Source organism: Embiotoca jacksoni, unplaced genomic scaffold, assembly GCF_022577435.1.
Source record: "Embiotoca jacksoni isolate LCO1_2020_lvr unplaced genomic scaffold, fEmbJac1.0.p SCAF_2, whole genome shotgun sequence".
NCBI lineage: Eukaryota > Metazoa > Chordata > Actinopteri > Embiotocidae > Embiotoca > Embiotoca jacksoni.
In genome coordinates, this window is record NW_027185340.1 from 9,523,215 (window position 1) to 9,667,393 (window position 144,179).

Genomic DNA, 144,179 nt, shown 5'->3' on the forward strand with positions numbered 1-144,179 from the left:
TGAGATGACTGTGATAGATATGTGATGTCGGAGTGAATTTGCCGAGAGTAACGGCCGCGGTTCAGATGCCAGTTAGCCGTTACGTGTAGTAAAGCTGGGTTGTGGATGTAATTCTGTGTAACTTTGAGAAATGATTTTACATGCATATACGTATTTTCACGGTACTTAAAATGTTACAGCCTTTCAGTGTGTAGAAATGAGTTTCACCATAAAATGTTCAGAGTTACTTTTCTATTGCTGTTCAGCCGTTGCCGCCACCGTCTGCCATGTTGTGCTTTTTGCCAACGGAGTACGAGTTATTGTGAATCTGGTATTTTTGATAGTCATAAATTTAAGTTGAGTCACGGAAAGAATATTATTTATTTTTATGATGACATATTTAATTTGCACTTTTCTGTATTTTCCTATTGTTTTGAATACTAATGTAAGAGTGTAGTACAGGAAAAATATTTTGATATAGAGTCAGAATAAAGTGGCGCTGGCTTGACCCGGAAGCTACAAACATTTATATATCCGGTCTGTGGTGATAATATCAGTGTCGTTATGTTGCCCCCTAGTGGCTAAAACGTTATTAAATCCTACTTTACTCTATTCTATTAATTGAAGGTTTAATCATTTTTGACTCATTGGCGAAAACCAGTTTAATTATTATTCCGGTCGTTTTACACGCTGTACCTGCAGTTTGTTTCCATTTTCCTGTCAGTGTTCATTTATTTATTACTTTATTTCTTTAAATATTCATCTTGTAGTGAGTGTACTCCGCCTTGACCTCAAAGACTCAGCAGCGGTATATATTAAAATATAAATGAAGAGGAGAATTTTGGGAGATTTTTTTTAAAAATGCTGTTGCTAATCAGAGTTCCCACCGTGAAGCTGATTCCCGGGCTTTTGGATGAGGACGGTGGCGGCGGGAGCTTTGCCGTGCGTTGGTGGTGGTGGTGGTGGTGGGGGGGGGGGGGGGGGGATTTGGGGAACGGACATCCCCGCAGAGCACTTTCACCGAAAAGCCTACTTTAAAACTTTCATCTAAAAACTCACAGCTTCCAGGATTAAAACAAATTTGAGGCCAATAACAAGCGGGCCGATATCGAACACGTGGCTCCAGGCGGGGAGTCAGCGATGAAGCCGGGGGGGGGAGGGGTGGTGGTGGTGGAAAGAAGGGATTACGAGAGCTCGTTCGTCGGCTCAGCGTCGAGGGATCCTCGTAGCCCGGAGACGAGGAGGGGGAAGTCCCTGTCACCGACGAGGCTGAACACCATCCACTAAACACCTCCAGAAACCGCTTCATCACATGAGTTGTTCTGGCTCGGGGTGTCTGTTGATGAAGCCCGTGTGGAAGCAGCAGGGGGCAGTGTTGCTGTCTGGATGCGGCCTGGGATGGAGTCGATGGTTTCACAGCTCTCTCTCTCCGTCCGCGTGATATCAATTCAAGCGCCCAGATACTCCGGTGGTTGTGCGAGATGTGCGTGAACACCTCTCTAACTCTCCTCGCTCCGGGTTTTCATTCGCAGAGTCGAAGACGAGAGCCTCCGGCTACCGAAAATATCGTCTCCACTCCATATACGCATTTTAGATATTTATTTTTTGAATGATATCATCGATATGCATCCGCACAGAAGCAGAGGAAGAGTGAGCAGAAAATAAAAAACAGGCAGCTCCTTTGTCCGTCATTTAGTTTTTCTGAGAAATAATCTTTTTTTTCTTCTCCCACTAAATACCACAATAACCCCTAAATCTGAGTAGGCGTTGGAGCCGGACCCTGCTGAAGGAACCACTAAGTGCTCCACCGACTTCGTCCAGTATTGACCACTAATCTGACGGTAAACTGGTTAAACTGCTGAATGATTGATTGGAGGTGTAAACCTCTGCTTGCTGTTAACATTAGCAGCTCAATGTGAAGCCTGATGATACTGAAACGTTCTTTGGAAATCATACTTTACTTCTCACCATAAAGGTTCAGGCTGAATATATTATATAAATATATTCTCATTGTATGAAAAGAGGACCAAAAAAACACTCTCAGTACTTTTTGTTTTAGCTTGATGATATTATACTTTATGTATGATAATAGTATGCTTTCTATATCAGCATTTCCACCCCCAGCTTCCTGGGACTTCTAGTCCCAGAAACTAAAAGGTTCCTTCAGCCAACAGTTCTCTGTGAGAACTCCTGAAAATTAGACAAATTAATCTGAAACCCAGCGTGACATCACCCGTTGGTTTGTGAACGTTTTGAAGCCTCCTGTTGGACATTTCATCTCTTGCCATCCTTTTTTGTTTTGTTTTTTTTGGAGCAGGAAGTGACCATATTTGGACGAGCTGGGGGAGGAGCCAGCGGTGGATCTGACTGATCTGATTGGAAACCTGACGATACTATGTCCCGCCCACCAATAGCTGTAACCTGACTGCACCACAGGCCTGTCAATCAAACAAACACGCCCCCAAAAACAGGCCTTTTTGAAGCTTATTTTCTAATGAATGAGGGATTATTTTCAGATGGACCTCCAGAAAACTAATAAGAAGGACTGACTTTAGCTAACAACACCAAGATAAATAATGGAGACATTTTTTTCACTTTGTATTTGATGAGAGAAGTTGAATGGGAATCTATGGAGCCAGAAGCCTTTTGGAGCCGACCTCTAGTGGCACTCAGTGGTATTGCAGCTGAATTTTCTTTCTTCATCGGCCTCATTTGTCAGGCAGTGGTTAACTTCCCAAAAAGGCTTATTAAAAAAGAGGTGCAACACAACAAAAGGAGTCAAGAACCTGAAGAAAAAAAAACATTTGTTACTGAACAAAAGACAAATAATAACCAACATCCACAACAAGCAACAGAAGGCTGATGGGAAGACACTCAGAACAAATCACAAAGGCTGGACTGATGTCTTCCTGCGAACCCGAACAGAAAATTGGACCAATTGGCGACAACAAAGGAGAACTCTAAATCACCTGATCCCCAAACAAAAAGCGCTGCTGTCCCGCCTTTATTGGTTTCTACTCCGTCAGACCAAGCAGAGACACCTGAAGAAAATAGTCACGGATTCAGGACACACCCTCACCAGCAGTGGAGCCAACCCCCCCCCCCCCCACACCTCCAAAAAAAGGTGACATTTTAATGTGACATTTTCCAGAATACACTGTAAAAAAAACACAAAAAAACCAAGTGTGTGACCTTCCACGCGTCCGCTGGACCTTCAGAAAGCCCAAAATAAAACCTCCCTCTTCCCTTTACATGTCTATTTTTTGCAGTCGTGCGTTCACCCTCGCGATCCTGCCATCAACAGGAAGCACACGCAACGTTCACGCGCTCTCAGCTGACACCGGGTCACCAGCCAACGACGGCTTTTCCACCATGTTGTGACATCCTCTGTCACTTCCACCCTGACAGGTCACATAATGGAGGTTATTGATAATCTGTCAGCGCTGCGACTTCTCGTGTTGCTGCTCCGGTTTCGAAGTGTGAGATTTTGAGTGAAAAGCACCTGCGGGAGTCACACGAGTGTCCGCTGGGCACTTCATCGACGTCCTGCAACATTGATATGACCCGCCGGTTTCACCCTGCGAGGCTCCTAAACGCTCCCCTGGAATAAGTGTGTATAAGTGTAAGTATTAATATCTAAAGACGGGGCCAGGAAGTGTCATCGTAACCTCCAACACCGACTTAAAAGCGGCCGTTCATTTTGCCATTTGGCCCACTCTTCTGTTCGATATCAATTCCACCTGCCTGTCAATAACTCGCAAACTTTTAAACGACTTTGTTTTCTGTAAATCCATCTTTTCGCCGTGGACGTGTGACGTCCTCGGGGAGCGTGCGAGCGTCTCCGCAGGACGTGCGCTGCAGAGACGGAAACGGCCCGTAAGCGCAGCGTCCTCCGGCCCGAAGCCGCGTCGCCCGCGCTAAAACCTCGTCGACGTGTTCCCACAAAGAGGCTAAAAATGAAAGACTTTCTGGTCTTTTGTCAAGCTTCGGTTCTTCCTCATCATTTTTCAGACGCGAGACAATGTGACAGCGCCGGTGGCGCAGCACGTCTGACACGCCGCCACCGCGCGCGCGGCCTCCAGGTCTCCGAGTCTTCTGCTAATTAATGCGCCCGATAAAAGGCTGCGAAGATGAATTCACTGTTGGCTCTTGATAATTCTGCGCAGGACGACGACGTGAATAGAAATCTGCTCGGTTATCTTGTGACTCATACAAATGGCTGTATTGAAAACGTCGTTTCCAACCGTTTCCTTATCTTTGCCCGGCATTCCCCCCCCTCCCCCGATGAAAAGCTGTTTCTCGTAATTGTGCTGCAATGAGATCACGAGATGAATGACAACGACGCCTTTGTTTCCGTTCACAATTCCAGTTTTTCTTTTTTTTTTTTTTTGGAAGTCGTTCTCTTGGAAGATGTTCCAGAGGAGTTTTTTGGGGTGACGGACACGAGTAAAGTGCCCTTTGGACGGGCTCGGAGAACAAAGCGGTGAAAAGGAGCAGTGAGCCGCCTGATTGACAAGCTGCAGCCGAGCCCTCTCCGGCGCCGCTAATCTTCCCCTGTGAGTGCTGGAATTATCTAGCCGGACCTACTGCCCTTTCACTGAGAATGAGAAGTCAAGTTTGGGAATTAGACTGAGCAAGGACGTGCTTCATCAAGTTTTAAGCTGCAAGAAGAATTGCATGTGAAATCTCATCCGTCTGAAGCTTTGGCTGCATTCACCAGAAGTTTCATTCGATCTAGTTTCAAATCCAAATTTAGCAGCACAGTGTGGTGACTGAGGGGGGAGGGAGGAGGAGGAGGAAAGGGAGGGAGGAGGAGGAGGAGGAATACCTGAGGGACAAACTGGTGTCGAAACACAATGGAAAAAAAACTTTTATTTCACATGAACAAATTTAATCAGCTGCCTAAAAGGTGCGAAATGTTTGAAAAACATTCAAAAATGAACGGCGCGATAGTGAGTCACCGTAGTGTCCAGTCGGCCCTCAGTCCAACATTGGAGTAAGAGGAAGCAGCTTTTTTTAAACGTCCTGTTGGCATAAAGCAGTGACCACATTTGGACGAGCTGGGGGAGGAGCCAGCCGGTGGACCTGACTGATCTGATTGGAAACCTGACGATACGATCAGACTACACAGATTCAGCCCGATTTTGACACTAATCGATCATCGGCACGAATTTATGTCACTTAGATTTAATCTGACACGGTGAAAGGCAAACTAAACATCCTGCAGTCGGAACCCGGCTTCGGAAAGAGGAGAATTGATTTGAAGTCTTCGACATGGTTCGACGTGATTGGCTGATTTGAGATCGTGACCAAAATCGGGTTGGCGTACTGGACACGCCCGCAATCAGCTGATGAGGTGTAAAGAAAGTCTTGCTGATGTTGATGTCACTGTCGGTGTTTCGGGTTTTCTGCCGTAGCCAGCGAGTCCTCTTCTACCCGCCCGCCGTCGGGGTCGGCGCCGCCGTCTCGGGTTCCCGCTCTGGAGAAAAACGGTGCGCGCTTGCAGGCAGCTTGTTAGGAGAGGCGAGGCGGAACCAAACTCGGCTTACGAGCTGTGAAATCAACCCGACCGGCTGAAAGATGCTAATTTCTCCGCCGAGCTGAGAGCCAGGCGATCGCTTTTCACTGAGTTTGTCACTCATTAGTTCGGTTGTACCGACTTCATAACGGGCACGCGTGAAGCGAGCGCCGGGTTATTTTCGGCTCACGGCAGTCGAACATTGTTAGTTGTCGGGAAGATGTGGCGTATTGTTATTCCGGTCTGCTCCGGGTCGCCGCCTTTGTCTGAGTTTCTCAATTTCTCACTTCCACTTGAGAGCAAGCTGCCGGTTAATTGGATTTTTCTTCTTTGGCCGGCGAGTGGAGGCATGCGGTCACATGACGGCGGCGGGACACACACACACACACACACACGCACACGCACACGCACGCGCACGCGCACACGCACACGCACACACAATGCCATTAGTATTTGGCCCCGGAGAAGGTGCTAATCGTGATTGCGGTCCACTCAGTGTTTCTAATCACTGTCATTATGGCGAGCGAGCCGATTTGGTGGCGATGATGATGCGGACGTGCGTTCACGATGTCGCCTCGGGAGCTCCACGTACGCACGCAAGTCGATTTTTTTTTTTTCTCGCGACCCGGGTTCTGAGAGGCTAACACGGGCTGCACGACGAGCCGGATCTCAAACAGCACCGGGTCGAGAGAGCACCACTTCACCGTAACCGTCCATAATTAACCCGTCTGCCGAGGCCCTCCGTGACCTTTATTTTAAAGTTAAAAACCCGGTTTAGTTGAAGTTTTATTACTTCCTGTTAATTAAGAACATTAATAACTTGTATCCGCTAAATAGCTGTAACCCAGAGGAGTAGCCAGCAATAAAAAAAAAAAAAATTAAAACCTGTGTTAATACTCGCACGCGTATGTTTGAGAGAGTCCGGACAGAAAGAAAACGCCGTCACCAAACAGCCGGTGAAGTGTGACGAAGGAGAAGCCAAGAAAATACACAGAATAAAGGGTTGACGTAAACTCTCTGTTTAATGCACAAAACAAAGAAAGCAAAAATGAAACCACAAAGGAACCAAACTGTTCAGCAGAACTACAAAACCCAGCAGCTAAATGGACCTGCTCAACGTAGGTCAACAACACACGGAGGCTCCAGAACCTCGAGGAGCATCTCGTCCGAACCGGAAGGACGAGCAGTGAACTGCTGGAGGGTCCAGATCAGACAACACGCCGCTGCAGAGATTCAAAGACCCGTCAGTCTGGATTAACCCGCTTCCCTCTGCAGAGTCGGTGACTCCGCCTACAGGAAGTGCTAACTCGAACAATTGCCTCTGAAGTGTTTTGTTACGGAGAGTCAAATCTCCGCTTCAGCGTGACGTTCGGGTTCCTCGCGTCTTCATTGAGCGCCGGGATTAGAAAGGATTATCGTGCTATTGTACTCAACGAGACAAAAAAGACTTCCCGGTAATCGTGTTGAATGTGATTAGCTTCCATCAGGTGTTGGTCTTCACCTGCCAGCCGTTAAGACACAGATGTTCAGTTGTAACTCTGCAGACGGTGGATTTGCATGAGTGACGTTTGTGAACAGTAAAAACTGACGAAAGCCCTGAAGATTCTTTCAGTCCGTTAAACTTTTCACTTTAAATTCTCACGGCAACGTTTGAAAATTATAAAATAGATTAAAGATAAAAGTGGAGGTCTGGCTCTGAAAAATGAGGCCTTCAGCTGCAGTACCACAGATGGCCACTAGGGTCAGGTTACAGCCATCGGGGGGCGAGACGTAGTGTCCTCGGGTTCCCAATCAGATCCACCGCTTGCTCTTCCCCCCCAGCTCATCCAAATATGGTCACTTCCTGCTCCAAAGATTGGCATCAGACCACCAGCAGCTGGTTTCTGTTGCTAGTAGCAACAATACAGTCACAGTTTGATGCCAGTGTAAAGCCAGGCTGGATCTATTCCTGTAGGCGGGGAGGGGCGGGAGGTCGGAGGGGTGGGGGGGTGTTAACACTGCATTGTGGGTAATGAAGTAGAGTTTTGCGTGAGCTCCTCCAGTAAATTTGATCCCAGCTGAGTGCAGCTCTTGTATTCTGAGACGCTTGATTTTCCTTCCACTCGTTTCTGATCTAAAAAAAACAAAAAAACAACAAAAAAAACAGCATCAAAACATCCGTCTATTTCTGGAGGACTGACGCTGAAGAAAACGTATTATTTTCTGTGATTTTTTGAGCAGATTTATTAGCGGGAGGACATCGAGAGAAACGGACGTCCTCTGGCTCGGCGTCCAGATTTGAAACGCTTCGCCGCCCCTCTGTGACTTCACCTTCAACTCTCCTGTGACTCCTCTGGCAGGGCGGTGGCTCCGTCCTGCAGAGTGTCCACGTCTGTCACAGGACATTTCCCGCCGGTTAAAAAGCCATCTGGAGCGATGAGTTAAATCACAGAGGAGAGCGGTGAATATGTCAGACCCCGCCCCCCCCCTCTGTAATGTTGGCCCTGTGCAAATGGGGCTGAACATTATGGACATTATTCTGTTCGGGGTTTAGAGCCGACATCTGGAGCCACATGTGAACGTGTGTCTCATACTGAGACTTCAAAACAAAATAGTGACAACACGGGAAGTCGTGTGCACCGTATGCTTGCTGTTCAAGTGGTTAAGTCGTAGAAGCACCGTTGCTAGGCAACCGCGATGTGGACGGCGTCTAGAAGCCACAGAGGCTAACAGTTTATCAAGCCAACGTTGGAAATAAAGACACGGAGAGAAAAGACGAGGCCGTTGGGAAGATCAACGTGTTCCTCAGACGTAGATTATTATCTAAGTTACGAAGACAAACTCTACGTGACTAAAACGACAATATATTAGATTAACATCCAACCAAACATGAACACAAGACACCCTTTTATTTTTTGTTATTGATTTTTATTTGAGTTTTTGTATTGGGTTTTTGTTTTGTATTGTTGTTGACCTTTGGTTTGGTATTAGTATGACTGCATTTACAACGCAAACCTTACGGCTTACCCTTAGGGGGACTCGCTCTCTGTGAACCATGTGGCTTAACCTTAGGGGTGTTTCACGGAGTTCACTCAGAGCAGTGACTCAACCGACAGTCTGGTTAACTCAACAGGTAAAAGATTCTACTTCACCAAGGTTGTTATTAATGGTTCAGATTCCACCTCGGCCTGTTGATGGTGATTCAACTTTTAGTGAAGTCGAAACGTTTGGAGAAATTGAAAAAGTTTTGCATACACTACACATTACAGGAAGATATTTAATATCACTGCAGACCCCCTTGAAAACATGCCAAAAATGGCGACTAAATTCGAAATGCCGGACTTCTTGTTGAGTTGACGTAACGGTGCAATGTAACTTTTTTGTACGTCTCGGCGTGATACACGTGTCGACCGGATTTCGTGCATGCAGGTAAATGTAGCCGCCGTGGCATCTCTTTAGGGGGCGCTAGCGAGCCATTTGGCCACGCCCACTCGCGACTCCACTAGAATACGACATTTTTCGCCAGGAGAGACGCGTGTACCAACTTTCAAGAGTTTTTGAGCTTTATTTCTGCCCTGATTGTGCAGCCTCCACAGGAAGCGTTTCTTTCATCAACCTCACTGAAAAAGCAAAATGATTTCCGAGCAGCTTCCCGCCTGACGCTGTCCGCCGGTACAGGTTCCAGATCCGTTATGATGCATGTTTTTTTTTCTTTTTCTTTAAAATACTGTAATTAGTTTTGAGTCACGGCTCCCGCTGAGGAAATATGTCGGCCGTCACGCGGCTTCACATCGGACCGGTCTGATGATTCACCGCGGTCGAGTCGCTCTCACACAGGAAGCTTAAACTGCCTTAAAGAGCATCCTGTAGCCTCATTAACTCAGAAGTTTGCTGGGAAACTTGTGTCTGACACATCTTAAAGCTAAAAACAGCAGAGTCCCAGGAGAGAGTGTGTGTATGTGTGTGTGAGTGTATGTGTGTGTATGTGTGTGTGTGTGTGTGTGTGCGTGTGTCAGAGGCCCTGGAGCCCAAAAACACAAAGTCTAATGAAGAGGCAGAGGGGGCGACTCCAACCTCTTCATCACACTTCTCTGCTTTGTTAACGCCTGTGTGTGTGTGTGTGTGTGTGTGTGAGGACAACAGTTGGTGAATGGGACACATGTGAAGCCATCTGCGGTGATTTAAAAATGAGAAGCAGCTGTGAGGCTCTTACCAGCTCGGAGTCATTACTTTAATTCACATCAGATTGATCGAGGTTCACTTATTACAATGTGCGGCTGCTACTATATATTTTCCAGCCAATTTAGCCCGATCGGTACGGATGGCTATGCACCGTAACCTCCATAAACGCAGATGGAGCCCCGTGATGGAACTCTGGTTTCTGTGACGGGCGTGAGGCCTGGAGGTCGCGTAAATCTCGCGGCTGGCTCGGCCGCGGGTTTGCGCGACGAGGGCAGGAAGTGGAGACACCACGAGGACGGCGAGAGAAGTTTTAGTGGTTTTTCGTCAAACAGCAGCAGGAACGAAAGTGGCGCTTCACGAGTTGTAACGTGTTTACTGGCGCTGGGGGAGGAGCCAGCGGTGGATCTGACCGATCTGATTGGAAACCTGACGATACTACGTCCTACCCACCTATAGCTGTGACCTGACTGCACCACAGGCCTGTCAATCAAACAGACACGCCCCCCAAAACAGGCCTTTTTGAATCGTATTTTCAAATGAATGAGGGATTATTTTCAGATGGACCTCCAGGAAACTAATAAGAAGGAGTGACTTTAGCTAACAACACCGAGATAACTGCTGGAAACATTTTATTGACTTTGTATTTGATGAGAGAAGTTGAATGGGAGTCTATGGAGCCGGAGGCTTTTTGGAACCGAGCTCTAGTGGCACTCGGTGGTATTGCAGCTTTAAGACACTTCTGCATCAGAACCATTTTTCAGACCTGCAAGCTATGAACATTTTTATAAACAGTCTGTGGTGCCTACAAGATGGAACCCCCCCCCCCCTTTATGTGCCCAATATCTCGATCTTATTCAGGTGATCAGAAAAAATGCACAAAAAAACTCAAGTATTCAAAAGTATTCAAGTATTAACAACCGATTCTCGTCCAATTAGAAAATAATGCTTCCAAACCTGAAACATCAGAGAAGAAAGAACCTATTAAAAAAAAAGAAAGAAAAGGGTGACATTTAGTATACGAGCACAGCAGAGACGCCAACGCTGTTTCAGGAACACCATTAAAATACATTTCTTTTGAGATATCCGGACGAAATAATGACACTTAAATAAGCCGCCTTACTCTGGAGAACACGTTGGTATGATTACCACTTACACGAGGTACCGAAGAGAGCATCGTGTCGGTTTCTGCTGCCGCTCCAGGGAATAAAGTGACCCTCGCTGTTGGAGCCACTGAATATGTTTGGCCATTATTCTAACAACTCGGTGGTGGACAGGAACATTGCGTGTTAAATTGCAGCCATTTGCAGCCGTGCAATTAAAGCACGTAAAGAGCATGAGAGGCAGTAAATGCGACGCTTATTATATCACACTGTTCTCGCTTGTTCTGTGTCCGGAGCTCCAAGTCAAACTTTACATATACGAGGCTCCAAATGTAAAATTAGGAATCTAAGCGCGCGTGATGTCGACACGTTGACTTTTTTTTATTTATCCTTATATGCGGAGGCAGCAACTGTTGGATTGCCAATTTAGCAGACACATGTTGTTTTTAATTAAACAGCTCCCGACCAAGCTGTGCAACTTAAATAGACTGTGGCGGCTGAATTAGTTACAGCATTTTAGAAAAAGTGTAGTTTCAAACTTCCTAGACGTTTTTAATGACATGATATGTTAAAATACTGATTATCATCGTAATGTTACGTTAAAATACAAAAAGAGAAGACGAAGCAAAGCGCCTCGGCCCTGACCACATCACCGCCGAGCCGATAACGACGTTAAAGCATCAACCTTGAGTGTAATGCTGAGATTATACAAGCTACAGACTAAATAAAACGTGTAAAATCTAAACGTGTTCATATAAAACTTTTTGTTAGTGTTGATCTCCGTTTCCACGGGGTATGACTAAGAACTGGAGAACCATCAGTAGACTCTTGTAACGTACGCAATGTTCACTACTCCAGGAAGTAGTCCGACCCTTAGCAACCACCTAGCAACAGAGAGGATTTTTAGTCTCCAACTGAATAAATACAGAACATGGAAACACTAAACTGCTCAGCTAGCTCAGTCTAGTTGGAACTAAGATATCTGATGAACTAAGATATCTAATGAACTAAGATATCTAATTAACTAAGATATCCATGCACTCGTGTTTTTAACATTTTAGCACCGTGTCGTGTTAAAACCAAACCGGTCCACATCTCCATCAACCAATGAACGACAAGTGTCAAACTCACTCACAAAACTTCTTCCCTTTTAATTTCAAAATAAAACAGGATGTTTGTAACTATGCATTTGCAACTTTAAAAATCTATTTTTTCCACTCTTCCAATCTTACTCCCAATGAACCGAATAAATTGTCTTTTAACATTAGCTTTATTACAAACTACTCTCTTCTTTAACCTGGCTAAACACAGTTAAGAGTTCCCTTAATTGGCAATATATAATTACACTTCATCTTTCTGTGGATTTGTTTACTGCGGGACTCGAACTGACCACCTTTTGTGCTGCATTCAAGAGCCTTACTGGAATAAAATGCATTAAACTCTACTTATTTAAAAATAAAAATAAAATTGAGGATCAATTAAATCTTTTTAGCTTATTGTTGTGCCTGTTTGTATCAGTGAGCTAACTGCTAACATGCTAACCAATAACAACAATCTATCAGGCAGGTGATCCGTCACTCATCCGGCACCACGTTAGACTTCTGGCTGAAAGCACTAATAAAAAGAAAAAGGGTCGAAGTTAACGAGCCATAAAATATCAGAATAATAAGACACCAGCCGGCTCAGTGTTGTTGAATTAAATCCATTTTACAACAAAGGATTAACAATATATTCACTTTTATTAATAAATTATACATCTATACAATAGATCCTTAATAAAACTGCAGCTATACAAATCATTAAGAAGTGACCACAGGATATTTACCCATTGCAAAAGAACCGAAACACTCGGAGAGGTGAAGTGTCCATTTGCTGACACCTGTCACATCTGGAGGACGTGCACGTGGAGAGGGTCCCGGCGGCCGTCCTGGTGGGCTTTTTTTTTCTTTTTTTTCAGTCATGTGATCTGTAGCCATGGCAACGACGCAGCTCCATCGGTCCACATACTCCCCGGAGTTGGGAGTGAGACATCTCTGTGTTCCTTAAAATATATCATACAGACATTTGGAGTCCCGAGAGGATCAATTATAACGACTCTGACCATTTAGTGTCATGACAAGACACAAAAAAAAAAAAAAAAAAAGAAAGAAAAAAAAAACCCACCACCTTCCTGTCAGCCTTTGAAGATTCGGGACTCAACCCTTCTTGTTGAGCCTGTTAAGTTGAAAGCATAACTGATGTTGACAAAGACAGCCGTCCTGCCGGAGAGCAGCGGAGGCTGCCGGATAACGAGCTCAGTGTGTGATAATGTGGAGCCGAGCCTGACGAGCCTCATTTATTTAATTTGGGTGACATCGTTTTTTTCCCCCTCCGGCATCACCTTTGGGTCAAAATCTAGAAGCAAGGATCTAAAAAAAAAAAAAAAAAAAAAAAATTTTTTTTTTTTTTTTAATCCGTGCTTTAATTTAGTTAGGGTCTCCAGCTTTTTTTTTCTCTATGGATTTCTCTGAGGCTCTACCAGTGTAAGATCTATAAAAAAAAGTACGCTGCTTGAAATACATAGAAAACATCACTTCAGTCCCTGTAATTCAAGTCAGGAATAAATAAGTTCAGTCAGGTAGCGTATCTGTTTTTTTTTTTTCTTGCTTGCAAAAAAAAAAAGAAAAAAAAAGCTCCCGGTGAGTTTCAAACTCAGGGCTGCTGCTTTGAGTTTGCTCGCTGGGTCTTCGTCGCTACGTCGGAGCATCGCAAACCCCGCTGCTGTGATTTTTACACCCAACACGTCCTGTACAAGTCAAACCGCTGCCTGCATGCCGAAGAACACCACACACTGTCAGACGTCGTGTGAAAGTAGTTCCTGTTTCTGCCTGCGGAGGGAGTCCGGGTTGATAGTTGCGCTGCTTTTTGCTTAGTTTTGTGTGAATCTCTGGTTTGGTGTGTATTTAAACTTGCGGTGCGGGAGCTTTTTTTTCTCCCCCTATCTGTCAGCGAGAGGAATTACACAAAACGCTGTGGACACTTGCTAGCCGTTCTGTCGCTGCTGAAAAAAACGGCGAATAAATGGCGTGTTTCACTGTCGAGAGTTTGATCCATTCGGTCTGACGACGTCTGGAAAGGACACGATTAAAATGATTTTATCCCGAATTTATTCAGCGTCGGGCTGAACAGGAAGTTCTGCAGGAGTGTCTCACCGGACGGCACGTTCCGGATCGCAAACTGTTTCTTTGTACTTTTTATGGCCGCTACAAAAAGTTATATTGTGTACAACTGGGACTTCATCATAAAAATAGGTCTGGAACGAGTACGCTTCCTTTCAATGCTCCTTCTTCTTCCTTTTGTGGGCGGAGCTTTGGCGCCACCAACTGTCTGGGTCGATTAATATGATCTGGTGTCCAATCCTACCAGAAATCCTATAAAAGTGAAAAGAGGTCACCATTGTGCTACCTGATGATGTCATCTGTCCTCTCAACTTTTTTTTTTTTTTTTTTTTTTTTCAGTTTCTGGTGTTTTTGTTTCGTTCGTCTCCCTCACCTCTGACCTCTGGCCACGTCCTCTTTCTTTGAGACGATCCTCCAGAAATTGTGTCTTCTATCTAGGTCTCCCTCTCTTTTTTTTTGTTTGTTTTTTTATTCATTGTGCCACATGAGCCTTTTTAAAGGAAAGTGGGTTAGCGCTGCTGCGGGAAGGAGCCTGTTTAGGATTCATCAGCGCTGATGGTGCACAGCTGTGTGAATGCTGATGTTCACCAACGCCTGTTTCCACACACACACACACACACACACACACACACACACACACACACACACCAATGCTGCGCTCGAATGTTGTGGTATTTACCATGAAGAAGAGTCAGTATGAATGGCGCCCTCTTGTGGTTTCCACGACGTCGGACCTTTTCTATAAAGCTTTGAGTTCACGAGTTGTGACCAATCATCATCTAGTGGCACTCGGTGGTATTGCAGCTTAAGATTTTTTCATGTCAGCCTTATTTTTCGGACTCCAGAAGCTACGAACACTTTTGTTTCCGGTCTGTGGTTGTGAAGTTGTTTTGCTGCCGTTTCCAGAAAGGTCAGAGGTCATGGAAGTTCATGTTTGGCTGGATGTTAATCTGATATATTGTTTTAGTCATAGAGTTTGTCTTCATAACTTAGATAGCAGCCTACATCTGAGGAACACGTTGATCTTCCAACGGCCTCATCTTTCCTCTCTGTGTCTTTGTATTTCCTATTAGCATGCTAAACTGTTAGCCTCTGAGGCTTCTAGATGCCGTCCACGGTTAACGAAGAGTTAAAACCTGCTTTTAATGGGCTTTTTCTGGTTCGTCGGTCTCGGCGCTGCAACAGTCGACAGCGAGGTCGAGCATGACGGGGAGCTTCTCTTCTGCTGTTGGTGGCACGTGGGAGGCGGAGCCCAACAACTCGTCTCCGTGGGGATAAAAATGCATATGCAAATTAGGCACTCATACAGTTATAGGCAGTATCGTCCTCCTTTTGTTCTTCTACAACGTTTCACCAGCACTGGAAAAAAAGAAACCCAAACACAGCAGCAGCGTATCTTACAGGCCCGACCCGCCTCGCCCACCGACACGCCTTCAGCCTCCCGGGGTTCAAACCGAACGTGTTCGGGACGGACAGCAGTGTCGCCTCGCCGCGTTCATCGTTTGCTTTACACGTGTTTTTTTTTTTTGTTGTTTTTTGTTTTTTTGCAATGACAGAAACCACGGCGGCTCGATTCTGACAACGTCACCAACATCACAGACACTAACAGCCGCTGGCTCGTGGGCGGCGAGCGGGACGGCAGCGTCTCTGGGCGCCTCCCACCTCCCAACCCCGCAGCAGCTCGTCCACCTGTCCGAGAGGTGAGTCCGGGGCTCCCGGCGCTCAGATGTAGTACTCCTTCACGTTGTCCCTGATGGGGTTGTGCAGGTGCAGCTCAGTCCGGTAGTCCGTGTACACGCCGGGTTGGTGCTCCTCCTTCATGCTGCCGGCGCTGCCGGCGCCGCCGCCGCCGCTCCTCCGGGCTCGCCGCTGCTGGTAGAGGAGGCGGCTGATCACGGCCAGGGCGCATCCGGCGATGAAGACCACCGCTGTGACCACACCTGGGGACACAGTGGGGGGAGGAGATGGAGGGAGGGGGCATGAAGCTGTCAATCACGGCTACAGAGGCGCCATCCCTACATACTATTTCTTTTTACTTTTTTACAGCAAAAATTCAAGGGACAAAAATAAAATGAAAAGAATTAAATCAGTGAAAGTGGAAAATAACATTCATATATAATTTTTTCATGGATGTTTTTTAAATTCAGACATTTTTGTCCTAACGATCCTTTTTATTTATTTATAATATGTCAAAATAAATGGTTTTAATATTTGACATATGCCAGACTGTAATATGCAAAAAAAAAAAAAAAAAAAAAAAAAAAAAAAAGGCACGAAACAGCTGGAAAAATAATAAATATTTGATTTAAAAAAAAGATACAAAAAATATTGGCATTATGTGAACAAATTGGTATTTAAAGGGTTATAATCCTGAAAATAAATGATTATTTGAAAGTTATGATCAGCATTGATGTTAAATTAAAATAATAAGAAAATAATAACAGAATATTTTTGAATGGTAGTTTTCTGACATTTTGTGTCCCCAAAGAATGAAGAAAACATGTAAACAGAAACGAGCTCTCGCCCTCCACTTCCTGTCTCCCTCTGTCCAATACAGTTTAAAAAAAAAAAAAAAAAAAAAAAAAAAAATGCACTTTAAAAGAATGAAACCCAGCGAGATGAATGGCTCCAATAAAATCAGGTTATGCTTTCTGATCTACGTTCAATTTTCAGAAGACGCTGACTCAGGCAGTCAAATTTCCTCAGGCAGTTCGTTCTGCCGCCTCAGGGTCCTGACAGCAGGAGCTCCGCCCCCCCCCTGCAGTCATTCACTAACCAAAGTCAGTTCCTTTAAATTGTGGTTTATTTTCCTTGAAATCTAACTGGAGCGTTCAACATTGTGTTTTTGATATTTTCTGTTGAAGGCGATTCAATTGTTTGGTGTCAAACTCTGTTCTGTGGATTCGGAGATTAATTTCAGGAAGAAAGAGCAGAATCCTCAAACAGCTTCACATGAAAGTATCCGGTGACTTTTTATGTATAAAAGAAGAAGAAAAAAACGATCAAAGAGTGGCGAGCTTTGATCAGCTGATTCAGAAAGCGTTCAAAGAGTTTCCTTTCTACTCATCACTGTGTTGTACATTTAATTTGAAACTTGAACTCAGCTCAGAGGTTCGTAGGAGCTCAACGATCCACAGACGTCATTCAGGACGACAGGATGCAGCTGCATAAACAGGCCCGCACGCTTTTAATGAGAAATCTAAGTTTTGAAATTTGAAGAAATTTGCATAAAAAAATAAATAAATAAAATAAAACAACATGTTTTTCTGCCTTGAAGCACAAAAAGGTATAATATTTAAAAACAATGTTGGTCCTGATTTAAAACCGGCTTCACACTGTGGAGCTCAATTTAAATTAATTCAACCCTGGATTTTAATGGAACCCTTTTACAAATTTGGGAATCGGACAGTTTTGTTTTTATGAAAAACAAAACAGCAGTTGCAGAATATTTGCCAGCATAAAGCAGCATGTGTTTGGGCTCCTATCAATAACTGTGTGGTTTAAAGTGTGTGTGTGTGTGTGTGTGTGTGTGTGTGTGTGTGTGGTTTAAAGTGTGTGTCGTGTCTCTGACTGGGAGGAGAAGCAGGGCGCAGCGGCTCCCCTTTTCAAGAAAGAAGAAAAATTCAATTTCAGACAAAGCGGCGATAATGAAAACGAGCTCAGACTGAGTTATGACAAGATTAGAAATAAGCATTAAGACGGAGGCTAATGGGCAAAATGACAAATAACAAACAGCTGGGACGAGTTTTCAATTAACTAAATTAGAAAAAACAACAACAACAGCAGAGAGAGAAACAGACCTGCGATCACAGCCAAGTCCTTCTGGGCGCCGTTTCCTTGCTGCTCCTTGTCTTTGTTCTCCGTCACAGGCTGATCTGAAGTTACACAACACAGGAACACACAGTTACACACAGGAACACACAATTACACACAGTAACACAGTTACACACACAGTTACACACAGTAACACAGTTACACACAATTACACACAGGAACACAGTTACACACAGTAACACACAGTTACACACAATTACACACAGGAACACAGTTGCACACACAGTTACACACAGTAACACAGTTACACACAATTACACACAGGAACACAGTTACACACAGTTACACACAGTTACACACAATTACACACAGTAACACAGTTACACACACAGTTACACACAGTAACACAGTTACACACAATTACACACAGGAACACAGTTACACACAGTTACACACAGTTACACACAGTTACACACAGTTACACAGTAACAAAGTCAATAAAATGTCTCCAGCAGTTATGTCGGTGTTGTTAGCTAAAGTCACTCCTTCTTAGAGAGAGAGAGAGAGAGAGAGATGGATAGTTACTTACTTTATTAATCCTACAAGGGGCAATTTTAAACATAAAAATGCACAGTATATACAATAAAATAGAACAATATTCAATTCAATTAAACTAACCAAACAATAGTGCAAGGATTTAAACAAACAGAAAAAAAACAACCAACGGTGTTATTGTTGGGTGATTGATTTGGCCAGAGGTGATGAATTGTATAATCTTATTGCAGTGGGCAGGAATGATCTCCTGTATCTGTCCTTATGAGTTTTCTTGAGGTCCATCTGAAAATAATCCCTCATTCATAAGATTGAAAAAGACCTGTTTTTGGGGGCGTGTCTGTTTGATTGACAGGCCAGTTCACAGGGAAATCCCTCATGTTTAACGAAGGAATCAGAGCAGCCTTTCGAAGTAATCCTTTTGGTTTTGTTTTTGACATTTTCTGTCACAGTTTCTGTAATGTTTTCAAGATTCATATTTATTGATGCTGAAAGTGTTTGTGAAGTTAACAGCAGCAGGAAACGAATATTTACTGAAGCATAATAGCATCTTGTGAAAAAAAATACTCGGTTGACTTGAACAGGGATGTGAACACACACACCTGTATTCATAGTCCCATTATGACTTTACAGATCTATAACAATCTCCACCACCTCTGCTTCTTGTAATCAACACATCATGCTGCTGATAAACGTTCATCATGTCATCGAAGCTCCAATCTGCTGCCTTCGGCTCAGAAAACCAACACACGGCGTGTCGTAGCATGAATCAAAAAGCTGCTGGTGTTGGCTCGGCTGCATCTGTTCTGTGGAACAGATGGATCTCTGCAGAGCAGCCCCCCCCCCCACCTCACGCACACACACCATACTCTGTCTGTCTGAAACTATAGAACAAAAAAACCACAAACAGCTCTGATGTGTTCGGCTCAGACAGACTGTAATTATCCATATTCACCAGTTCGAAGACAGTCGGACTGACGTGTTCGTTTTCAGACAGCCGGCAGGCGTCAAGAAGAACGTCGCAGGCTCCGATCACAAGTCCACAAAACTCACTTTGATCCAGGACCGATCACCGAAGACCGAACTTGTGAAACGCTTTGTAGTTTCTGACAAACAGGAAGCTCCGTGAGAAGTGTCGCTCGAGTGGAATTCGAGGTCACGACACGGGGAGCCGTGTGCTCGGCGTTCAAAATATGGTATCGTAAAAACATCACGGAGGGCGTCTAGAAGCCACAGAGGCTAACAGTTTAACATGCTAAGTGGGAGGTGGTGTAGATAAAGACGCAGAGGGAAAAGATGAGGCCGTTGGGAAGATCAAAATTTTCCTCAGACGTAGATTATTATCTAAATTATGAAGACAAACTATACGTGACTAAAACTACAATATATTAGCTGAACATCCAACTAAAGATGAACCTCCATGACCTCTGACCTTTCTGTAAACGTCAGCAAACAACGTCACAACCACAGACTGGATATAAAAGTGTTCGTAGCTTCCAGGTCTGAAAAATGGTTCCGATGCAGAAGTGTCTTAAGCTGCAATACCGCCGAGTGCCACTAGAGGTCGGCTACAAAAAGCCTCCGGCTCCGTAGACTCCCATTCAACTTCTCTCATCAAATACAAAGTCAATAAAATGTCTCCAGCAGTTATCTCGGTGTTGTTAGCTAAAGTCACTCCTTCTTATTAGTTTTCTGGAGGTCCATCTGAAAATAATCCCTCATTCATTAGAAAATAAGATTCAGAAAGACCTGTTTTTGGGGGCGTGTCTTGTTTGATTGACAGGCCTGTGGTGCAGTTAGGTTACGGTAACTTCCACGACCTCTGACATTGATTTCTCTTACGTCTTTATTATCTCTTGGACTCTGCCTCAACTTTTCCTTCGTGTTTCTGTCTCCCTGACAAGTTTTCTTCAACCTGCTCATCGTGAGTGAAGTTTTTTTTAATTTTTAATTTTAACCTCCTACCAGCAGCGTTTCTGCCTTTTGGATCCTCCTTCCTGTAAAAAAAGGTGAACCAGTGCTGCAGGCCGATGCGCTGAGGAATTAATTAGTGCTGTAATGACCGTATTTATCATTGATTACCGTGTCAGTGATTTATTTAATTAGTCACCTCGTTATGAAACGTCAATTAGTGACGATGTCTCGTTATGAAGATGAAAAGAAAAGCAGGAAAAACACCCGTTGAGAAAAATAAAATATAATCTGGACGGATGATTGATTTACAGTTTTTTTGGTCTTTTTTCAGGACTCTTAAAATTCAGAGAATCTGATTTGAGTGACCCTGAAACCAGCTTATGCAGACAACCGCGCGTGTGTGTGTGTGTGTGTGTGTGTGTGTGTGTGTGTGTGTGTGTGTGTGTGTGTGTGTGTGTGTACCTTGCAGAGTGTGCGACGTGGACTCAGCCAGAGCTCCGCAGTTGGATTGGACCATCGGGCCCCGGATGGTGATGAGCGAGCTCCCCCGATTGGTCAGCGCCGCCTTCAGCGGGGCGACGTGGTTGAACTGCACGGAGGACAGGCAGCCGATGAACCCTTTGGATGCCGCTTGCACCAACTCCTCGTTGAAGCTCTCCATCCCTGCAGAGACACCGAGGGGGAGAAAATAAAATCCCGGAGCCGGTCGGGGAGAGGAGGGAGAGGGTGGGGGGAGGACGAACAGTAAATGAAGGATGTCGGAGGATCACGGAGGGACTTACGGGTGACTTTGCCCAGCGTCAGGGATCTGATTAGGATCAGCTCTGCATCCGATGACAGTGTGTACTTTCTGTGGATGTCCTGGTCGATCTGGTTTAGCGGAGAGAAATCAAATAACAAGACGATTACGAGAAATCCAAACCGAGCTAACAGCAGCTCGCTGCGGTAGATTACAGGCTGATAAACGCACTCCGCAGCTTCTCGGCAGGACCTCCCTCCTTCCTCCTGCTATAACAAGTCTTACAGAGTTACACCGAGTCGTTCAGGAGTTTTGAACATACTGTTCATGATGTCATTATGAATCCAGCATGTTGTCGTCCTTTCTGTCACTCTGCGGTGACGGTTTGGGTCTTTTTTTTTTTAGGGTTTTTCAGCCACATTTAATGGTCTTCATGTCGGACAGTGTATCATGCATCGCATGAAGAAACGCGGAACACGTCGCATCATGTGCCCTCTGATCTCTGTGCGTCTCACTGCGGGCGGAGCTCCGCCTCTGCTGCACTGACACAGGTGGAGGGAGCGAGGGGAGATCGTCCGCTCGTTAATCCATTGCGTTGACAGCGTCGTTCTCTCGGACAGATTAGAAAATAAAGACATTTATTAAATGGATCCACAAAATATACCTGGACGACCCGAGGAAGTAAGTCTACGTATGGGAAACGGTGCATGTTGTTGTTGAGCTACTCAGAACCGGGTCACGGGCTGCAGGTTGGAGACTCCTGGATCTACACGCAGCAGAAATGTTGAATGAAACACACCTCCTACTCCTTCTGTGCGAGTGATCCTTCGTGCATTTCTTGCATTGTGTGTTTAGTACGGACTCGGTAACATGTAAAATGTCCGTGGCTCACCTGTACGTAGAGATTTTTCCCGACTCGGTGGATGCGGATTCGATGAAGTCGGCCGTCTGCCAGGTTGCCGAGGGCGGGGCTGAACACGTCCGGACTCCTGTCGGCCTGGAGGTGGTACCAGATCTGCAGACTCCCTGAACACACAGCACGGAAACACATGCAGCATCCACAGACTGTCAATAAAAGAGGACGTAACTTCTCGAGTTAAAATGGTTCCGATACAGAAGTGTCTCAAGCTGCAATGCCACCGAGTGCCACTAGATGTCGGCTCCAAAAAGCCTCCGGCTCCATCGACTCCCATTCAACTTCTTAAAACAACCCATGTTTTTGGGGGCGTGTCTGTTTGATTGACAGCCCTGTGGTGCAGTCAGGTTGCAGCTATCGGTGGGCGGGACGTAGTATCGTCAGGTTTCCGACCAGATCTGTCAGATCCACCGCTAGCTCCTCCCCCAGCTCGTTCAAATATGGTCACTTCCTGCTTCGTAACGACGTCACATGTTTCAGACGTGACCAGAGAGGAGACAGGCTCGTGTATGAACAGAGAACTCCATCCAAGCTTCCTCAAGAGCCCGTAAATATTTATCTCTTCGCTCCAAAAACCGAATGAGTCAATATGAGCTCAGTGTTTCTCTCCCTCCCCTCCCCCCAACACACACACACACACACACACACACACACACACACACACACACACATACACAGATCAAAGAGTCAGAGAGCTATGCATTGTGAAGTGGAGCTGGGTCAATATTACAATTCCCAGTGTGAGTGAAGGGCTTTGAGTCGTGATTCATTTCAGACGCTGGGAGCGCTCCGGCAGACCAAGGTCACCGTTGATGTAGTGTCTCTGCCGCCCTTCACTGTTTACACACACACACACACACACACACACACACACACACACACACACACACACACACACACACACACACACACACACACACGGCGTTCGGGTTTAACGCACACGAGTGGATTAGGGCTGCGACCGGCTAAAAACTGCACGCAGGTGTAGCTCCTGTCGCTCTCAGGTTCTGGATGCAGGTCTGAAGTTGTCAGCTTACAGCTGCGAGGCCTCGACAGAGTCAGAGGATGAAGAGGATGAAGACGCTGAGACGGCGCTGACAGCTGGAACCACTGCTACTAATATGATGATGTGTTTTCTGTGTTGTCAGCGGAGGTGGCTGCTTTTATTTTTTAAGTCTATTCATGTTTTATTTCATGATTATAAAGGCAGATTTAAACGTTTTACCCTTTGGACAAACACGGATGTTTATTTCATACACGGACTGCAAGAAACCAAGAAGAGTAAAATCTGCTCATCGGCCTGTGAACGCACGACGGTGTTATGTCGTTATTATGCAAGCAAAAAAAAAACAACAACATTTGAGAGCAAATTTTTAAGTAAAAATATATGAACTGAGGATGAAAGTGTTTTCAATGCAAACAAATTCGTTCTTACAGTTTTGGTCACAGAATTTGGTTTTGTTTTGTTTACGAAACTGGACTTTTTGTCGACCATCAGTGAGGTTATCGTTGGTTTGTGACCGTTACGAAGCCTCCAGTTCAGATTCTGTCCGTCACCAATCTTTGCTAGTTCAGAGCGGTCTGGAGCAGGAAGTGACCATATTTGGATGCGTTGGGGGGAGGAGCCAGCGGTGGATCTGACCGATCTGATTGGAAACCTGACGATACGTCGTCCCGCCCACCGATAGCTGTAACCTGTATGCACCACAGGCCTGGATGTCGTATAAAACTCTGAATTCTGTGATCAAAACGAACAAAACTGTAAAAACAAATTTTTTTGCAATAAAAATAATTCTGTTCTCAGTTCATATCTTTTTTACTTTGCAGTGTGAGCAATTTCTTCTAAAAACATTTTTATTTTTTGAAATTTTTTTTGCTGCATAATAAAGACCCAACAAATACAAAATTCCTACTGGTGATATTTTCATGCTCTCTGCATCACAAGTTTCAGATGTGGAGGTTTTCAGGGCGCTCCGTGCTCCTGTAATCATCTCCTGCTGGAGTGCAGATGGATTCTGATTGGACGCTGCATCTTGAAGTGGATTCTCTTCCCTCCACCGTGTTCGTCCGCCTCGCGGGGAACGTTAAGTGGAATGGAAGCAATCTCTCGTGTACTCATTGTTCGGTTACCATGGTACCAAATGGCGAGTACTTGATTTGCGTCGGCCTGTGAGTGCGGGAATTTAAAATAAAGAAAAGGGGGTTTTCGAGTGGCTCAGCGCAGCAGGGAGGTGAGTGAAACGTCACGGGAACATGAAGAGGAACATCTGACGGCGGGATGTAAAAAAGTCTGCGCTATGACGTCTTAGATATTTATAATATAATTCAACTCAACATCGTTTCCACAAATTCTGCTGTTACAAAGCCAGCGTGTTCAGTGTTTGTTTATGTCATAATCAAGCAGCAGGATCATGTTGATTTTGTTCAGATATGATATTATTATTTTCTCTGATAAAACGATGGTGTTGCAAAAACCAACAAAAACTCTTAAAAATTCCCCTTTTTGGTGTTCTGTTGCATTTTATCAGAATATTTGATTAACTGTTGCTTATTGTTGTTTTATTAAATGTATGCAAAGAGATTTTTTTTTTTTTTTTTAAAAGCTCTATAAAAATAGAGATATTGTTAATATAGAGAGCATCGATGAACCCGAAGAGAAGTTGTTGTTTTTTAGTTTTTGTAATCATATTAGAAAAACAAAAGTATGCAGCTTATCTCGTAATTATGACATCTTTTCTGGAATTCATGAGAAAAATTGAAGGTGTACGGTAAAGTTCAGGAGGAATTAAACGGTTCTTTCAAGGTATACCGGAGCTACAACCTAGTTTTCACGAAAGGACTCCTGGAGGAATCAGACCGGCCTCTCTGCACAGCGGCTGTAGGAGGAGTCGGCAGGGACCGTCTGAAAAGTGCAACACTGAAGCTGCTGCAAAAATATTCAATAATTTAAGTCTGTCTCAGTGAAGTATCACATAAATCACATTTTACCTACTGGTGGTCTCCAGTTGGTTATACTACATGATGTTGCCTAATTGTGATGATTTGTTTTAATGAGGACAAATATTTAATAACTTTACTCCAAATACCAACAGTCTGCTGCTGGTTAGAGGCCACTACAACTCTGAGTTTATGAATATCTGCCTCGGCATCGTTTTTATTGGGATGTTGTGATATTTAATGTGATTTATGTGACACTTCACTGAGAGAGCCTTAAATTATTGAGTATTTCGCCAACATCTTCAGTGTTGCACTTTTCAGACGGTCCCTGCTCCGAGGAGGACTTCTTTTAATGAGCAAATTCTGTTTGAACAACCTTCAGTCATTGTGTCGATGATTCGAGAAGTTTAAATCTGCTGATATCTTTCCAACTTTCGGGCCGACAGCTTAGCTTATCTCATCATTATGAGATCCGGATCTCGTAATTATGAGATAATCAGTCATAATTACAAGATAAGCTGCCAATTTTTTTTCCCCGTTTTTCTTTTTTTTTTTTTTGGTTTAAATGATAACGCAAAGCGCTTATGTCGTTTTTAACCAAAAATATCTGAGCATGAAAGTGAATAAAAATCTGATCCCTTCGAGCCCTCAAAATAAAGTTCTGTAAACCTGCAGAGACGATAACTGGGCTCCGGTGTTTGTGTGAAGAATACGGCTGCTGAATTTAATGCATCCTGCAGCGTAAATAAAGGCTGCGGATACCGTTCGGAGAGGACAACAAGGACTGAACTATGTGGATCGTTAAAGACGAGGTCGTCTCTACGTACCGTTGCGTGCCAGGATGACGGCGATGTACTGCTGGCTGAAGGTGCTGACGGTCAACAGCATGGCGGGCCGCTGCGAGGTGGCGAAGCTGAAGGCCGCGTCCTCTCTGGCCCGGCTGTCCGCCGACACGCTGGACGCCTGCGAGCTGCGGTTCTGCATCACGGAGAAGGGCTCCTGGAAGGTGTAGGTCACCGAGGACTCCCGGTCGAAGGACACCGACACCTCTGCACGTGGAGGGGGGGTGGGGTGGGGTGGGGGGGGGGGGGGTGGAGGACGGAGAAAGTTGTCAAGAGCCTCAGAGAGGAAAAGCTGCGGGGCGGTTTGAAACTTTGGAGTGGAAACCCCTTCAGATACCAGGTGCTCCGACACCCCGACTCTGAGGGGGAGGAGGAGGGGGAGGGGGGGGGGGGGATTATTGACCTCCCTAAAAAAAATACGCAGCTTTAGCGTCCAACTCTGCAGCAAAAACATGTCCCAGTCTCACCAAGTCTGTAAGGCTTCGCTACACCGCTTCTCGTTCCCCTCGCGCGCAGAGCCGCCTCCACCGACGCACAAACAGCTTTGTTGATGTGGAAAAAGCGGCCCGGCTCTGTTCGAGGCCGGCTCGTCCTCTCCGTCGGACCTGACGGGCCTGCAGAGCACCGGTGGAGCGTCGGCGGGCCTTCGAAGACGGCGACGCGGGCGGATTGTCGGAAACGGCGACGTCACCGTGCGCCGACACGCACGACTCCGAACGCACCGCGGCACGTCGTGAAAACGTATCAAAAAGACACGTTTCTGGCTCAGGCTCGGTAATTCAGACCTCATGACTCCACCCCTTCACCCCACTGTCGTCCTGGTAACAGGGAACCAGCAAACAACATCCATTCGTCCTCTGAGCACATATTAGCAGTGTGGTCCCCGGGAACAGAGAATGTCATGATGCCACGGTGAAGTTGACCTTTGACCTTTTGGATATAAAATGTCATCACTGCATCGTTTAATCCAGTTAAGACATTTGAGGGAAATGTAGTCATAATTAATGTCTACGAATTATTCTGAGAACAGGACGGACGACCCGAAGACAGTAAGCAGCTCGAGCGGGACGCGTCTCTGTGGAGACGGAGTAGATGACGTCGTCCACAGACTCACACTGCTCTACTCTCTCCTCTTTGTAATTGTGTATTTGTTATGTGTTTGTGTATTTGTATATTTGTGTGTTGGTGTATTTGTGTGTGTTTGTGTATTTGTGGTGTATTTGTGTGTCTGTGTGTATTTGTTGTGTAGTTGTGCGTCTGTTGTGTCTCTGCAGCAGATCATTTGTTCTAATGCATTTTAAATGTGCGAGGACGAGTATTAATCGCCTCTTCCATTACTCCTCCTCCAAGTTTCTCTGGAACGGAATAACCTCGACAATGATGGATAATCCGTTTGTTATAATCAGCATCAATCGATTAAAGCATTATGGTATGTGTCGCACCTCCCCCGCCCCTCACCCCCCGCCCCTCCACCGAGCCGACTCACCCTGGTTGCAGGCGGTCCCTCCGAAGGCCGACTGCGAGCAGTCGCAGATGTACCCGTTGCTCTTCTCGACGCACCTCCCTCTGTTGTGGCACAGGCTGCTGGAGCCGCTGCAGTAGCCGGGGCACCCCGAGCTCACGCCGGGCGTCATCCTGGCCCGCTCCTCCAGGTCAAAGGTCGCGCCGTTGACGGTCAGAGAGCGGATGCAGCCCAGGAAGCCTCTCTGCTGGGACGCCGTTCCCCCTGCGAGGAGGAGGAGTAGGAGTAGGAGTAGGAGGAGGAGGAGGAGGAGGAGGAGGAGGAAGAAGAGGAGGAAGCGGCCGTCACAACGGGAAAGCATCTGCGGCAACGACGACTTCATTCCTGCCGAGTCGGAACTTTAACTTTAACGCGGCGCAGCGTCACTCGGGCCGAAAGCGTGTTTCCAGGAGACGTCACCGAGAGGAAACACAGAAGAGCGCCGGTGAGCAGCTGCTGATTTGCGCTCTGCAGAGGTGGAAGAGTGATGACTCCGAACGGAAAACACATTCCACCGTTGTACTCATAATTTATCAGAGGAAAAAAAAAAAAAAAAAATCATCTCCTCTCACGACCACCCGAGGCTGATAAATGAGACTTGTTAAATCCTGTATTGTTTCAGCTGAAGTGAACCTCTGCCTTTACACTGTATATATATTGCAGTATATATATTCCCTCGGTGGAAATGTGGCTGGAGGTCCTCGTATTAAAACACCTCCGCTGTGTGACGGCTGCACGGATGATTAAAACGGAGCTCCGTGTCTGAAGCTCCAAAATCGTTCAGAAACATCAGGGAGACTCGCGCTCTGTCACTTCATGCAAATTCAACCAGCCTCTGGAACATCTGCAAGGAGATTAGAGTTTTCACAATTCCTCCAAACTAAAAGCTCCTCAGCAGAAGCTCCGCTTCCACACAGTAAAACTTTCAAAATAAAACTCTCACTTCATCAAGTTTTATTTTGAATGTTTTACTGTCTTACACTCAATAAAGAGAGTTTTCCAAAATAAAACTCTCAAATGAAGAGAGTTTTATTTTGAAAGTCTTACTGTCTTACACTCACTAAAGAGTTTTCCAAAATAAAACTGTCTTTATTTGAGAGTTTTATTTTGGAAGTGTACTGAGGAACTTTATGCTCTGGAGGAATTGTTTGAATTTTGCAAAATTGCATCACAAATAATTTTATAACCAACAAGACTTTTGAATTTCTCCGTCATCAAAACAGGAAGTGACAAATAGTTTGTTTTAGTGTCGAATGAATGTGATTTAATAATCATCTAAAGCTCTTATTTTGACAACGGATGTATTCTTTGTTTCTATATGACAGTCACAGACTGTCTGATCTGGAAAGATACGTGACTTTTATCAGATATTTCCAGATATTTATGTGATGTGTAGAATGATTATTATCACAGGAGGTGATTCAATATTGCTCTTTCTCTATTATGTAGTAATTAAAAATAGATATTTTCCTTGACAGGTAATTTTGCTGCAGACAAATCACATAAAACTCGGCAAATTGCTTTCTGATTGCAAAAAAAATCCCCCCAAAAAACTCCATGAAATCCCTGCAGGCGCTGGTTTATGTACTTCTTGTAATTTCTCAAACCTCACTCCGCCTGATGGGGTTGAAAACTATTTTTCTTATCAATAGAAAACAGTTTTGTTCACTTGGCCGCACAGCTGAGGAACTCTTACTGACTGAAAGTTTAAAAAAACAGCCTGCAGCTTAAAGAGTTGACCCATGTTAAACTGTGGTAGTCTGAAAACCACACAGTCTGAAGTAGAAGTACAAACACAGCCAAGTGACAATATGTAAAAGTCCTGCAGGAAAAACTAAAAGTACAGCAGTATTAGAAGTTAAATATGCAGTATTAATTCAATTTAATTCAATTTATGAAGTGCCAAATCAGAGCGCAGCAGGTTATTTCAGGGCATTTAACACCACTTAAAGCCCTGACAAGAGAACTTTACAATATAGAGAGAAGCCAGCTATTTCCTCGTGAGCAGCTGGAAGGAAAAACTCTCTTTTAACTGTCAGAAACCTCCAACAGAAGGAAAAACTGTTTTTAAGTCAAATCTTCATCTGAGAAGGAGCGGGGCTGCTAACAGACTGTTAAGCTTTACAGTATTTGTGCTTTTTAGTTTTTTTTTTTTTTTAATTCTTTTTACATTTTGTAGTGTAGTAAAAAGATTTAGTAGTTTTACCTTAAAAAGTACAAATACCTCAAGATGTATTTGAGTAAAAGTACTTTCCACCACTGCACGAAGGTACTTTCTGACTTCCTGAAAGAGCCGACGTCTGAACGGTCTGACTCAGAGGTAATAATTCCATGACCTGCTAGTTTGTCGCTGAAACCCATCATTTAAATGTTAATGAGTGCTGAGCGCAATCAGCGATGCATTCACAGTCAGCCCGACTTCCCGGTTAGAGTCAGACAGTGAAAAACTGAACCACTCATCAAACGGTTTCGACTAAATTAGCAATTAAGGCCTTTATAACAGCCGCGGTCCCACGTGTTCACATCGTAACTTTGTTTTCCGGCGGAAATGAAAATGACACCTCCGTGCCTCCTGAAGCTGAAAGCGGAGATCCGCGCAGGATTATTACCTCCGTTTGTCCTTTCGCTCATCTTATTAATTATTTCTTCAGGTAAATGAACCGTCAGCCGCCGAGGCCGCGCGGGAGAACACGTGAAACGCCGGTTATGATGGAGTCTCCGTCGCCGTGTTATTACAGAGACACATTAAGATGTCAGAGAGCCGGAGAAATGCGAGCGCGGCCACGCTCCTTGACCAGGGCAACGATAAAAAAAACAATAAAATAAATGAGTTTTGGAGAAGGGCTTCAAGAGACGGCCTCGTGCGGGAGAGTTGTACAGCTTGCTCGGGTGATGTGTGAGCATTTAAACATGGCTGCGTTTGCTGTACTCGGTCCGCACACATGCTGGACAGAGACATTTAATTTGGTGTGACTACGAGGGCAGTTCAGAAAGTTCAGAGTCTGTTCTGGTCAACGCAGCCCAGAGAAACATCAGATTTCTGGTTCAAACTCTGTAAACGGTCAACAGAGACCCTCGAAACGCTTCAGAAAATCTACGGTGATGAAGCGACGAGACGGGCGAGGTGTTTCTGAGTGAAGTTCAACGTTTCAAGAGGGGGCGGAGCTTCACTGTACTAGACTGAAGAAGAAGGCGCGTCGGGTTCAGGAGACACAAAGGTGGGTTTTCTTTGTGTCGCCGTGAATTCGTCCCCCAGAGTCAGACTGTGAACACCGAGTTCCACTGGGACCTTCTGAGGCCCCTGAGGGGAAACACTAGTTGAAAACGGCCTGAATTGTGGCGCCATGGCAACAGGCTTCTCAACATTACAACAAAGCAGCTCACAGCGAGTTGAAGATTTTCTGTTCCCCGAAATGTGATGCAAGTAACAAGGCTGAAAAGCAAAATTGGACGACGGTGATCTTCGGGCACTGCTGGCTGCACCGCTTTAACAAACAGCCGTGATTCAGTAGTTGAAATCACTGCGTGGCCTCAGGTACACTCGGCTGTACGTGGGCGTGTTAAAGACTTTTGTTCCCTAAAATCTGATGTTTCTCTGCTCCAGTTTCAGGGCCGCGGTGAAATCACTAATGTTCACGTTAACATGTTGAACTCAGTGATGATGTTGAACTCTGAATACTTCCTCATGAAGGTTGTTGCTTCCTGCTGCTCTGTGTGCATCCCTGTGCTGCGTTCAGGAACAGACTCTGAACTGAAGGACCCTCGTAGTAACCAGGCAGCTTATTTTACCATATTAACAGTGTTTACATGTTGCTGCCCTACAGATGTGGTTCAAATCAGTTAATGCTGGTTATAATAAACCGCTGTCTCTCTGGAGGTGTATATACCCATTTTTTAAATATATAAATATAACGTGGAGCCTACCGACGAACAGCTGGCTGCTGAGCCGTAGGCGGTGGTGTCCGTCAGCCGCAGCCTCCAGGAAGCGGAGGGGCAGCTGGTCGACCTGCAGGGACGCCTCCTTCACGTTCCGCTCTGCCCTCACGTAGTGCCACTGTCTGTCATTCAGGGGGAGGTGGGACTTCACCGACAGGACCGCTGGACCGTTTCCCACATCAAAGGAGAAAGTCACCACCGAGGGAGCTGGGAGACGCAACACACACACACACACACACACACACACACACACACACACACACACACACACACACACACGACAGCCAGGTCAGCCTGAATGTGATATTAGGGCTTTTTTTTTTTTTTTTTATGTTCGTCTCTCTCCTGACTTTCTGATGCAACGCGATACAATGCTGCTGGGAAAACTTGATGACCTGCATAGATTTATGAGGGGGCTCGGCTGACAGCTCGTCAATATTTCACGAAGTCTCTGATGCTGCGGGAACACACAAGGGCTCAGATTATCCACACACGCACACACACACACACCAGAATCAACAACCTCGCATCGTTTCCAACACCGGTGAGATACCTGAAATTAGCCGTTTGGGGAGTTCGATTTCTTCAATGCAAATCTTTGTGATGTAAACACACATGTATATATTTGTTCTTCAATCGTCTCCACCTGAATTCATTAGGCTGCCCTACATGGGTCACACAGAGAAGCTTCGGTTCGTGTGATAGAGCGTGCCGCTGCTGGTGACGCTGTCATTAGGATTACATCACGCAGCACAGACCTGACAGCCGGCTTCACTGGGAAATTAAACTGTCAACTACCGTGCAGCCAGTGTTTCCATCTGAGGAAAGCAAAGCGTGTCACGGATGGCTTTTAAAGGTGTTCCTGCGCATGCTTTATATTTTTTTTATTTTCATGTACAGCATGTCGTCGTCAGAACGTTCACTCACAGCTGAGCTCCACTCGGATGAAGTCCTTGAGGCCCTGGTTCTCCAGGAACACCCCCGAAGGAGCGCTGCTCTTGAAGAAGAAGGAGATGTCGGAGGCGAGCTCCGCCTGCAGGGTGGGGAAGTAGAGGTACGACGCCTCCTGGTAGAAGGAGGCCGCGTTCCACGTCGACTCTGGAAGGAGAAGAGGAGCAGCGAGAGGAGAGGAAAGAACCAACGATCACCGACTGAAGGAGAACAAAGAGAAGTGCATCTTTTCATCGTCTTTAAAGTGATGAAATAAAAGAGGGATTCAGTGAAAACGGGAAGCAAAACTGACCTTCTGTGATGGTTAAACTAAATCCTTCCTATTTTTCCTACTGAAAGAACGCAACTGGTTCATATATATATATATATATATATATATTTATATAGTGGAGCTGCACAATTAAATTCTATTAAAATCACAATTCCTCCATAAGATGCTGCATTTTAATTCCAGACATCAGCTGCATCGAAAGAAGCGCTCCTCCTCCTCTTTCCCCTCGACCAATCAGAAGGCAGCGTTCCAGCAGTAAGGAGAATAAAACTCCTCGTTCCGTGTCAGATTCATTTCAAACAGGAGCGTTCTGCCCGCCCGCTGAGAAGCGCATGCAGCTCGCAGCGCGGCGCAGAAAAAGCTACAAGGAAAACGATCAGACACCGGAAACGATGTGACAAAATAGTCGGTGTCGTGCTGAAAGACAACGTCATCTTCTCTGTCAAAAGATCGGTGATGGTAAAGTGAGCTGATAAAAAACATCTGGTTCCTGTCGGACTCTGATCGGAAGTGTTTTAGTTTTCTTCTAGATCAGGCGAAAAAAAGAAAAGAAAAAAAGAATCGTGATTCTCATTTTTTCCCAGAAATGTAATTCAGAATTAGTCAAATTAATGTGATAGTATTCGCGGTTTCTAACCCGACGACCAGCGCTGTGATCTCTGAGGCTCCACCACGCTCCAGCGTCTCAATGAGCTATTTTACAAGGAGCGCATAAAAAGAAATTCAATAACTTTTGTTGCTGCAATACCAAATTTAAATGACGTGTCAAAAAAACCCCCAAAAAACTGCATAACATAAAATCCAGTTCTCAGATAGAAATTACTCACTTCAGTTGGAAACATTACGAGAGCTGACTCTCTGGTATTACTTCCTTTACAGTGCGTGTTCATGCATTTATTATATCATCAGGATTATGATGAGAGGAGCCTCTCGGTGACTTCACTGCGTGTGTATTAGCCTCTGAATTTCAAGATGAAAGTCAGGGGGTTTGAACAAACTCCCCGAGTCCAGAGGTGGAAAATGTACTAAATAAAAAAAAAAAAGGGGCAGAAGAAGCATCGATCTCCTTCTATGTCGTCCACACAGCCGGCTGTAACTTGGCAGGAAGAAGTTTCACTCTTCCGGCAAGTGGACGTTGTGTGAACCAGCTCGTATCTAATACGCCTCCGTCTGCAGCCGAATGCGATCACCTACTGTCTCCATAACAACGCAGCGGGCCGATGTGGTAAACGGCCTGCGAGCCCGTCCTGTTGGTGTCCCCGACCACGATGCGGCTCACTGGTAGGTGGTCTTTGTAGGAGAGGGTCCCCGTGTCGTTGGCCCTGCGACAGACCAGCAGACAGATAAATAGATGAGCAAGTGAGGAGGGGGGAAGAGGGGGGTGGAGGAGGATGGGGGGGGGGGTTCCTTTACGGGGATCCAGATAAAGGCGCCCATTCTTCTCCATTAGCACAGAGGCGCACAGTAAACAGTGAAAAGGAGGCGATCTATCACCGCGCTGACAAAACTGCCCCGTGGAAATATGCAAAGCGAGCCCGGATCCGGGGAAACCGAGGAGTGGATTAACACACCGCAAACAAAGACACGCTCGCAGAAAGCCTCTAATACAGCCTTTGTTCTCCTCATCCACCGCTCACAACCAAGTTTGATCGCGCTGCTCATATGATGCATGAGCGGTAATTAATCATCGTGGAGGAGACACCTGCGCACGAGACTGTTTTTTTCCCGTTTTTTTTCCTCTACACCATCGGAAACAGATAATGAGCCGCACAAACCGGAGCGGAAGCGACACCAACGACGCACGCAGACGGCCTTTTATTTTCTGCCAGAGACTTTCTGGATGTTCCGCAGTTTGTAGATGAAGAAGGAACAAAACAACACTGAACTATCCGAGAGCGTGAATATTCTCTGTGTAACTGATTCATGTTGAACATCCCATGATCGTTTCTGTGGCAGCGGTTCACGCAGAAGCAGCGATCCTATTTATCTTTCATTTCTCTCACAATGTCACAACTGTGACATCCTCACCCCATCGTGAGGATTTAGCTTTAATGTTGCAATCGTTTCTGTTCATCTGTATTAAAAACAAATTAAAACCAAAAGAGACGTCAGATTTCCGAAATTATTTTCCACCGTTTGAGGTTCACCTCTTTTGGTGACGTCTTCTTCTTTTTCTTCTTCTGGGGTTTTCACAGCAATAGTAAAAAAAAAAGAAAAAAAAAAAGGCTACTGTAGGACATTGTAAATATATATTTTTTTAAATCTTAAAAATTTACTTCAGCCTTTCACACTTTGTGCTACTGATTTGCTTGTGTTGTGTTTCATTTTGTCTGTTCTTTTCATTTTTATTTTTAAATTACATTTTAATGCTAACACTGGAAATATAACTTCGCCTCCTTTTTGTAGGTCCCCAACCACCGGGCCGTGGACCAGTACCGGACCGTGGATGATTTAGTACCGGGCCGCACAGAAAGAATAAAAAAAAAACCTTGTATTTATTTATTTATATTTTATTTACATTAGCCTGCATGGTATTTTATTTTGAAAAATGACCACGTCCGTCTACGACTCTTTCTCGCAGTTGTCTCAGTTTTTTTTCACAAGTTAAAGAATAAGCAAAAAACAAACGTCTCTGGAGAGGTTCCTTGAAAAGGGGGAAAGACCGAATGATGAGACAACAGAAAACTCCAAGACCACCAACAAAAAGAAAGCTGCATTTAAAAGAAAATACCAAGAGTCCTACTTAAATTACGGGATTCATCGCAACAGGTGATTCACATTCTCCAAGCCCGCTCTGTATAACATGTGGCGACCGGCTATCTAATGAAACCACGAAACCTTCAAAACTACTTCGCCACATGGAGACCAAGCACCCTGCATTAAAAGACAAGCCCGTGGAGTTTTTTGACAGAAAAAAAACGTGAACAAAAAGGACAGAAGCAATTATTGAAGGCCACCATTTCATCAAACGTGTCTGCACTGAGAGCATCATTCTTAGTGGCTCACCGCATTGCTAAAGCAAAGAAGCCCTTTACTATTGGTGAAGAGTTGATCCTGCCTGCTGCTGAGGACATTTGCCGTGAACTATTACTAAAAAGATAGCACACGTTCCTCTTACGGCTAGCACCATAACTAGACGCACTGATGAAATAGCAGAGGACATTGAGGCACAATTGTTAGAGAGGATTAATGAGTCACCGTGGTACTCATTAATTAGTTGACGAGTCTACCGATGTTGACAACAAGGCAATAATGCTTGTTTTTGTGCCATATATTTTTTCAGGATGATGTGCATGAGGATATGCTACGTGCATTATTGTTGCCGACCGACACCGCAGCTGCAGAACTATTCAAGTCTGTGAATGATTGCATCAGGAAAACCGAATCGGTCATTTTGTGTCGATGTATGCAAAAACAGTCACCACTGGCAGCACATTTCAGTAGCACAGAATGGGTCTCAAAACTTGCTTACTTGTGTGACATATTCAGCCTGCTCAACGAACTCAATCTGTCACTTCAGGGGACAACGACAACTGTATTCAAGACGGCAGATAAAGTGGCTCCATTCAAAGCCAAACTGGAATTATGGGGACGGCGAGTGAACACAGGGATTTTTGACATGTTTCAAACATTAGCAGGGGTTTTCATTCTCCCGGCTGGCGCACGATCACCCTATCTCAGCTTTCAAAGGAGTTTGACCATTATCTCCCAACCGCAAAAGACCCCCGAGCTGGGAAAGAATGGATCCGCGACCCATTTGTGAACAAGCCAGGTGAATCGACTTTGACCGTGCCACAAGAAGATCAGCTGCTTGAGATCGCAAATGATGGTGGCCTTGAAAGTATGCCTGAGACAACTTCAAATCTCCTTACGTTCTGGATTAAAGTCAAGGCGGAATAGCAACAGATCGCGACAAAAGCACTGTAAAACCCTGCTTCCATTTCCAACCTCCTGTCTTTTGTGAAGCGGGGTTTTCTGCAGTTGCAGCGACCAAAACGAGATTACGGAGTCGACTGGACATAAGGGACACGCTTCGGCTGTCACTGTCTCCCATCACCCCCCCAGATGGGACTGTCAAAAACACATGAGTCCATGGATATCTTTGTTCATCAGATATCTTTGTTCGTTCCAACCAGACTGAGCTAGCTGAGCAGTTCAGTGTTTCTATGTTCTGTAATTATTCATTTGGCGACTAGAAATCCTCTCTGTTGCTAGGGTGGTTGCTAAGGGTCGGACTACTTCCTGGAGTAGTGAACATCGCATACGTTACACAAGAGTCTCCTGGTTGTTTTCCCAGTTCTTAATCATGCCCCGTATGTTGCCATGGAAACGGAGATCGCACTAACAAAAAAGGTATGAGAGTCTGCTCTGCGTACCAGGCGTCCACGTCCGCGTCACAGTTGCAGAAGTAGTTCATGTCGACGCAGTTCTCCTCCAGGCTGCAGGAGCACTGCTGGACGCCCGGCAGGAAGCCGCCCCAGTAGCTCCGCCTCTCCCCGTCCCGGTCCAGCCACCAGGACAGCGGACTGCCGTCTGAGAGGATAAAAAAAACAATTAATTAATAAATTAATTAATAATAATTAATACTTTTTTTAATTTACAGATTAAACGTGCACAGAACAAAAATGAATAAACAAAAGAAGAGATTTAAAGTGTAAAAAAAAAAAAAATGTTCTCAGGAATTTCTCACATTTAATAACTCCCTGGGGAAGCCTGCACTTTTGTCCTGTTTTCCTTCACGACCGGCTGACAGCAAGCTGTTAATTCATCACCTCGAGTGAAGGGGTTAAGTGGTCCGGCGTCAATCATCCGTCACGCAACGTGACCCCGCATCGCCAACGAGCCCATTAACGCCACGTGTCACCGTAACATGACCGAGTGTCACCCGGCAGACATTACTGCTCCATTAGGCAACGCTCAATGTATGGGAACCCACATCTCAGTCCAATGTCATCATCATCCCACCGGAGCTGCAGCGGTGGAGCCGGCGGAGCTGTTACAACAACGACCATCCAGACCCCATTTGCATTTCAAAGGCTCACAGTAATCTATACCCCCCTCCCCAGTGTTCTTCTTTTAAAAACAGGACTCACAAACTGAGCAGGTACACAAATAAGAAAAGGCAGCGATCGATTCTTCCTGAAGGAGAGGTCGCTCTCTCTCCCCCTAATTGGCGGCATATTGACAGAACTTGTTCACATCAAGAAAGCAAACGCATCGTCCTCTGTCCTTCACCGAAATGAACGGAAATCAACATTTTTAATAAACGCTGCCTGAAAGCTCCACAAGCAGCCGCTGACGTCCGGAACATGTTTAAAATGGCAAAAACTTAGTTCGAAGTTAGTTACGTTTCTATGCATGTAAACTCCACAAGAACGAGAGTTGTGTGACATGAAAAAGTGGAGAAGCGTCCCTCTTAAAAGTCCCATAGTTTACTGACAGACACGCCCCCCCAAAAACACGTCTTTTTGAAGCTTATTTTCTAATGAATGAGGGATTATTTTCAGATGGACCTCCAGAAAACTAATAAGAAGGAGTGACTTTAGCTAACAACACCGAGATAACTGCTGGATACATTTTATTGACTTTGTATTTGATGAGAGAAGTTGAATGGGAGTCTATGGAGCCGGAGGCTTTTTGGAGCCGACCTCTAGTGGCACTCGGTGATATTGCAGCTTAAGACACTTCTGCATCAGAACCATTTTTCAGACCTGGAAGCCACGAACACTTTTCTAAACAGTCTATTTCTATATACACACACGTCTGTGCACCTAGAAGCCGCCACCAGGGGGCTAAAAATAACATTTCAAAGGACCTTTAAACAAGGTCATATGACATCAGCGTTATATTGTGACATCACCAAGTTACACAAGTCCCAACAGCTCCGTTGCTGAATACCAGCTGTGCGTCTTTGTTTTGACACTTCAGTATTCACAACTCCTCCACCTGCTTCATAATAAAAAAATAAAAATAAAAAAAAGAGATCCAATTAGTGAAATATGGAACCTTTAAAGAACCAGGAGTGTGTTCAGAGGTCCACAGTAGAAATGATTTAGGCTCCAGCAGGCCGGCATCATCGTCTTCATCATCGTCATCTCCTGCGGAGATGGTTCACAAGAGGGAAACTGTATTCCAAACTCAGCCCCGGTATGATTTTCCTCCTGTTGCTGTTATTCTGAATGAGCTGGCGCAGCACGGCTTTAATAACAGGTGTCTAAATACCACGTTACCTCCAGCAGCTTCAAGAGCTTCATACTAACACAGCGGGACGGCGAGAGCGCTGGAAAAAAAAACCTGAAAATGTAAAAACGAGCGGCGAGGATGAAGATGAGGACGCAGCGAAGAGCAGCAATTAACGCGGCGCTGCGAGTGTTTATTACTCCGCCGACAGGCTGAAAGCCACGGCTCCCTTTCCAGCAACCGGAATTCATTTTGGATGTTAAATAAGGGTTAAAAAAACAACAACAATATGTTTAAAATGCAAATCAGAGCAGAGCTGAGCAGCGTTAGAGGCACGTTACACGACGGACCATCGAGAACAACCGGCGTTCGCTTCAACTCCACGACTGGAGGAGCGCTGCGTCTAGAAAAACCTTTGAACAGCTGCTGGCGGGTTGTTTTATTTTCTTTTTTTTCCCGGTATATTAAAATGATGAGCACCGTTTTGTCCCCAAAAATACATGCGTACTCCAAAAAAAGAAGAAAAGAAAAAAGTACAAAGACACGTTTGACTTTTCCACAGGAGACGTCGGCGCCCCGACAACAAAGACAAACATAAAAACATCCAAAAACAGGCTGCTTTCCGTCGCTTTCTGACGTCTGGTGTGATAATGAACTTGTTTGTTTGCGCGGCGCGGCGACCCCCCTCCCCCTCCCGTCTCGGGGAGGGAACGGCAGAAGTTTATTTTCTCATGAATGAGGGATTATTTCCAGATGGACCTCCAGAAAACTAATAAGAAGGAGTGACTTTAGCTAACAACACCGAGATAACTGCTGGAGACATTTTATTGACTTTGTATTTGATGAGAGAAGATGAATGGGAGTCTATGGAGCCGGAGGCTTTTTGGAGCCGACCCCTAGTGGCACTCGGTGGTATTGCAGATGAGACACTTCTACATCGGAACCATTTTTCAGACCCGGAAGCTACGGACACTTTTATAAACAGTCTGTGGTTGCAACTGACAAACAAACACAACACAAGCAACAAACTGATCATGTTAACGCTCCAAACTGGTAGAATGGGAACGTATGTGTGATCACTTCCTCTTTTATTTTGGAATCCTCCCCTTTTGCTCCGACTTCCTGCCTCGGCGTCGTACCTCTGTTCCCTCCTCCCTCCTAAAACCTGCTCTCGCCGTGTTTTAAACAACGATGTGACGGGAGCTCACCGACGCTGCGTTCATCACGACTCACCTTTTGTGTTGAAGAGGCGGGACTTCCTGCAGTTGTACACCACTTCCTGCTGGCATTGCTCCGACCCGGACACGACGGCCCGCAGCTGCTCGGCCGAGGCGCTGTAGTTGAGCGTCATGACGTGCGGTTTCTGCACGGAGGAGTTCTGGACCGCGACCGGAGCCGTGCTGTTGTGGGCCAACACCGTCCAGACCTTCTTCTCTGGAGGGAAAACGTTCATTTGGTCAGACTGTTAGCAATCATACAACACGTACTCAGGTAACACACGATCCCAATCCAGCCGTGAGAGTGCTCACATAAAAAGGGGGCGGGGTTTGCAGCATCTGACCAATCGCAAACACGGACGGGTGTCAGCTGCCAAATGCAGAAAGGACAGCTGGTAAAAAAGAACTGAGTGTCAGTTGGAAGGTTTTTTAATACCGCTGCTCATCATTAGAGCACAAATACAGACGAATATAATTATATTCCGTTGAATTAATGTGTTGAATAGATGTATTCAGAATCAGTTTTAAAGTTTTCACAGAAAAGGAATTTTGTCTTTGTGCAAAACAATCGAAAAACTAAAAAGTAAGACAAAAATCAAGTGGTGAGAAAAATTAAACCAACACTAAAGGCGGAGATAGTAAATAAAATCATACAATAAGACTGCAAATAAGATATATGCAAATATATATATACACATATATATATATATAAATACATATATTTAGTGTTGGTTTGATTTTTCAAATATTATTTGACATATAATATAGCGCTGAATGTGATTTGTATTCTCACGGCGTGTTCGACAGGTTTTGTCTTATTCTTTCAGGTGCTGTCAAATAAACTGGGGAGCGAATAAGACAATAAAAACATAAGGTAGGTTTACTGTCATATTTACAATGAGCACAGTTTCAGAGCTTCAATCCGTCCCTGCTGTCGGAGGATAAAAAACAAAAAAGCACCATAAAGATGGAATCTATATCTCGTATAAAACCTGTCTCTGAATATGGTGTCATTTTCCTCGAGATTTGAACGGTCAGTAGGCGGAGCTTTTACCCGTTTTTAAAAATAAATAAATATATAAGTTACCATGGTGACGTATCCATACGTGGTAGTTTTTAAACCCGAGGTTATCTCGATAACCACAGATCCTGCTTCGTAGTACCTTATTAAAATAAAATACAAAAATCTCTAAATAAAAAGAAACATGTCATTCTGTTAGCATGCAGCACTAATGCCGGTGTCTATCTGCACTACTCTCCAACAACACAAGGGGCACCGTTTCCTGCTGACAAGTTGGAAAATATTACCATTTAGTTTTCATATTGTCAACAAGATGTCAGTAAGGAACATGTTGACACATCAACAGTTACAAAAAAACACCTGGATGACTGTCATGAGATGTTTCATCATAAATAAACATTTCTATCTGTCACTTAGAACTATAAAACTTTATTGCTTTATGGTGAAAAGTCATAAGGGCATGCTGGGAAATGCTAATTTGCTCATCCAGCGACGTCCCTCACTATGATTGCCTTTATGAAATCTTTAAAAATGGCATATTTAATAATAAATAAACATTTCTATCTGTCACTTAGTCCTGTAAAATGAAATTGCTTTATTGTCAAGGGCATGCTGGGAAATGCTCACTGCCTCTCTACCTCCCTGTCCGCCCCCGCTGATGTTTTCTTGCACTTTGTTTGCGCGTAAAAGCAGCAGTCTGTCAACTTCCTGATCGCACATGAAGCGGAAACGTGATTTACGGTTTGAAGACTTCATCGTTAGGTGATTGAATCCGACAGAAAATGGATCTTTAAAGCGCCGCGAACACAGAAGACGCACTCATCGTACGGCGGGAGGCGTCATCGTGACATCATTTTCACACAAATCTCTGTCGTTCCCATCGCTGAAAATCAAACGAATGCACTTATTTCCAAGCGACAATTAAGACGACTTTCTCTTTTCTGCATTCCTGCGAACGCAAAGTGGCAGAAGAGGTCAGTCTGATCCCGGCAGAGGCTTCAGCGAGAGACGCTTCAGCTTCTAACTGAGTCTGACGGCTTTTATGGGCATTTACATATAAACAGAGACATTTCCATCCCCGCCCGGCTCATCACGTGGACTTCCCGTTTGCTGTTTTGCATCCCCCTCCGCGATTATTCCCTTCAACGTTGTCGGGCTTAAGAGTTATTTACATCTCTAATGGATTCCTTAATTGAGGTCAAGCCGAGGCCTCTCTGCCGCCGAGCAATCCAGACTCGGAAGGTGACGACTGGAAGCGCGACGGGCCGCGGCTCCGACGGATGACACGCAGGCTCTCCTCCGGAATGACATCACCGCCACATTAACCTTGCAAAAAAAAAAAAAAAAAAAAAAAAAAAAAAAAAAAAAAGGACGGAGGCAGCGGAGGAAAGTTGTGACAGCTCGCTGATGAATTCTGTCTCCGGAGTGTCAAAACTTAGCGGGGATGTGTTTTGTCCTGCGTGTCACGCCGACCGCGTCCCTCTCCGGCTGTCACACGCGTCTCGTGGGGGAGGGACGGGGGGGGGGGCAGAGATCCAGGTGACTCACGAGCCATCGAAGGCTCCCGCCGACGGGGCGGCGACACCAAACGCAGGAGGGACACGAAACCGGCCGCACGGCTCAGGCGACGCCAATTGCAGGCGGAGAATAATTCAAGGTCAACGGGGAGCGACGGGGCTTCGCTACGCAGCCATGAAATGTAGGACGGATATTTGTGGCAACATCTGGAGTGATTTTTATCGACGCGTTTCCTCGAGCAACAGGACAAATCATTTCTCCTTGAGCCGCGTGTAAACACCACATTCCAAAAATCAATCAGCACATTTCTGTGAAATTCAATGTGGATATTCCAGTTTCGAATGCTAATCGCTGCGTGACTCAGGAAAACAAACAAACCAAAACAAAAACGAGAGATGAATTCATGTTCACGGTGGAGAAATAAATGAGCATTTTTCTGCAGCAGCTTTGCAAACAAAACGTTTGAGGCACTCGGCCCGGCAGCAGATTAAAGGTCCCCTGAGGATTAACCCCTCAATGATCTCGCGCTCCTGAGAAAACTGCAGCCTCGAGACGCCTCCGAAAGCTGGCGGGGGCTTCAGATTAGAATTTTTTTTAAATCATAACGTTTCCGTGACACTTTCCAAGTTACATTACCCTTTTTTTTTTTATGATAATGCCAACTTGTTTGCAACTTCAAATAAATATTCAAGACAGGAAGAAGGAAGCTGATAGCAGATTCATTCACAGTTTCACGCTCTCCGAGGTGAACCGGATCGATGCCGGCCGATCTTTAAGCCACTGCACTCTCTCCTCCTGAGCTAAAGGTGACAACAAGAGGCACTACGGCGATCTCACCTGTCATGTTGCAGTACGCCTGCGCGGGCCCCAGGGGACCGCTCCCGTCCGGGTCGATGAAGTAGAAGCCCGAGGAGCCGCCGCTCAGCTTGTAGGCCTCGCAGGACGACTCGTAGATGGCTGCGAGACGGAGACGAGTTATTACTCCGAGAATCCGTCAGAGGAGTCGTGAAACACAAAGAAACATAAAACATCTGTATTTATGAGCCGTTTCGAAGTTGTTGTTGTTGTTGTTGTTGTGCAGCAGGCGCTTCGGCCTCCTTCTCACGCGTCCTCTCCGGCAGATTATTGCAGATGCGACTGTTGCACACGCAGCGACGCAGTTCTCCACCAGAACATGTGTAGGTGTGTTTACTGTCCAAAAGAGTTCATGCCATTTATGAAAATGTCCGTTTGTCTCTGAAAGCAAACCAACCTGATTTCTGTTGGTGCGGAGAACATCAACAGTTTACAGTCAGAGAGGGTTCAGATTATCAAAATTTATATAAACATTACTGAAAAAGCTTTTAAATGGACTGAAATTCAATGGATTTGATATTTTGCTTGTATGTTTTGGCGTTTGTGTATTTTTTTTTTTTTTTATAAAAAAATTATCATATTAAATGACAGTATTTTGATGTTCAAACTGTTTTAAGGTAACACGATGAACATCACAGCAGTATAATGTCACATTTACACCATTGTTGTTGTATTTAAGTTGCTTTATTAAAACAGAAATTGAAAGAATTTGGAAAGAAAACACGTTTAAGCTCCTGTTTTAGTTTTTCTCATCCGCCTGTTTTCCAAAGACGAAGCAAATCCTAGTTTTGAAGACGTCGGGTGTTCGTGACCACTTTGTTCATACTGTTGTATCAAACAGAAACATTAAGATGCACTTGTATAGAAGGAGCGCGTGGATGTGCAGCATTTTAACGCGTGTCGTACGGTTCAGGTGTTATTCAACAAAACGCATTGATCTTTATTACAGCGCCCCCTAATGGCTGATGTGTCAAATCTTCCCAGAAAAGAGTTTTTGGGGTTCTTTATCGTCCAATGAAATTTCACATTTGCACCGCCTACGGTTTGGGCTCCACAACCGTTTGTTTAGATGGAATAATGATAATAATAATAATAATAATAATAATAATAATAATAATAACAAATCTACAACCAGTTGGTGTGATGTCTTTGTGAAATTAGCAGGATGTTAAAGAGACTTTTATGAATTGAATTAAAGCTTTGGGCCAACCTGATTTTTGTGAGAATATTTAATCATCTAAATTCTGAGATATGAGAAAAAAAATATTAATTTTCCTTCTGTAGTTTAGATCAGTTTATTTTCTTTATTTTCCAACAATATATTTCATTACTTTACAAAGAACAAAATGGAGAAGTTTTGGAAAATTTGGAATGTATTTTACAATTTTTTGGAACATAATAAGATCGAATACAATATATGGACTGACAAGTCCTAATTACTCATAGGGCTACCCCCCAATAAGTAAGGGGGGTAGCAGTGAGAAAAATTTAAAAATATTTTTTATATTTAATTTAATTTGTATTTATTAATAAATTTCATGGTGTTGGTGTGTTACTTGCAGATGTTCAAACTGCGTCTGTTTTTATGGTTTGTGTTGCTCCTTTTATTATCAAAGATAATAAACATGTGTAAAAACATATTTAAATTTTAAGCGCAAAAAGGAAAAAGGAGCTCTGGGATGAAGACTAACCCATTTTAATACTACACTGTATTAAATGAAGCATTTTGCTGGATTAATCTTTTGTAACCTCACATAGTGGTTCAGAATTGGGTGAAGTTACAGTGAGCTAGTGAGCACAAACACAAAGAGCGCTAATCCGCTCATGTCCTTCAGGTTCCAGGTGTCACAAACTCCCGTCGGGAGTTGTAGATCGAAAAACTGATTTTGTGTGTTTTGATTTATTTTTTTTGTGGGGGGTTGATGAACGGGGCTATTTTTAATTCAGCAGGTGCTCTTATCTGCCATGTTCCCTCCAGCAGCCGAAGACATCTGCATGTGCCCGCATATAAACAAGACTTTCAGCAGCCGTCTCCACAGCAGACATCAAGGAAATGTCAGAGAAGTGACACCCGAGAGCAGAAACTCCCACACGCACAGTCAGTCTAAAGTCAGCCAGTCTAATGCTATTTAAGGATATAGCACAAAATAATAATACAAAAAAAAAAAATATATATATATTCTGAGGAAAGTGAGGAATAGCAGCAGCGGTTGCGAGGTCATGTCAGGATGAAGCGGGACAACTTCCTCTGCTTCGCCTCTCAGCGCCACAAAAGCCGAGAGGAGACAGGTGGATGTGTGCGTCCAATCCAATGACACACCTCGGCAGACCGGGAATGAAACGGGGGAGGGGGAGGGGGAGCGGCGGCGGCGGGGGTGTAACGGCTGGGTTTGAAGGGAAAAGCGAAACGAGGCGCTCACAGTTGTGACACGTGGCTCCGGAGTATCCCGTCCCCGAGCAGTCGCAGGAGAAGGAGCTCCACGTCTGGGAGCAGCGGGCGGCGTGCTCGCACAGGTTGGGGAGGCACCTGGGAAAACAGACGCGCAACAGATGCGCAACAGACACACAACAGACACACAACAGTCCATGACTACGACCGAATACGACCAAAAGATGTCTTCTTTTATCGGACACGTCAAGTTTGAGGAACATCGGACTTTGTACGTCAAATTTACAGCAACTTTGTCGTTTCGTGGCGAGACGCTCAAAAATGGCCGCCACGCCACGTCACGCCACGGGCACACCGTTCAAAATGTATGTTACCCGTTATTAACTTTTCATCCCAAAGGTCTTATGATTGCACCGACGAAATTACAAGTCAGTCCCATAAATTCTGTGAGAGGAGTTCGTTAAAGTGTAACGTGCAAAATCGCCGAAATTCGCCATTTCATTCAAAATGGCCGACTTCCTGTTGAGTTGAGGTGATGGTGCCAGAAGACTTTTTTTTGTAGATCTGGGTGTGATACACATGTCCATGGAATTTCCTGCATGTAGGTGAAAGTAGCCACGGGGGCTGCAGTCTCGGGGGCGGTACCGAGCCATTTGGCCACGCCCACACGCAAAACCTCCGGAATACATCACTCTTCGCCAGGACTGATGCATTTTTTAGTTTGTTAAAGCAGCCAAAAATGCGATTCTTTTCAGAGAAGAAAAAAATAATTCCTTATAAGACAATAAAAAAAAAAAGATGAACTGTTTATTGTGGAAAGAAATGTGACTACAACGTTATAAAAAAAGGAACCAGAGACTGATTATTGCATCGAGAAGCTGCAACCGGAGCGTGTTTGACTTTTCTGCTTGTAATTAATTGATAATCAAACTCGCTGCTCATTAATTTCCGTCAGGTTGACTAATTGAAAAATCTCTGCTTTGCTCGTAACAACTGCTTTTTATCTTCGTCTTGCAGCCTTTTTCACACCTTCAGGGCCGAATGAAGGTTTTCAGGAGTGACACAAAATGATCATTTATTAATTAAACTCAATCTACGAATTCATTTATTTACAACAAAACAACAGAACTCACAGAGAGAAGAGAGGAATACGTCTCTTTGTAGAATCTGTGAAGACAGACAGACCCCCCCCCGCCCCCCTCTCCTCTCGCCTCCCCTCCACTCTCCCCCCCTCTTCCCTCCGGGGTGAACAGCAGCTCTAGAAAAGTAGTCGTTGATTCATGTTTCTGAGTTACGATTAAAAATAACGGTGGATTCATTTTGATTTTTGGAGAAAAGCAGCGAGCCGTCGGCGTTTCCTCTAAAAATAAAAGCGTCACTGTCACCTTCAGACGAGAGCGCCTCTTCTCGGGGTTTCACCGTTACGTGCACTTCACAGCACATTTCAAACCGCCCTCCTCTGATTAATAGTCCCTTCCTCGAGCCTCCTTCAGTTTCACATAATTGCCGGCCTTTCGAGCATGCATATATAATTTCATACACTTTATCGCTCACCTATTAACTGCAGCGGAGCCGCCGCAGCGCGGATGAGGTTTTGAGGCTTTAATTACCAGCAAGCTATTTTCTGTTGTTGCGTCCACGGCCGCCCTCTCGGGTCATGAAATTACAGTAGGCGGCGCATCTAAGTGCACGCTGACCACCAACTACAATTACTCAGAGAAAGGAGATTAACTTGGATAAATGTTCATTTTCTCACTCGGTCCGGAGGTCGTCAGAGAGGAAGTAAAGAACAGTCAATAAGTCAGGTTCTTAATAACAGATTACTCGAACAAACTGTCGACCGACCAATCAGCAACCAGCGGCGTCTCTGTTTGATTGACAGGCCTGTGGTGCAGTCAGGTTGCAGCTATCGGTGGGCGGGACGTAGTATCGTCAGGTTTTCAATCAGATCGGTCAGATCCACCGTTGGCTCCTCCCCCAAGCTCGTCCAAATATGGTCACTTCCTGCTCCAAACCGCTCCGAACTAGCAAAGATGGTGACGGACAGAATCTGAACTGGAGGCTTCGTAACGTTCACAAACCAACAGGTGACGTCACCGCTGGTTTCCGCTCGGTTACACCCCGTTAAGGAAGCCTCAATCAGTCATCACCCCCCCCCCCCCCCCCCCCGGAGTGACAGGAACCGCAAGCGTTAAGAGAAATGCTCTGCAGACACTCAACGCTGCTTTCATCCTTCAGAATATTAAGTTTGACACGACTGGAGCACTGAGAAAGGAAAACATCTCCTTCCATCATCCTGCCGTCTCCTACAGAGCTTCCCCTTTTGCCCGCCGACACGGCAGACTGGCAGCTCCGGCGTGTTTGCATCTCCTCCGACTGCGAACGGGAAAAAGCACGTCGTCTGAAATCCGACGGAGGAGAGATTGTCCTCGGGGCGAAAAAACAAAATAAAAAAAAACAAAAAACAGCCGACTGCATGTTTGTCTGGTTCCTGTAAATGATCCGATTCCACACGCGGCCGTTTTTACGGATCCGCTCAGTGCAGAGTAACGACGGGGGGCCCGCCACGCCCGGGGAGCAGCTTGTTAGCATAGTCCTCTGGCAGAGAAGGTGCTGCCGACTTTCTGCTGCAGTTTAATTGGACGATCCTGTCAGCTTGTTTGTCTCTACAGGACAAGATGTCAGCGACTCTCAGACAACAGACCGCCGTCCACAAATTAAACAGCGTGGGCACGAATAACTCCTCGCTGCCAACTCTCATAACGTTCCACATTCGACTGAGAAAAGTTGGCGGAGAGAGAGAGAGAGAGAGACACAGAGAGAGACACAGAGAGAGAGAGGGAAAGAGAGAGAGAGGCACACAGAGAGAGAGAGAGAGCGAGCGAGAGAAGAGTCCCCTTATTAAAAATACCAGACGTTCACACTACTTTACCTGTCTTTTATGTTGCACATGTCAAACTGGAGCTCGTTATAATTTCCCAGCAGCCCCTGCTGCACGTGGCTGAGGTTCGCCGGCTGGTTGTTGATGACGACGAGCTGCATGCAGCCCTGGAAGGCCGGAGTCGGGGTCTTCCGGTCGGCGGGGGGGCCGCCTGGAGGGAGAGGAAACATCACCACACGTTTTTGTGTCCGACGACCGCTCGTCTCCACGCAGCAGCAGCAGGAAGACGCAACCTTCCCGAGGCACAGATCACCTCAGCTTGGGCATCGTCGGGCCCCGAGAGTTCCACACCTCTCTGTGAGCAGTGGACCGGGGGATTTCTCCGATTTCTTTTTAGTATCTGGTAATCAACGATACCTGGAGACGTGTTCTGAGAGACATTGCAGGGTTCAGAGGGCAGAAGGTCCGGAGAACCCGGCGGGCTTTCTCCGCGTGCCGCGAGTTGATCCTCAGGAGGGTCGGAGTTGAGCTCAAACGTCTGGGACAGACTGTGTCGCTCCAACGTCCCCTCACCGCTCCGAGACTTCCCTCCGCTCGCCAGAAATCTCCCACGAACTTTTGACGTCCGCTCTCTGATCAGGTTTCAGGACGCACCCTGAACACTGCTCGCAGAGACGAGTGGAACTCAGGAGGCGATGACGACCAGGAGGTGAAGTGTGCACCTGTCGCCCACCAGGGTTTTATCTTCCTGCTGCACGTGTGGAGTCTCTGTTCACGCACACACACACACACACACACGCACTCACACACACACAACAGGAAGTGCTGAATCCACTCACCTCCAAAGTAAAAGTTCCCTCTGGCCTCCACCGCCTCCCACAGTTCCACCGCCGCCGCCGGCTCTCCGTCCACCGTCAGCAGGATCTGCAGGTTCCGGCTGTCGACGCTCACCGAGTGCCACAACCCGTCGCTGACTCGGCCGCCTGACCGACAACACACGGCATGCGAGACGGCGAGAGAGTCAATCCCTCCGCAACCTCTGAACATTCATCTCCTCCCTTTAAAACGGTCGCTCCTCGAAACTTCCCTCCGAGCACCGACCCTCCCTCCTCCGCTGACAACCCGTCAGCGCCGCTCACGTCGCACATTTTATCACTTCCGCGCAGCCGATATGGAAATGTGGAGGCGGATTCTCCCCGGCGCCGCTGAACAGATGCCGCAGCTGCAGTTGTTTTCTCTCTCTCTCTCTCTCCCCCCCCCTCCCACCCCCCATCTGAAGATCAGACTTCGTATCCGCTTCACCTGTCGTACGCGCGTGTTTGACGGCAGCACAAACGCGTTGCGACTCAGGAAAGTAAACCGACAGTGAACCCGGCCGCTTCCCACCGAACACTTCCTCCCCAGAAACCCCGAACTCCTTCGCTCCGGATCACCCCGACGCTGCTGAGGAGGGGATTTCTTTCAGAAGTGACAAGCTGATCTCGGCGCCGACGCTGCGACCCGCGTCGACTGTTTCACGGGTCGAGCGGCGCCGTTAATCGGCGCTTCCCTCCAACCCCCTCATGACGCCCTCGCCGTCCCGTCGAAAAACACGGACTTCATCACGCGACTCTTGGTCCTTCGGCGGGGAGCGGGGTGAGGGGAGGTCGCCGTGGAGACCGTCAGATCAGACGGCCGACGTGTGAAGAAACTCCCACGGAAACTCGGGAGAAGTTGAAACGAAGCGGCGGCGCCGACGGCGGCGGCGGCGAACCTCTGTGGCGAAAGGTGAGAATCCATCGGAGGTCGTGTTTAGTTTTAATGAACGTTTTCAGTCTGAGATTCACGGCTCTCCCGTCTCGTCAAACTGCATCCAGAAATACTACAAAAAGCGGCAACCGGTCGATTTTCTCTGCGCGACGGGTTTCCTGACCTTCTTCGTGCACCGATCTGGTTCTGATTCGTGGGCTCGTATCACGTCTGTGTGTGTGTGTGTGTGTGTGTGCGTGCGTGTGCGTGTTTCCCGGTGGATTATCCGGCAGCGTGCTGAATATGATAATGCATCCTGAATCTTAACGCGGAGATGCTATCGGAGCCGCGGGTCAATAACGGTTTCGGCTGCGACCTCCAAACGTCCACCTGAGGAGGACGACGGGGAAGACGAGGAATCCTGATGAACATAATTGAGTAAATAAACACTCCGAATTACCGAGGAGTCAATTGACGTCGACCCTCTTTTGTTTTTATGCTAAATTAATTTGCAGTGAAACGTCTGATTGCGGAGGAGAGGGCGGCGGGTCGGACTCGTCCTGCTGCACTCGGGTAATCTGAAGCGGCTCCAGGTAAATGATATTAAAGGGAATAATATTCCCTCGGCTGCGTTTTCTTCTTCAACTGTAGATATTTCCCCGCGGGCGTCTCCGTCTCAAAGTCTCAAGACTTCCACAAAAAACAATCACACTTATCTGTGCAGAGAAATCCTCCGCGAGAGGATCGGATGATGTTTCTTCCTCCGAGTGAGTCGCAGAAAATAAACTTTTTTTTTTTTTAAAATTTCTTCCAGTTTATTGAGGACAAAGGTGACAAAAGTAAGTCGGAGGAAATTACTTGGTGTGTTCTGTCTCCAGATTTTGGATTACCGTGTTTGTCTGTCTGAGCAGTGTGAAGCACACAAACAATCATCATCATCATCATCATCATCATCATCATCATCATCATCATCATCGTTGTCGTCGTGCAAAACAGGCTATTCTGGAATGTGCAAGAGTCTCAAGTTCCCCTGGAGGAGGATGAGGAAACGCTCATCTCGAGGGTCAAGTTTAAGGTCACGCTGCAGATTTAGGATTAAAAATTTCATTGCAGCCACGATTCTTAATCTTTTTTTTTTTTTTCCTTTTTCTATTTTTAAGTAAAAACATTTTAGCTGGAAAAGTTCACTTGTTGACCTTTTACTGCCGAGAACATTAATATTTATCAGCTAAATATGAAGACGACAGCTCAGCTTAGCCGCATCAGGCTAGTTTTAACTTTAACTGATCTGTTCTCATGCATTTTATTTCTTTTTTAATATCTTTAAATTACATTTGAACACATTTTTATGTTTATTATTTTGTTTTTATGTGCAAAACTGCATTTAATTTACTTTGAGCTGCTTCTCTTGCTATACAAATAAAGTGTATTATTTATGATGATGATGATGATGATGATGATGATTATTATTATAAGCTAACAGTCGCCTGGTGAAAGTTTTATATTCAGCAAAGAGACCCGAGTGTCGTCCTGACCTTCTATCACCATAAGCAATGATATTTTTTTAAATGTTCAAATAATGAATGAAAATAAAGCCTGACAATAACTACTTTACATTCAAATTCTCGTCTTGCCTGATTTAAATGCGAGTCACAGTCCAAGAAGCTGAAAAGGTCTAATTATTTATTGGCTTTGTGAGGTGAAACCTCTGCGGCGGTAGGTGCGGACTCACCGGCGGTGACCTCTGATTTCTGCCGGCCGGAGCCGAGCAGGGTCAGGTGCAGCCAGCTGTTGCTGATTTGCAGCTCCAGTTTCTGGGGACCCGGGTCGAGCTGCGCGGAGAGCAGGCGCCCGTCCGGGTTCCACGTCCTGAACTGGAAGCGGACAGAGAAACCCCCCGTGGCCGGCGCCGCTGACGGCAGCGACAGGAAGCTGCTGCCGGAGCTCAGGAAGGTGCAGGCCACCAGCTGGGGCTGCGAACACGAGAAGGTCACGTTGCCCTGGAGGATGAAAAAAAAAGAGCCGAGGATGCAGATTTACATACATCTTCAGTGGCATGTCAGGAAAAGCTGGTGCTGTGGAAACAAAATAAAGAAAAAAACTGCGGCGTAAAACAATGCGGCGTGTCGGGAAATAAATGTCATGTTGATGTGCACAGAGGGGGAATAGACGGAGCAAAACACGACCTCAACCGAAATACCAACAAAACTCAGCAGGAGCTCGGAGGAAAAGATAAATTCAGAATGATGAGATACACGAAACCATTCCTGAACTATCGCTGCAGAGTCGCAAGACGCGGTATATCATTATACTGGTGATATGAAGAGGTGTACAACGATGCTTAAGAAGGTGGTGTCATGAATGCCAGGAACCAAGAACCAAGGTGTCCCAGAAGGACATTCAATTCAATTGCATTTATATTGAAGGGAGGAGAAAACAAAACCTTTCACGGAAAGGAAAATCGACAGAAGGAAGGAAAATCTCTCTTTTAACAGGAAGAAACCTCCAACAGAAGGAAAGAAAAACTCTTTTAAAAGGAAGAAACCGCCAACAGAAGGAAGGAAAAACTCTCTTTTAACAGGAAGAAACCTCCAACAGAAGGAAAAAAACTCTTTTAAAAGGAAGAAACCGCCAACAGAAGGAAAAACTCTCTTTTAACAGGAAGAGATCTCCAACAGAAGGAAAGAAAAACTCTTTTTTAACAGGAAGAAACCTCCAACAGAAGGAAGGAAAAAAACTCTCTTTTAACAGGAAGAAACCTCCAACAGAAAGAAGGAAAAACTTTCAACAGCAAGACAAACCTCATCCACCCACCACAGTTTCTTTCCTGTTAAAGTGACTGCCTGACATGCCCCGCCCACTGACAGGTGTCGGGGTACCCAGTATTTACTCCCGTCTCCTGGCTGATCGATGGACGTGGAATCATTTGAAATCGTGTTGCTCGAACCGATGTGGCAGACGAGCCTCAGTAAAAACAATCGAAGTTTATATTCTAGTTGGAGTGTGTGTGTGTGTGTGTGTGTGTGTGTGTGTGTGTGTGTGTGTGTGTGTGTGTGTGTGTGTGTGTGTGTGTGTGTTCGCTGCAACCCAACACACGGCCTGCCAGGCAGTACACAGCAATCACAGCTCTCTGACTCTCAATGTGATTCCCTCCCATCAACCTTCGGGGAGATTGTCCCATTGAAATTCCATTACAGCCTCCATCAGGCGTTCCTCTTTCCACCTCTGCCTCTGTTGTCAGTAAAAGCCTGTTAATGTTAAAAGGGGGAAGGGGGGCGGCAGGCCGACTCGTCTGATTGGTGGAGGAGGACACTCTCAGAAGCACTTGGACTTAATCATACAGGACTCACAGTCACAATGGATGTAATGATTGTTTTCACTCTGATCCAATCATTTCGATCCGACTCATTAAAATTCAGCACAGAGAAAAACGTGAAAAAAAAAAACCTTCCCATCAGCCCCGGCGCTGCGTTTACGAGCTAACGCGCTACGCTAAGACAGCGAGCGCGGTAAACATGAAACCTGCTGAACATCACGTTAGCACGTTAAAAATCAACTTCCCATATGTATCTGTAATTTTTGTTAATTTTATCTTCCTGAGCCGCCTTTAAATGTTTCAATGCTTTTATTTTCTTATGCTTCTACTTCCTGTTTCCTGGGGGAGTGTCGTGGCTCCCGTAACTCCTCCCCCTCACACTGCCGTGTGCCTGATGAGATGAGTTGTATGAAGGATTATTTTGGTTGTAAAGGGACCAGTTTGAGCTCTAAACTTTGGTGGAGAAAATGACAGCTGATATAGTCGTTGTTTCTATATTACAGTCGCAGACTTTCTGTTCTGGAAACATACGCAGCTTTTAGGAACTTTTATCTCCATGGTTTTCTAAGTTCAATTTCTAATTCCTACAATTGTACGCCAAAAAATTTAAACTTAAAACTCCGCAAATTACGTTGACATTTTTGAAGAAAATCCACCACAAAATCAAAAAATTTTTGGATCGCAACAATCACAAAAAAACTCTGATAAATATATATCTATATATATATACAGCTGTAAAAATAGAAAAAAAAACAACAGTTGGAAACATTTTAATTTGACTGTATAAGCTGCTGAAACTGAATTAAAAACAGATTACAAAAATGATAATAACTTGAAGTTTTTTTCTGAAAACCAGGAACCTGGAAGTAGTTCAGCTGCATACTTTCCTGTCTGTATTTTCTACATCAGATTCATCTTCTTCATAAACATCTGTTCCTTTTCCTGGCGAACCTTCACTTAGAATTACACTGCGTTGCAATATATGATTACCAAATGAAAGTGTAACAGTTTCACTTTCCTCTCGCTCGCCCACTCGTGTGCTCTTTTTAAATATCATTACATCACCTTCTCTAATAGAGATGCTGAGAGACTTTTAAATGGCAAAGTGCTTCTTCACATTTCTGGGCTTTTTAAAAAAAGGTGGAAAACGTTTCTGGGAATATTATTAGTGGCTATTAGTTTAATACAGATAGACCCGAATAAAAATGAATTTTCACAATCATAAACGCTATCTGATCTACATGTATGTATATAAATACATTTAAAATAAAACAAAACGTGTGTAGATCTTTTTGTGTGTAGATGTATATGTGTAGATCTGTATGTCTGTAGATCTGTATGTGTGTAGATCTGTAGATGTTTAGATCTCCAGATGTGTAGATCTGTATGTGTGTAGATCCGTATGTGTGTAGATCTGTATGTGTAGATCTGTATGTGTAGATCTGGATGTGTGTAGGTATGTAGATGTGTAGATCTGTATGTGTAGATCTGTATCGATGTAGATCTGCAGCGTGTGTTTGCGTTGCTGCCAGCGGTCACGCGTGTCCCTCACCACGCTGTGGATCTGCGGCTTGCGTCTCTTCGCCAGGTCGATGATGTTGATCCCGTTGTAGTAGAGGTTCTCCACGCAGCCGTGGAAGTTCCTCCTCAGGAAGGTGCCGGGTTTACCGGGCAGCGGGATGCCTCCGAAACTCAGCTTCAAAGCAAAGAGAGCAGGTAGACCTCAGTACGTGCACACATCCACCCAGAACCAACAGCAGCAGCTGTTTTCACGGGATTATACAGAAAAAGAAAATCACATCCTGCTCTGGACTCTTCAGCACGTTGTAGCGTCAGTCGTGTAAGCCGAGCACATAAAGCTCACATATGTTCTCACTCCTGCTGCAACAGCTGAGAACACATCACCCACTCACTGCCTCCGAAGTTACAGAGCGGAGGGAGACGCTGCAGCGTCCGCCTTCACACTGCGACCCGTACGCACAGCTTCACATGTTGTGTGTGGTTCCAACAACAGCAGTTTTGACCTCTTTATTTCCCAACATGACAACGTTCACGAAGCGGGACCCAGTCGAGGTACGGAGGAGCCGGGATGACCTCAGCGCTCGACCTCGCTCAGGCTGCTGAAGACGAACGGAGGCCTGGAGGGAGGAGGTGGAGGTGTGAGGCTGCCACGCTGGCAGATTTATGCCCACGTACACTTACACTGTCCAAATCAAATGTCGGCGTGTCAGTTTTCAGACTATATGTCAGTTCAAACTGCAGGAAATGACTAGTTTCTCCCAGCAGTGGCAGATTTAAACTTTAAACAAGAGAAGCTTCTGATTTCTCCTCATTAATAATCTCATTTGCAGGTGGAGAAGACACCTGTCAGCTGCACGTAGAATACTTCATCAACTTTAGTGAGCAAGATAAGTAAATGTAGCTCCCCGAGTTGGTTGGAAACACGTTTTTCTTTTGTTAGACGCTGTCAACGCACTGAGTAGTTAAATAGAAGTGATATTATGCTTCTTGTATTTCCGTCCCTCAGAGTGTTCGTGTGTCACTGCTTTGACCTGCCGGGACTCGTTATAGCTGCAGAACCGTGACGACGATAAATTAAATGAAAGAAGGGAAAATCATCGAGTTTGGAGCGGTTTGGAGCAGGAAGTGACCATATTTGGACGAGCTGGGGGAGGAGCAAGCGGTGGATCTGACTGATCTGATTGGAAACCTGAGGATACTATGTCCCGCCCACCGACTGCACCACAGGCCTGCCAATCAAACAAACACGCCCCCAAAAACAGGTCTTTTTGAATCTTATTTTCTAATGAATGAGGGATTATTTTCAGATGGACCTCCAGAAAACTAATAAGGAGTGACTTTAGCTAACAACACCGAGATAACTGCTGGAGACATTTTATTGACTTTGTATTTGATGAGAGAAGTTGAATAGGAGTCTATGGAGCTGGAGGCTTTTTGGAGCCGACCTCTAGTGGCACTCGGTGGTATTGCAACTTAAGACACTTCTGCATCGGAACCATTTTTTCAGACCTGGAGGCTACGAACAATTTTATATCCCGTCTGTGGTTTCTGAGATGGTGTAATTTCAGGTTAGTGAGTTGAACTCATTATCATGTTTTGTTTTAATTATCAAGATGAATGAATTCTGTTGTAATTCAGATGATCATGTTACCTGGACATTTTTCAACGAAGCTCAGAAAGTGCGAGTTGGCGGTCAAAACATCCACCAGGTGAACACGGTAATGTTTGGTGAAGTTGTCTTAAGTCCCGTTATACTTGAACTAACAAAAAAATAGAATTTGTTTCTGTGTCGTTTAAGCATCTTTTGTGTTTAAAACTTCTGTGTTTGTTTCCCAGTTTTCAAAGTGTTTTGATGTTACAGCAGCAAAACGGATAAATTCATTAACGCCGACATGTTCTCGCCATCTCACCTCCGCCTCCCATTAATCCACTCACGGTCTCACCTCGTAGTCCACCTCCAGTGAGTGCCCCTCTCCTCTGGCCTGGAAGTGCTGCGAGTGGGAGTCCACGCTGAGGTTGACCTGCCTGTTGAAGCGCTCCATGTGGACGGAGTGCCAGTGCTGGTCGTCCAGCAGGCTGCCCACGGTGGCGGCGACGCGACGGCTGCCGAACCTCAGCCTGCTGTCGTCTGGAGAGACGGGTAAAAAAAAAAAAAAAAAAAAAAAAAAAAAAGGTAAAAAAAATAAAATTAAAAATAAAACGCTTAAAAATAAAATAAGCTGCATGTTCAAGCTATTCTGTGCTCAACAGAAGGTTTCAGGCACGACGAAGCCACAATAACAAACAGATCACAGACATCTTTCATCGCCACGAAGGCTGCAGCAGCGCCCCCTAGCTGTAGATTTAAACACCTAATTCAACTGTGCAAAAATGGTCTTGAGAGGTGAAAATATTTACCAGAGAAGACCGAGAAAATTAGCTTCACTTTTCATTTTTGCTTAAAACCCCAGAATGCACTGCGCTCGTGCACCTTTCCTCACAGGCCCCACCCACATTATTTTCTATTGGATAAGCTTCTGGTGAACTGCAGGACCACATTCAGTGTATCTTCCACTTCCTTACATGGACACATCCTGCAAGTTTTGTGACGATTGATCCGACAGTTGTCGACTGGTGCATTTATGTGCTAAGCCGCGGCCCTTTTGAAGTTTATCAGTTGATATCTTGGAAACAAATAAGATATAAATAAGCTTGATGTTATTTTTGATAAGCTTGGTCCAAAAAGGATCCACAGAAAGTAAATAGAGCCCATTGAGCTGAACTCGTGTGTCAAATTTCAAGTCATCCAGATTCACGGTGTGAGAGGCATGGCCTTTCCAGGATTGCTATGTTGGGCCCAACCATCAACCGGCAGTGACATCATTGTTGATTTGTGAACGTTATGAAGCCTCCAGTTCAGATCCTGTCCATCACCATCTTTTCTAGTTCGGAGCAGTTTGGAGCAGGAAGTGACCATATTTGGACGAGTGGTGGATCTGACTGATCTGATTGGAAATCTGACGATACTACGTCCCGCCCACTGATAGCTGTAACCTGACTGCACCACAGGCCTGTAAAATCAAGCAGATACGCCCCCAAAAACAGGTATTTTTGAAGCTTATTTTCTAATTAATGAGGATTATTTTCAGATGGACCTCCAGAAAACTAATAAGAAGGAGTGACTTTAGCTAACAACACCGAGATAACTGCTGGAGACGTTTTATTGACTTTGTATTTGATGAGAGAAGTTGAATGGGAGTCTATGGAGCCGGAGGCTTTTTGGAGCCGACCTCTAGTGGTTTTCAGTGATATTGCAGCTAAAGGCATTTCTGCATTGGAACCATTTTTCAGAGCCGGAAGCTACGAACACTTTTATATACAGTTTGTGGTCGGGCTTAAATTGTAGCGTCACCATCAGCCCGGCTTCCTAAGAAGCACTTGCACATCGTTTCCAGTTATTGGTCGATAGTTTAAGTCATTTGCTGGTTTAAACTCATCATTGCCCCCGTTTGACACCAGCTGTGTGTTCTACTGTTGTGAGTCTTTGTTCGGAGAACAGCACAGTGTGCAGCTTCCCTCTCAGTGTGGAGTTATCACTTCAGATTTACCAATTTGAACACATAACTATCTGTAAAAAAACCCCCAAAAGGCTGGAAATGAAACTAGAAGTCAATCATGAAGACTTCCTCGCAAAAACACACCTCTTCTAAAGGCTTCATATCGCCTCAATCAATCTCAATCTCGCTCTCAATCTCCAGCGATGATTCCCTCCATCGCCACGACAACGCTCACATTCAGGACTCGACAAAAGAAAAACAAGAAGTAATTTTGGAGAGGGATATTGGGGGAGCGTGCTTCACCTAGGTTGAGGTAGAGGTCGAGTCTTCCTCGGTGCAGCTCGAGGGTGATGTAATCTCCTCTCTGCCCCTCTCCGTGCAGTAAGACGCCCTCGGCCTGATGGCTCTTAAACCGCAGAGATATCACATCCTTCACCGTTGACATGGACTTCTGGTTGAACCGATACAGCAGCGAGCTTCTGCCGTCGAAGTCGGCCACATACGACTCTGCAACAAATCAGTAACACAAGCTGTATCATGAGGAATCTCAAAGAAAAAAAAAAGCCTGTAAAATAACCTGAGCTACCCCATTCTGGGAAATGTTGACTTTTAAATATTTAAGTTTTTGAACATGTTTAAAGCAGATTTATTGATTTTTAAAATCAGAAAAAGATCATAAGTAGCATTTAAAATATGTACAAACAGCTACGTGGGTTAATTCTTTATTTTCATTTTGTTTTATTAAATAATGTTTTCTTTGCATCTTAATGCGGATGCATTTTCTGGTACAACAACTATTAATATTAGTCCTGTAAGAGGACCGTGACATCACTGACTGCACCACAGGCCTGTCAATCAAACAGACACGCCCCCCCAAAACAGGTCTTTTTTAAGCTTATTTTCTAATGAATGAGGGATTATTTTTATTTTTTATTGCAGCTGTAGACCCTTCTGCATCGGCATCATTTTTCAGACCTGAAATTTACATCTACTTTTATATTCAGCCTACATTTACGACCTGCAGTCACTGATCACTGACAAAGATAAATGAAAACTGTAAGAATTTGGCAAAAAAGAATAGCACAGGAAGTGTGTCATAAACATGTACAATGATTAAGTGTACAAATTGATAAATTAGATGTTGCATTTATTCTTTCATCATTTTAGTCTAAATTCCCCGCAGTAATCCAACAGGAAGTGTCAATGCTGGTTGCCTGTAAATGTCTATAATGAAGATGATAAACTGCAGAGAGGAGCTGAGGCCGGTGTTCCCGGCAGAAACAGCACAGGTGGAACACGTAATGGCGATGATGGCGCGATGACTCCGCTGAACCGAGACTCCCGTAATGTGCACCACGGCGCGGAGCCACCTTGAATTATTTACACCTCCACTTTTCTTGCTTTGACAACTAGGGATATTTCAGCTAATTGCGCAGCCTGCGCTGGTTTATCAGGAATTAGTGCTGCCTGTTTCGAATAAAATACATGTACTTCCTGGAGATTAGAGCTGGAAGATGAGATGATAGTGTGAAAAAGTCGCTGGTGTCACCTCTGTAACGGCTTGCTGCAGAGAGCTGCACTCACTTAGCAGCTATTCTGGGATTCATGTGGTATTTTATAAGAGTTCTTTCAACACAAGGATTTAACTGGAATTTGACCTGATGAAAAAAAAAAAATCTCCGGTCAATTTAAAAAAAAAAATCCATTACAATGGAGAAAAAAAATATTTATCTGTTTATTCATTAAAAATGGAAAATAGTAACGATGGTGACAGGACGTATGTGACAACAGCAGGACAACGAGAGGACATAGAGACTGAAGACAGGACAGAGGCCTATGTCCTGTCTTCAGTCTCTACGTCCTGTCTTCAGTCTCTACTACCTGTCTTCAGTCTCTACGTCCTGTCTTCAGTCTCTACTACCTGTCTTCAGTCTCTACATCCTGTCTTCAGTCTCTACTACCTGTCTTCAGTGTCTACGTCCTGTCTTCAGTCTCTATGTCCTGTCTTCAGTCTCTACGTCCTGTACACCAAACTTCTATTATAGAATTCGTAAAATTGCGACGTGAAACTAAAACGAAACGGATTAAATGTTTTCTTGGTTCTTGGTTCAGACTTTCAGGTGTGAAAAGACCTTCAGTCGATGACATCACCTTCCTGTGGAGCCGTCCCCGAGGCACACTGACTCCAGCAGCAGGTGATGCTCTGATGCTTTTCTTATGCAGATCCTTTCACTGCTCGTGTGTTAGCAGGGTTTTCAGGCTCATTCTCCAGAATAGCTCTCGTTCTCACTGTTGCACATTCCCAGCTGCTGCGCTTTCACTGCTTCGTCTCCCTCCGTCTGCCTGCTGGTGTGACTTACACGTTTCAAATGACATCCATCTTAGGACTTAAGCGAGCCGGCGTGTGGCATTTTATTAAGAGAGCCCATTTAGATGCTGCTTTGTCGTTGTGACAGTGAACGCCACGCGGAGAGAGGCGAGCGGATAAAAGGCTGTTGAACTATGACAAACAGACGACGAGGTACTTTTCTTGATGTGTGCTTAAAGACAATGAGATAAGAAAACAGAAATGTGTTTGTATGAGTGGTATCTACTATCAGCGCCTGATGAAACTGACGGCGTAAATACCGGCTGTTTGAGTATTTCTTTATTATTCTGTTGAGTACATTAACTATTAAACCACAAGTCCGTTTCCAAAAAAGTTGGGACGCTGTGTAAAATGTAGATGAAAACAGAATGTGATGATTTGCAAATCACATAAACCCAGATTTTTTAAAATATAGATCAAAGACAACATATCAAATGAATTGAAACTGGGAAAGTTTGTTGCCTCATTTTGAATTTGATGGCGGCAACATGTTTTAATAAAAGTTGGGACAGGGCCAACGAAAGAGTCATGTAACGCAAAAGAACCATCTCACAACTAATGAGGTCACCATGGCAACAGATCAGTAACATGATTGGGTATAAAAAGGTGAATTCAGAGTCTCTCAGTGAAGATGGGGAGAGGTTCACCACTCTGTGAAAGACTGTGTGGGAAAATAGTGCAACAATCTAAGAATAATGTTCCTCAATGTAAAACTACAAAGAATTAGTGGATTTCATCATCTACGGTTCATAATATCATTAAAACATTCAGAGAATCTGGAGAAATCTCTGAACACAAGGGACAAGGCTGAAAACCAATATTGGATGGTGGTGATCTTCGGGCCTTCAGGCAGCACTGCATTAAAAACAGACACTATTCTGGAGTGGAAATCACTGCATGGGCTCAGGAACACTTGTGAAAACCATCGTATGTGAACACAGTTCATCGCTGCATCCACAAACTTCCCTTTCAAAACTCCAGAAACTGGTCTCCTCAGTCCCCGTTGTTCCTTCTCATGATGTAAAAGTGACAACAACTATATTGCCAGTCTGCCAACAACAGGCCTTAATCTGACGTGTTACTCTGGAAGTGTTGAGGGAGAGGACATCTGTCTGTATGTGTTTCACATGTAAGCTGTCGGCTGTTTGATTTCATCACCACCGTCTTAAGTATTAAACAGCGCAGTAAAACCAAATGGAGAGGAAATTATCCTCATTACTCCCCATTAAAGATTAAACTGCCAAACCTGGTGTCTAAGTGAGGCAGGTGGTGTTGTTACTCACTGTAGGAGCAGCCGTACACCTCCACCCTGAGGCCCATCCAGCCGCTGGGGTTCCAGTCCAGAGGGACGAAGCGCAGGAAGCGCGTCCTCACCGGGTGGGACAGCTTGTTCTGGACCACCGCCCCTGAGTTCACGTTCCCGCCAAACCTCTGCAGGACCGGAGAGCAAAGACATGAAACGTCAGAGAAAGTGATGCGGAACGAGTCACAGAGAGAGACGCAGCACATGACCTCAGTGTGAGTCGTAATATTTTTCAGCAGGGAGGAGAGACATCTGCATTTCAGCCGGGTGTTGAAACACAAGCAGAATAACAATCTAAATCCCCGAGTGCTGACGAGACCGAACAGAAAACATTATCTTCCTCCTCTACTAATTCGATGTGAAGTGATAAGAGCGGTGGTGTCGAAATACGAGAATATCCGTTTCAACAGCTCCACGAGGCCCGGAGGGAAAAATGACCAGTAGACCATTCCAGTATCTATTTATTCTTTTAACCTGTTTTTTTAACCAGGATTTCATGGAGATTTTTGTGATTGTTGTGATCCAAAATGTTTCATTTTGCGTTGGATTTTCTCATGTCGATGCAATTTGTGATGTTTTAAGTGAGTTTATTTGCCTGAAATTGCGGGAATTAGAAATGATTGCAAGTCGAGAAAGACATTTTCTTTTTTTTCAAGCACGACCTGACAAAGGAATAAATATGTCATCACTTCCTTTGATAATAATCATGCTGCACATCACAGAAATATTTTAGTTCTAATCTTTTTAATTAGATCATTTTATTGTGAAGACCACATTTCCCACAAACCCCGTCACTTCCTGTTTTTTCTCTTCTTCCGTTTTTCTCCGGTGAACAGAGTTTTATTTGGTGATGAAAACAGGAGCAGAGCCTTTCTGATTGGAAATGAGGAGTTATTTGTGCTAATAAAGAGAGTTTTGTTTGAAAAGACTTACTTTATGCTGTTAATACTTTCAGCACAGCTTCTGATGATGAAATGTTTTGCCAAAAAAAAAATCACTGGATTTTTGGAAAAATTACAAGCTTCCGCAAATATTGTGGTTTGCTTGAATTTGCGTTAATTATTGCGTTAATCTTCCATCACTCCCTCCACCTGTGTCATTGCAGCAGAGGTGGAGCTCCGCCCACAGCGAGACACACGGAGATCAGAGGACACAAACACAGCAGAGACTCTCACACTGGGCTGGAAACAAACACATGCTCAGAAATTTGGTCAATAACAGAAATACAATATTTAAAGGGAGCGTCCGTCACTGAGTGAGTGAGAGATCAAAGTTACACCGCGACTTTTCAAATGAAAAGCCCTCCAGTTTCACACAGTGTCCAAGCCGTGTACCAGGATTAGATTGAGACACATTTCTTTCAAAGGGAAAGGCTGGATTTTTTAAATTGAATCTGATATTAGAAGTTTTATTTGACACTTCTCAAACCAGTTCGGCCACAGCTGAGCGTTGAAGTTGAATAACAATCTAAATCCCAGTGCTGACGAGACCGAACAGAGGGCAATATCTTCCTCCTCTACTACTTCGATGTGAAGTGATAAGAGTGGTGGTGTAGAAATATGAGAATATCCGTTCGAACAGCTCCACGAGACACAGAGGGGGGAAAAAAATGACCAGCGAGGCAGCCGGGGGCCAAATAAGGCCTCTCGAATTGTGTTTTCTCCCCGCAGAGCTGAAGCACAAAACCTCGGAGAAGAACCGTGAGATGTCATTCTTCTTCTTCTTTTGCCCCCCCACACCTCCTCCAACAAACACCCTTACCACCACCACCACCACCACCACCACCACCAGACAAACGCCGGTGGACAGAAGGAGCGGAGTGAAGGATGGAGATCGAAGCGGAGACAAACAACCTCTCTCCTCTCAAATGACTGATCGCCAGCACCGTCATAACCGATTCCAGGCAGGTGACACATCAAATCAATACGGACCATAAAGAACCGCGGAGATGGATCTGTGACGGGGCAGCTCCGGGCCTTTGTGAATAGTTCAACATGGCCTGACGAGGCCGATCCTTCAGCTCGCTCTCTGCAACAACAGCCGCACAACAGCCGGCGGCACAAAGGACCGTTGGACGCTGGCGTCATTAAATACACCGGGACGCTGCTGTAGGAGAGAATCAGAGCAACGGGAAGGGCGTGAAGGCGTATTGTGATTTATGCCACCACTTTCAATGAAGCGGGTCCAATCTAGGTTTATTTATACACGCACAGTAATTCAGCTCAGGAGGGAACGAAGCGACTTCACGTCCGATTAAAGCAAATGTTACTGCAGCAACGAGAGCGTACAAACAGAAAATAATACAAGACGGAGGCTGATAAAAACACGCTGCAGTGAACGCAGCGCTCTGGCTGTGACCTTCTCACACACTGCAGACTTTTTTTTTTTTCTTTAATTGCTCTGCATTCACTGGCTGTAATTTCTAACCTCTGAAAAATGTGATACTGACTCTTAAGCATATTCATATAAAATATTCATAAGCAGCAATCAAAAAGGGGAAGAAGGGAGAGAAACATTCTCAGTAATTATTAATAAGACAGAAATGGCGAGAGATGTGAGCTGATGGTGTTCATCAGGACGGAAGGTGTTCGGTCAGATCCCGTCTGACTGACAGGGATGGAAACAAAATGTTGGATGGCCGTGACCTTCGGACCCTCACTTGCACTATTCTGTGGTAGAAATCATCGCATGGGCTCAGAAACATGGCTGATCTTCTTCGTGAGTACGAAGAGTGTTTTCGGTTTGATCCCGTCTGACTGACAGGGATGGAAACGTAAAGCCACCGGGACTCTACAAAAAAAACACATGACATCATCCTTTTTCCAGACCACAGAGGAAGCAGCGAGGACGGAAACAACAATGAAATAATCAGAACAAAGTGTGTCCGCAGGACTGCGGTGCAAATTGTAAAAAAAACCAAAAAAACAATCACTCGTGAACGCTCTTCTTCTTCTTACACACACACACACACACACACACACACACACACACACACACACACTGATTGAGACGCTCCATTAGCTGAGAGACTCCGTGCGTCAGCATGACTCACTCGTATTGGAGAGGAGTACCACTACAAGAGTCCACCGCTGGGACCGTCCGCAGCTTCTGACGTTTGTTTTTCACTCTTTTGGAAAATGTGACAGCAAAACATCCTGCGTGTTCCGGCGAAGGGAGACGAAGGCGAGTCTCTGCAGAAACGGGCCTGAGGGGTTGCTGCAGCGGATCTTCGGAGGTCGGCTTCCTTATCCACACAAAAACAGCCGCCCGAACCCCAGCGCGGCTTCATTATTTCTATTTATGCTGCTGTCACTGTAGAACGGTCTCCCTCCCCGTTAATTAAGACTCTTTACTCTTCCTCTCCAGTGATGAGCTCCCATGGGTCCGTTTTTTTTTTTTTTTTTTCTTTTTGGTTGCATGCAGAGCAGGCACACACGTTTATTTTAATCAATTCACTGGGGGGGGACGGGAGAGCTCGCTGCCGGCGCTGCTGAAGACGTCGCGGAGCGCTTCCGGAAGGTCAGCGCCAACTTAAATAGCCTGAGGGAGCGCGAGTGAGGAAGAAAGCTACAAAGCCCTCCATATTGTTAATCAGCCGCTCGAACTCCAAACTGATCGTTTTATTCACCGGTCAGCTGCAGAGTCCTCGTGAGGCGCACCAACACAGGACACCGTAGGCCATCATCCACTGCCGCCGCGCTAACGTTAGCCGCTGGTTAGTATGTTACGTTGTTAAGTAGCCGGATTATAAAAATAAAGTTGCACAGATTTCAGTTGTTACGTTTTATTTTCACGTTGTAAAACTGATAAATTAACGCGTTCTTATCCAGGAATAGAAACGTTGGCGTTCGTGGCCTCACACACATGCTGCAGATGTTCTGGTGTTTGTTTATGTGACAGATAATTATGACTGTAACATAATGACGCAGCAGCGTGTAAATCAGGTGTAGAAAATAGTGAATGAGTTTTGTTATCACCTGCCGAGTAACAATGTTCTTTGCGCTACTCTTTATGTGTTTAGCACTTCAATGTGTATTTTAATGTTTCTGCCGCTGGCTCGAGTACTGACAAACAACATTTCGGTTTATGACCTACAATGACAGTAAAATCTTCTCTAATCCTGAAGACAAGGTTGTGTTTAGAGTTTAGAGCTGGATGTTCTCAAACCAGTCAACGTTGGTCTGTGGGGTCCAGTCCAGTTCAGATTCTGTCGGTCACCATCTTTGCTAGTTCGGAGCGGTTTGGAGCAGGAAGTGACCATATTTGGATGAGCTGGGGGAAGGAGCCAACGGTGGATCTGACCGATCTGGTTGGAAACCTGACGATACTATGTCCCGCCCACCGATAGCTGTAACCTGACTGCACCACAGGCCTGTCAAACAAACAGACACGCCCCCATTTTATTTTCTAATAAATGAGGGATTATTTTCAGATGGACCTCCAGAAAACGAATAAGAACGAGTGACTTTAGCTAACAACACCGAGATTACCGCTGGAGACATTTTATTGACTTTTTATTTGATGAGAGAAGTTGAATGGGAGTCTATGGAGCCGGAGGCTTTTTGGAACCAACCTCTAGTGGCACTCGGTGGTATTGCAGCTTAAGGCACTACTGCATCAGTCTCATTTTTCAGACCTAGAAGCTACGAACACTTTTATAAACAGTCTGAGTTTAATACAGCCGTCATGGCCGCTGTCCGTGGTGCTGATTCTGGACTGTTTGCACCAGTCTGACTCTCCTGTTATTGTCACAATATACTCAGCACTTGGGTCTTAGTTCAGTAGCTAATTAGCACTCTCATGAACGAATTTTTAAGCCCCTCCTACTGTTATGGTGGCGGCCCTAGCCCACTTTGGATGGTAAAATGTTAACCTCAGCCTTCCAGGTTATTTGCACCTTTAACACCTTCACAGCACACATCACTGCTTCCATTGCTGATATTTCTGTCTTCCATTGTTATCTTTAATAAACGAAAACAGAGTAAGTGAATGTCTTGTGTGGGCGGCCTGCTTGTCACTTTCTCTGAGCAGTTTGTGACATGATGACAAGTGAATATCTTTAAATATAACAATGTGATGACAATCCGTCCTGTAGTGTTTGAGTCGGACCGATCAGACTGACTGCCAACGACCAACCAACATTTTCTAAACGCACGGCGGCCAAACGGCGTGTTTTAAATCTCCTTTGAGATCAGGCTGCACGAAACTGGTCCAGTCTGAAGTGTTATTACTGTTGTTTTATTAGAAGGGAGGAACTCAGCGGCGGAGAATTTCCCCCTGAAACACTCAGCAAACACGTTTTTAATCGCCGTTAAGATTCCCATCTACCTGAACATGCCAGGAAATTAATGTTGAAATTTTGTCCTTCGCGGAGGAGAATTTGTTCCACACATTAAATAGCGATTCTTTTAATAAGGCTTTGCAAGGATAATGAAGGATAACACGGACTCCCTGCTGGAAAAATATTCCTCTTCCCACCTCGGCATATACTTGCCGAGACGGTGCAGCCAATTTTCTGTGGAGTAGATTGCAAACATCACGCAGGGATTTAGGTTAAAGCAGGATTTAAACCGGGTGGTCGGGGTGGGGGGGAGTCTGCCACTTTTAAAAGAGTTTACTTTACATGCAGCATCAGGAACAAACCTATTTTTAACACAAGGAAAGACTTTCAAAGAGGAGCTGTGAAAGTCGGCTCTCACAGACACGAGTCACATATTCGCTCTCCTGCCTGCACTAATTAGGTTTTATCAGCTTTTAGATGAAGAAGAACGTCGTCCTGTTGTTTCACACACAGTCGGTGATGTCAGCGCTGTGACGGAGGTTCAGAGGAGAAACGGGACGAGGAGTGAATCATTAAAGACAAAAAGCAGATTCAACTCAAAACCTTTTTAATGTGTGCAAAGCGAGAGCAGCTTTAACGTCGTGCATGTTATTGGATTTACATTCTTCCCTGTTAATGACAGTTCTAATGGTTGGGAGTCTTCACTACTGTCTTCATTCATCATATATCAAGCAGTGTGCGATACGAGCAGCTGGGCTGTTTCAATGTAAATGGTGCCGTAACGCTGCATAATTTAATAAACACTTGCATGCTTTTTTTTTTATAGTAACCACTGGAGAGTGATTCGAGGAGTAACATGCAGGGATGGACCTTAACGAGGAAGAATTAAGTGAGTCTGTAATGGCTCCCAACATTTATCTCTGCAGGTGAATCAGATTTGTTTCTCAGATCAGATCTTTTGGACGGATTGTTTTGTATTTGTTGTGTCCGGACCACAGACTTTTTATAAAAGTGTTCGTAGCTTCCAGGTCTAAAAAATTAGTCTGATGCAGAAGTGCCTTTAGCTGCAATACCACCGAACTAAAGGTCGGCTCCAAAAAGCCTCCGGCTCCGTAGACTCCCATTCAACTTCCCTCATCAAATACAAAGTCAATAAAATGTCTCCAGCAGTTATCTTGGTGTCGTTGGCTAAAGTCACTCCTTCTTATTCGTTTTCTGGAGGTCCATCTGAAAATAATACCTCATTCATTAGAAAAAAAAATTGGGGGCGTGTCTGTTTGATTGATAGGCCTGTGGTGCAGTCAGGTTACAGCTATCGGTGGGCGGGACGTAGTATCGTCGGGTTTCCAATCAGATCAGTCAGATCCACCGCTGGCTCCTCCCCCCAGCTCGTCCAAATATGGTCACTTCCTGCTCCAAACCGCTCCGAACTAGCAAGATGGTGACGGACAGAATCTGAACTGGAGGCTTCATAACGTTCACAAACCAACGGGTGACATCACCGCTGGTTGCTGATTGGTCCATACATTTTTACTGTCCATACTTTAAAAAAATCCTGCAGATACAATCTGGACATGACAGGAAACAGAATTTAGACGGAATGTCAGAACAAAGCCGTCATTCAGGCAAGATGTACTTTAACAACGAAGCTTATGCACAACTTGAATAAAGGAGATCTGTTTCCTCTCGGTTCATCTTTGCTCTCGGAGCTCTTGATGAACAACCCTCCTCCTCCCCCATCACCACTTGATCTGGTATTCCTGGGAGTGTCCGTGAGTCATCTCTAAATCCAGTCTTCTACATCCATCTGAGACGTTCAGGCTCCCCAGGGGACGAATCCTCATGAATTTGTTTTTTTTTTGCCGCACCACCATCATTTCAAAGTCAGAAACAAACCAGAACAGAACTCTGATACTGTTAACGAGCACATTCGTGCTCCCAAGAGGGTCGACTCTTTACTTCCACCGCCAAGCTAACACGTCAACCATGCAAACAACTGAACTAATAATGTATAAAGGTGAAAGTCAGTCGTGCCCTCTGGAGGATAATCTCTGATTTAATGACCACACCGCCTCACAATAATACATCTGTCCTCTTTTTAAATCGCAGCCGGCTGGTTGCAGTGCCGTCGACCTTTAGCCCGGGAGCTAATCTTTCCATTGAGCTAATTTGGCTCCGCTTCAGCTCGGACTGGCGGCCGCTCGCTCATTAGCTCCCCTCAGCTCAGCTCCTGACAGTCGGCCCGTTTACCTTTGAGCGTCCAGACGGATGTGAGCCAGAATCTGCCAAAAGGTCTCAGTGAAAGCTGCAGTCAGTCAGTCTGGCCGTGAGTTTCATCAGACCGCACACGAACCGGCTGCTAATCACGCCATTCATCCGTCACATGAGCGCCGGAGAAGAGCGGCGAGTGTCTGTGTTCATTTAACATACATCAGTAAACACAAAGGTTTCAGAGGACGTCGCCTCGCTGTGTCCTGGCTCTTTGAATTCTATTATTTGAGGGGAATTCTCAGCCGTATTTCCTCGCTCTCGTGAGTCGCTTCTGAAAGGTGACAGCTGCGGGTCATGACGGTAATGTTTACACAAGTATTCTCACCGCACGGCAGCTTTATTTTCAGACAGGAGGAGTGAGTTTGAGAGGAAGAAGCTGGGAGCTGTTTATCAGGATGTTTCACTTCACCGCAAATTTCAGAGTCGTTCAGAGACGGGCACCTTATGTTTGTTTACAACCCCGCTGGGACGCCGTGGAAGATGTAAATAAAAACAGAAGGGGATGGATTTAAAAAAAAAAAAAAAATCATTTAAGCCCATATTTAATGTAAAATAAACCAAATACAACATATCAAATGTTGAAATGGAGAAATTGTATTGTTTTATGAAAAATATCTAGTCATTTTGAATTCAATGGCAGCAACACGCCTCTAAGAAGTTGGGACGGTCATGTTTACCACTGTGCTGCATCACCTCTTCTTTCAACAACACTCTAAACCTTTGGGGACTGAGGAGACCAGTTTCTGGAGTTTTGAAAGTGAAGTTTATGGATGCAGTGATGAACTGTGTTCACAGACGATGGTTTTCAGAAGTGTTCCTGAGCCCATGCAGTGATTTACACTCCAGAATAGTGTCTGTTTTTAATGCAGTGCTGCCTGAGGGCCCGGAAATCACTACCATCCAATATTGGTTTTCAGCCTTGTCCCTTGCGTTCAGAGATTTCTCCAGATTCTCTAAATCTTTTATTGATATTATGAACCGTAGATGATGAAATCCACTAATTCTTTGTAGTTTTACATTGAGGAACATTATTCTTAGATTGTTGCACTATTTTCCCACACAGTCTTTCACAGAGTGGTGAACCTCTCCCCATCTTCACTGAGAGACTCTGCCTCTCTGAAATTATATTTTTTTATACCCAATCATGTTCCTGATCTGTTGCCAAGTTAACCTGATTAGTTTTCAGATGGTTATTTTGCGTTACACAACTTTTTCAATCTTTTGTTGACCCTGTTACAATGTTTTAGAGACGTGTTGCTGCCATCAAATAAATAATAAAAAAAAAAAGCATGTATTATTTTTAACAACAAAATTTCTCATTTTGATATGTTGTCTTTGGTCTATTTTCAATTAAATATGGTTTATGTGGTTTGGAAACAGGCTTTTATTTGTGTAAAAATTACATCACGCTGATGATGGCTTTTTTAGTTGAAATGAGATTTTCCAAAAGGAACTACGGGATGCTAATTAATGCACATTTATTCTGTTGGTGATACTGGGAATGTGGAGTCGAGGTGGTTCCAAAACAATATCACAACATTTCAGGGTATTTTTGTGATAATTATATTCTTAACAATCTCACTAAATAATTAAAAATATCTTATTATTAATACAAGAACACACACACACTTCTATGTAAGAAGAATTGTTACATTTTACCTTCAAATATTCAGTAAAAACGAACATACTACTGTAGTATGTTGACATCCGGTCTCCTCTTTTTGAGCTGCCATCAGCCATGACCGTTCATACATAACGTACGTCGTACCGATACTCAGCTTCACTCTATGATTTCAGTGGGTCACCAAGTCTGAATGTTGCCATTATCATGCTATAAATGTATTTTAATCACATAAAAAAAACAAAAAAACACGTATATTACCATGAAGGATTAGTGCAGGAAGGTTCAGGGTCGGCTCCAACCCTCTTATTTCTTATGTCGGCCTGCCTCAGTCTGATTCCTACATTCCAATGTGTTTTATATAATCCATTTTTAAATAGGTGAAGCAGGATAAATAATTCAAACCAGCAGAGAAGTCGACTTACTGTTCACCCAAACATCTCTGCGCTCTTTTAATTTCAACACAATGAAAAAAAGATCAGTTTTGCAGGAGTCACATGCCAGTGGGCGAATACGCACCCTGCTAATTGGACCGCCAAGTAGAAAAACACTCCGAATTACACTTTAACGTCTTGTTGGCAGCCTTTGACATAACTGGGCCAAAACACAATAAAGAATTAATGACATGTGGCAACGCGGGGCTATTTTCTCATCCCGAGTCCCGGTGCGCGCCGAGGTAACATGTTGTGACATCGGACGGAGGACAAGGAGAAGCCGCGGAGTAATTGCCGTGACACCAGACACTTCCCACACCTTGAAACGTGTCACAAAAAGTGAGAGGATGTCATCCGACTCTGACCCGCGACGCCATCGATAAGACGGCCCCGCGGAGGACGGAGCACGACGAACAGATGCTATCTCACGAGACAAGAGGGCCGAACGTGACTGGAACATCAGAGTTTACGATCGTAAACATGGAGAGCGCAGTCACAGCCCACTTCTATCACCCGCCCCCATTGTTTTACACCCTTTCATTAATAATCCAGCAGTCTGAAGAGACGACACATTTTTGCAGAGAACAAAGAAGCTGCAGGTTCAGAGCAGAACGAAGCAGCTGCAGAACAAACAAACCTGTTGTTTTTCACGTTTCGCTTTTCTTCACTGGTTCCACAAACACGTTAATTAGTGACCTTTTGAGCTCGGCCAGCTTCCCGCTCTGCTCCGAATCTTCATGCTAATCAGCTCCTTGGCTCCATACATAATGCACACACTCTGACGCCCAATAAAAAAAAAAGCATATCGTCCAAAATTTCAAGCATTCACTTTAAGCAGAAACAAGCCCTCTGAGCAGCTCTGAAGGTTCCGACCATGTGCAGCGTTTCCCACATGAACTCATTCAGGCCGGTCGTCCAGGTGTATTTGTAGATCAAAAAAAAAAAAAAACAGTTTTTACTTATTTATTTTCTAACCTATCAGAGAGAACGACGCTATCAACGTTGATGGATTAACGAGTGGACAATCTCCCCTAGTTCCTTCCACCTGTCAGTGCAGCAGAGGTGGAACTCCGTCCACAGTGAGACACAGAGATCAGAGGACACAAACACAGCAGAGACTCTCACACTGAGCTAGAAACAAACGGCTGCTCAGAAATGAGGTCAAATAACATAAATAAAATATTTTCAGCTGGACTGCAACAGAGGGGGGCGGAGCTATAAAGAGTGTGTGTCACTGAGAAAAATGCTGTGACTTTTCAAATTAAAAGCCCTCCAGTTTCATACTATGTTTACACTCAGACTTGTTTCTTTCAGGAGGGGCGGGGATCCCAGTCGAAGGGAAACACTTGATTTTATTCATTTAATCTGATGTTAGAACGATTTAGAGAACATCTGTGTAATTGTAGATGCAGACAATACCCCCCCCCCCTTAAATATGCATGTTGAGTACCCGTTTGTTCATGTTCACAAAAAAGAACCTGATTCAGCTGGTTTGGGTGGAGCTCAGCTATGCGAATAAAAGTTAGTAATCACGAGGAGCTCTCGGACACATTCGTTTTGTCAAAGTAGGTTGGAGACCCCTTTATTAGCGCTCACGTCTTCCCCAGCTGAACAGCACCACACATCCCAAACTCTCTGACGTCACGACTCACCGCCACTCCGTCCTCGTGCCGGTACTGCTTCCAGGCCCGGCCCGTGTCGCTGTAGAGCAGCAGGTAGCTGCTGACCCAGTCCCAGCTGTCATGGCGTCCCTGCGTGGCCACGGCCGTCACCTCCATCTGCTCCCTGAGGTCCACCTGCAGCCAGGGCACTTGGTCGGTCACCATGGGAGACCAGCCTCCGGCCCCTGGAGGAGATAGGGGCATCCATTAAACATGAGGCACTGCGGGCTCACATTATGAAGTCCTGTTGAGTGCACACCGACTGTTTGTGAAGCTTCGAGGTGACGTTCCACTCCAGCAGCCACAGAGCAGCTTTTAAAACGTGCTCTGTGTGTGTTGGACGTCTGAAGCTCCTCTCAGGTGTTTGATGCTGCTTCTTGAACAGATCAAAACACATTTTGAAACGCTGCGTCGGCGCTGCTGTGTTGTTGCTTCCTCTGGCCGACGTCGTTCCCACCGGGAGCGTTTCAGAGGCGTTTTGTCGTCCTGATTTTTTCTTACCTTGATTTTTTTTTGTGCTCCTACTGTTCAAATAATTTCTTAATAAAAAATGTATTTCATATACTGTATGTATTTCACATACAGCAGGAGGAGAACAAATCTCTTTTACTGCTTTAAAGACCAGCGGGGTCGATGGCGATGAAGTGATTAAATCGAGCGGTTACGGACTGTGATGTCATCGATCAGTTTGTGAGCTTCTGTTCTGAAGTTTTGGATTTCGAGTATAGATTTCAGCTGTCGCCTTCTTTCTAGTTTGGAGCCAGAATTTGACCATATTTTTTTTACTCTGATTGAGAACCTGAGGACAATAGGCCCCGCCCACCTATAGCAGAAACATGACCACACCACAGGCCTGTCAATCAAACAGACACGCCGCCAAAAACATGCCCCTTTTTGAGTCCTAATATCGAATGAATGATGGGAACACTGATCAACTAATGACATCATGATTGACTTGTGGAAAACCTTTACTGACTTTTTCAGGAGGGAACCTGAATGGGAGACTATGGAGCAATTTTAGAGCCGTGTTCCTGAGCCCATGCCGTGATTTCCACTAAATGGTACTTCCGCACTGTCCCTCTGTTGTCAGACCCTGACGCTACGTCCAGTCTCTGGATGTGATATACGATCAGGAGTCTGCACAGAGTGCTTTATTTTGAAAATTGACCGGACTCTTTATGACGCTCCCTTCTGACTTCCTGTCCGGCTGATCTGCTTCTTTAAAAAAAAAAATCCACCATGCACGTGTATTTTTTTTAAAGAACTGCTGCTATTTTCAGCTCAGGTCTTTATGACATATTGTCAGATTCACACTTTAGAGAAAAAAAAAAAATCCTGTTGCTCATTTGACCCAGAATTGTCGTACATTGGCGAGCTTGTCCTACATTTACTGAAGCCGTTCAGTTTGCTGGAGTCCTCAGGCTGTTCTGGAGGTCAAAGAGGAGCCAGCTCCCCTGCGACAACAGCCCTGAAATCCCAATAATGACTGAATTTTCAGGACTCCATTATCAACCAGGACTCTGTTTCATTTTAATAAAAGATCAATAAACAGCCACGGCTCATTTGCTTCAACCCCTGCCCCTCCAGATGACCGTCACAGAGGGGGAAGGTGAGGGTGTTTCCTGGTCTGCTACCTGAGGGCTGTACCGTGAAGCAAATTCAACATACCCAGACTTTCTGTGTCTGAGCTGTTCAACTAAGCAGAGATGAATTTTTTCGAGATAAGACGGTGGTTCAAAACTTTCTCTGTTAACGCAGGCTTCCTGTTTTAGACTTTATTTACATAAAAAGGGGCGGGGCATGCAGCATCTGACCAATCACAAACATGGACAGAGCGACATATTCTAAATGAGAAGTACATTTTTATTTTACAAAAATATGAGGAAGTTAAAGACATAATCTAGACTGAATATAAAAGTGGGCGGAGCTTCCGGGTCTGAAAAATGAGCCCGATGCAGAAGTGTCTTAAGCTGCAATACCACCGAGTGCCACTAGAGGTCGGCTCCAAAAAGCCTCCGGCTCCATAGACTCCCATTTAACTTATGTCATCAAATACAAAGTCAATAAAAGGTCTCCAGCAGTTATCTCGGTGTTGTTAGCTAAAGTCACTCCTTCTTATTAGTTTTCTGGAGGTCCATCTGAAAATAATCCCTCATTCATTAGAAAATAAGATTCAAAAAGACCTGTTTTTGGGGGGCGTGTCTGTTTGATTGACAGGCCTGTGGTGCAGTCAGTTTACAGCTATCGGTGGGCGGGACGTAGTATCGAGTCAGATCCACCACCAGGTTAAGTTTTCAGCATCAGTTACCATGGTGATCTCACCACACCTCTCTAACCCCCTGATCTCTCTTCGTAGCCCCCCACACCCTCACCCCACAGAAAACGCTGAGTCACTGCAGGCCGCGGCCCGTACTCACCGTCTCTCCTGTTGAGCTTGGCGTTGGGAGCAGCATAACCGACGGAGGACTGAGAGGAGCTCTGAAAGGACGAGTGTGGCAGCGCTGACACCAGAGGCCCATTGCAATTATCTGAGGGGAAAAAAAAGAACAGAAAGAAAAACACAGTCATCATCAAACCTGAGCTGTTAAAACTCTCGTTGCATACGGACCCATTCAGCTGACGGGCCTCACAGGACAAAAAAAGGCTGGTGGATAGTTAAACACTGCGGTTCAGAGTGCAGCTCTTCCCGTCAGAGCTGCAGTTTTAAAACCGAGAGTGTGAGGAAAAATAACTGGTCTGCTGCTGCTGCTGCTTCACTTATCCAGCGCTGAGACGCCTCAAACAGTCTATTAACCCACGCTGTGACCCCTGAGAGCTGCACGGGAAACGCAGAGGCTCCTTCTGTGTCCATGTGTGTGTGTGTGTGTGTGTGTGTGTTCTTTTTAATCCCACATTGTGAGATTACATCACGTCCAACAGGCAGCAGCAGATTAAGAAGTCCAGCGATCTAAAAGCGGTCGGTCTCATCTCGGCTGCCGGAGGAGCAGCGAGTCCAACATCCTCTCGGCGGTTCCGATCCGCTTCGAGTGCGGAGCCGCATTGAGACCTGAGAGTCTGAGAGCCAAAATGAAAAGTGGCACCAGCCTGATTATCCCCTCGTTCCCCTCCATCAGCGAGCACTTCACTCCCTCGGAGGCCCCTTTTGTTTGTTTTTTCGGGGATGTTGCGCCACGGATTTCGGAGCACATCTGGAGGCGCGACGGGGCCGCCGCATCCGGCCGTCCCGCCGAATTCTGACTGACCTGATTTGACTGCTCTCAGATCGCCTGCCAACAGATTTTTTCTAATCCTGATTTCAAGTGTGACTAAAGTGGATGAAGCCGTGTTTTTTTTGTCCAAGACTTCAAATTACGGCTCGAGCTGCTGTGTAGTTGCAGATGTTCATCGGGAGGAGGGGGAGGGGGGGAGCTTTCGTGGCATCTTAACGCACCAACGCGAGAGCTCTGTTTTTTTTTTTTATTTTTTATTATTACATAAGCACGGCTCTTCTAATCTATCAGCAGGTGAAACCAGCGACGTCCTCCACACGCACACAAGCAGACCGACGATGTTCTGATTCTCCAACTGGCAGGTGATGTGAGTCGTGTGCGTGTGCGTGTGTGTGTGTGTGTGTGTGTGTGCGTGTGTGCGCGCGCGCACGCGCGAGTTCAGGGAAAGTTTCTCCCGTCTTTTCGGCCTCCTCTGTGCTGTTGTTTACAGATTTGGGTCGGGAGCCGAACGCCTGGCTGTCAGTCAGGACGACTTATGGATGGAGGATGATTTGTCTGCAAAGCTGCTCCTTTGGCCTGCGGGATAACCGAAAATCCTCTGAAGCTGACTCACAATCTTCATGCAACGGCTCAAGGGGGCTTGAATTTGTTTTTTTCAGAGCCAAATGTACGCAAGACTCGCAATCGGAGTGCGTCGGTGAAACACGTGCACACGCGCGTAGAAGGAACACTTAATCTCTGCTGAAATCAAAAAGGAGCATCAGCGGGGCCGCAGACGGGTAGATGTGTTTCTGTCGAGACCCGCGGGAGGCAGAGACGTGTGGTGTTGACACCGCGGGGCGGAGGGGTGAGCGCCGAGTGAGCCTGCGAGGGAAACGCAGGATGAGAGGAAGGTGCCCGGCGGAGGGGTTGGAGCCAAACCGACCCGAAGAAGTTCAAAATGTTCGGATCGAATGAAAAGACCAGAATCGACCATCATTAACACGCTGCGACCTCAAAACTCGTAACACATCTTTCATAGGAGTTTCCTACTACAGCAGGGAACCGGAGTTACGGGTAAAAGTTACATAAAGGACGGTTAGTGGTTTTGTGCTTCGACGTTGTGTTCAGACATCCGTCGGTGTGGAGCTTTAAATTCGTTATTCCAAAAACAAACTAATGGGAATACAAATATTTTTGTGCTGTGCAGTATAATTATTGTCACAGGAAGTGATTACATATTTATTTGTTTATCAGGTAGTGCTTCAAAAAAAAAAAAAAAGAATCAAATTTTTCTTTCTCAACATGCAATTTTTTTGGATTCCTGCAATTTTACACAAAAAAAACCTCACTTAAAACTACAAATTACATCGACATTGTTTTACAAAATCTGCTGCAAAAATCAAACATTTCTGATCGCAACAATCACAAAAAAAAAGTCTGTGCAATCCTGGAGGGAGTGACTGGTGCGGCGGTTGTAACCGCAGAGCCTCCTTGTTGGAGGTAAAGTTCAGTATCAGGGCGCGTTTGATTATTTCATTTCGCTCCGAGAGGTTTCTCACTGAGGGTAAAAAAAAAAAAAAATGAGTCTGACGTGCTTCGGTGTCAGTCGCTCTCTTCAATCCCACAGTTCCTCAGAAGAAGTGATAAACGTACCATCGACCTTTCAAGAGCGACAAAACTCAAGTTTACATTAGCAGTTATTTTCATACAGTCATAATTACTGTGATTCCTGTGGATAAATGTGGAAGCGACCGCCGTGATATTGCTTTTCCTTTTTCCCCGTGCAGAAGTCCACATGATACGCAGGCGTACTCTGCGTTCCCACTCTTTATACTGTATATATTCACATTTAAAATATGCAAGCATATGTAACAGTATATTTCTGTGACACAAGTTTCAGTTCAGTCTTGCAGATACTGGCAAGTTGCAGACTCTCGTGAGACATCTTATCTCCAAAGTAAAACCTCAATGCTTTTATCATCCTTCAGGAAATCAGTCTTCCAATCGCAGAAAAATAACGTTAATTCAAGCAATCGCTGTCCTATTTGAGCTTGCGAGTTATTTGCCAAATATTTCTCAGAAACATCGTCAACAGAAGCTCTGCTGAAAGTATTTAAAACAAAACTGACAAAAATAAGCGTTCATTTTCAATCAGCGAGGCTCCGCCCCCTCCTCCTCTCACCATCAAAACAAACTGCTGCTAGCTCTCCCCAACAACAGGAAGTGACGGGGTTTGTGGGAAACGTGGTCTCATGATGGAACGAGGAGCATGTTAAATGAGTTTTCTCCACTTCCAGCTGGAAGAAACATGAACTTTGTTTTAGTGTTGAACGAATGTGATTTAAAAAGCATGTAAAACTCTTATTCTGACAGCAGATGTATTCTTTGTTTCTATATTACATTTCCAGACCGTCTGTTCTGGAAAATACGTCACTTTTAGACTCTTTTTCTTATCACTCTGAGCCCCGTGATGGTTCTCTAAATTCAACACAGGAAGGAAAACACATTACAGGTCAAATATTTCTGGGATGTGCAGCAGGATTATTATCACAGGAAGTCAGCACAGGTTACATTTTAGCAGGTAGATGTTAAAATAAATAAATCCATTTTCTTTTTCGTAACTTCACAACAATTTCTTAATCACAACAATTTCCCTTAAAACATCGTAATTCTTTTCAAATCTCCCGCAAAATCAAACATTTTTGACCGCAATAATAAAAACAAAACTCCGTGAAATCCTGGAGGGACCGATCAGTAAAACTATGATCAATAATCAAAACTTCTGAGTGACTTTTGCTAAAAAGAAAAAGAAAAAGCAGAAAATTGTGGACATGATTGAATTCTTTGCCATTTTTTTAAAAAATGCCTTCAATTTTACTATGAAAAACTCCACAAATTACATTGTAGTTAAAAAAAAAAAAAATCCACCATAAAAGAAACATTTGTGATCACTACAACAATAATAATAAAAACAAAAACCGAAAAAAACAATTTATGAAAAAATAAAAGACAGTTTAATTTCCTTTTTTGTTTCTCTGCTGTTATAAAAATGAACCAAACAATGAACCACGTTACTCCCCTGATGTTTACAGCACTAGAAGTGAGTGTGAGTGAGTGTGTGTGTGTGTGTGTGTGTGTGTGTGTGTCCTTCATTACTTATCATAATGACAACACCGCAGCTCTCTGGCTCAGAGGAATAAATTTAACGCAGCTCGGCTGCAGACAATTCTTAATAACAGGATCAACGCTTTGTTGGTTTTCGTCTTTTCACGGCGTTCGCTGGTGATAAAGAAACGCAGAATAACGCCAGCCTCATCCTCCTCGTTGCGTTTTATCTCACAGCGTTTCATCATTTTTAAAAATAAACCACCTGCTGCTCTTCTCGAACCCAAAGCATGACTGGGCGAGACTCGGCTCTGCTGTCGTTTGGTATTTAATCGATATCTGCGAGGTGAAAACGTGATTGACGGAAGAGAAAGAGAGAGAGATCCTCCTGAAGGACGTCGGTGTTTGGCTGCAGGTTTCACTTCCACTCGTCTTCATCAGCGTTGGATTCACTTGTTTGATGCCGCCCCCCCACCCCCTCCGATTTGTAAAATAACTGCTGCTCCACAGAGGAATCCCACTCGTGTGTCAACAAAGATGCTCTGTGCAGCTCACGCCTGCTGGATATTTTAAACTGCAGAGGCGTCGTCGGCGTCTTCAGGTGCTCAACGCATCCACCGGACAAACAAACACGGCTCTGCAGACGAGGAGGGAGCCCGAGTTCTCCTCCTCGGATGTCGAGTCTCAGGAAACGTACGAACAGTCGAATACGATAAAAGGCCGAGGGGATTTTCTAAAAATAGAAGATGTAATGTGGAGAGGCAAAGGGCAGAGCGGAGCCGGCTCCTCCGGTACAACCTGATCCTCTGCAGCGAGCGCTTAAAGGCACCGCCGGCCAATCAGACGCAGAGCGGGCTGCAGATTAAAGGGACACTCTGGACGTTTCCTTAAAGGCTGACACACAAAACCGGATCAGTCATGTCCACTATTCACGGAGTTTTCTTTTGCTGCATAGCTTTTCAGTAAAGGTTAATCAGAAGTTTTGATTATTGATCAAATGATTGAGTTTTTTTGTGATTGTCGAGATCAAAAATGTTAAGATTTTGCGCCGCGTTTAAAAAAGTAAAAATAAATCGATGTAATTTATGACGTTTTGAGTGAGTTTTTTCGCGTTCAAATTGCAGGAATTAGCAAAAAGTGAAAGTCAAGGAAACAAATTTAACCTTTTTTTAAACAACTTCCTGAAAAAGAGATAATCTGTGCAGATTTCCTGTGATAATAATCCTGTTGAAATGATTCGGCCCGTGATGTATTTTCCTTCCTGTGTTGCATTTAGAGAACCATCACGGGGCTCAACGTGATAAAAACCAGTCCAGAAGCGGCGTATCTTTCCAGAACAGACCGTCTGTGACTGTGATATAGAAACAAAGAATACATCCGCTGTCAGAACAAGAGCTTTACGTGCTTTTTAAATCACATTCATTCAACACTAAAACAAAGTTCAGTCTCTTCCAGCTGGAAGTGGAGAAAACTCATTTAACATACAGTAATATGTCATCACCTTTAATTTGATTTAATTCGATAATTTTATTGTGAAGACCACACTTCCCACAAACCCCGTCACTTCCTGTTTGTCCTCTTGTTCGGAGTTTTATTTGGTGATGAAAACAGGAGCAGAGCCTTTCCGACTGTAAATGAGGAGTTCATTTTGTCAGTAAAGAGAGTTTTGTCTGAAAAGATTCCCTTTATGTCGTTCATACTTTCAGCACGGATTCTGACGACGACCTTTTTTTTGCCCAAAAATTGCAGGAATTTAAAACAAAATTGCAAGCTCCCGCAAATGTTGCTTGAATTTGCTTTAACTATTGCGATACTAAAAATAAATGCTGCACACTCGCAGGCAGATGTTTGCTTTTAGTTTAAAATATTTGTATACGGTTTAAATAATTTTGTGGAAGTATTTCTTTCTTTAACGGCAAAACTTCTCGTTATTTTTTAATCATAGTGAAGTAAAGAAAATTGACATTCCTCATGCTGTACCTGTTCTGGACCCGTGAGAGCGCTCGCTGTCCTTTAATTTATATATATTATGCGTTTCAGTGGAGGAGAGGTCGCGCAGACTGTTTGCTGTATGTGACTCAACAACGGCTGCAAACAGATGATCAATATTTTACTAAAATCAGATTCATTAATCAGCATGGTTGTTCAGAAATCCAACAAGTCAACCAGCTGCCAGACGGAGAATAAATAAAAAGGATCAAATAAAAAAAAAAAAAAAAAGTGGCATCAAACCGCCATTTAACAAAATCTGAAAATAAAAAAATTAGGATACTCCAACATGTCAGAACGTGACGAGTCGGCAGCGCCTGTGTTTAAAAACGGCTCCGAAGAGTTTTAATTCACACAGCTGAGACAGAGTGTTTTTTATTTTCCACTCGATAAATGTGTTAAGTGATTTATCAAAGGTGGACATCTCAAAGTGAATACTGTATTTTGATTCATTCTGTCACAGAACAAAGGGCGCTTGCCGCGGGGAGATTTTCAAAAGCGCAGTCAGTCAGTCGGCAGCAGCTCCAGCCGTCACTCCGCCGGTTCTGACGGACGCGACGGCAAACCGGCTGCTCCGCTGCTCTCAGTGCGACACTTCTCCAAACGCACCCTTTTTTTTTTTTTAATCGCGGCGCTGCGTTTAAGCTGTCAGAGCTGGTGCCTCTGCTGTCAGCGCTTCAAAAAAAAGCCCCGCCTCCACCCAGCGTGCACCCGCGGGTCGGCTCAGAGTCAACAGGAAGCGAGCGTCGTCGCTCCGAGTTCTGTCTCCACGGAGACGACGGACGAGATCAGAGCCGAACGCGCCGTAGAGTTACGCGGTGATCTGCTTCGCGAGAGGCGACCGGCGGGGAACGGTTCGGTTTATTCTGTCGGAACGGGCTGTCAAAATAAACAAATAAACAAACAAACAAACAAACAAACAAACAACAGACATTCTTAGACAGCTACATACAATTGGCTCCGGAGTCTCCGTGCTTCAGCGCACTCAACGTAAAATACAACGACGGAGACGACGTCAAAAGGAAAAGTCGACTAAATTAAAGCCGAGCACTTGATATACAAAAGTTCAGAGTGTTCCTGAACGCAGCACAGCGATGCACAACATCTTCAACACGCCCACTTACAGCCGTGTGTTTCTGAGCCCACGCAGTGATTTCCATCGCGGAATCGTGGGTGTTTTCAAAGCGGTGCCACCTGAGGGCCCAAAGATCACCGACAACATGAGATTTTTGGAGTCAAACTCTGTAAATCGTCAACAGAGACCCTTGAAACGCTTCAGAAAGTCGACGGCGATGAAGCGACGAGCCGGGCGACGCGTTCTGAGTGACGTTCAACGTTTCAAGAAGGGGGAGGAGCTTCACCGTCCGAGACCGAAGAAGAAGGCGTGTCAGGTCAAGAGACACCAGGTGTTGTTGTTTTTTTTTTTGTGTCAACGTGAATTCGTCCCTGAGAGTCAGACTGTCAACACAGAGATCCACTGGGACCTTCTGAGGCGTCTGAGGGGTGTTAGCATTGTTAGCTGTTTGGTAACTTGGGTTTAGCTGATTTTTAGCTACATTAGCTGTTTGCTATCTATTGGTATCTATTTTGTTTAAGCTGTTTTTTTAGTGAAATTAACAGGTTTTTTTTTTTTTAAATAATTTGTTATCTGGATTTTAGCTGGTTACAAACTTGAGTTGAGCTGTTTTATAGCGAAAAATTAGTTGTTTGTTAGCTTCGTTAGCTGATTAACAGACTGTCAACACCGAGTTGCACCGGAACCTTCTGAGGGGAAACATTGGCCGCGAACCACCTGAACTGCAGCGCCACGGCAAAAGGCTTCTCCAACACGACAACACCGGGGGTGGGGGGTTTTTCAGGTGAAAGTCGTGCCCGGTGTGCGTCAGCGAGAGCTTTCTGATCGCAACCTTGAAGTTTGAATTATTTCAAACAGTATCTGCTGAAGCACAAAAAAGTCCAAGATAAAGACTTCCTGAGGCGATAATAAAAAACCTCACATGGAGCAGCGGCCAATCGGGAAATGAAGGAGGGAGCAGAAGTCAAGTCAACCCAGACCGCAGAGTCAATACCATCAAAGGTACGGTGACGGTATCTGTTGCCGGCGCGGGCCTCAGACCTCAGCGCGCCGTCGATGAAGCTTCATACGATACCTCAGTGGCTCCGTGACCTCTGCTCGGCGATCGCCCGAGATATCGGTTGACAATTAAGCTCCAAACGTTGGCTGAATTCGAGGAAGCGCGCGTCGATGCGAATGATTGAGAAACACAGAGCGGTTTACTGCGGCACTTCATTTCTCTGAACAGGGACCTCCGAGCATTAACAGGACGTATCGACGCCTCCGCTGATTACACGCATCTCATTAATTATTCAGCCTTCAGTCAGGAACGCAGCGAAACGGGAAACCTGATCATTTCATGTCGGATTATTGGGTTTCTGGGGGCGTTTTTTTTTTTTAACGCGTACAGCTCGGTCGAGACGAGGCGATAACGCATAAATATGTTGTTGACAAAGGGTCACTACAAAGAAGGTGGCCACCACAAGGGGCTAATGTCAGGAGCATCGACGCTTTATTCAGTAATGAGGCGATAACAGGAGGGAAACAGTTCAGCAGCAAGGTCGTAATAATATCTGGCAGGAGGCTAATTCATTCACTGAGTTTGTACTGAGATTAGATTGTAATTCATTGTAATGATAATAATGGATTAAGTGGTTTGACGTTGGTAATAGATTTTGCTTCATATGCGAGCGTGTAAATAAAATGAAAATCCCACAGCCCTTCAGCCCGACGTGACTAAATAGTTAAAGAAATATGATCAGAAGTAGTGAATTTAGCTTATGACACCATAATGACATGATGACAGAAAGGTGGATAGTTTTTAAATAGGAGTCTATTGTTGTTGTTGTTTTTTGATCAAGCCCCTACTGGCCTTTGGTGGTAGTGCACTTTAAGGCACTTCTTCCTTTAAGGCACTTCCCTTTGCAGACTTGGACACTACGAATATTTTCACACCCGGTCTGTGCTTTGGTTTATTTTCAGATGGACCTCCAGAAAATTAATAAGAAGGAATGACTTTAGCTCACAACACCGAGATAACTGCTGGAGACATTTTATTGACTTTGTATTTGATGAGAGGAGTTGAACGGGAGTCTACGGAGCCGACCTCTAGTGGCACTCGGTGGTAATGCAGCTTAAGACATTTCCGCATCGGAACCATTTTTCAGAGCTGGAAGCTACGAACACTTTTATATCCAGTCTGTGGTTACAACAAACATCCAAACAGAGAAGAAGCAGGTAAAAACGTCGTATGAACGCTCTTTAACTGGGAAACATGACGATGAGATACAACATGATGTATTTTCTCCATTGAACAGGCCGAGCGTCTGGCTGGGAGCTCAGCTGCTCTGCTGGTTGCAGCTGTTGGTTGTGGTTAAAGCTCAAACTGCAGCTTTAGAGAAGATAAATTTGTTGGTACCGAGAGGAAAAAAAATAAATAAAAAAAGGCTTCAATCCTTCTCTGAAGTGATTAAATTAAAAGTAATTTTCTCCTGCATACCTGCAGCATGAAGCAAAGAAAGTGTGATAAATAGCTCAATTATTGCTGCTTCTATAAAGATTAAAATGGCATCGACAGATTTGTTGGTATCCCCAGAAAAAAACTTAAGAAGTAATTGTATTCTGGTGATATTTCAAACTGTTTTCTTCAATTAGAATCACACGTCTTCAGTCTTATAATCACATATTTAGCTTGTTTGAATAAAGTGCTCGCTACAGCACGTTAAAGGCTGTCAGAGCATCATCTCCAAGCAGCTACATGTTCCTGTGACTATAGCTGCACATATCAGGGACCAGTTGCAGGTCCGTGGGACTGGAGTCAGACGGAACAGAAGGTTGGTGCTGATGGTCCACAAAAACCCAAGGAGAACTCCAAGGTCTCCTTTACATGAGCGTCTGACTGCAGCATGAGTCACTTTGTGAGAGCAGAGATCTCCACAGAAACCTTTATAAAAACAACTGGAATTTGCTAAAATGCATATTGACGAGCCACAATGCTTCTGGGAGAACTTCCTCCAGAGCTTTTTGGTCCCATCAGCTCTGCTCTCCAAGAACAGAACATCACACATAAACACGGAGGAGGTTCGGTTCTGTTTCCGGCTGCTCTGCTGTGCCTGAATGAAATCTGAAGGCTATCAAGGAACTCTGCAGCCAAACGAGCTGCCCGCTGTTACAGAGCTCTGTCTCAGTCACAGGTCACAGGTCACCCAACAGGATCAGGAGCCAAAACACACAGCTGAAATTGGACTGTTCTGAAGTCGCCTTCTGTGAGTACTGATCTGAAACCTATCAAACATCTGGAGGAGGCAGTTTCACGGAGACACACAGGTCATCTGTCTGCACTGATTTGAGGATGTAAAACTAAATATTCAATTAAGGGTTCATAAATTTTGTCATTTAAAATATTCTCTCAAATCAAAAAGCTCAAAAGTCTGATTTAAATTAAATATGAAACAGACATCGATGGCGGCTGGTTACTTTTGTCAAATTATTTTGGAGAAAAATGTTCTTCTGTTTTTGTTTTTCTCATAAGAATGGGACCAACACATTCACCCACACCTGAACGATCATGTGACTCCTTTACGGCTCTTATCAAGGCGAGCAGAGACAACGTTGTTTATTCAGCCCGAGTTTGCGCTTCAGATATTAAACGTGTGTTATTGATACACTGCAGGAGTACAGAAACATTAATCCGACACATCCGTGTCAATCCACTGCACACACAGTCGCCCTGCATGTGCTGCTGCAGCCCTGACACACACACACGCACTCACACACACACGCGCACGCACACGCACACGCACACGCTCACGCACACGCACACTCACTCAAGAGCTGAAATAAGGATCGAAGCACAGCTGTGGCAACATATATAATCACAGCAATACTCGCTCACAATCAGCGAGCGCAGCGGGTGCCTTACAGCCTAATAACACAACGTAAAGAGCTCCATTAGGTAGCAGCATCACCAGTTATCTGTGGTGCCGAAGTGATGCCGGCAACACACGCTGGGCTGCAAAGCACACATAACAGTGTATCATGATACGGCTCGGCGGAGACGCTGCAACAACACCGCGACGGAAGGCCCCCCCCCCCCTCTCCCCTCCCACCCCGCCCCACCAAAAAAATAAAACAAATAAATACAAGCAGCAGATCACAAGTTCTCATCTGTTTTTTGTTTTTTTTGCTGTTGTTTTTTCTCTGTTCCCGGTGAATTCACGGCGATCAATATCAAATCATGTTGTGAGAACATGCATTAGGTAATCACACGATGTCATTACATTACAATAATAAAGTGTGCTATACAGAGTGTGAAATCCGCCGCGTGCGAGCGAGCCGGGATTTATTTTTTTATTTTTTTTTCATTTTAATTTAACACCCAATTTGTTCATTCTCGGCGTTCAAAACAGCCTTTTATTTATTTTTTCTTTGTCTCATTTTTCATCAGCGTCCCCGCTGATGCCGTTATTGGCACAGTCGATATAAAGTGGGCGTTGATAATCCTTTCAAACCCTTCTGCCAGTAACACGGAAAATAAATAGAGGGTGAAACTTGCAGGCTCTACAGCTATTGGAAGCATATTCATTGCACTCTATAGATTGGGAATCGGTGCCGAATCGGTGCGTGAGCGATGCGGCTGCAAGCGGACGGGCCTCCACTGGCGCCGCATTCATCACGATGGATTTTTTTTCAGTTCCTGAGAGACAAGAGGCAGAAATTATTCCTCCAAATAGTCGGATATCATGTGTCTTTTCGATCTTCTTCTGATTAAAATCAAAGCAGCATGTTGTTCCGCACACTCACAGGACAATAAAAGCTTCCTGGAGACTGAAAACTGACCGGCCTTTATCCACGCGGGGAGGCAATTTAATGATGGAGATTAGTTTTCCATGAAATATCTGTCACTAAAACCTCTCTGGAGGAAGTAAACCTTTGGAAAAACAGTATTAGAATTCAAGGAATAATACAATATGTATAAAAATACATCTCCCTGGTTGTTTTACTGAAAAATAATGACATAACCAGTTTGACAAAGTGGATTTCGCAACTCTGCACTTTAGCGCAAAAAAATCAAAGGCAGGAAAATGGACGGGGCCTGTACCGGCAGATGCAGCTGTACTGAAGTGACGTGTGGATGTACAGCATTTTAACGTGTGATGTACGGTTCGGGAGTTATTCAACAAAACGCGTTGACCTTTATTATAGCGCCCCCTAATGGCCGACGTGTCAAATCTTTTCAGAAAACAATTTTCTTGGCTCACTGTCTTCCAGGGAAATTTCACCTTTGCACGGCCTATGGTTTAATAATAATAATAATAATTATAATAATAATAATAATAATCCAAGCAAAAACAATAAAGTAACGCTACCGTTGGTGCTCTGACCCATAATTATAATAAATGCAATTACGTGGTATGTGCTGTGATAACACACTGACAGCAATGAGGCTTTTTTCCCGACTAACATTTCATGTAATCAAATAATCAATGGCAACCCTGAAACAACAGTGTGAACACGTCAGCATCCCTCTGAATTACTTCAGTCCAACGCTGACGGCTTCGACCGAGATAAAAAACAAAAACAAAAAGAAGTTCTGAAACAAGCTCACTTTATCTAAATAAAACCAGTCAGCCGCAGCTTCTGCTTTGAAAATCAGCTCATTCAGATGGAGATTGATTTTTTTGTGGAAATGTACGACAGGCCCCGCAGAGCCTCAGAAAACACACGCCAAGCCACAAAACACCTTCGCTGATGTGACAACACGTTTAGAAAATAACAAAAATATATCTACCAAGAACAAAAGTAAAAACGGAACAACAGCACAGGCGACAACAGAAGCGTTTCCAGGGGGGGCACTAAAAGGTGACGGACGCGCTCGTTGTTGTGCAGTCAGATATGAATCATGAGCATAATAATAAAGCAAACAGAGGACTTCTAAGTTCACTCATTTTCCCACCGCATTGATGGAGTAACTTCACAAATCACCATGGCAAAAAGAGCACCCCGGCCGTGTCCATCATTTCTAAGAGGGCTCCTGGAAACAGTCGCCCTGCCAATCACAAATTTACATAAAAATATTCGTAGTCTGAAGGTCTGAAAAGTGAAGCCGGTGCAGAAGAGGGCTTAAAAGTGCAACACCACTGAGCGCCACTAGGGGCTGGCTCCACCAGACTCCCACTGAAAAGGCATCAAGTTCTCTCCTGAAATACAAAAGTCAGTAAATGTTTTCCACGAGTCATCGTGGTGTCGTGAGATAAACTTCCTTCTGATCAGTGTTTCCTTCTGGAAATAATTCATCATTCATTCGATATCAGGACTCAAACTCGGATATGTTTGGGGGACGGGGCTGGTTTGACTGACAGGCCTGGGGTGCTGCCCGGTTTCAGTTATAGGTGGGCGGGGCCTAGTGTCCTGGCTCCTCCCCAGCTCGTCCAAATATGGTCACTTCTGGGTCGATTTGCTTTTCTGCGGCTCATTTCCGTATTTGATTGAGTAAAACGATACAATTCTGCACCTGTGTTGTTTACTTGTTTACTCCGGCTGCGGTGCATTAAGTTCTGTTTTAAACTCGTTTATTTCTCCGACAACAACGACCTCAGACTATTTATTAGTCATTTCTTAAAGTGGCCGCGCCCTATCGGGTATTTCACGTGAATACTGACGTCCCCCGCCTCGATAGTCCTCCGCTGGCTTTCACGCGGTAAAAGGAGAAAGCAGCACAGGCGCAGAAGAAATATGACAAAAAAAATAAATAGTTTGTTAATACATTTCTTGACGTGCTTCTAAATGGTTTAATTTCGGAGCAAATGGGCTTCTTGGTTAAAAGAGCGTAAATATAAAATCACCCATTAATCACATCTGATTCCCAACCACACTTCTTTCTTTTGTTGTTTTTAATGGTTCTGATGAGGATCAGAGTTTTCTAATTAACTGCACGAGATAAAGCCGAGGATAATAAAGCGGCACATTCCGCACGTCACGACGCGAGACAGCCGGGCTGCGAGCTGAGGATGACGACGAAACCCTTCCTGGTGCCGGATCTCTACATCTACCCGCCGCGCGACGGCGTGTGAAGCTGCTCCGCGTCTGCACGGCGGCCCTCCGGGCTGGTTTTAAAAAAAAAAAAAAAAAAAGTTTTTATTTCCCCGGTCTCTGAGAATCAACTGTACGGTTTAAACATGAGGAAAAGTACCTGCGCTGTCACACGGCGCCGCTCTGTCTCATTTGGCGTTTGATAAATTCATCAGGCGGCCGCAGGTGTTCCCCGAGTGCACGCTTCACATTCATTAGCGAGCGGATCTGCAGCGGCGGCGTCTCCGCCGCGTCTTTCGTGAAGCAGGAGGGCGCTTCCACGCGGCATAAGTAATTAGATGTGAAGTATCCCGCTCCACGAGCCGACGGTCAGGCCCCCCCCCCCCCCCCCCTCCCCTGGAAAACTGATTCCGCCCCAGTAAAATATGGACGTCCGCTCGCCGTGAGAGGAGCGTCACTCCCCTGGACAGACCGGACTCGCCACCGAAGCGGACCAAAACAAAGCGCCGCCCCGTATTAACGGCGTCAGCGCCGATTGTGGCAAATTAATGCGACGAGAGCGGCGGAGAAAACTAGAAACCAGCCAATGACGCCAAACGGGATGTGACATCTCCGCGTTGGCAGATATGCAACCAGGCTGATGTTCAAAACCCGGCTGGGAAACGATCAGTCAAGCAAGAAAATCAATTAATCCTGAGCTGCTCTGATGATCAATTAACCGCGTTTACACGAGATTTCCAGTCAAACAAAAGGCGTCTTCTCCGCCTGTGTTGCTTTTTCCTCTCGTACGTTACGTTGGAAGTGGCCTCTTACAACAGCCTGTTTGGCAGCGGGACCGCGGCGACGCTGTGGAGCTTTCTGGAGCTGGGGCGGAAAACAACTCTCCATTTTCACTGAATCTCGGATCAGCTCCGGGCACGAGTGTGATAATCAACACTCTTATCGGTCTGGTTCTTTATCAGTACTCCAACTGGTTTTTGTTTTTTTTCTTGGAATGTTTATACTTTGAATATGGCAAAAATATTGTTTTTCCGAGCGGCAGAAATGTCCACAATAGAAAACGACGATAAACCCAATAATAAAACTGCTGCACGGAGCGTTGGTCGCCCTCCTGTTGACGTTTGTTCCTGCTCGACGTGTTCAAACTGCACCGAATTTGGGCGGAGCGCAGACGTAGCTCGCACGCCGACACGCCCACCGAAGTGTGGAGCGGATGGGACGGACGGTTGTGGAGATACGCAACGTGCAAACAAACAAACAAACAAACAAACATGCAGACCAAAAGGTTTTCAAATCAAATCAAATAACGTAAAATGTATCTTTTTCCGACTGTCGGTTGGACAAACAGTAATTGTCAGACAGAACATTTTATGTTTACTGAAAATAAATTGGAATAATAATCAACAGAATAATCAATAAGGGAAATAATCATTAGCTGCTGCCCCTAAAATACTCATATAAATAAATGGCTGTAATCTGTTTCTCATTATATAGTCATTGAAAAAGTAATTACTGTACATTACTAATTACACAACAGCTGAAGCATTTTAGCTGTGTTACTTATTAAATCGTTCCCTGTTGACTTCCCCCCCCCCCTCCACCCCCACCCCCTACAAACAGCAGGAACAGCGAAACGTTGTGCTTTTAACAAGCGGCGAGCACTAAAGTCACCGCTCGGACGCACTGACCCTCAGCAGCCATCCCCCCCGACTGCGTGGAAGCCCCCCCCCCCCCCCCCCCCCCCCACACACACACACAAAAAACACCGAGCTCAGCTAGGCTAAGCTAATTACCAGACCGAGAGTGAATGACAGACAGTAGTGATCCGAGCCCTCCTAGCCAGCTGCCGGGCAAGACAGCAGAGCACACAGGAGAACGTATTTCCTCGGTGCGGCTGCAGCGATGCACACGGCCTTTATTTGTAAAAACAATAATAACAAATAAACGTGCTAATGTAGAACTGAGCATCCAGAAAATACGTCTGCAGAGCGGTCAACAGCACCGTGAAGTCATTACAGGGCCTCGGAGGCGACGGTGGCGGCGGCAGCAGAAGCAGAAGCAGAAGCAGAAGCAGAAGCAGAAGCGGGGGGGAATTGTGCAGAGAGCTCAATACGTTTTAAAGAAAGCACTCAGCCACTGCATGATCAGTTTTCTCTCTTCCTATTACTGACACCGCTGCTGCAGAGCAGCCCTGTGGTCCGCCGTTGTCAAGACAAATTTCCACCGCGCTCAATAAAGATGTGCAGCAACATAATTGATAAAAGGAAAGTGTTATTTCGTGTGTGTGTGTGTGTGTGTGTGTGTGTGTGTGTGTGTGTGTGTGTGTGTGTCTGTGTGTGTGTGTGTGTGTGTGTCTGTGTGTGTGTGTGTGCGTGAACGTCATTGAGAAGGCCTCATTCTCGTCCTGCGTCGATTAACACCTGCTGGAAACCCGGCCGAGGCCACGTTGACGTGTCCGGTGACACAGCAGGAGCTGCCCCCCCCCCCCCTTTTGTTTCTCGGCGGTAAAATACGGGAGCAGATCTTTTGACCTCCGCCAGCACCTCACCATTTCATCGCTGACGCGACGTGTCAGGCCCGATCACACATCCGGGAGGCACATGACTGTCATAAATGACTAATGCAGCTGTCAGCTGAGCTCACACTCACCTTAACACACACACACACACACACACACACACACACACACACACACACACACACACACACACACACACACACACACGCACGCAGATCACATGGTGTCAGGCCTCTGGTGCCTTCATTCAACTGCTGGGAACCACTTCCACATTTTTTAACATGATAGAGAGGCCAGCGGAGGTTAAACACTCTCGACACAAACACACGAACACGAACACACACACACACACACACACACACACACACACACACACACACACACACACACACACACGTGGTGAAATAAACATGAAACGGATTCAACTCGCGTTAAAAATAAAAGCTACAAACACAAACGGCGTGCAGCTGATTGGGGTCGATAAAATCCAAGAGTAATGGCCAAATTATTATTATTTTTTTTTTATTAAAATCTGACACATAGGAACATAAATGTGTAAATATACCTCCTTGACCTCCTGGACCTATTGAGTGGAGCAGGAGGACCTACAGACGTCCTGATGAAACTCATTCTAACGATCTGACAACATTCAAACAGCTCGCGGCCTGTCGGCTTCGTGGAATAATCAGTTTCTTTCTGCGCCGCCTCACCTCATCATCCAAAAAACAAACTCATCTCACGCTAGAAAACACACAACTTCCCGTGTGCCAACAGCGCCGTCCCGGGCCAGGTGAAGAACCGCCGGGTTCAAAGGTCAAACATCGGAACCTATCTGTATACACGCAGGTTGAACCGTCTCCTCTGTGATCTCCGGTTTGCATTATAATTGCTTCTTCCGTTTAGAGGAACACTCGACTGGTTTCCATGAGAGGTTCCCCCTCAGGAGGCCGAGCTGCTGTCACACCGAGAAAAACTGCCGGAGAGGATTTGATCGGACCTGAAGGACAGTCGCGTGCACACACACACACACACACACACACACACACACACACACACACACACACTGCTCCATTTCAGGGAGGCGTTTCTATTATTCTGACCACCCACAGCAGCTACATCACTGGTGGCTACAGCAACACCTCAGCTGGGTGTGACAAACAATGCATAGAAATAATTATCTTTATTTTCTTTATCTTTTGGTTTTTAAAGTACAAAATGGGTCTTTAGGTGTATTATTAACAACAACAACAACAACAACACAATGAAAGGAGACGAAAGAAAATCAAGTTTTGCTTTAAAAACGACATTAAAACTGATCTAATCTCCATATATCAGCACTCCTGATGCATGGAACCCACAGATGAACCTGACAGTGTGTTCACCAGCAGCAGTTGAGGACAGTCAGCACTTCTCTCACACACACACACACACACACACACACACACACACACACACACACCAGCCAAACATGTCCAAAAAAACACCACCTGACGGCGCCGTGCTCCACCTGGACCCGCAGTCCTGGACCCGGACTGAGCTCGGTCCCGAACCCGGACAGAGCTCGGAACCGGAACCGGACCCGGACAGAGCTCGGTACCAGACCCGGTCCTTCAGGCTACATGCACTACAAACGGACCTGTTTGCTTGACCTTCATCGCGCTCTGCTCCGCGTGAAAAAAACAACAACAACAAAAGGCAACAACTTGTTCGTGATACTGACACGCAGCTGAGTTGCCTTAGACCGAATAGACCAAGTCAGAACCGTCACGCGCCTCCGGGTCGGCCACAAGCACGGGAGCAGAGACGAGGGGTACCGAGCGGGGCGTCAAACTCCGCCTGTCTGCCTTTCCGCCTCGGCTTCTTTCTTTTTTTTTTTTTTTTTTTTTTTTTTTTTCCTCTCCTGCCGACAGGTGAGCGCGCGGGGAGGTGAAATACTTACGGTGAGTGGCGGCGGCCGCTCCGCTGAACACGCTCAGAGTATAAAGGGTAACCATAGGCAGCAGAAAAACCATCTTCCCAGCCGTGGTGTGCAATTATCCGTGCGTCCGCGGAGAGGGAAACAGGCGCAGGGTCCTCCTCGCTCCTCCAGCTCGGAGGGATAGAAGGAGTGTGATGTGGAGGAGCAGACACTCCCTCCCTCTGAGGTACAGCCCGCCCCCCACTCTCCGTCTCTCTCTCTCTCTCTCTCCGTCTCTCCCTCCCTCTGCTCTGGGTTTGTGTTGGCAGAACCGGAGGAGTGAGATGGTGGCCAAATCAGAACAATAGCTGCTGGAGCTCAGTTCAGACATCATGAAATAAAAGTATGAAATAGGAGGAACAGAGCGACGGCAGGTTGGAGCTGTGGGACTATTTTTCATCTCAGGAGCAGAAAATCTATCATTTTATGCCTAAAAATTCTAACTTTTATTTATAGGATAAATGTTGGATTGTGGGTAATGAGCCATGTGTGTGTTGGTGGCTGTTATTTTGTTTGTTTTAAATTTTCTGTCAGGAGTCATCTTTTATCCTCTGAAACAATGAAGCTCTATGCAAAAATGTTAGATCGATAGATAGATGGAGTTTCCCTCCGTGTCTGTCCAAACTCATAGAATATATGTATTGAGGACTTTCAAGGAATGTGTCCAATTAATCTGACTCTGATGGAACACAAACTCAGTTATGGAGCTAAATAACGGAGGTCAAACTCAGCCAAAGTTGTATTAAAAGCAGTCCAAAACCAAGACTGAAACCAGCTGAAACCAAGTCCAAAATCAGTCCGAAACCTGTTGAAAATCAAGTCCAAAACCACTTTAAATCTAGTCCAAGCCATCTCCAAAACCAAGACAAAAACTAGTCGTAACCGAGTCCCAAACAACGTTGAAGACCAAGTACAAATCCAAATCTGGAACCCAGTCCAAAAGGAGTCCAAAAACATTTAAAATTAGTCCAAAACCAGCCTACAAATAGACCCCCCTCCTTTGTCCAATAAATCTGATTCTGATGCAACATAAACATCTTCTGTTCCTCAGTTATGGATCTGAATAATGGAGTCCAGAGTTTTCCCAGAACTGGGACCGAAAGCAGTCCAAAACCAAGGCTGAAACCAGTATAAACCAAGTCCAAAACCAAGGCTGAAACCAGTATAAAACTAGTCCAAAATCAGCCCTAAATCTGTCTAAAATCAATTCCACCACTAATCCTGAAACACAGTCCAAGTTCTAAAACTAGAACCTCCTCCTCAAGGTTTGTTTCCCTCCTCCAACCAGTCAGTTTCCCTCCACGTCTGTCCAGACTCATATCATACGTGTAGTGATGACTGTAAGGGAATTTGTCCAATAAATCTAATTCAGATGGGACACACGGTTGTTGCTATGACAGCAGATGATGCTTCACACACACACACACACACACACACACACACACACACACACACACACACACACACACACACAGGAGATCTGTACTATCAGCACAGTTTCGATCAGAGTCCCACATCCAGGATGTGATGGTCACAGTCATGGCATCATGTTCACAAGAATGGGAGGGACGTGGGGACGCAGTGACCCCCAAAATCTAATCAGTTCATCTGTGAGCCCAAGTGAATGTTTGTGACAATTTTGAAGACATTGCTTCGAGGCGTTCTTGAGATGTTGCGTTCACGGTGATGATGGGGGGCTGTGAGGTAACCTGTGAACTTTGACCCCCAAAATCGAATCAGTTTATCAGAATTGTAAGAAATGTCATCAAGATTGTTGTGAAATATGTTCACAGTGTCCTCTTCTGCTCCTCAGTTATGGTGCTGAGTAATAGACAGAAACATCAGGATGTCACAGTGAGGTTGACCTTTGACCTTTTGGACATTAAAAACGTCATCACTTCATCATTTTATCCTGTTTGACATTTGAGTGAAATTTCATCGTAATTAGTGACTGAATTCTGGAGTCATGGCGACGAATGGGGATTGTTCGGTCACGGTGACCTTCGACCCTGAGACCATCGACAGCTAATCCCTTCATCCCTAAATCCAAGTGGAGATTTGTCCCAAATTGAAAGTAACTCCCTCGATGTATCCCTGAGGTGCCGCGTTCACGAGAAAGAGACTACCGTACCGACGAGGGTCGCGGTCGTCGTCACGGAGACGTAAAAACATAAACAAGATTAAGTTTAAGAGTTAAACAGGAGGTCGGCGGCGGTGTGACGCCCAAACAGTGGACCAACAGAGATAATGAGAAATTACTTGGAGTTTCTGCTCATTAAAGCTTTGGTGTGCTGCCGGGCCGGTTCCTCCTCCGACTCGCCGTCGGCTTCAGGTTCCGTTAAGGTGAACCCCGGAAACGTGTTTCTGGTCTCGGAGTGGGAGTTGTTCTCGGCGTCGGAGTCCTGGCTTGCTCGCGTCTCCGTGCGGGCTGCAGCCGACGGATCATTGTGCTGCGCCTCTACATGGTGTTGTTGGCAGGACTGACTCGGTCTGTTTGCTCGGGGTTGCCAGGTTTTATCTGTGACAAACCAATTTGTGGTCATTCAGTGTTTTTCTGGAATAACGTCTGATCGCTCACGCCGCCCAGTTGATCTGACGCTCTCTATTGTTCGTTCTCCACTAAACGGGCCCGAAGTTTACTCGGAGTCTGGGCGCTGATGCACTTTTCTCTGGCTGTAATTTGAGCTGAAAATGGAGGCTGAAACTCATGAGCAGCTGGTTCAGAGGAGTTCTCTCCATCGTGTCCTTCCTGGCAGCACCGAGATCTGTAATGGTGCCACATCCACTGTCGATCATGTTGACATCAATTACGGGGTTTTGGTTTGATTATGAAATATTTTTGTAGAATTTTTGATATCATCTTCTCCTTAAATATTTATAGGATGAACCGATGCAACCCAGTATCACAGCAAAGAACCACAAACTGTTTGTAAAAGTGTTCGTAGCTTCCAGGTCTGAAAAATGAGGCCGATGCAGAACTGTCTTTATCTGCAATACCACCGAGTGCCACTCTTATTAGCTTTCTGGAGGTCCATCTGAAAATAATCCCTCATTCATCAGAAAATAAGCTTCAGAAAGACCTGTTTTTGGGGGCGCGTCTGTTTGATTGACAGGCCTGTGGTGCAGTCAGATTACAGCTATCGGTGTGCGGGACGTAGTACCGTCGGGTTTCCAATCAGATCGGTCAGATCCACCGCTGGCTCCTCCCCCAGCTCGTCCAAATATGGTCACTACCTGCTTCAAACCGCTCCGAACTAGCAAAGATGGTGACGGACAGAATCTGAACTGGAGGCTTCATAACGTTCACAAACCAACGGGTGACTTGACAGTTGGTTTCTGCTTCACGCAAACAGACGTAGGTCACGTGACGGAGGTCATGTGATGAGGTACGAAGGATTTCGACATCCATGTAAGGAGACAGGAGGCGTGTCTTGGACTTTCTTTTGGAAAATATACATCAGAATTCAGGAGTTGACACCGTATTCTTTTTCCTGATCGTAACCAAAGTTTTGTTTAAACCCAACCATAAACACGTGGGTTTCCACATGGTTCTTTTTTTCCTGAAGCATTCTTACACTCGCGAGGCAGAGACGTTACGTTAGTTACATTAATTCGCTTCCCTCTAGTGGACGGGCGGTGCATTACATGCTTTGTTGTGGTAGCGGGCTGCAGCATTTAAAACCTAAGTTTGTATATAAAATACATAAAACCCAACGACAAAACAAGAGGGGCCGAAGTAAACAAACAGTAATAAATAACTACATCCAAAGCAAACACTTATCGAACACTACAAGCCATCATGAACAAGCACAAACTATATCACAGTAAAAGCACCACAGAAGAAGAATCAATCATGACTGATGGGTTTTTAAAACTGTTTTTAACGTGGTTTATTTTGGAGAATGTGCTTCTGGAGTGATACAGAAGGTTCGTCATACTGTCATAATAAGAAATGTTTTGCACACAAGTAGCAGAAATTCACTCTGTTTACCCTCTTAATGTAAATCAGAATTTCCTCTTTTGGCACCACTAATTACGGCACTGCCAAAAACCTGCATTCTGTTAAACAGCAGCTGCATTACTAAAGTACACAGCACAGTGTCAGGTGAAACAAACACAACCTCAAAGACCGGTCCACAAAAAGAATATATGTAATCAGGGAAAATTTTATTTCTTCGATGGTGGGAGCCTAACAAGAGCAAATAAAATAAAATACTGAAAAACAACAACAGGTAGAGGAGGCAGATAGGGATGAAGCTGAGTCGAGTTTCATGTGTTGTTCAGCTGCTGTTCCCTCCGGCTCTGACATATATTGCTCCTTCACTTGTAGTGTCAGTTTATTCCCCGTACACATGTTGGATTTAGTTTTGGTCTGAGAAGTGTGTTCAAGTTTTAGTATCTGCTATGGCACACAACTACTGCACCGTATTACATCGCACATAATAATGAAAGGGAAACAAAGCACTGCAGACACGTCCGGAGATGTAATTATGAGAGCTGAGATAAACAACCGTTAATGGTTAGAGAAGGAGCTATCTGTCTGCGGATGTTTTCAGCACCACTGTGGCGGACAGCTCCCTTCCCCTTTCACATTGGAAATGAATGTTGTTGCTCCAAAATGCAGCGTCTTTTCAGCCCCGGATGTTTGTAGATTCATAAATAAACCAGGGCCAAAGAAAAAAAAAACAAAAAAAAAACAGCACTCTGCCTGCATTCCACTTAAGAAACACTTCATTTTAATGATACAATTTCCCCTAAAGGAAGTGATAGGGTTCCTGGAATGGACTGCTTTTGTACCAAGATGTGAAAACCGAGACAGTTGGTGCACTTCCAGGAAATTAGTTCAAAGTAACTGCAGTGTAATCGTGACAGCCAGCCAGTGTTCAGTGTTCAGAGCAGGTCAGCATGGAGAAATGGGAAGTTTACAGGCACAAATTCAACACGGAGGATATTATTTCAATGAAAATAACTCATGTATTTTCACTGTTCAAATGGAGCAACGACAACAACTTTCACTTTACCTCCAATCCCTGGATTTTCCCAAAGATTATAAATTGTGGAGTTTTAGATGATTTCTTTGTGGTAAAATTGCAGGAATTAGTAAAAACTGCAAATGAACACTTATTTTTGGTCATAAAGTTAGTTTTATTGGGAAAAACTAACTTGAGCTTCTGTTGACGATGTTTTTTGTGGCAAAATTGCTGGAATTTTGCAAAATTGCAAGCTCCCCGCAAATATTGTGGAAATTGCTTAAATTTGAGTTACTTATTGTGACTGCAAGTGGAGTGGAAAAACTGACCAGCACACAGTGTTTACTCTTGTATTGATTCTTGGAAACTGAGTTTGTATTTTTAACATAGCTGCTCTGTTTTGGCCTCCACCAGCTCTTGAGGAAAAAATTGGGCTCTTTAGCTGCTGGACTTTATTCAGGTGCTATCTGGAGTCTACATTGGATCTGTTGTTTATATATAAAAAAAACATGAGATAAAGCCTCTGAAAACATCACACGGCATAATGTTTCACCTCTTCTTTCTTTTCTTTCTAGCTTTAGTCCTTCCAGTGAAAACCTTGAGATATTATGAATTGTGTTATGTGTGATATTTATGTGTCGATGGGCTGCAGTCACTGGGAGTTCTGCTGCGGATGTAAGTGGGAGCAATAAAAAAAAATAAAGGGGACACCTATTGGGTGTAGTACGGTGCAGCTTCTGAAAGTAGAAATAAAACATGTTTTAAGGTTCAGAGTCAGAAAGGACCTCAACGCACAAATAGGACAGCAGGTTCAACAGAAAAACAGGCTTTACTTCCAAAAAAAATGCACAAAAACAAAGGAAACAAAACACTGTAATCCAAAACTGGCAAGAATAAAAGAGGGAAACATGAGCAATGTGAAGAACGTGGCAAACTGTGACCTATAAAACTGGGATTTCTTGGACTAATGGAGATAATTAGTGAAGTGGCTGCTGGTGAGCTGGATGTGGCAGGCAGCAGAAGACACTGGCAACCAGACGACTAACTGAGTGGAAGCAGCTGAGACAGATTGAGGAAGCAGCAGCAGATGAGGTGGGTTCAGTAGGCGGAAGATGAAGCATAGGGTGTGTGTGTGTGGGGAGGGGGGGGGGGAGAAGGGGGAGTGGGGGCACAGTGAGGAAATAGAAAAAACAGGAAGGAAGATAGACCGAAACCACAACGACATCCTTCTTCACATGAACAATATGTGATCAAAACCAACCCAGTATATAACCAAAGTGTGTAATACACCTGTTGGTCCACTAGATGACGTCGTATCAGTGTCAGGCTTTGTTAGCTGGTTGGTTAGCATTGTTAGCTGATCGTAGCATTGTTAGCTGTTTATTAACTTGAGTTTAGCGGGTTTTTTTTAGTGCAAGTAGCCGTTTGTTGGCTTCGTTAGCAGGTTGTCAGACTGTCAAGGCCGAGTTCCGCTGGGACCGTCTGAGACGTCTGAGGGAAAAAAAACATTCGCTGCAAACCACCTGAACTGCGTCGCCATGGCAACAGGGTTCTCCAACACGACAACACGCCCGCTCGCAGGTGCATTAAAATTGGGCGAATTTCTCAACCTGCAGCAACCACAATCGTCGCTCCCCACCAACCAGGAGCCGTCTCAGTTCCTCGTGTTTTATATGGAATTGATTTTCAGAAAAACAGTCACAATAAAGAAACGATGAGATGAACTTGACTGATTGCAGCATTATTATGTTGTCCATGATAACATTGTCATTGTTGTGAGAACACAGTGAACAGCTGCCGCGCTCGGTCTGATGACGACCTCCAACTCGCGAACAGATTTTAATCACGGTCGGTAAAGTGGAATCGTAACTCACTTCCGCCTGTTTTCTGGTTAGTTGGCCTCTGATTGTGAAGGAGAACTTTTCCCCTCAAGGACACCGTGAACGGGACTCTCGGGCCCTAAACGTGAGAGTTCTTTGCATCCGAACACTTCTTGCTCATCCATCATCTGTAGGAGTGAAACTCTCTGCAGCGTCTGTGTTTCCCAAATTAAATCCTCCACAGTGGCTGCGTCGGAGGACGATGCACTCGGCGGGTTTTGGAGCAGCGAGAGGATCCTGACGGAGCTGCCATCGGAAAGGTGTCGCGGGTTCAGCGAGATCTGTGATGCTGTAACGTTCCTCCCCAGGAGAGCCGCGGCGACGTTTCACAGCTGAGAAATGGACTTAAAGCTTTGCAGCATCTGAAGGGGAAATCACACTGAGCTGGAACGAGCCTCATATTTTCACGTGTCCACATAATGCAAGCACAGCTCTAATGTTCAAACTGCCTGCAGCTGCAGTCATTGAAACAAATGATCCTAAACGTTGGCCTCCTCTGTGGAGCTGCAGAGAGTCGAGGAAGGATCAAAGGAGCGCGTCGCTGCAAGGAGGCCGACGCCGGCGCTCCAACGGCATCACACGACACCACCAGCCATTTCGGTTTAATTGCATGTATTATGGAGATCATTTCCAAAGCTAACGTTTCTTGTTTCTCCGCCTTTCACGTTCCTCGCTGCTTTATTGTTCTGCTGCAAAGCTAATTAACTCCTTTCATGGCTCCATTTGAATCGCGCCGCTCTTTTGGTTAGCCGAAGAATAATGCCCACATGGGGACACGATCGAGGACACGGCCGCCTTTAACCGGCTGGATGCCACAAAGCGGAAGCAGAGTCGCACATGAAACCTTTTCAAAACTGTTCAACAGCTCCTGTTTTGTCAGATTGACGAATATTGACGGAAGTTTTTTTTTTACCCTTCTCTTCTTACCTGACAAATCGCCTTGATTTTTGTTCTCTGGTATAGAAACAACATCAACAGTCACACCGAGGAAATAACCTTTAGAAGTGTCTGCAAATCAAATCAAGTCGCAAAAAGCAACTTCAGAGAGCAGCAGGCAATCAAAGAAAATAAAAGGACAGCGACGGAATAAAACAAAAGAAAGCACGACACAGCATCTCATTTTCAAGCAGGTAGGCTGAGTGGAGAATAAAATCCTCCACCAATCAGCTGCCTTCATTTAGTGCCTCCAAATGTTTCTCCTGCTGGTGACCCCATAAATCATAGCGACACCTTGTCGCAGGCGGCATACGTTAAATCAAGGACTGATTCTCGCCTCCTAGATTAATTTGAATATTGTTGGAGGCTCGGCAGGTGAGACAATGATCCAATTATTTCCAAAGTAGAAGCAAAGATCAGAGAAAAAGGAAAGCGGCCAACGTTCTTCCTGCTCTTTTTACATCTCTGCAGCTCGTCGACGGATATCCCGCTCTCAGGTTACAACGACTGCGCCGAGACTACGATAATACAAACTGAAGATGATGTATGTTAATAAAATCATCCTGGGTAATAAACACTCAGTCCAAACAGAAGACTTGGCTGGAGGCAGAAGAGCCTCTTCACCGTCTGCCTCTTAGTCAGCGCGTATGACACACGCATGGCTCCCCTCCACTCGAATCAAGGTCTCAATGCACGAGTTGGTCAAATGCCTGAAATAAAGAAAGCAGTCATGAAAAGCTTTTCATTTTTAATTCTGGGGTGTAAAGGAACCGTGAAATGTGCGTGGACTCCAGCTAACACGATTTCCGCTCGCGCTGGTGACCACCGGCCCGGTGTAATACACCCATAGGTCCACCAGGGGGCGCCGTGTCAGAGTCGCAAACTGTCTCGCCCAAGGCGTAAAAAGTACACACGCGTATGATGAGTGTCCAAGATGGAGGTCATGTGACAAAGAGCGATAAAGTCAGAGTAGGACGACAAAAGCGTTTGAGTCTGTTAGGAAGTTAACGTAAGATTTATTTCAAAATTATGAGTAGAAGACGTGTAAAGTACTTATATAACATAACTTATTGTGTTCGTAATGATTAATGCAAATTCAAACAATCTCTAATATTTGTGGAAGCTTGTAATTTTGCAAAATTCTTGCGATTTTTCCACAAAAAAAACGTGAACAGAAGCTCTGCTGAAAGTATTACGACATAAAGTCGCCTTTCAAAGTAAAACTGACTTTATAACCCAAAATAAGTGTTAATTTCCAATCATTAGGCTCCACCCCCTCCTCTCCTCTCACCATCAAAACAAACTGCTGCTCGCTAACTGTAACAACAGGAAGTGACGGGGTTTGTGGGAAATGTGGTCTTATGATGGAACGAGGAGCATGTTACATGAGCTCTTATTTTGACAGTAGATGTATTCTTTGTTTCTATATTACAGTCACAGACGGTCTATTCTGGAAAAGTACGTCACTTTTAGACTCTTTTTATCACTCTGAGCCCCGTGATGGTTCTCTAAATTCAAGACAGGAAGGAAAACACATTACAGGTCAGATATTTCAGCAGGATTATTATCACAGGAAGTCAGCACAGATTATCTCTTTATTAGGGAGTTGTTAAAAGAAAAATCACAGTATTTTTCTCGTAAACTTGCAATGTTACCCCAAAAACTCCCTTAAAACTTCACATACTGTATTACATTTGTAATTGCAGCAATTACAACAAAATCCTGCAGGGACAAATTGTTATGTGCAGTCTGTTGCTGTTTACAGTGAAAAGCAAGAAATCCTCACTTAAAACTTTTAAGAAAATCTGCCACAATTTTAAAAAATTTCATCACAAGAACCACAAAAAACGTACGTCATAACGTACATGGCGGACGTTGTGTTACTTATTTAAAATGACTTATTTTAACCCAAACAATAATTTTTTCCACAACAATTTTGATGCACAAACTCAAAGAAATCTACTTTTCACGCCTCGGCGAAGCAGAACGTGACTCTGTCTCGGTATCGTCCAGCGAACTGACAATTATATTCCACACTTTAACGCGATGCCGGATTTTGTTCGCCGTGTTCTCCCACCTGACACACAAACGAGGAATCACGTACAGTATGTTGAAGTATCGTGACCATGGCTTCTCCTGATGGCACACTGTGCTCTTACAGTTCATTAAAAATCAAATAACGTAATGTGACATGTTCAATATTTGATGAAAGTGCGGCATGTGTGCTTCTTCTCCCTCGTGTCTTTCTTCCTTATCGGTGCCGTTAAGGTCTTTTGTCCAGTCAAAATGACTGCGCTGCATTCACAAAACAGTTAATTAAACGCACACCTCGCTCTCATTTCGATGTCAGCAGATATTCTTCACTCTTCTGATAATGATGTTTTTCATCTCTTGTTCACTGGTGAGTACCTCAGCCGTCCCAGTAAGGAGCACATTGTCACTCATCAATGACTCTCCTTGTCCTTGGGAAGATTTCTTCACAGGCTTTTTGAACCACTTATTGAATCTGCAGAACTCCCGTTTTTTTGTTTGTTTTGTTTGCTTCGGTCAAAGCGAAGCAGGGACCCCAATCCTCCTGCTTTCATTCTAATTGGACTTATTTCTTGCAAAGTTGTGCCTCAGTAGTTAATAGGTGGTGAATGACGCTGCTTAATATGGGAGGAAAAATGGATGATTTGAAAGTATTTTCTGGTTTTTTGGCCTGGAATCAAAGCAGTTTCCAAACCACGTAACTGACATATCTCTGATGTAGCAGCGAGCGGCTCTGACGGGGCTGTGAGATAAGTGACTACAACCTGTGTAAATGCTGCAAGTTTATCTGGGGAGAGAAACACCTTAATGCTGGATTAATGGAAAAAAAAACTCTACACAAGGATCAAAGTTGGCTGAATTCATTGATAAACTTGTAAAAGTTTCAGTGCTCCAACACATCAAACATTAATAAGGAAAAAACTTCTGCCCACAGTCTGTATATAAAAGTGTTTGTAGCTTCCAGGTCTGAAAATTTAGTCAGATGCAAAATTGCCTTAATCTGCAATACCACCGAGTGCCACTAGAGGTCGGCTCCAAACAGGCTCCGTAGACTCCCATTCAACTTCTCATCAAATACAAAGTCAATAGACAGACTGGAACGTCCAGTCAATTTTCAAAATAAAATACTGTGCAGACTCCTGATCGTACATCACATCCATAGACAGGACATAGGTTTCCTGTTCGGACAACTGAGACCAGTGGGGAAGAGCCGTAAAGTGGAAATCACTGAATGAGTTCAGGAACATGGCTCTAAAAAGGTTCCATTGACTCCCATTCAACTTCTCTCATGAAATACAAAGTCAGTAAATGTTTTCCACAAATCATCATGGTGTCGTTCGATAAACTCCTTCTGATCAGTGTTCTGGTCCTTCTGAAAATAATCCCTCATTCATTGGAAAATAAGCTTCAAAAAGACCTGTTTTTGGGGGCGTGCCTGTTTGATTGACAGGCCTGTGGTGCAGTCAGGTTACAGCTATCGGTGGGCAGGACGTAGTATCGTCAGGTTTCCAATCAGGTCAGTCAGATCCACTTATTAGTTTTCTCGTGGTCCTTCTTAAAATAATTCCATCGTTAATTAGATTCCACGCCTCAAAATTAGGCATTTTTTGGATCGTGTCTGTTTGATTGACAGGCCTGTGGTGCAGTCAGGTTTCCACTATAGGTGGGCGGGGCCCCAGTTCATCCAAATATGTTCACGACTGTTCCAACATTACAAGGTGGTAAACTCAAGGCTTCAGAACGGCTCACAAACTAACAGGTGACGTCACTGTTGGTTCCGGCTCGGTTTGGACCCTAAAACAGTTTCATGTCATGGATTTAATGTGTTGAATGTTTGTATTTTTAAGAATTTCGTCTTTTTTTTAAACTTCTGAATCACTGCACGTCTATTTTTAATATTTAAAAAAAATAATCACCCAGACCGTTGAAGCACCGTCATGTTCCTGACCCATTCAGCTCAGGAGGAACTGTAATTTTCCCCGGCAGGTAATGGAGGAGGCAGGTGCAGGCGGCGGCTGGATTCACTCTGGGAACGAGGCTCCCATCCAGCGCCGTAATATATTGCGAGCGCACTCTCATTTTGAGGGAGATTTGTCATAATATCAAGTCGGCCAGATGCTTTCCCCCCAGTCGAAGAAGCTTCTCCCTGCCCACTGGGTCATCCTGTCAAACACAGAGAAATACGCTCTGTGTCATACTCGGGCTCCCACCGCCTTACATTACAGCGCACGCGTGTGCGTGCGTGCGTGCGTGTGTGTGTGTGTATGTATGTGTGTGAATGTGTGTGCATGTGTGTGGAGGGTGGTGGTAGAAAAAGACCTTGGCTGAGAATCACAGAGCTGAACAAGTTGGAGCTGCAGATTTGGCTGGTGCAATTAAGTTGGAGAGTCAGAGTGAATGTGTGTGTGTGTGTGTGTGTGTGTGTGTGTGTGTGTGTGTGTGTGTGCGTGTGTGTGTGTGTGTGAGGAGGTTAAAAAGAAGAAAAGAAAACCTGTCAGCTGTGTTACATTCAGCTGAAAACAGCCTCCTCTTTAAACTTAAAGCTGCTGACAGTGAAGCTAAAGCAGAATGAGAGATTTGTTCTCAACCATCAGTGATGTCATCGTTGGTTTGTGAACGTTATGAAGCCTCCAGTTCAGATTCTGTCCGTCACCATCTTTGCTAGTTTGGAGCGGTTTGGAGCAGGAAGTGACCACATTTGGACGAACCGGGGGAGGAGCCAGCGGTGAATCTGACCGATCTGATTGGAAACCTGACGATACTACGTCCCGCCCACCGATAGCTGTAACCTGACTGCACCACAGAACAGGGGGTTCTGGTTGAAGACTGGGTTTGGACTTGGTTTTAAAAATTTAGAAATTGGTTTTAGACAAGTTTAGGACTGATTTTGGACTTGGTCTTCAACTTTGTTTGGGACTCGGTTAGGACTAGTTTTTGATTTGCTTTTGGACATAGTTTGGACTAGATTTAAAGTGGTTTTGGACTAATTTTAAACGGGTGTCATCCTTGGTTTTGGATTGTTTTCTATTCCGGTTCTGGGCAACTTTTAAACAAACTTTTGACTCCATCATTCGGCCCCATAACTGAGGAACAGAAGGAGAGACTGTCACTATATTCCACATTTGGTCAAATGCAGCAGCATCCATGTTTGAAGCATCATCTGCTGTCATGACGACAACTTTGTGTTCTATCAGAATCAGATTTATTAGACTAATTCTTTACATATATGATATAAATCTGGACAGACATGGAGGAAGGCTGACAGCTCACGAGGAGATGATTCTAGTTTCCTGAAGGATGACTATAAACAGTAGAACTTGGTCATGTTTGCATTTTATACTGCAGCCTTGTATCTGCAACGAGCTGATTACAACAAAAATATTCAGACCAAAACAAAGAAGCAGGAAGTGAGCCATGAAAATAATGAAAATGAAAATGACAAGAAGCTCCTCGGTGCACAGGACTACAGCTGCAGTCTGTTGTGGAGGAGTAACGTCAGTATAATGAAAATAAAACAGTTGTGAGACAGTTTTTCTACCCACAGGAGAGTTTAATAGAGACGTTTTCCACCGGCTGAAACCTACTAACGTGACTGCACCTGCCGTCTGTCTCTGTTCCAGCTGCTGACTGTGCAGCAGCTTTCCATGTCCAACATCCATGTCAGCATTTGCAATCTGTAATTTAATCTTTCTTCTCAGGACAGCTACCATCTCCACCATCTATAGGACGTCTGGGAGCGTTGCGTACGTCACTTGCCGTCGGGTGTCAATCTTCGGCTGTCTGAAAGCTTTATGCAATGATTTTAGTTGCCATTTTTAGTGGTAGGTGTTCATTTTTAAAGAGCACAAAGAGGTCAAGTGGCAGTAAAATATAGACCGTCAAAAAGGAGGGAAAATGGACGAGTGCATTTGAAAAAGCAGTGAGATCTGAGGCCGCCTGAGTCACGACAACTCCTCGGACATATAGCATTCTAATGTATTAGAGAACGCAGCCTCCTAAAATTTCCTTCACTCCAGCAATCCTATGGTATGTTAAAATAGTCTCTGTGACATTGCTGCCTTTTCATTATAATTTTCCGTCTTTGCTTGAGGTCATTGTGAGTGCACTTAGCCAGTGGCAGAGCTACAAAAGCTTCACATAGAGGCTAATTCACAGTGCAGCCCTCCACCATCAAAGTGCTCGGCTGTGGATTTAATTGAGAGCAGCTAAGCTCCCAACTGGGGATTGTGCGGCCTGGCCAGCTGACATTGGCAAATCAAACCGCCTCTTCATAACTGAAGCTCGCTTTTTCTGCTGAGACCAAAAAAAAAGAAAAAAGGCTGAGTTTATAGTTACAATTATGTGCTTGAGTCTCATCACCACGATAATTATTCCCCTCTGAGCGTCTCCGATGCTGCTGCACTGCAACAAACCCACACAGGAGTTGTGTGAGGAAGTGGATCATTTCTATCGTCCAGAAGGTTTTCAGCTTTTTGCTTTTATAAAAAAAAAAAGGGTCAAATCTGCACAGAACTTTTGTTTTTAAGTGTTACGGCAATTATGATTAAAAAAAAAAAAAAAAAAAAAAAAAAAATATATATATATATATATATATATATATATCTACATCCAAATGGAAAAATACAACTAGGAAAATCTATTGGATTAAACCTTTACAACATGAGTTTTGGACCAAAGTTGCTGCTTTGTACTTTTCCTGGAAATAATCAGAAAGATTTACCAACAAAATAAGTTCTGACCTGTAAACTGATCAGTTTCTTTGTGAGCTCATGGTTACAACATCAGAAGTCTCAGAAGTGGTGAAGTCGTCAGAGTCTCTCAGTTTTAATCAAGAACTACTGACAAAGTGTTGCTGTCGAATTCAACGTCCCCAACTTTGAGTCCATCGATCCATCATCCATCCATCCATCTTGTATCTCATATTATCTCATTCTTTCAGTTTCTACTTAAAGTTGACGACCATCAGAGTTGGAACGTAGATTGACTCATCACTAACAAACCTTGCCCATCCAGCTCAGCTGCTCCTCATCAGAACGGTCCGGTACAACGCCTGCTTCACCGCTGACAACCAGTTAAACACGAACAGAAACCCAAGAAGACCTTGTCTTTACATGCCGCCTGCTGGGGAGCTGATTTATTGTTGATATTGACACGTTCTGTGTTCGACATCGATGCTGCAGCATGAAAGATATTTGTTCAGACTTCATTCGATGTAATGATCCAGTACAAGCGCCCTCAGCAATAGGCTCCTTGTCAGCTGCTCCACCTCTCTCACATCTCAGCACCTCTAAAGCTGCACAGACGAGATGGGAGCCGAGTCTCAGCGGGATGCAGTGAAGCGACAGTGTTACATCAGGCTGGTTCCATGTGATGGTGTCTGTGTCAAAGGAGTCGTCAATTAAAGGTAGAACTTTTAGTGAAATGGATCAGCGGTATGGACACGTGTGGGGAAACTGACGAGGAAGTCAGTCCCCTCTAGATTTGGACGTTTGTTGTGTCCTCATCTCGTATTTTTACCGACTTTTTAATTGTGTTATGATGAATAAAGGGCCGTGTTGTTTGATGCCTTCCTCAACGGTTGACTTTTGGTCGGATTTGAATAGCAAACGGTAGCTGTGTTACAGCCGAGCGAACATGCTGATGAGTTTCATCTCATCACCTCCGCCAGCCTTGGCGTGAGGCATGAGGGTGAAAAGGTTGTTCAGCCGGCGTGAAATGCTTTGCGAACTCGAGGTGAAATCTTCAGATCGCGGGTCGCGACGTTTAACAGGTAAAGAGTTCAAATTGTGACCCGCTGATGGAGCAGCCGAGACACTTTGCTAACTTCTTCTGCTTCGTGTCATCTTAAAAATACAAGTGTTTAGTGCAGCACGGCGGGTCATTACAGAATAAATGTGTGTCTCGGCCGCCCGCGGACATCTTTAATCTGATATCTCACCTCCTGCAATTTGTTAATGCTGGAGAAAGCAAAATCTCATCCCCACAAGGGATGGTGCCAACTGTAAATGTCTAGAAGTGTGATGCTGCCGATAACGGCTCCATGCAGACAAATAGTTGGAGCCCAAGTGTGATTATGTACCGGCTAAAATCCCCAGTGACTGTATGTGATGTAAGGAAAGTTTGTACATGATGCAAAAATAGATGCTGGCCTCATTACAGCTAATGCATTTTGTTTTCGGTGCTTCATTACCGCAGACAGAAGAAAGACAGCATTGAGGAGGGAAGTCATGTTCAGATTCACCAGAGATTAGTTTCCATTTTATTTACTGACCGGAAATGAACACAAACACGTCCACATCATCCCTGAAGACTCCTCTTTCACACCCTCTTGTCTATTGATCTTGCAGTCTGTGGCAGCGCTGCCTTCCTCGTTTACCTCATCACGAGAAGAACGTCGGCGTCGATTCTCGTGCATAAAGATAACAGAAAACAATTAATGGACAGCTGGAGCCGCGTGGGCTCGGCTGCAGAAAGTCTAATCATCTGTATGAGATGCAAGGAGGAAAACAAACAAGAAAAGCCGCGCACTAACTTCTGGTGATAAGCAGCCTGAAGCCGAACAGCCCCCGCAGGCATCGGCATTAATTACACACCCAATGTGCTCAGCAGGGTTTATAGCAGTCGGCCCGGTAGATCAGGAAACTTCGACCTCTTTGCAGCTGAAACCTAGAGCCCGTTTACAAGCCCTGATGGGCTGGAGGTCTGCAGCCATGCTGGCAGCTCTGTGAGGCTGAACTCATACTAACGCTGACTTTAACCAGGTCAGCACTCATATTTTAGCATGTTAGCATGCTAATGCACAGGAGAAGCTGGTGGGAGTGTCACTAGTTTATCAGAAATCTGTTGGGTCTTTAGTTGTTAAAACATTTGACTTAAAACAGCACATATCAATCTCAAGATGGCCCAAAGGTAATATCATCAGATCAGTGGAGCTCACTTCAAACGTACGCACACCATTTACCCGCCGGCTAGGTCGATTATTTTAACTATTACTATCATTATATCGCTAATCTTTTCACAAGTGTAATTGGGATTGAAGAATGTGTGAATTCAAACAAAAGTCTTTCGTTAAAAACCCACAACTTCACGGTTGCTTTAAGCATTTGTTTTGGTCACCATATGTAGCGTGATGGGTATAAAACTTCACCTTCACCTTGTACACTTTTGGTTTTGAGCTTATTTTATGTCGGCTATTTTAATTTTCAAAACGACTTATTTTTTGTCCGAAATAAACGTGATTTCTACCAACCACCAACATCAATTTCACTTGGTTTCTTAAAAGTAACAAAGGATAGAGGGCATGTTGGGAAATATTTTTTTTTGCAGCACAAACCCCACCGACAAAACACCCACATGAAACTCTGATCAGCCAGAGAAGCTGCTCAAATTAGATTTTTAAAAACGGATATATAAAAAAAAAAAAAAAAACCATGAGAAAATCACGCATTTTGCATAAAGGATTACGGCTACCGGCAGACTCATCCTTTGGGAACAATGAACGTGAGAGATTTTCTTTAACAGGGAAAAAAAAGAAAACTTCGGCCTGCTTGTGACAAAGAGGGAAGAATCATTAGCATTCATCTTTCACCCACCGTGGATGGATATGTTTGCCAAACAATATCCAGTGTTTTCGAGACTGACATTAAAGCTGACAGCTGCGTGGCATCTTCATCTTCATTCACTGTTTAGATTTATTTCCATCTGTTTCCGTCGGCAACAACACTGTCGACATCGAAATGCGATGAATCAACAGTGATTCCGGGCTGCTAGTATGCAGCGGGCATGTCACGCCGAGGTGATCTGCCTTCTTATTAGTTTAATTTCTGTGCCCGTTGTACTCTCCTCCGCACACTAGAGCGAGAATACAAAAGAAATCAAACGAAAGCAACGGCAAACAAGCAGAAAGAGAGAGAGAGAGAGAGCGAGAGAGAGAAAACCCCGGCTCACGCAGGAGAGGGATGTTCAGGAGTCCCTGTAACCCGCAGAGCTGCCGCCGATTCTCTCCACGAGGCACAAAGAGAGAATCACAAGAATGCTTCATTTCCCTTTGATGTCTCTGTGATGAGATATAAACCCTGACGGCAATAACAGACCTCTTTGAACAATGAAAAAAACGAATCTCGGCGTAACACCACCGAAGGCGCGGAGAGGCAGTGCTTTTATAAACAAGCTGTTCCCCTGAGTGTGGGAGGCAACGTCTGCGGGGTCGCTGCTGCAGAGCGCCATCACACCAGCAACTTCCTCTGCACCGTGGGAAACATACGGTCGTATTGTTTCCTTATCGGCAAACAAAAACAATACTGATAGCATTTAAATATTTCATATTTGACTGTAACGAACTGTGGGAAGTCTCTCTGCGGCCCTCCGCTGCCTCTTTTCACAGCAAATATGTTGACTTATGAAACCGGGAGAAGGAGAGCTGTTAATGATTAGTGTTGGGATTTCATGTCAGTGAGCTCACAGAAAGGGAAAAGCTGAATATCTGAAATGAATTCCCATCCACAGCCACATGGAGGGAATGTGTTCAAAGGGCCGTGATTTGATACTATCGACGACAGAAGAAAGCGTTCAGCATCTTAAGCGGCCCCTCTGCCGTCTGGATACCGCTAACTGTGGCAGCTTCAGCGCATACAGCTCTACGTCAACAACTTATTCTCCCGAAACCTTGAACACTGCAGTCACCAAGCCTCTCCAGACCTCTCACAGAAATAGTGTCTGTAATTACCAACATCAGGAGCAAACCGCCCCCTTGGAAGTTAAATGATGAAATCAGTTCGAACTCAGATGTTTACTTTCACGAGTTTCAATCTGGAGTTCCAACACAGCTCTCACGAAGGCTCTGGATTTATTTATTCAGGAACGGATTCAGCCAACAGTTGGTGGGGTCAGCTACCGAGGATTATAAACATGCAGTTTCAGGCTACATGCAAAAATAAACCCCCCAAAAAACGCAAAACTATGTTAGCGAAGAGATTTTCACAGAGACAACAAACAGGCTAAACTACAGCAGAGAGATGGTGTGAAGATAAAGATAGAGATGAAGACCAACTGGACGGCTGCGATGAGCATGCTTACACTAGCTCAATGATTATGCAGATGATATACTGTATGTAAGTTGCTACGTCACAGATGTTTCTCTGCAAGGAAACTGAACAAAAATATATGTTTTCCAGAAAAGAAAAATGGAGATAAATGTTGTAAGACAAAAAGCCTGAAGGCTAGAACTAATTTGTTTTCAGATTTTGCTTGAACAAGCCCAGGATTCGGCTCGCCATCTCTCTTGTGTGATTCCTGTTCCATTTGTGAATATCATGGTTTTGTATACCCAGGGTGCCAATACAAAACATAAGTAACACTTTTATTAACAGCACCGAATAAGCATCGCAAGGAGGAATTCCTTTCTGCTCCTGGTTTGAACGCGTATGGTTCCGGACTGCTGAGCTGATCACTTGAAATGTGAAACAAAATAAGATTTCAGTCTGATCACCAGGCTCCATTTAAACTGCATGAAAAATAGGTTCAAGCTCCCGATCTGGAATTAACTAAATGAAATAAGCTCTAAATATTCCATTCAAATTCACAGTCATTCACTCATTTTTAAGAATAGCGGCAGTACGTACTAAAAGTAAAAACAGCGCCCGGTAAGTCTCTGTGTCTCCATCAACCGGCCGTCTAAATTCAAATCCAATGAGTCAGTGACACCGATTTAATCGAACCTGATCTCAAAGTTCAGCTCCACAAAAATGTGCTGCAACAATGCTGCTGACATTTTAGTTGCAGTTAGTCCTCGGCATCCCTTAAAAAACAATAGCGCTGGGTCACATTTTAATAAGCAGCGCAGGGACCTCCCTGGGAAGGGTTAAAACAGTTAAATATCACTTGCTGGCATTTTTATGGAAAACAAAGTGTAAAGAAGCACATTTGGGTTCAGATATACATTTTTCCAGAGTGTCATCATATGTATGGAAAATGCCTACATTGCAGACACAGCTAGAGATTGATTTCATTACATATTACTGTGATCTAATGGAGGAGGGTGGGTTTGTTGCACAGCTCAGCACTCCCAGCATTCACGGAGAATCACAAGTGCCAGGAGTGCAGCTCTCCCCTCAGTTCCCTGCCAGCTGTAACTGTGTCACAGCCACTTGCTATGCCAACAGGCCTGCTTTCCACCATCAATATTTATCAGAGTGTGTGCACACCGGGGGGACTGCCGCTCCCCTCCTGCTACTCTCAGCTCATACAGTACGTCTACATATTGTAACTTCATTAGAGGAGTCTCCCGAGCTGACGCGGCATTGTCCGTCACGCCGAGCAATTTCTGCAGCCTCGGGACCGTTCGTGCATTCCTGAAGAACCTGCAGACACAGGGCCCAGGGTCAGCTAATCGGCCAATCAGACGAGAACCAATCAAAAACGTGGGAAACAACTTGTTGTAACTCGTGTAATATTGGATTTTTTTTCCTGCGCGTCATACAGAACACACTACATGTGTGATGCCAATGTTAACGTAAAGGGTTAATTTCACGCCTCTTATCTAGTCCATAACTTCGGCCCCAACTTTTCCTGCGTCCTCCCTGACCTGGATCCGCGCAACGCTGTCAGGCTACATTCAAGCTGTTTCGCTCATGTGCGAAGTGTCTCGGAAGAAACTGGCACGGCCGCACCAGCGAGCAGATGTCTGGGAGAATAAATTGGCTGCCGGAAGTTTTTCAGGCACCTGTTCAATCCGTCCTGGTAGGAGACATCAGACGGGACTGTGTGCAAGAGCTTCATCTGCAACAGTGACAGACGCTCGGAGAAGGGATTGGAGGATTTAGCGGCGGGTGGAGGAGGGTGGGTGGAGGGTGGAGGGCTTCGTGTTGCGACTCAAAAACTTTATGAATGACAAAGAGTAACAAAGCAGTGATTAAAGGAAAAGTTTGCTTTGCTTGAAACGGTACCTTGTTGGGTTCTCCGGAGGTTTCTGGGTCACATAAATCCCCACGAAATAACTGGGGATTTTTACACTTGAGATTTGGTATGGATTAAAAAAAAATAAAATAGAATGAATGTGTGGGAACGTCCTGATCTCCGAGTGGGAGAAAACACCGGAACGCCTGTCAAACAGGGAATATCACATTAAGAAAGTGGGAAGTTTTTGAGAGCTTCGAGAAGCAGGTTTGACGTCACATGACGAGGCAGCGTTCGGGGAGAAAGGAAGAAATGTACTCTCCTTGGAAAGTAGTCAGACGGTAATGAGCCTACCTGGGTTGCTCGCTGTGTTACCTGCTAAAAATGTCGCAAACAAATAATACTGACTTCCTCTGTGTTGGTTTAAAGACATGCTGATGAGGTTGTTTGACCCGTTTGAGCTCATTTTCTTTGGTCGGCCATGTTGCCCGTTTGTGAACGTTTCCAATTGGAAACCTTCCCACTTCCCAGCTGCCTGAAAGCACGATTACACAACAAGTAGCTCCGCCCCAGAGATCTGATTGGTCAACTGTACATTTGGAACAAATCAGCATGACATCACTAGAAATATCACTCCACCTTCTCAATGGGAATATCAAATTAGAATAGAATGTCACATAATATGTAATATCATGTAGTTTCTACTTGTTATAGGTCTATTAAATGACCCATCTGGTGAGGTCGGGTCTCTTTTGGTCCTTTTTGGTCGCTCCGAGCACCCGTACCATAACACCACGGATGGTCACGCACTTACAATCCTAGCGGCGGCTAGCTGGACCAGTTTGGTTTTAACACGACACAGTGCTAAAATGTTAAAAACACCTGAGTCCATGGATATCTTTGTTGATCAGATATCTTTGTTCATCAGATATCTTAGTTCCAACCAGACTGAGCTAGCTGAGCAGTTTAGTGTTTCAATGTTCTGTATTTATTCAGTTGGAGACTAGAAATCCTCTCGGTTGCTAGGTGGTTGCTAAACATTGCTTACGTTACATAAGAGTCTACTGATTGTTTTCCAGTTCTTAGTCATAGCCCGTGTGTTGCCATGGAAACAGAAATCACGTTAACAAAAAGTTTTATATTTTGAGAGCGAATTGCTCCACACTATGAACACATTTCGATTTTACATGTTTTATTTGGTCGGTAACTTGTACAATCATAATATTACTTCAGTGATGTTCGGACCACGTCACTATTTGTTCATCACAGAAAGAAGTGAATAAATTAGTTTCCTTTAAATCACATCAGCAAGTAAAGGAAGACGTGTCAGAAATTAAACGTGGTTCCTCTTATTTTTTTATTTTTTTCAAACCTGAACTTAACCATCTCAATAGCTTTCATTTTAAACATCACAATATATGAAAATATCCTCCCATCATCATTATGCTGTTTTCTTAAATTATCCTAAATGTGTGGTTATTGCTGTAATTTAACCGCCGTGCATCGACCACGCTTCTTTGCATTTTCACTTTTGCATGCGCCCGGCTTCCTCTCCAGGCACACAGGAGGGACACCATTATGTGATTTACTTGAATAGCGCATGAAATGTAGAAGCTCTTTATCTCAACGAGAGGCCCCGTTAGTGGGGAGAGTGTAAACAAACTGGAAGCAGCAGGATCGAAAATTCAAACCCTCGTCAGATCCTGCATTTTATCTCAGTATGAACTCAGATCTGTCATCATCATCATCATCATCATCTCTGAAAGCATCAATTGTTCACATCAGAAATTATTCGTACAGATTTCTAATCATAATCAAAATAATCGGATTTCTCCGAGAACAAATATTGCACAGTATTGTTTGTGAATGTGAACATACATGTGATCAGAGTAGAAGAAAGGATTGGAAATTAAATGAGCTTCTAATATTTGATAATGAAAAAAGTATTTCATATACAAATAAAATAATAAAATTTTCCCTGCCTTATGCTGTTCATCAACCAATCAGGCTTCCCCGGTTTCACCATGTGACCCGATATGGACAGTGATAACAGCATCTCCGTTTACCGGTGAAGACCCGTACAATGCGATTGAAAGCTCTGGAAATATATTCATAGACCTGCAGGACGTACAAAATCCAAACCAAAAGTCAACTCTTGGTGCAAACGTGACGAAGCACGGCGAGGAAGTGCTCATTGTTTAAATACCACCAGCTGGATGGTGATTGGCTGCAGACGGCCTGATGCAGCCAATGGCAGAGCGCGGAGGGAGGGGCTAACACCGAGGCCAATGGGGTAACGCTGTGTTCGTTCGAAGAAGACACAGAGGGAATAGATGAGACCGTCGGGAAGATCAACATGTTCCTCAAACGTAGATTATTATCTAAGTTATGAAGACAAACTCTGCGTGACTTAAACTACAATATATTATCTGAACATCCAACTAAACATGAACCTCCGCGACCTCTGACCTTTCTGTAAACGTCAGCAAACAACGTCACAACTCGTGACCTCGAGGCTTCTGGAAAATGTTTAGTTGCGACGTCGTGAATACCACAAGAGGGCGCCGTTCCTACGGACTGTTCTCGTCATACACGGTGAATACGACCGTGTTTGAACCCAGCATAACACAACAACAAAAAACACATCTGAGGAGCGTCGATGACGACTTGTGTTGTGATTTGACTCTTTATGAATGAAAGTGAAGTGAAATGAATCTGAAGTCTTTGTGTGGTTTGTCTTTGAATTGGACACACCTGACACCTAACACAGCAAACACTGCTTTGTTTTTTACTTCTCACTTCATGTCAACATTTCCTTCATTCCTTCAACTTAAAAAAAATCTAAACCACGTTTTACTGACTGAGCTGTTTCTGAACCTTTTTCTGTCATTCAGGTGGACACTTATTTTGTGATTTGATCGGGAGGTGCTTTAATCCGCTTATAAGTGGAGTATTTTTAAGAAAAATAATAATGTTATGTAATTTTATGGGTCCGATTTAGAAGAAAAACCCTGACCAACCTTTTTTTCTGCCAGAAGGTAGTCTGATTAGGTGGATCCGGTCTGTCCTCATCACTTCTTAGTAATAGTTGTGGCTGTGGTCAGGCTACTGGAGCAGATGGTCAATACTTTGCTTTGACTGATCAGCCTCATCATCTGCAGCACCTGGTGAGCTCACTATAAATAACTGGAGACTTCGAGGCACCGCCGCCGACCTCATTTTGGTCCAGTTCATCCTGACTCGGTAACTCTTCACAACTCTTTAACCTTCCACAATGATTAAAGAGAAAATATCTTTGACACTGAAGATGTCGAATCTCCGGAGAGAGAGAGAGAGAGAGAGAGAGAGAGAGAGATACACACACACACACACACACACACACACACACACACACACACACACACACACACACACACCAATCTGAGCACCAAACCAACCCTCTGTAAAACCTCTCAGCCAGGCTGATCACCAGCAGGTGAGCAGGAAACATCACAGGTTCCACAAATAGATTTTGATGAGTTAAATGAAAAAATTTGATGCATCATCGTTGTGCTGCATCATATTTTCAGAGGCTGAACAGCGTCAGTGGCTCTTTGTGATCATACTGCTGCTCTCTGTCTAAGTTAAAGTTTCAGTTTTTACTCAGACTATTCTTTTTTTTTTTTTTATAGCCCTCTCTGGTGGTGATGGACACGGAGACTCATTGAATTTCAATGTTCTCACAAAGGTCTCTTAACGGCAGAGCCCAGGGTCGTTCGCTTTGGCCTCACAGCTGTGCAGCTTTTACTGATTAAATCTTATTTTTTCTTTTTAAGGGTGAAGAGTTATTCAGTCAGTAAATTCCAGTCTGTAAACAGTTCAGTTTGTGATTGCCTGTATATTATTGGAGTAAAATTAATTGTTTTCACTTGAGATTTATCAATTAAAGTCGTTTTTTTTAAGTGAGTGTTGGTGTAAGTACCTGGGAGTCCCTCCAGGATTTTACTGTGACATCGTAAGGTTCTGCCTCACTGAGGCGTAAAGAGGAAGGTTCTCCGAGTTAAATGAGTTCAAAAATCACGAGGTTAGGTTTCGTAAAAGATTGCGGTTTGGGTTAAAAATAAGTGATTTTGCGTTAGTAACAGGATTACTCCAGGATTTCACAGATTTTTTTATGATTGTTGCGATGAAAAATGTTTGACATTGTGGTGGATTTATTCAAAAACTTTGATGTAAATTGTGGAATTTTAGTGAGTTTTCTGCTGTAAAATTGCAGGAAATAGAAAGAATTCTGATCTAGTAAAAAAAAGTTGCACAGTTGACACAGTACAGTTGACCTGTGTTAATAATCCTGCTGCACATCACAGAAACATCTGACTTGTGATCTGTTTGTCTTGTCTTTGAACTTGGAGAACCATCACGGAGCTCAAAGTGATAAAAAGAGTGAAAAAGTGACGTATCTTTCCAGAACAGACCGTCTGTGACTGTAATATAGAAACAAAGAATACATCTGCTGTCAGAATAAGAGCTTCACATGCTTTTTAAATCACATTCATTCAACACTAAAACAAAGTTCAGTCTCTTCCAGCTGGAAGTGGAGAAAACTCATCGAACATGTTCCTCATTTCCATCATAAGACCACATTTCCCACAAACCCTGTCACTGATGGCGAGAGGGGGGCGGAGCCTCGCTGGTTGGAAATAAACACATATTTTTGGTAATAAAGGGTGTTTTATTCTGAAAAGCGACTTTCAGCGGAGCTTCTGTTCATGATAGTTAGGAACTTTGTAAAACTACAAGCTTCCACAAATATGACAGAGGTTGGTAGAAGTTGTGTTAACTGTTTTGATCTGCTGGAGGGACTGACTGGACTCCAGTTCAGGAACATTACAGATACTCTTTATAAAGCTTGACTTCTCTTTGTCCTGCAGTGATCATTTCTCTGGAGATTTTTAAACGCTAGCAGACGCTGCGATCGCCAGAAGAAGGCCATCCACTTGTTGTTATTTCATTCTTGTTGAAGCAGCTCTCTAAATTCAGTCACGAGCATCCAAGACAACGGCAAAAAGACTTAGCCTTTTGACGCTGAAATGATACCCTCCATTAAAGAAGCGGTGAAGAGCTGCTTCTCATTTGAATGGATAATTCTTCAAATATTTCCTCGTCTTGTCTTTTCCAATAAAAACAAATTTGCAACCCAGCTGCTTCACCTCTGCTTCAGAGGTTCTGTAGCAGCGTGTGTGTGTGTGTGTGTAGCATGAATAATGCAAACCTGTCAGCGTTGTGTCTGTTCTGAATGCTTTAAATGGTTAGCCCAGTTTAAAAGTCAGCTTTGTGTAATCTATAATTTATTGTATTACTCTGCTTTTGTCCTGAACTCTGCCGAATGCTCTTGTCACATTTTCAGGAAGTGTTTTTGAAAATATGCAGCTTGGTTATTATGCAAATCCTGACAGCCCGTGTTTTGCATTTTGACCGCTGTGCTGTGAATACAAATGTGAGTTGTGCTTTAGATCATTGCCACATATGCTAATACAATTAAACCTGAATGCCAAATTGAAAATAACTCCCAAACCAAAGTGCACTTGTCAAATTTTCTATAATCTGCCTTTTCCATTATATGACATGTGTCGACTGTAGCCCTGAAATCGTCCTGTGTTTCAATCCGCCCTATAATCAACCGCCGGGCTGATACAGTGGTCATTAGAGGCGCTCTGAGCGTGTCAGTCTGCGTTTGGTCCTCATAATTAGACGCTCTCTGTCTGCACTGTCATCAAACCCATGTTTTTTTCACTGTGTAAGTCGGCCTGTCAGCCTGAAGTGGTGCTGTGACCACAGACTGACTCCTGGCTCCACTGAGGCTGCTGCTGTGCAGGACTGATGGGATTGATCTGATGGACTGTACAGTACAGAGCCGGGCAGCATTATATCGAAGTGATGGGGGATGAATCGGACAGCTGGATTTTTTTAATCCTTTGAATCAAAGTCCATATTTGATTTCTGCTGCTATTTATATTAATATAATAAATTAATGAATGCCTCAACTGAAAAGAAATGACAGCTCAGTCTCATTATTAGGTCAGGGACAGCCTGGTCCACCCAGACTCAAATTCACAGAGTGAATATCTGGGTCTGATCGTTGTTCCATCCTACTAGAGTGTAGAGCTCGGGTTTACCCAATCAGCATGCGCCGAAACCGTCCGACACTCTGCTTCTGCTGCAGTCAAAGTGTTTTCCACTGAACGCAGTGTATTTTTTTGAATTATTCTTAACGGGAACGCTGCGTTTTTCAAACACCAGCAGCGCGACGTGTATTTCCTGCACCTAACATTCGGCAGTTCAAAAATTTTACATTTTTGGGTAAAACTAAGCGCCAACCAGCAGTGACGTCATTGTTGGTTTGTGAACGTTATGAAGCCTCCAGTTCAGATTCTGTCCGTCACCATCTTTGCTAGTTCGGAGCAGTTTGGAGCAGGAAGTGACCATATTTGGACGAGCTGGGGGAGGAGCCAGCGGTGGATCTGACTGATCTGATTGAAAACCCGACGATACTACATCCCGCCCACCGATAGCTGTAACCTGACTGCACCACAGGCCTGTCAATCAAACAGACACGCCCCCAAAAACAGGTCTTTTTGAATCTTATTTTCTAATGAATGAGGGATTATTTTCAGATGGACCTCCAGAAAACTAAGAAGAAGGAGTGACTTCAGCTAACAACACCGAGATAACTGCTGGAGACATTTTATTGACTTTGTATTTGATGAGAGAAGTTGAATGGGAGTCTATGGAGCTGGAGGCTTTTTGGAGCCGACGTCTAGTGGCACTCAGCGGTATTGCAGCTGAAGACACTTCAGCTTCGGAACCATTTTTCAGACCTTGAAGCTACGAACAGTTTTATATCCAGTCTGTGGGTAAAGTATTCGTAAATATATCGTTACTGTCCCTTTTTAACCAGCTGTCCAATCACAGTGAAGGAGGGGCGGGACAAACTCAGAGTGGCTGAGCGAGTGTTAATACGAGCAGCGTATAATCCCAGTGGTGAAAACTGAAGCTATGAGCAATAGTTTGGAGGAGCAGGGATAAACTCTTCAGCAAACTCCCATCACATTCATCACATGTTAAACTGTTATTTGATCCGGAGCAGAACACGTGTGATGAACTCCAGCTGTGGTTTCTCTGCTACAGGCACCTGTGTGAACTTAATGATCCACTACACACTACCTTGGAGAGGCTGCAGCCCAAATGGCAAACACAAGTGACGGGCGCTCGGAGAAAAGGTCGAGCATCGTTTGTTTGCGCACTGTATTGGTGACATCAGCACAAACAGCTCAACCCTCCACACTGCATTTAGAGTCATACAGTTCAAAAGTGGAGGACTCGGTGATAACTGGGAACAGATGGTGCACGGGCGGAAAGGCCACCAGCACATTAAACCTCATAATACAAGTAAAAACAGGCGAGAAACAGCAGCAGAGCAACAAGATGTACTGGATCCAACTCGACTCGCAGGGCTTTAGAGGGGCAGAGATACGGCAGGAAACACAGAATAACACAGCCGTGATTACGTTTGCAAAAGAACATCCACAGAAAGAGACGAGCGTTTGGAGATGTTATTTCTGAGTTTGAATTCAACATGCATGGATCTGACAGAAGAAAGTTTGTGTGAAGAACTCCAAGCGAGACCCCGCGGAGCGAACATCCGAGTCGGAGGCTGTTTTTTTCTTCCAGCAAGTTCTTCGGAGAAGTTTTATTGCATTGGTGGAATTGTGACCTGTGGGAGGGAGGAGAAGCATTTTAGAGGCAAAACCGAGGAATTGTTAAGCAAGCAAGCAGACGCGGATCTTCTGGCAGGATCGTGAGCCGAAAAGGAGCAGCTGCAGGTCGACGGAATATTTCACTTCGGAGAAAATTGTCTTATAATGGTCCTCCGAGAGCCTCGACCTAATCCCGGAGAGCATCAGCGCAATGTGATGGAGGGAAAACACGCTGCTCCAGTGAAAGCAGCTGTTAGGCCTCTGGGCCTCGATGTTATCGATTCGTCCGCCGGAGAGAAAGGACGGCAAACAAAACTAACTATGACCTTCAGTGAACAACTGGGTGTCCAATTACTTTTGGTCTTCACTGTAAACCTAAAAAAAATTCTATAGGGAGAATTTAACTTAAGGCGAGCTTGTGTTGTGCCTTTAAGCTCCAACATGTTCTCAAAAACATCCGGGCTTCAAGCATGAAGATGTGTGGCTGCATTCACAAAGTAGTTATTCAGGAAAGAGCTCAGAGATGGAAAATAACATGACTTCAGTGAAGTGCTGCTGCGTGTAGGACTGGGTACCAAAGCAAAATTGCTTCAGTACTGTGTATTCTCAGTGTGGATGTAACCTAGGTAACAAAATGTGGTACCGAAAAGACATTTTGTGCAGCATTTACGAACGAGTAGTTCTCATCAGCATCTGTGCCGACCACAGAATAAAATCGCTCGTTTTCAACTTCAGTAAATCTCACGTAACATTTCACTGTTGCTGCAGTAACTGGAGGCTTTTACTGCGAGGTGTTTGTGGAACATCTGTAAATTGTAGCACAGGAAAATCATTGGTGATTTTCAGTATCTTTAACTCGAAGAGATGTCATGGCATTTCCAGAAAATACAGAAGTTACCTCAGTCAGTATAAACACAGAACAAACTGACGTAGAAGGAACCACAAAAATGTCCATAAATGTTCTTCAGTTGCATCCGAGCTGATCAGAAAAGCAACATATGAAAACTCATTCGTTCTCATTTAGCTGTTGTGATGTAGCATTTTACAGTAATTTGTAATTTGCTTTTTCTTCAAAAATATTTTATAAATTTGGTTTAATTTTGTGAAACAACCAGTGTCGATTGTCGGTGACGAAAATTCTGGTTTAACAGTGATTTTAGAAAGACCTAAAACATCACCTATGTTCCCAACTTGTAGAAGAATAGAGAATATATATTGTGTCAAATTTGAAGAAATTCACTCTCGGCGTCCCTGAAAAAACAAGCATAGGTAAATGTGAGGTGACCTTGACCTTTGACCTTTGATTACCAAAATCTTATCAGGTCATTGTTGGTAGCAAGACAAAGTTTTTGCCAGTTTTGAAGAAAGTCCCTCAAGGTGTTCTTGAGATATTGTGATTACAAGAACGGGAGAGACGGATTAAAGCGACATGAGATCGCAGTGACCTTAAACTTTGACCTTTGCCCACCAAACTCTAACCAGTTCATCCTTGGTGTCAAGTGAATGGTTCTGCCAAGTTTGACTAAAATCTATCAAGCCTTTCTTGAGATATCTTCTTCCTTCATTATGAAGATAATCATGGGGATTGTAGTTTATTCCGACTCAGCGTCCAGCTGCTGTGATTATTCCTCCGCAGCTGAAAATAGACCCCAACACATGCACGATTTCATTTTATTTCTGTAATGTTTCAGGAAATGACCTCTGCTATACTATTATGATAATCATTAAGTATATTTTTACATAATAAGGGAGTTCCACGGAGGGCCGAGCTGTTTTCAAATGTCCCCCGGGTTCGCTTATACCGTGTGGCATTCTCAGTACATTTTCCACACATGACCCTGATCTGAAGAAACCTTTTGAAAAACCTGCTGACCTGCTCTCACTGTTGCCGCCATTAAAGCTAATTTATCACCTTTCTTTGCTCTCTCAGCTCTCAGCTGTCGGCACTCTCGGCCCGTTGTTTGTCACAAGCAAGCTGACCTTCGTCTATTTCTTCCGAGCCCTTTGACAATCACCGTCAGAATTGGCTCTAAGTGAGTAGAAGTGCCATGCTGTGCTTTCACGTGCTGTTTTTGGAAGAAAAAATTAATTTAAAAAAGACAGCCACAAAAACATCACATCTCCACTCTGTCAGATTTGGGAAACAAATGTCATGTTGTGAAGTCGAATGAACAAGAACCAAGGAACAGAGTTCCCTCCGGAGGTCATATCAGGGGTGGAAACTGACCTTTCACAGCAAAGAACTTACTAAACTACAGGTTTATGAACTTTTATTTTGCATTTACATGATATGAGAATTAGAGCAGAGAAGGAGAAAATGTTTTTCAGGTCCCACAGTTGGGCATAAAACTCTGCAGGTGTGAACCAGAAGAACAGAAGAAAACCAGCTGTGAGAGAAAATATCAGCTGTGATTGACGGTACAGGGGCTGTTTCATAAAAGCTACCTGAAAGCACTGCTTAAATGTCGCAGATGGTGACAGCTTCTGTTTTCATGGATGATTGTCACTCACAAAACTTGTAAATGTCATGAAACAAGTGCCTGATGTGTAGATCAGAAGGTAGCTGAAGAGCAGGCCGAGCAGTGTTTTTTACACTAGAACAGCAACATCTCTATTGTTTGAATCCACAGACTATGCAAGTGTTCGTAGCTTCAGGTCTGAAACATGAGGCCGATGCAGAAGTGTGTTAAGCTGCAATACCACCGAGTGCCACTAGAGGTCGGCTCCAAAAAGCCTTCAGCTCCGTAGACTCCCATTCAACTTCTCTCATCAAATACAAAGTCAATAAAAGTTCTCCAGCAGTTATCTCGGTGTTGTTAGCTAAAGTCACTCCTTCTTATTAGTTTTCTGGAGGTCTATCTGAAAATAATCCCTCATTCATTAGAAAATAAGCTTCAAAAAGACCTGTTTTGGGGGGCATGTCTGTTTGATTGACAGGCCTGTGGTACAGTCAGGTTACAGCTATCGGTGGCGGGACGTAGTATCGTCAGGTTTCCTATCAGATCAGTCAGATCCACCGCTGGCTCCTCCTCCAAATATGGTTACTTCCTACTCCGAACTAGCAAGATGGTGACGGACAGAATCTGAACTGGAGGCTTCATAACTGTCAATCAAACAGACACGCCCCCAAACACATGACTTTTCTAATGAATGAGGGATTATTGTCAGATGGACCTCCAGAAAACGAATAAGAAGGAGTGACTTTAGCTAACAACACTGAGATAACTGCTGGAGACCTTTTATTGACTTTGTATTTGATGAGAGAAGTTGAATGGGAGTCTACGGAGCCGGAGGCTTTTTGGAGCCGACCTCTAGTGGAAATTGGTGGTATTGGAGTTTCAGACACTTTTGCATCGGAACCATTTTTCAGTCCTGGAAGCTACGAACACTTTTATATCCAGTCTGTGATTGAAACGCAATGATACCGTGTTATTATGAAACTTTTCCTCTTGTTTGTTGTTGTGCATGTGGATGTTGCAAATAAACAGTCCCACCAATGGTCTCACTATTTCAGCACACTGTAAAATGCATTAACGTGCCAACAAAGGCAGGGAAGATGAAGAGTCCTCGCAAACAAATATGCATTTAAACAGTGAAGGTTTCTAAAAAAAAAAAAAAGAAAAAAAAGTCTTAATTGCAAAATATTAGGAGGGAAGCTGTTTGTTTACTTTGTGTGTATGTTTGTGTGGTCGAACTGAGACTTTCGCCTGCTTACAAGAAATCTCCACAGGGCACCGTTAAAGCTGCATTAAAGGATTTTTGGCCACTAGACCTAAACAAGCTGACGGACGCACAATCCAGACGTATTAAACTGATACGTCTGCAAACGGTGTCGACAGAATTAATATTCCTCTGGAGCGGTTTCTCTCCAGTCCGGCAGCCGCTTCCCTTAAAGATATTTATAAAAAAACAAAGGATGTGTATCTCCTCGGCTGCTGATTTTTATATTTCAGGTTTTTACGTAGTTTGTTCCAGTCGGCTCGCAGGCTAGAAAAGTCTCCTCTGGCTGAGACCGGTTGCATGTAAAGCGCACAAAAAATAAGCTGCTAAACAGCGGTATTAAAAAAAAAGTGATTTAATTAAAATTTCTGGCCGTGAGAGAGAGTGTGCCGTAATGAAAAGAGGGTGACCGACACCGAGGAGAAGTCCCTGACCCGGTGGCAGATAGAGGAGGAGATCTCAACGGCAGATGCTCGTGAGTCATTTATCTCACTTGCACTTTGACACAGAAGCCGTTATTGTCTGGCGTCTGCACAGAACAGCTCAGGCCTCTCACATGAATGCAGCTGCACCAAACGACTCCTAAATGGAGCCATTTTTAAAGTGATTTATGAAAATTTGCTCCATTGAAGTGCGGAGAGAAGTCTTCACTTACTGCACAGAGAAAAATGTCCGTGAAGAGAGAGCAGCGCGGCACAATTGACCAGAAGAATTCATTTCACTTGAAAGTTTGGTGAGAGGCTTTATTATTATCATATCTGACTGGAATCACTGCGTAAGCACTGCAATATTTTATGACTATATTTTATAACTTTATCTCGCTGACATTCATGTAATCACACCGAGTCTCTCTTTTCCGCCACAAACACATTTTCATCCTAAAAAAAAAGCTGCTCAGAATTCCTGTTTGAAGCCGCGAGCTCCGCAGTCGGCTGTAATTCCAGCTCAGACGGAGATCTGTGGACCTGCTGTTAACACCGGCTGCATTAGTTTGCCACCATTCGTCTGAATTAACTGCTGGTGGAGTTAGCAAAAAGAAACCCGTATCTAACACGTGCGTCATTTTCGTTTCTCCCTAAACATTTATACGTTTGTTTTTTTTTATATATGAAGTAGGAGACATTCTGATAGTAGCCTAGCTTGTTAATTAGTTAAAATGTTGGCAAAAGCGTAACGGACATTAATCATAGATACTAATTATGGCATCAGATTATAATGTAACCTTAACAGTTAAGGTGTTTCATGCACCATATCTTGTACTCATAGTCCACTGCATGTTGCCCTACTTGACACACATTTGCACTCAGAACAAGAACTGTAAGTAGTTGAGTATATGACTTGAGACGCAGTGTCGGTCAACAGCTGGTACAACGCTGTACTTTAAATTAAATGCTCTCTGGCTTTTAATTTGAAACAGATACAGGAAATTGCGGCACTCAGCCGACCAATGGTGTGTCTGTGACAAGCGCCAACCAGCAGACCTCCAGAAAACTAATAAGAAGGAATGACTTTAGCTAACAACACCGAGATGACTGCTGGAGACATTTTATTGACTTTGTATTTGATGAGAGAAGTTGAATGGGAGTCTATGGAGCCGGAGGCTTTTTGGAGCCGACCTCTAGTGGCACTCGGTGGTATTGCAGCTGGCCACCAACTGTCTTTAGTTCAACGGAGCGACGACCCGCTTCTGGGATGCTGCTAACAAGCACAGCGGCGCCACCGGTGGGATATGAAGCATTGACTTTAATGTTGGAGACGGAACCGCTGGAAAACAGCCTTCAGTCTGAATCACAGACTTCTATGATGTTGTGATGTTCATGGTGATAACATCACAAAAAAGAATAATGAACAAAAAAATTTAATGAATTGGAACGGGTGCTGCTTCCCTTGTAGTCATAACAGCACATTTTGTTCACCAGCGTTACGTTCGTGTAGCTCTGATGGCAGAATTTTGATTTTATATATGTTATCGCAACTTGTCACAAGAGAAAGCAAAAGACAGATTCTTCACTTCATTAGGGGAGTGTTCACTGTAAAATGTTGCCTTCACACGTTATTGTGCACAGAAGCACCTGCAGAAATATCATTTCACGAGGTTCTATCTCATTTATCATTTCCTCTCTCTCGTGATGCTGATTTCCATCTGTGCAGGTGCAGCGCTCCGGGTTCCCGGAGGACAGCCGAAGCCGAGCCTCACTCCTCTCATGTCGTCGTGGACAGCCATCGTGCGACTATTTTCCACTTTCAAACGTGAGGTTACTGAAACACCAGTCCTTCCAGTGTCCTTCAAGTGTTTCGCATTTTAGCCATAATTCAACCACCTGGGGAGATGGGAGCTTGAACTGTGTGTGCGCGCCCGTGAGCGTCCGAAGGAACTGCACAGCTTCGGTAATGTTTGAGCGGCTTCACGGCGCCCTGCAGCCCGGGACTTGGACAAAATGACCGACCCAGATCTTTCCTGGTTAAATGCCACTCTACCATGTCTGCGAGGGAGACGGCTCCTGAAACCTGCCAGAGAAAACAGCCAACTTATACATGTGGGACAACAGATACATATATCTGCAGATTTGTATTCATCAGTTTCTCTCATGCTCTGTTCAGAGATTTGTCACGGCTGTTTGGTGACAAGGCTCCAGGGATGCTGACGTCTGTCTACTTCTTTGTCTCTTCACCACTTTGGTCCTGCAGGATTTGGACTTTGTGACCATTCATTGTTTCCGGATGATGTACCCTCATGATTTTACTGATCCTCTAAATTCTCCTCCAACACTGCCGTGATGTTTTGGATACTGACTGAAATATCTTGACTACTATTGCATGCACGACCACGAAATTTACTAAAGAGTGGTTCTTAGAGAAAGGTGAATTAAATTGAAGTAGCTTCCAGGTCTGAATAATGGTTCTGATGCGGAAGTGCCTTAAGCTGCAATACCACCGAGTGCCACTAGAGGTCGGCTCCAAAAAGTCTCTGGCTCCATAGACTCCCATTCAACTCATTCTCTCATCAAATACAAAGTCAATAAAATGTCTCCAGCAGTTATCTGGGTAAACCGTAAATTACCTGCTCAAAGGAAAACTTTGACACTTTCTATGTGGTTTTCTATTCCGTGTTGTTAAATGATGTCAGTTGAAGCGATAAATTCCTCTGCTGCTTGAATGATCGAGTTTTTCAGATTTCTTTTTTTGACGTGCCGCCAGTTACTGTGTGCATGCACCTGACCTCCAAGTTCTTGAGTTTCTTTTGACAAAGTCTCTGCTGTTGCAGCACCCACCTAACAAAAACACAAAAGCAGCTTTTAGGAGAGTAAAGAAAGTGATCAGTGAGCATTTATACTGTAACGTTAGCGGCTATCAGAAACACAAACAACAACGTTCTCGCCCACTTCGTTGGCCACGTCACGGCGCGAGGTGACGAACATCCTCCCTCGCTGGTCATCTTCTCTGTCGGCCTCCCGGTTTCAGTTTTCTTTTTCAGTTTATCGTCAGAAGCGTGAAGAAGGTCTCCAGCACAGGTCTGTCCGAGTGAGGGGGAAACTTTCATGCACAATAACGGACGCAACTCTCCATCGGTGACAGCATCTGAAAGGATAAATAAATATATAAGACTGCCCACGCTGAGATCCACTGCAGCAGAATGACTCAGTTTCTGTTGGCATCGGACTGGAAGTTGGAGCAAAGCCGCCACCGCTCTGTTTCCTCTCGGCAGCTCAGTTTCTGGACGGTCCTCACGGGTCAGATCCTCTTTGCACAGCGAATGCGGCCGCAGCGTCAACCTCTATCTGCTGCACTTCCTCCGACTGAACAAACACGGCTGAATATCGGAGTCGGCCAAAAACCGAGCGGCAACCAATCGTGACGTCAGACGTTGGTTCGTGAACGGCCGTTCTGAGGCCGTCGCCATCTGGCTATTTTGAAACCAGAAGAGACCATGTCTCTCGGGGAAGGAATGAGGGGTGGATCTGATTTAATCTGAGCGAGACCACGATGACACTACACCTACCTACCAATAACGGGAAACCTGACTGCACCACAGGCCTGTCAATCAAACAGACACGCCCCCCCCCCTTCTTCTCGTGCTGCTGCGGGAAGAACAACAGCTTTCACGGCTGCTTCCCGGAGACACAGAGGATTTATTGAGAATTTGAATGGTTCACTTGACTGTTTACCATCAAAACCAACTGGCTTATATTGGTTGCTTATATGAATACTTAGCTCAAAGCACCTGTAAATTTGCTAACTATTCTATTTAAATACTTTTACCTTTTTTAATCACTAGGTTTTTCCTCTTTGACTCTGGAGAATTGACATTTTCACCAACAGTTTCATGTCTCCGTCAAGATCACAGAAATCAGCAACACTGAAATATCAAGGAGGTACTGACTCTTGAATCAGTGCGTGTCTGATGAGCGTCTTTGTAGCTGACAATGTTCAATATAACGAGGATACGGAGGATCAATACTGCAACCTCGATGACTCATTCTTCCTTTTTCGTCTCACAGACACGTAAAACTTTTAGAAAGTGAAGCTCAGATGTCAGATATGAAACGACTACCTGGGCGGTTCACACGATGGTGACTGTCAGTCTCACTAACTTTATGTTGTGGATTTAAAAACGATTCAGCAGCTCTGTGGCTTATTACTCAGCTCAGCTATATTTAAAAAAAAAAAAACCATTTATTTTTGTGAAGTTGTCAACAAATTCTCAACAATATTTAACCACAACAAGATGTAAAAAACCCCCCCAAAAAACGACCGATTGTTGAGGATGTTTCTTTTCTTTTGCCTTCATCGCAACGCCAACGCTGACTGAGGTGCAGAAACGACCGGAGCTCTGCACTTCTGTCTTTTGTAGGATTGAAGATATGGGTTTATTTTGACTAACATAAATAACCATTTATCAATAATAAAGATAGGAGAATCTGCTTCAGGAATAAAGGAAACAGATTGAATTGAAAAATGATTTAGAGATGTTATACATCTTGTTCTGCTTTGTATCAGAGCGCTGACCGACAAGTCCTTTTCCTTTTGTCGTCTGCGTATCATAAATCTGTCGAGGCCTTCGGTGTAGAGAGCAAACTGTACTAATACGAGCATGTTTCACTCCCAGGGTGGAAATTTTTTTTTATTCAGACAAGAGAAAACCTTCGGTGATAACTTCAAGGGGAGGTATTAAATGGATTACCTTGAATCTGGACTGTGCATGACATTTTCCTTCAGATAATTGTATTATGTGCAGCAGATGAGGCCTTTTGTTTGAAAGACTTTATGATTTTTCTGAGCAAATTAAGCAAAGCCAAAATTTATGTGAAACACAGCAACGGTCGATTCAAGTCGAGTGGAAAAAAAACTCTTCAATAATTATATATTTATATATATCTATATATATATTTTTTTTAATCCAGTTTAAGAAAAAGATTAACTTAAACATTACGGTACACATTTAAAATGTATTTTGGTTTTCATGCAGTTTAGAGGGGGAGAGTGTAACCCAGGTTTTTATTTATTTATTTTAATTTTATTTTTTAGTTGTTCCTTGAATGCCCCACATGCTGTCAGTAGAAACCACAGACTGTTTATTAAAGTGTTCGTAGCTTCCAGCTATTGGTGGGCGGGACGTAGTATCGTCAGGTTTCCAATCAGATCAGTCAGATCCACCGCTGGTATCTCCCCCAGCTCGTCCAAATATGGTCACTTCCTGCTCCAAACCGCTCCGAACTAGCAAAGATGGTGACGGATAGAATCTGAACTGGAGGCTTCATAACGTTCACAAACCAACGGGTGACGCAAAGGTTTTGTATTTTAAATTAAAAAAAATGTCTGCGTGGATGTAAACGGGTTTAAGAATTTGGTAACGAGTGACAAGATCTTTTTAAATCCTGGATATGGTTTAACCCAGAGCTCAGCACAGATCTTGTAGTTTTCTTCAAATGTCCGGTCTGAACACTCATAACTCATAATTTAAACTACAGTTTCTATACAGCATCTACAATATAGTGATGTAGCACTGACAGATTTTTTTTTTTGTCCTAACTCTTTATGTGGAGTTTCAGCCTGACAGGGAGGAATGTGTGAGTTGGAGAGTTTAACAAAAGTTTATTTGAAGAAAGAAGCGAAGAATTTTTTTTCTCCAAGAGATGATACCGAGCGCGGTTGTATATGTGCTAGATGTGACTGCTTCTTTACTTGTGGCACAAGAGGAGCTGGCACTCGGGATGTGATTACCATAGATTTACACAGACTACTGGGTAAGCTCTTCAAAAGCTGCAAACCAGAGAGGAACCATGCAAATGTGTCGTGTCAGCACAGCGTTAGAGCTCCACTCACAGCTCCCGCTTCAAACACAAACACAGCCGCCGACCGCATTCATTATTTATATACCGCCACTCGGACGGCTCGCAGACGAGTCTTACAACTCCACTTTGCATCTTAAGAAGTCTTAAGAGTGACACGTCATCACGCTTCCTCCAGCTTTTGGCTCAGAAATGTGGGAATGTGACAACGAAGAGAAACACGTGTTCATCGGATCTCATCTGGACTGTCTGCAAATGTGTCGTTATCTGAAACCGACGGTAAATCTGACATCTGAACAACATCTGCTCATTTTGGTTAGAAGATGAAACGAAACGGCATCACGGTCGACTTCTTAAATGCTTCCTATTTCAAATGTCATCTGTTGTAAGTGATAAATTTAAGAATTACTGAAATATTGTTGGAAAATGATCAGTAAACAAACTAGTTTTACGTTGCTTCAGAGTTGCTGCTGAAATGGACACACTTGATGTTTAAATAATACTTTACTGGAGCTTGAACCAGCGCACACACGTTGTCGGTTTGATTATTCTGCAGTCATGTGCTGCATCCAGCGTGCAACACGTTTATCTTTACCCACGCAAGCTGAGGGGCTCCAGGACGTACGTGACTCGGTCAGTTGGTCCAAACAGAGACATCTCAGCGGCTCCTTGACGGTACATGTGGTACACAGATTCACGTCCCTCTAACTTTTCATGTTGTAGCATCACCATGTCTCGATTTCACTTCGTTGAACACTTTAACTGATGACAAAGGATCTGTAACTGTGGTATTTCAGAAGGTTAATTTACGATTACAAGGAGTAGAGCTCACAGGCACTTAGGGCAGCTTTGAGGTCCTTTGAGCAAGGCAGGAGGGTGATTAACCCTCCCTGCGTTCCAGTATCCATCCTACCATAATATTTAATACGCCCCAATACTTAGTGTGTTAAATGTAGTATGCCAAAAACTGCTGAGACAGTTGGTGGCGCTAAAGCTCCGCCCAAAAAAATAAGAAGAGGCGGCATAAAAAAGACTCACTTTTATATCCAGTCTGTGGCTCCACCCAAATATACAGTGAATAATCATAATCAGCCTGTAGAACTGTGATTTATTGGAGTCAAAATAAAGATGATCGTCAGAGCTTCTGAAGCCGTCCTGACAGCTCCTGTCAAGGCAGAGCTGAGAAAATCTCTCCGTGACCAAAACCCTTCTAAGTGGCCGAGTGTTGTGAAAAGGTTGGGCTTGACTAGTCGGGCCTAATTGCATAAGCCTTGGCCTTTCTCCCGGGGCCTCCCTCCACCTTATAAATCATATGAATGTCTGTTTTATACCACGGCGCTGCAGTCATTGGTCATTTCTGCTGCAGGTCTTCAATCCTCAGTCCTCCAATATTACTTTCCTCTCCACCTAATAATTCATAACTTCCATCAATCCTGCAAGCCCGATAATCTTGCACTCTTGATCGATCGAGGACACGGCCGCTGCATCATAATCACCCGGCGAGCTGCTCTGAGGTGTGTACAAAGTTAAAAGTTGTTGCTCTTGAAAAAAAGTCCTTCTTTGTTGGAGCTGTTCATCCAGAGCTCAGAGGTCGGTGGTGGAGAGCGGGAGGGATGGGATGCCTCCTTTAATCAGTCGGCTCTTCACATGCCTTTCAGTCGGTGCCAGATCAATTTCACAGGTCTCTTCAGAGGAGTTCCTCAGCCTGCACCAGAACACACTGAGGGCCTGAGTCACTTAAGGTCTGCGTGCGTAAAAACTTCACACCACCCGCAAAACAAAAAAATATTTCTACTTGAACGTGGAAAATACTGGGAGGGGAAATGCAAATAGATCAATTTATCAGCTGTAATGATATTTACTAAAGCTAATTAGAAAAAGGAGAAATGATTGGTGTGTATTTTACATATTGATCAGATGAACATCAGGAGAGACGGGTGCTCTTATTGTGGTGAGAAGGAGACAGGAAACCAAAGGATACGTAGAGAACGAGGTTTTACACCCGTTAAACATTTCATTTTATTATTTAGACACGTCGTCTGTCCAGCGATGATATTTTAGAGTTATTGAATGAACTGAATGATGATTAACAGCCAACAACGAGGACCAGCAATGACAGAACTTCTTACGACTCAGCATCTTCTCTCCTCTGGGTCATTCCAGCGTACTGTAGGTATCCTGCTGGGATATCCCAGTCCTGTTCTTCAGGTGAGCTGTCCGTGGTCCTGAACGTGTCGCCATCCCAGGTCCTGAATATGTCGGTGTCCCAGGTCCTGAATGTGTCCCAGGTCCCGAATGTGTCCTTCAGACTTCACAGGGAGCTTCACAATGTTCCCACTGAATGAAAGTCAGCTGCTCATCACAGAAACATCTGGACCTGCTGCTCTGAGTTTGATAGAGGATCTCATTCACCGTCCCCTACTTTTATTTGAACACGTTTTATTATTAGGACTTTTTTTAATTGTTTTTTCTCCAAACATCTTGAAATCTTCTCTTAATTTCATCTATTGATCTTTTCGTTTTTCTCCCATACAGCGTTTTGTTCTTGTTATATTTATATATTTCAATGGGATCAAATTTCCTTTTCCTTTTGAGGTCGTTCTGTTTTTTCATGCCTGCAATCACTTTAAAACACTTCATTTAAATACAGCGATTTGCACCTGAGATCGGTGACGCAGTTACTGTACCGTTGAATCAAAATAAACGTGCAAACTTTTGCAATAAACATGCAATATAGGACCTTTTATTTGAGATCTTATCAAATCGAGAGATAATCCACAAATTTAGATTAAACTCCAAGAAAGAAAGATTTAAAATGAGTTGAATTTGCTCTGTAAATATGCTGTTCACATAGCAATAATCCCAAAAAACGAACAGAGCAATCTCCTGACGGGATGAAGTTAAGGACTGAAAGTACGCCGGCTGATGTGTTTGGATAAATGTTATAAATCTGAGGGATGGACCATTCATCTTCCCCCTGATCCGTCTGACCAGGTGAGACTCCACAAGTCCTCCAAATGAAGAGAGATGAGGGGATGAGTGGACGCCGACCTTCACAGGTCACACTATCTCCTCTCCTCCTCCTCTCCTCCTCCTCCTCCTCCCCGGAGAGGAGCCTCGGCGCCGGCGGAGGCCCGGGAGCTTTCACACAGCTTCTAATGCGAATAACAAGCTGTGCGCCGCTGGAATTGAATGAATACCAAAGAGCACTAATAAATAATCACATGCGGGCGTTGAGGGTCGGTACCATGACTGAACCCCCCCCCTCCTCGCGCCCCTGCCCCCACATCACAACACAGAGCTTCCACCTCCAGTCGTCGAGTGCCTCCTCTCTGGAGTCCCCTTTTCTAGAGCATAGTAAATTGGTTCCACAAACCTTTGATTAGACAGTACTCCCCGCGCCCCTTCCCTCCCCTCCCCGCGCTCCTTCCCTTCCCTCCCCCCACCCCACCCTCCTCCCCCCTTCCATTATGTTTGCTGTCTATGAGTGATTGCCCGCCACGCACGCCCAGATAAAAGGCTAGTCTGGGAACCGGGGCGATGAGGCGAGCGGGACACGATAATGAAACGAAATGAGGCGTGAACATTGTCTGTTGCCGTTATCACTTAAGAATGTGGAGGAACGGTAAAGTGACCGGCGCCTCTACCTGCTGCTGCTACTGCTGCTGCACGCTTCATCTGCATGCTGAATATGGATGAGTTGAACCTCAGTCCGGTGTGTGCGGCGACACGTTAGCGTGGTTAGCACAATATAAATGCGAATAGCAAAAATGTCAGACAGGAGGTTACAGTTACAGGAGGCCATTTTTTAAATATGCTTCCACAGATGCAGAAATAGAAGTGAATTTGTGTCGTGCTGGTGCCGCATGACTCCGGCCCACCCATGCTGGGGGGTCACACTGCGTACGGCGCAGCGTATAAATACATTCACTCTGGAGTGGCGGCTAATGAAATAGTCCGGCTGTACAGGCAGTCTTTTGTACGTGTCAAAGGACCCCAGATTGCCCGCCCCCCCTCGGAGTTATAATGAGGAGTCAGCTCCGGCTCTGACTCGTTCAGAATGTGACATATGGACGTGTTTGAACCCAGCGCTTCGTAACGAGGAGACCGGGGCCAGAGCCAGCGGGACCTCGAACCGGAGTCCGACCAGGAGGTCTGGAGGAACAGGAGGGGAGGAGCAAAACAGGAGGGGAGGAGCTGGAGGTCCGGAGGAACAGGAGGGGAGGAGCTAAAGGTCTGAAAGAACAGGAGGGGAGGAGCTGGAGGTCCCGAGGAACAGGAGGGGAGGAGCTAAAGGTCTGAAAGAACAGGAGGGGAGGAGCTAGAGGTCTGGAGGGATGTCTGACGTTAGAAAATTAAAGTTCTGAATGTACCCACAGATTTTATCTTTAAAAATGAAGGATATGTGGTCTAAAATTCACAATTTGTATATATAAACTCTCTCTTCCTTTGTTACTGCCAGTACTTTTCAATTCATATATTTCTATAGTTTTCTACATTTCCCTTATGTGTAATCTTGTACCTGGGGGGAGGAGCCAGCGGCGAATCTGACTGATTTGATTGGAAACCTGACGATATGACGTCCCGCCCACCGATAGCTGTAACCTGACTGCACCACAGGCTCGTCAATCAAACAGACACGCCCCCCAAAAACAGGTCTTTTTGAAGCTTATTTTAGAGGTTGTGTAACATTTCATGTCGCACTTTAAGAATTTAACCGTCCAAATGTAGAATCTATAAAATATGATTTTGTGTCAATTTGTTTTTACACATTTTAAAACTGGTGTTTTATGGAACTAACATACAGTCTTAGTTGTATATTAGACTGTTTTATACTTTATACTTTTTCCTTGTTGTTGACTATGAATCTGATTTTATATGTGATTCAGGCTGTGATTTATGGTGTCACCTTCTTATTTGAATAATAACATATTAAAAAGTGCACTACTGTCCACCTAACCGTACGTATTATAATGCAGTCCTTGAATAATTCTCTGTGATCATCAGCGGTGCAGAGACCCCGGTGTGTGTGATTTATTATCAGCTCATATGATAACCGGACAAAACCTGAACGTAGAATTAACATCTCAGTCATTTCTGAAAATACTTTTTAAACAAACTTTTTCAAAATATTTAACAAGCAAAACACTTGATCCTTTTTAATAAAAAGGTGAAATACTCATGAAAGTGTCATTTGTTGAATTGCGAGGATAAAAAAAAGGGAAAATATTGCAGCTGAAAAAAACATCACAGCAAAACTAGTTTTCTAATTAAGCGCCACAAACGGACTCAGAGAGAGAAAGGAGTGGAAGTCCTCACAGGAGGTCCACCTCACTCAGGTAGAATATAAAGGGGTTTGGAAATGAGGGGAGCTGTTGAAGCTGCAAACATGAAGTAAAGTTGATGCCTGGTGGACGGGGGAGAAAAACAGCCCAGGTGAGCTGCATCAGCTGACGAGCCTCACCTGTTAGGTAATCAGCCTCCAAAGAAGCCCGGAGAAGCTCTGAGCTCGTGAGGCAAAGGAGTCGAGGAGGCGCTGTGAGGTCAGATGTTCCGGTCCGAACGGCAGAAACACACAAATACAACTACAGCCGTCAAAATGTTCTTTGTGGAATAAAAAGAAAAGAAAAGAAAGGATCAATCAAAAGTGAGGTGCAGTGCAAACTCTGCAGGCAAAGCTTGCACGTGGTTTTGTGTCCGAAGCGAAGGGGTTTTCGAAGTTTGATTGCAGTTGTCTACAGTTTGAGGTGTCTGCGAATGATAGTCAAATCGTTCCCAGCAAATATCTGGGAAGATTTCCCTCAGACGTAGGGTGTTATCTAAATTATGAAGACAAACTCTATGTGACTAAAACCACAATATATCAGCTGAACATCCAACCAGACATGAACTTCCATGACCTCTGACCTTTCTGTAAACGTCAGCAAACACATCACAACTCGTGAACTCGAGGCTTCTTGAAAATTTAGAGTTCCGACCGCAAGAGCTACGTCCACTTCTATATGTATATGTGTGTATACACAGATATGCCAGAAACACGTCCTCCCCCTCGTTCACCTCGCTACATATATTCATTCATTTCTGACGTTTGCTTAAATATTTTCGTTACTAACAGATGTATCAGCAGCATATGACGAGTGTCCAGAGAGTTTATTTGGGAAACTGGATTTTTAATTGTCCAACAAAATGTTTGCACCATGACTTCCAGAACATCTGGCTGCAGCTGTAGGTGAGGAGGTGGTTTCAGAGTTCGAGATAAACTTTCACCTAATGGTGATGACGGTGATACAGAACAACACCGTCCCTCCTGACCGCTCCTTCACCCTGATGTCATGCACTGCCTCCACAGACATCCACTCAGGGCCAATGGCCCACTAAGTAACTGAATGAAACTTGAGAGAGAAGCTGACAGTAATGAGGGACTTTAGTCAGAGTGGGAATTGCTGGTGAAAATTGGCACTATTTTCCCTGTTTGAGTCACATTTATCAGGCGGCAGGGGTTCTGGCTTAAAGTGGTCTCGACTCTGTAACTCAGTTCAGGTCACAAATGAAACAGATTTATTTCTAAAGAGGAGCGAGTAGGTTATGTCAATACGATCTCAAGAGTTTGGAGGATTTTATTTTTTATTTGAGCTTTTATTATTGGCGCTCCAGAACATGAGAACAGTCGGCTTTTGAACAGAGTCGTTATCGACTGTGGTGAGGTGAGAGGCCGAGGTGCGGTGGACCGATTTAAGGAAGAAAAAGTCCAGAGGTAGGTCGTAGGTACGTTTGAGGTCGGTCGCTTAACCTGTTATAGGCAATATGGCCCCAAAATAATATCCTAATATTTCAGGGTATTTTTGTATTAATGATATGGATATTAAATTTGAACAACATAAGAGTCAATGTTTTATATGTCAGCATAAATGTGGTAGTCGCTGTGATCTGTGTACATCAGATCTAAAGGTCAGTCCCTCCAGGAAATCTTGTGATTGCAATAATTAACACAATATTTGCGCAATATTTGCAGGAGCTTGTTATTTTTTTTGAATTCACGACATAAAGTAAATCTTTTCAGACAAAACTCACTTTATTAACACACATAACTCCTCATTTCCAACCAGAAAGGCTCTGCTCCTGTTTTCATCACCAAATAAAACTCTGTTTACCGGAGGAAACTGGAATTGGTGGGCTTTGTGGAAAATGTGGCCTTCACAATAAAAGTTTTGTTTTCAAACGTCCAGTTGTCAGAGACGTCTCTTTGTTTGTGTGCATCCAGCAGGTCTATGTGTTGAATGAACATGAATTAAACAGCATCTAAAGCTCTTACTTTGACAGCTGATTTAATCGTTGTTTCTATATTACAGTCACAGACTGTCTGTTCTGGAAACATACGCAGCTTTTAGGAACTTTTATCTCTGTGATTCCCTTAGTTCAATAAATAAATAAACAAAGATTAGAACAAAAATTCGGTGACGTGCAGCAGGATTATTATCAGCGAAATCCCGGAGCGACTGAAAAGTTACCTGAAAAGGCTTGTTTGATGTTTCACCTTGTCCGAAAGGCTTCTTCGGTTCTAACTGACTGGCAAACAGTTGCACCATTTTAACCTCCTGTGGGATCGTTAGCAGCTTAAAAGTCATTGGGGTTGAAGGTGCGACCCACCGGGCCATCCTGGGACTCGTTAGCGTCCCTGATGTGCTTAAAAAACACCATCAAGAAAGCTCTTAAAACATTTCTGTTACCAGAACTGGGCCTTCACCAAAACCAAGAAAATAAACCGAAGAGACAGCGAGGAGAAAGACAAAAACATGGGTTGTCAGAAAATCTCAACACTGCGTCCCTTCCACTTGAAACCCAATAAGTGTCCACCCCGAGGACCCACAACACAGAGCGATGCAGGGAAAACCAAACAACTGTTTCCCAAGTAGCACGGCACAACACAGAACAGTGAAGTCCTCAGGACAGATCTCAGCAGTCCACCTTCATCTACAGGACAAGGGACACATTTTAGACTGATGGAACTGATGAAGCTGCAATACCACCCAGTGCCACTAGAGGTCGGCTCCAAAAATCCTCCGGCTCCATAGACTCCCATTCAACTTCTCTCATTAAATACAAAATCAATCAAATGTCTCCACCAGTTGTCTCAGTGTTGTTAGCTAAAGTCACTCCTTCTTATTAGTTTTCTGGAGGTCCATCTGAAAATAATCCCTCATTCGTTAGAAAATAAGATTCAAAAAGACCTGTTTCTAGGGGCGTGTCTGTTTGATTGACAGGCCTGTGGTGCAGTCAGGTTACAGCTATCGGTGGGCGGGACGTAGTATCGTCAGGTTTCCAATCAGATCAGTCAGATTCACCGCTGGCTCCTCCCCCCAGCTCGTCCAAATATGGTCACTTCCTGCTCCAAACCGCTCCAAACTAGCAAAGATGGTGACAGAAAGAATCCGAACTGGCTTCATAACGGCCCTTCACAAGAGCAACATTAATGACATTATTACGACAAACAAATCATAAGAAGTAAACCGGTCTGAATATTACCACCATCAGGGATACGGCACACAATCTTCCTCCATTAGACCTTTCGATTGGATCATGCGGGTAAAATATCTGCCCGTTGGATTGTGACTGCACTTGACTCCTAAATGCTAATATTAAATATATTCATTCATCTGTGGAGTGAAGTGTGTAATATCTGAGAACCGGCCTTTTTTCTATTCTAGTTGATAACTGCCGGTGAAATCAACTTTTCATATTGGCACATTTGTATGCAGGTTACTTGGATGACATTTCAACATCTCTGCGGCGGTGGCGGTGGCGGCAGCTCCAATGTTCAGTGTTTTCTGCAGATTTAATATTACAGATCACAGAGTGCCAGGAATTTCCATTTGCAGGGAAGATGGGGAGAGTTAACCAGCCACTTGACAGGGTTAATCAGGGCAGTACTGCATTTTTCCACCAACATGCAATCACAGAAGGATTGAGCACGAAGTAAAAATGGGTTGCAGCATTTTGAGGAGAGCAGAGACTTGGCGATTACACCATAGGATGTTAGTCACATACCGGAGTGGTTAATGATGGAGGAGGCGCAGCGGGAAGAGTCTCATCCCATTTTACAACCAGTGTATCTGTTTAGAAGGCACTCGGAGAAGCACACACCGGATCATCTCAGTGGAACTGTTAGTTCAATACATGGATGCAGATTAATTTAGAAAAGTTGCTGCTCTCTGTGTGAATCATGTGAACCAATAAACAGACAGTTAAAGCTGCTTCTTGGCAACATTTTGCTGCTTTTCTTATAGTAAAGGAAGACAAAAGGGAACGCGTGCATTTCACTTTATTCTCCCGCCAAAGACAAATGGTGTTTGAAGCACATAATTAAAGTCCACTCCTCTTTTTCATATTCGGCATGGCTAAATTACGTATTGATCAATCCTTTGCAATTATAAGTCATCGGATGACGCCCCAAAGAAAGCGCTTAAGTATTCAAACTGATTTCAGAATTCCCTCGTTGTTGAAAATGGGGCGATCCATCTTGACACATGCTAAATTGGCTTGTCTCCATTATGTGGTGCATCTACAAAACAATACAATTGATTAATTGTGTAATTATAGCCACTTCTATCTCACCGCAATGAATCAGCTTAAAGCATGCAAAGGATGCTCTTGAAATGGAGCACCTCAACCTGGAAGATATCAAAACCTCCCAGCAACGTTTATAATGAATATCAGCGACGTAGCGAAGGACCGGAGCTCCTCGTAGCTTTCGCAGGTGGAGGTTTGTCTCTTTTACTGCTTTGTAAGTTGCTCAAGAAATCGTAAAAAAAAAAAAAAAAGACAAACAGCCGCTGCAGCGATAGTGAGTTTGCGTGAAGTTACACAACGGGAAAATTTCAAAGAAAAAACATTGTGTTTTCATGGGTATACGTACATAAACACACGATATATACGGTGAAGCAATATCACACTGAGCGCAACGCTGTCGTGCCAATAATGACGTTAAAGCACACCCTCGAGTGGAATACTGCGATTATACAACAAGTCAAAATGTGTTCATATTGTAGAGCAATTTTAGAGCGTGATCCCCGTTTCCATGGCAGCACGCCACGGGGTATGACTAACAACTGGAAAACAATCAGCAACGTCAGTAGACCCTTATATAACGTACGCAATGTGCAATACTCCAGGACGTAGTCCGACCCTTAGCAACCACCAAGCAACCGAGAGGATTTCTAGTCTCCAACTGAATAAATACAGAACATAGAAACACTAAACTGCTCAGCTAGCTCAGTCTGGTTGGAACTAAGATATCTGATGAACTGAGATATCTGATGAACAAAGATATCTGATGAACAGAGATATCTGATGAACAGAGATATCTGATGAACAAAGATATCCATGGACTCGTGTTTTTCAAATTTTAGCACCGTGTCGTGTGTTAAAACCAAACCGGTCCAGCTAGCCGCCGCTAGGATTGTAAGTGCGTGACTATCCGTGGTGTTACGGTACGGGTGCTCGGAGCGACTAAAAAGGACCAAAAGAGACCCGACTTCACCAAGTGGGTCATTTAATAGACCTATAAAAAGTAGAAACTACATTATATTACATATTATATGAAACTCTATTCTAATTCTATATTCCCATTGTGGAGGTGGAGTGATATTTCTAGTGATGAGCAGGATGTAATGTCATGATGATTTGGATACTGGTTGAATAATATATATTTATAAATAGTTGAAATTGAGGTTTGAAGGGACTCATAAATGCGTGAATCACCACGGATGGTTCAGTAGAAGTGTCGTGTTAAGATCCGCTGAGTCCGGACTGGTCTTGCATTTTTCTCCCCACCGTGTTCAATCAGCGGCTCAGGGGAGAGAATTGACACTCGTGCCTGGACATGATGGATGCAATCAGCCCTGATCATTAATCAGTCTTACTGCATTATGTAAAAAAAAAAAAAAAAAAAAAGTATGAAATAAGCAGCTGGTTATAAACAACAAAAGAAATCATTTAATTCATGAAAGGACGTGAAGGACTCTCAAAGAACCGAAGACAGAAAAGTACATTGAATTATTGAAATCATTTCTGAGAACCAATCGTGTTTTTCACATGATTGAACATAGGAATACTTGAAATTACTTCCAGTACTGAGATGCATTGTGTGCAACACAATACCATGTTTTTCTAACTGTTCCAGTTTTCCGAATACAAAGAAAAGAACACACTGATGCTTTATGGTCAAAACTCCTGCTATGAGCCTCCACATTACAAATGGTTGTGATTAAAGAGAAAATGTTTATTAAAAAAATTACCTCGTCAAAAAAAATTTAAAAAGATTTTCAACATAACCACCAAAATAATCAAAACCACCTGCCGTGATTTATTTCCAAAACATTAATAAGTACTTACTGTTTCTCTTCCCATGGGAAATAAATCACTTTCCTGGGTCTGTATGAGATAATTTTTAACTTTTCTGTTAACTTTACATGTCTGGTTCAGTTCTCTTATTAATGCACATATAGATTTATTAATCTCGTGTTTCCTG

At 44.4% G+C, this 144,179-nt stretch overlaps 1 protein-coding gene across 1 annotated transcript; it reads right to left on the reverse strand.

The window, feature by feature from the left end:
• Positions 1-12,478: 12,478 nt before the first annotated feature.
• Positions 12,479-94,333, reverse strand: cntnap5a (contactin associated protein family member 5a). The gene is made up of 24 exons (XM_069154434.1): positions 94,179-94,333; positions 75,768-75,878; positions 73,342-73,535; positions 62,063-62,210; positions 58,715-58,918; positions 56,819-57,003; positions 54,907-55,050; positions 51,771-52,038; positions 49,150-49,293; positions 48,362-48,521; positions 45,461-45,567; positions 43,023-43,142; positions 39,663-39,863; positions 36,626-36,782; positions 33,444-33,571; positions 31,955-32,125; positions 31,016-31,234; positions 27,077-27,316; positions 25,576-25,797; positions 21,788-21,921; positions 20,939-21,026; positions 20,619-20,819; positions 17,717-17,791; positions 12,479-15,856 (listed from the first exon to the last, which is right to left on the reverse strand). The coding sequence occupies exons 1-24, from the start codon at positions 94,249-94,251 to the stop codon at positions 15,639-15,641; spliced, it is 3,912 nt and encodes a 1,303-aa protein (XP_069010535.1). The 5' UTR covers positions 94,252-94,333; the 3' UTR covers positions 12,479-15,638.
• Between the last annotated feature and the right edge of the window lie 49,846 nt (positions 94,334-144,179).

Excerpts from the sequence above, each read along its gene's own strand:
- cntnap5a (XM_069154434.1), bottom strand. The coding sequence starts at position 94,251 with ATGGTTTTTCTGCTGCCTATGGTTACCCTTTATACTCTGAGCGTGTTC. Across the intron at positions 39,864-43,022 it reads GGCGTACTGCAACATGACAG|AGAAGAAGGTCTGGACGGTG; the intron begins GTGAGATCGCCG and ends TTTTCCCTCCAG. Across the intron at positions 21,922-25,575 it reads CGTCATCCTGGCACGCAACG|GGAGTCTGCAGATCTGGTAC; the intron begins GTACGTAGAGAC and ends CTGTGTGTTCAG.